At 50.7% G+C, this 142,597-nt stretch overlaps 3 protein-coding genes across 9 annotated transcripts; 1 reads left to right on the top strand and 2 right to left on the bottom strand.

The window, feature by feature from the left end:
- Positions 1-56,811: 56,811 nt before the first annotated feature.
- On the bottom strand, positions 56,812-63,306 carry insig2 (insulin induced gene 2). 3 transcript variants are annotated; one of them, XM_079254493.1, is made up of 7 exons: positions 63,171-63,306; positions 60,453-60,639; positions 59,735-59,907; positions 59,523-59,647; positions 57,595-57,761; positions 57,384-57,483; positions 56,812-57,300 (listed from the first exon to the last, which is right to left on the bottom strand). In XM_079254493.1, exons 2-7 carry the CDS (start codon positions 60,572-60,574, stop codon positions 57,259-57,261), a joined length of 729 nt encoding a protein of 242 aa, XP_079110619.1. In that variant the 5' UTR covers positions 60,575-60,639; positions 63,171-63,306; the 3' UTR covers positions 56,812-57,258. The 3 variants fall into 3 exon arrangements, with proteins under 3 accessions (XP_079110619.1, XP_079110620.1, XP_079110621.1); XM_079254494.1 differs by lacking the exon at positions 63,171-63,306 and adding an exon at positions 62,784-62,802; XM_079254495.1 differs by lacking the exon at positions 63,171-63,306 and having other exon boundaries at positions 59,735-59,927; positions 60,453-60,573.
- An 11,294-nt stretch (positions 63,307-74,600) lies between these two features.
- On the bottom strand, positions 74,601-85,786 carry LOC306766757 (U3 small nucleolar RNA-associated protein 14 homolog A). 2 transcript variants are annotated; one of them, XM_079254584.1, is made up of 2 exons: positions 83,296-85,786; positions 74,601-74,722 (listed from the first exon to the last, which is right to left on the bottom strand). In XM_079254584.1, the coding sequence occupies exon 1, from the start codon at positions 85,759-85,761 to the stop codon at positions 83,320-83,322; it is 2,442 nt and encodes an 813-aa protein (XP_079110710.1). In that variant the 5' UTR covers positions 85,762-85,786; the 3' UTR covers positions 74,601-74,722; positions 83,296-83,319. The 2 variants fall into 2 exon arrangements, with proteins under 2 accessions (XP_079110710.1, XP_079110711.1); XM_079254585.1 differs by having other exon boundaries at positions 74,689-74,722; positions 83,291-85,786.
- A 5,293-nt stretch (positions 85,787-91,079) lies between these two features.
- Positions 91,080-139,951, top strand: ccdc93 (CCC complex scaffolding subunit CCDC93). 4 transcript variants are annotated; one of them, XM_079254904.1, is made up of 24 exons: positions 91,080-91,179; positions 91,353-91,466; positions 95,751-95,845; positions 98,139-98,250; positions 101,135-101,233; positions 106,022-106,078; positions 106,151-106,251; positions 122,871-122,888; positions 123,154-123,190; positions 123,393-123,485; positions 125,609-125,659; positions 125,998-126,084; positions 126,185-126,301; positions 126,511-126,573; positions 129,972-130,045; positions 130,610-130,691; positions 130,764-130,838; positions 134,561-134,632; positions 134,981-135,089; positions 135,179-135,261; positions 135,368-135,405; positions 135,481-135,565; positions 135,821-135,934; positions 139,608-139,951. In XM_079254904.1, exons 1-24 carry the CDS (start codon positions 91,093-91,095, stop codon positions 139,662-139,664), a joined length of 1,920 nt encoding a protein of 639 aa, XP_079111030.1. In that variant the 5' UTR covers positions 91,080-91,092; the 3' UTR covers positions 139,665-139,951. The 4 variants fall into 4 exon arrangements, with proteins under 4 accessions (XP_079111030.1, XP_079111032.1, XP_079111029.1 ...); XM_079254906.1 differs by lacking the exon at positions 122,871-122,888; XM_079254903.1 differs by lacking the exon at positions 139,608-139,951 and having other exon boundaries at positions 135,821-136,660.
- The last annotated feature ends 2,646 nt before the right edge of the window (positions 139,952-142,597 follow it).

Here is a 142,597-nt window from a genome sequence, read left to right as displayed (position 1 = left end):
GAACACGTCTCAGCAGGAGGAGCGACTAGAGGAACACGTCTCAGCAGGAGGAAAGACTAGAGGAACACGTCTCAGCAGGAGGAGCGACTAGAGGAACACGTCTCTCAGCAGGAGGAGCGACTAGAGGAACACGTCTCTAAATAGGAGGAGCGACTAGAGGAACACGTCTCAGCAGGAGGAGCGACTAGAGGAACACGTCTCTCAGCAGGAGGAGCGACTATAGGAACACATCTCTTAATAGGAGGAGCGACTAGAGGAACACGTCTAAGCAGGAGGAGTGACTGGAGGAACATGTCTCTCAGCCGGAGGAGCGACTAGAGGAACACGTCTCAGCAGGAGGAGCGACTAGAGGAACACGTCTCTAAATAGGAGGAGCGACTAGAGGAACACGTCTCAGCAGGAGGAGCGACTAGAGGAACACGTCTCTCAGCAGGAGGAGCGACTAGAGGAACACGTCTCAGCAGGAGGAAAGACTAAAGAAACACGTCTCTCAGCAGGAGGAGCGACTAGAGGAACACGTCTCAGCCGGAGGAGCGACTAGAGGAACACGTCTCTCAGCAGGAGGAGCGACTAGAGGAACACGTCTCTCAGCAGGAGGAGCGACTAGAGGAACACGTCTCAGCAGGAGGAAAGACTAAAGAAACACGTCTCTCAGCAGGAGGAGCGACTAGAGGAACACGTCTCAGCAGGAGGAGCGACTAGAGGAACACGTCTCTCAGCAGGAGGAGCGACTAGAGGAACACGTCTCAGCAGGAGGAGCGACTAGAGGAACACGTCTCTCAGCAGGAGGAGCGACTAGAGGAACACGTCTCAGCAGGAGGAGCGACTAGAGGAACACGTCTCTCAGCAGGAGGAGCGACTAGAGGAACACGTCTCTAAATAGGAGGAGCGACTAGAGGAACATGTCTCTCAGCCGGAGGAGCGACTAGAGGAACACATCTCAGCAGGAGGAGCAACTAGAGGAACACGTCTCAGCAGGAGGAGCGACTAGAGGAACACGTCTCTAAATAGGAGGAGCGACTAGAGGAACACGTCTCAGCAGGAGGAGCGACTAGAGGAACACGTCTCAGCAGGAGGAGCAACTAGAAGAACACGTCTCAGCAGGAGGAGCGACTAGAGGAACACGTCTCTCAGCAGGAGGAGTGACTAGAGGAACACGTCTCTCAGCAGGAGGAGCGACTAGAGGAACAAGTCTCTCAGCAGGAGGAAAGACTAAAGAAACACGTCTCTCAGCAGGAGGAGCGACTAGAGGAACAAGTCTCAGCCGGAGGAGCGACTAGAGGAACACGTCTCTCAGCAGGAGGAGCGACTAGAGGAACACTTCTCATAAGAGGAGCGACTAGAGGAACACGTCTCTCAGCAGGAGGAGCGACTAGAGGAACACGTCTCAGCAGGAGGAGCAACTAGAAGAACACGTCTCAGCAGGAGGAGCGATTAGAGGAACACGTCTCTCAGCAGGAGGAGTGACTAGAGGAACACGTCTCTCAGCAGGAGGAGCGACTAGAGGAACACGTCTCAGCAGGAGGAAAGACTAAAGAAACACGTCTCTCAGCAGGAGGAGCAACTAGAGGAACACGTCTCAGCAGGAGGAGCGATTAGAGGAACACGTCTCTCAGCAGGAGGAGCGACTAGAGGAACACGTCTCAGCAGGAGGAGCAACTAGAAGAACACGTCTCAGCAGGAAGAGCGACTAGAGGAACACGTCTCTCAGCAGGAGGAGTGACTAGAGGAACACGTCTCTCAGCAGGAGGAGCGTCTAGAGGAACACGTCTCAGCAGGAGTAGCGACTAGAGGAACATGTCTCAGCAGGAGGAGCGACTAGAGGAACACATCTCTCAGCAGGAGGAGCGACTAGAGGAATACGTCTCTAAATAGGAGGAGCGACAAGAGGAACATGTCTCTCAGCAGGAGGGGCGACTAGAGGAACACGTCTCTCAGCAGGACGAGCGACTAGAGGAACACATCTCAATAGGAGGAGCGACTAGAAGAACACGTCTCAGCAGGAGGAGCGACTAGAGGAACACGTCTCAGCAGGAGGAAAGACTAAAGAAACACGTCTCTCAGCAGGAGGAGCGACTAGAGGAACACGTCTCAGCAGGAGGAGCGACTAGAGGAACACGTCTCTCAGCAGGAGGAGCGACTAGAGGAACACGTCTCAGCAGGAGGAGCGACTAGAGGAACACGTCTCTCAGCAGGAGGAGCGACTAGAGGAACACGTCTCTAAATAGGAGGAGCGACTAGAGGAACACGTCTCAGCAGGAGGAGCGACTAGAGGAACACGTCTCTCAGCAGGAGGAGCGACTATAGGAACACATCTCTTAATAGGAGGAGCGACTAGAGGAACACGTCTAAGCAGGAGGAGTGACTGGAGGAACATGTCTCTCAGCCGGAGGAGCGACTAGAGGAACACGTCTCAGCAGGAGGAGCGACTAGAGGAACACGTCTCTAAATAGGAGGAGCGACTAGAGCAACACGTCTCAGCAGGAGGAGCGACTAGAGGAACACGTCTCTCAGCAGGAGGAGCGACTAGAGGAACACGTCTCTCAGCAGGAGGAGCGACTAGAGGAACACGTCTCAGCAGGAGGAAAGACTAAAGAAACACGTCTCTCAGCAGGAGGAGCGACTAGAGGAACACGTCTCAGCCGGAGGAGCGACTAGAGGAACACGTCTCTCAGCAGGAGGAGCGACTAGAGGAACACGTCTCTCAGCAGGAGGAGCGACTAGAGGAACACGTCTCAGCAGGAGGAAAGACTAAAGAAACACGTCTCTCAGCAGGAGGAGCGACTAGAGGAACACGTCTCAGCAGGAGGAGCGACTAGAGGAACACGTCTCTCAGCAGGAGGAGCGACTAGAGGAACACGTCTCAGCAGGAGGAGCGACTAGAGGAACACGTCTCTCAGCAGGAGGAGCGACTAGAGGAACACGTCTCTAAATAGGAGGAGCGACTAGAGGAACATGTCTCTAAATAGGAGGAGCGACTAGAGGAACACGACTCTAAACAGGAGGAGCGACTATAGGAACACGTCTCTAAATAGGAGGAGCGACTAGAGGAACACGTCTCAGCAGGAGGAGCGACTAGAGGAACACGTCTCTAAATAGGAGGAGCGACTAGAGGAACACGTCTAAGCAGGAGGAGCGACTAGAGGAACACGTCTCTCAGCAGGAGGAGCGACTAGAAGAACACGTCTCAGCAGGAGGAGCAACTAGAGGAATACGTCTCAGCAGGAGGAGCGACTAGAGGAACACGTCTCTCAGCAGGAGGAGCGACAAGAGGAACACGTCTCAGCAGGAGGAGCAACTAGAAGAACACGTCTCAGCAGGAGGAGCGACTAGAGGGACACGTCTCTCAGCAGGAGGAGTGACTAGAGGAACACGTCTCTCAGCAGGAGGAGCGACTAGAGGAACACGTCTCAGCAGGAGAAAAGACTAAAGAAACACGTCTCTCAACAGGAGGAGCGACTAGAGGAACACGTCTCAGCCGGAGGAGCGACTAGAGGAACACGTCTCTCAGCAGGAGGAGCGACTAGAGGAACACGTGTCTCAGCAGGAGGAGCGACTAGAGGAACACGTCTCTCAGCAGGAGGAGCGACTAGAGGAACACGTCTCAGCAGGAGGAGCGACTAGAGGAACACGTCTAGGCAGGAGGAGCAACGAGAGGAACACGTCTCAGCAGGAGGAGCGACTAGAGGAACACGTCTCTCAGCAGGAGTAGCGACTAGAGGAACACGTCTCAGCAGGAGGAGCAACTAGATGAACACGTCTCGGCAGGAGGAGCGACTAGAGGAACACGTCTGTCAGCAGGAGGAGCGACTAGAGGAAAACGTCTCTCAGCAGGAGGAGCGACTAGAGGAACATGTCTCTAAATAGGAGGAGCGACTAGAGGAACATGTCTCTAAATAGGAGGAGCGACTAGAAGAACACGTCTCTAAACAGGAGGAGCGACTAGAGGAACACGTCTCAGCAGGAGGAGCGACTAGAGGAACACGTCTCAGCAGGAGGAGCAACTAGAGGAACACGTCTAAGCAGGAGGAGCGACTGGAGGAACATGTCTCTCAGCAGGAGGAGCGACTAGAGGAACACGTCTCAGCAGGAGGAGCGACTGGAGGAACACGTCTCAGCAGGAGGAGCGACTAGAGGAACACGTCTCTAAATAGGAGTAGCGACTAGAGGAACACGACTCTCAGCAGGAGGAGCGACTAGAGGAACACGTCTCAGCAGGAGGAGCGACCAGAGGAACATGTCTCAGCAGGAGGAGCGACTAGAGGAACATGTCTCTAAATAGGAGGAGCGACTAGAGGAACATGTCTCTAAATAGGAGGAGCGACTAGAAGAACACGTCTCTAAACAGGAGGAGCGACTAGAGGAACACGTCTCAGCAGGAGGAGCAACTAGAGGAACACGTCTAAGCAGGAGGAGCGACTGGAGGAACATGTCTCTCAGCAGGAGGAGCGACTAGAGGAACACGTCTCAGCAGGAGGAGCGACTGGAGGAACACGTCTCAGCAGGAGGAGCGATTAGAGGAACACGTCTCTAAGCAGGAGTAGCGACTAGAGGAACACGACTCTCAGCAGGAGGAGCGACTAGAGGAACACGTCTCAGCAGGAGGAGCGACCAGAGGAACATGTCTCAGCAGGAGGAGCGACTAGAGGAACATGTCTCTAAATAGGAGGAGCGACTAGAAGAACACGTCTCTAAACAGGAGGAGCGACTAGAGGAACATGTCTCTCAGCAGGAGGAGCAACTAGAGGAACACGTCTCTCAGCAGGAGGAGCGACTAGACGAACACGTCTACGCAGGAGGAGCGACTGGAGGAACATGTCTCTAAAAAGGAGGAGCGACTAGAGGAACACATCTCTAAATAGGAGGGGCGACTAGAGGAACACGTCTCAGCAGGAGGAGCAACTAGAGGAACACGTCTCTCAGCCGGAGGAGCGACTAGAGGAACACGTCTCTCAGCAGGAGCAGCGACTAGAGGAACACGTCTCAGCAGGAGGAGCGACTAGAGGAACACGTCTCCCAGCAGGAGGAACGACTAGAGGAACACGTCTCTAAATGAGAGGAGCAACTAGAAAAACATGTCTTTAAATAGGAGGAGCGACTAGTGGAACCCATCTCTTAATAGGAGGAGCAACTAGAGTAACACGTCTCCCAGCAGGAGGAACGACTAGAGGAACACGTCTTTAAATGAGAGGAGCAACTAGAGAAACATGTATTTAAATAGGAGGAGCGACTAGTGGAACCCATCTCATAATAGGAGGAGTGACTAGAGGAACACGTCTCAGCAGGAGGAGCGACTAGAGGAACACGTCTCCCAGCAGGAGGAACGACTAGAGGAACACGTCTCTAAATGAGAGGAGCAACTAGAGAAACATGTCTTTAAATAGGAGGAGCTACTAGTGGAACCCATCTCTTAATAGGAGGAGTGACTAGAGGAGCACGTCTCAGCAGGAGTAGCTACTGGAGGAACGTGTCTCTAAAAACGAGGAACGACTAGAGGAACACATCTCTAAATAGGAGGAGCGACTAGAGGAACACGTCTCTCAACAGGAGGAGCGACTAGAGGAACACGTCTCAGCAGGAGGAGCAACTAGAGGAACACGTCTCTCAGCAGGAGGAGCGACTAGAGGAAGACGTCTCTAAATAGGAGGAGCAACTAGAGGAACACGTCTCAGCAGGAGGAGCGACTAGAGGAACACGTCTCTCAGCAGGAGAAGCGACTAGAGGAACACGTCTCAGCAGGAGGAGCGACTAGAGGAACACATCTCTAAATAGGAGGAGCGACTAGAGGAACATGTCTCTCAGCAGGAGGAGCGACTAGAGGAACACGTCTCTAAATAGGAGGAGCTACTAGAGGAACATGTCTCTCAACAGGAGGAGCGACTAGAGGAACACGTCTCAGCAGGAGGAGCAACTAGAGGAACACGTCTCTCAGCAGGAGGAGCGACTAGAGGAAGACGTCTCTAAATAGGAGGAGCAACTAGAGGAACACGTCTCAGCAGGAGGAGCGACTAGAGGAACACGTCTCTCAGCAGGAGAAGCGACTAGAGGAACACGTCTCAGCAGGAGGAGCGACTAGAGGAACACGTCTCTAAATAGGAGGAGCTACTAGAGGAACATGTCTCTCAACAGGAGGAGCGACTAGAGGAACACGTCTCAGCAGGAGGAGCAACTAGAGGAACACGTCTCTCAGCAGGAGGAGCGACTAGAGGAAGACGTCTCTAAATAGGAGGAGCAACTAGAGGAACACGTCTCAGCAGGAGGAGCGACTAGAGGAACACGTCTCTCAGCAGGAGAAGCGACTAGAGGAACACGTCTCAGCAGGAGGAGCGACTAGAGGGACACGTCTCTCAGCAGGAGGAGTGACTAGAGGAACACGTCTCTCAGCAGGAGGAGCGACTAGAGGAACACGTCTCAGCAGGAGAAAAGACTAAAGAAACACGTCTCTCAGCAGGAGGAGCGACTAGAGGAACACGTCTCAGCCGGAGGAGCGACTAGAGGAACACGTCTCTCAGCAGGAGGAGCGACTAGAGGAACACGTCTCTCAGCAGGAGGAGCGACTAGAGGAACACGTCTCTCAGCAGGAGGAGCGACTAGAGGAACACGTCTCAGCAGGAGGAGCGACTAGAGGAACACGTCTAGGCAGGAGGAGCAACGAGAGGAACACGTCTCAGCAGGAGGAGCGACTAGAGGAACACGTCTCTCAGCAGGAGTAGCGACTAGAGGAACACGTCTCAGCAGGAGGAGCAACTAGATGAACACGTCTCGGCAGGAGGAGCGACTACAGCAACACGTCTGTCAGCAGGAGGAGCGACTAGAGGAAAACGTCTCAGCAGGAGGAGCGACTAGAGGAACACGTCTCTCAGCAGGAGGAGCGACTAGAGGAACACTTCTCAGCAGGAGGAGTAACTAGAGGAACACGTCTCAGCAGGAGGAGCGACTAGAGGAAAACGTCTCTAAGCAGGAGTAGCGACTAGAGGAACACGTCTCTCAACAGGAGGAGCGACTAGAGGAACACGTCTCAGCAGGAGGAGCGACTAGAGGAACACGTCTAGGCAGGAGGAGCAACGAGAGGAACACGTCTCAGCAGGAGGAGCGACTAGAGGAACACGTCTCTCAGCAGGAGTAGCGACTAGAGGAACACGTCTCAGCAGGAGGAGCAACTAGATGAACACGTCTCGGCAGGAGGAGCGACTACAGGAACACGTCTGTCAGCAGGAGGAGCGACTAGAGGAAAACGTCTCAGCAGGAGGAGCGACTAGAGGAACACGTCTCTCAGCAGGAGGAGCGACTAGAGGAACACGTCTCTCAACAGGAGGAGCGACTAGAGGAACACGTCTCAGCAGGAGGAGCAACTAGACGAACACGTCTCTCAGCAGGAGGAGCGACTAGAGGAAGACGTCTCTAAATAGGAGGAGCAACTAGAGGAACACGTCTCAGCAGGAGGAGCGACTAGAGGAACACGTCTCTCAGCAGGAGAAGCGACTAGAGGAACACGTCTCAGCAGGAGGAGCGACTAGAGGAACACATCTCTAAATAGGAGGAGCGACTAGAGGAACATGTCTCTCAGCAGGAGGAGCGACTAGAGGAACACGTCTCTAAATAGGAGGAGCTACTAGAGGAACATGTCTCTCAACAGGAGGAGCGACTAGAGGAACACGTCTCAGCAGGAGGAGCAACTAGAGGAACACGTCTCTCAGCAGGAGGAGCGACTAGAGGAACACGTCTCTAAATAGGAGGAGCAACTAGAGGAACACGTCTCAGCAGGAGGAGCGACTAGAGGAACACGTCTCTCAGCAGGAGAAGCGACTAGAGGAACACGTCTCAGCAGGAGGAGCGACTAGAGGAACACGTCTCTAAATAGGAGGAGCTACTAGAGGAACATGTCTCTCAACAGGAGGAGCGACTAGAGGAACACGTCTCAGCAGGAGGAGCAACTAGAGGAACACGTCTCTCAGCAGGAGGAGCGACTAGAGGAAGACGTCTCTCAGCAGGAGAAGCGACTAGAGGAACACGTCTCAGCAGGAGGAGCGACTAGAGGGACACGTCTCTCAGCAGGAGGAGTGACTAGAGGAACACGTCTCTCAGCAGGAGGAGCGACTAGAGGAACACGTCTCAGCAGGAGAAAAGACTAAAGAAACACGTCTCTCAGCAGGAGGAGCGACTAGAGGAACACGTCTCAGCCGGAGGAGCGACTAGAGGAACACGTCTCTCAGCAGGAGGAGCGACTAGAGGAACACGTCTCTCAGCAGGAGGAGCGACTAGAGGAACACGTCTCTCAGCAGGAGGAGCGACTAGAGGAACACGTCTCAGCAGGAGGAGCGACTAGAGGAACACGTCTAGGCAGGAGGAGCAACGAGAGGAACACGTCTCAGCAGGAGGAGCGACTAGAGGAACACGTCTCTCAGCAGGAGTAGCGACTAGAGGAACACGTCTCAGCAGGAGGAGCAACTAGATGAACACGTCTCGGCAGGGGGAGCGACTACAGCAACACGTCTGTCAGCAGGAGGAGCGACTAGAGGAAAACGTCTCAGCAGGAGGAGCGACTAGAGGAACACGTCTCTCAGCAGGAGGAGCGACTAGAGGAACACTTCTCAGCAGGAGGAGTAACTAGAGGAACACGTCTCAGCAGGAGGAGCGACTAGAGGAAAACGTCTCTAAGCAGGAGTAGCGACTAGAGGAACACGTCTCTCAGCAGGAGGAGCGACTAGAGGAACACGTCTCAGCAGGAGGAGCGACTAGAGGAACACGTCTAGGCAGGAGGAGCAACGAGAGGAACACGTCTCAGCAGGAGGAGCGACTAGAGGAACACGTCTCTCAGCAGGAGGAGCGACTAGAGGAAAACGTCTCAGCAGGAGGAGCGACTAGAGGAACACGTCTCTCAGCAGGAGGAGCGACTAGAGGAACACTTCTCAGCAGGAGGAGTAACTAGAGGAACACGTCTCAGCAGGAGGAGCGACTAGAGGAAAACGTCTCTAAGCAGGAGTAGCGACTAGAGGAACACGTCTCTCAGCAGGAGGAGCGACTAGAGGAACACGTCTATGCAGGAGGAGTAACTAGAGGAACACGTCTCAGCAGGAGGAGCGACTAGAAGAACACGTCTCAGCAGGAGGAGCGACTAGAGGAACACGTCTCAGCAGGAGGAGCGACTAGAGGAACACGTCTCTCAGCAGGAGGAGCAACTAGAGGAACATGTCTTTAAATAGGAGGAGCGACTAGAGGAACATGTCTCTAAATAGGAGGAGCGACTAGAAGAACACGTCTCTAAACAGGAGGAGCGACTAGAGGAACACGTCTCAGCAGGAGGAGCGACTAGAGGAACACGTCTCAGCAGGAGGAGCAACTAGAGGAACACGTCTAAGCAGGAGGAGCGACTGGAGGAACATGTCTCTCAGCAGGAGGAGCAACTAGAGGAACACGTCCCTCAGCAGGAGGAGCGACTAGAGGAACACGTCTCTCAGCAGGAGGAGCGACTAGAGGAACACGTCTCTCAGCAGGAGGAGCGACTAGAGGAAGACGTCTCTAAATAGGAGGAGCGACTAGAGGAACACGTCTCAGCAGGAGGAGCGACTAGAGGAACATGTCTCTCAGCAGGAGGAGCAACTAGAGGAACACGTCTCTCAGCAGGAGGAGCGACTAGAGGAACACGTCTCTCAGCAGGAGGAGCGACTAGAGGAACACGTCTCAGCAGGAGGAGCGACTAGAGGAAGACGTCTCTAAATAGGAGGAGCAACTAGAGGAACACGTCTCAGCAGGAGGAGCGACTAGAGGAACACGTCTCTCAGCAGGAGGAGCGACTAGACGAACACGTCTACGCAGGAGGAGCGACTGGAGGAACATGTCTCTAAAAAGGAGGAGCGACTAGAGGAACACATCTCTAAATGGGAGGCGCGACTAGAGGAACACGTCTCAGCAGGAGGAGCAACTAGAGGAACACGTCTCTCAGCCGGAGGAGCGACTAGGGGAACACGTCTCTCAGCAGGAGGAGCGACTAGAGGAAGACGTCTCTCAGCAGGAGGAGCGACTAGAGGAACACGTCTCCCAGTAGGAGGAACGACTAGAGGAACACGTCTCTAAATGAGAGGAGCAACTAGAAAAACATGTCTTTAAATAGGAGGAGCGACTAGTGGAACCCATCTCTTAATAGGAGGAGAAACTAGAGTAACACGTCTCCCAGCAGGAGGAACGACTAGAGGAACACGTCTTTAAATGAGAGGAGCAACTAGAGAAACATGTCTTTAAATAGGAGGAGCGACTAGTGGAACCCATCTCATAATAGGAGGAGTGACTGGAGGAACACGTCTCAGCAGGAGGAGCGACTAGAGGAACACGTCTCCCAGCAGGAGGAACGACTAGAGGAACACGTCTCTAAATGAGAGGAGCAACTAGAGAAACATGTCTTTAAATAGGAGGAGCTACTAGTGGAACCCATCTCTTAATAGGAGGAGTGACTAGAGGAGCACGTCTCAGCAGGAGTAGCTACTGGAGGAACCTGTCTCTAAAAACGAGGAACGACTAGAGGAACACATCTCTAAATAGGAGGAGCGACTAGAGGAACACGTCTCTCAGCAGGAGAAGCGACTAGAGGAACATGTCTCTCAGCAGGAGGAGTGACTAGAGGAACACGTCTCTAAATAGGAGGAGCTACTAGAGGAACATGTCTCTCAGCAGGAGGAGCAACTAGAGGAACATGTCTCTCAGCAGGAGGAGCGACTAGAGGAACACTTCTCATAAGAGGAGCGAATAGAGGAACACGTCTCTCAGCAGGAGGAGCGACTAGAGGAACACGTCTCAGCAGGAGGAGCGACTAGAGGAACACGTCTCCCAGCAGGAGGAACAACTAGAGGAACACGTCTCTAAGTTAGAGGAGCAACTAGAAAAACATGTCTTTAAATAGGAGGAGCGACTAGTGGAACCCATCTCTTAATAGGAGGAGCAACTAGAGTAACACGTCTCCCAGCAGGAGGAGCGACTAGAGGAACACTTCTCAGCAGGAGGAGTAACTAGAGGAACACGTCTCAGCAGGAGGAGCGACTAGAGGAACACGTCTCTCAGCAGGAGGAGCGACTAGAGGAACACGTCTCAGCAGGAGGAGTAACTAGAGGAACACGTCTCAGCAGGAGGAGCGACTAGAAGAACACGTCTCAGCAGGAGGAGCGACTACAGGAACACGTCTCAGCAGGAGGAAAGACTAAAGAAACACGTCTCTCAGCAGGAGGAGCAACTAGAGGAACACGTCTCAGCAGGAGGAGCGACTAGAGGAACACGTCTCAGCAGGAGGAGCGACTAAAGGAACACGTCTCTCAGCAGGAGGAGCAACTAGAGGAACATGTCTCTAAATAGGAGGAGCGACTAGAGGAACATGTCTCTAAATAGGAGGAGCGACTAGAAGAACACGTCTCTAAACAGGAGGAGCGACTAGAGGAACACGTCTCAGCAGGAGGAGCGACTGGAGGAACATGTCTCTAAAAAGGAGGAGAGACTAGAGGAACACATCTCTAAATAGGAGGGGCGACTAGAGGAACACGTCTCAGCAGGAGGAGCAACTAGAGGAACACGTCTCTCAGCAGGAGGAGCGACTAGGGGAACACGTCTCTCAGCAGGAGGAGCGACTAGAGGAAGACGTCTCTCTGCAGGAGGAGCGACTAGAGAAACATGTCTCTCAGCAGGAGGAGCGACTAGAGGAACACAACTGAAAAGGAGGAGCAACTAGAGGAACACGTCTCAGCAGGAGGAGCGACTAGAGGAACACGTCTCTCAGCAGGAGCAGCGACTAGAGGAACACGTCTCTCAGCAGGAGGAGCAACTAGAGGAACACGTCTCCCAGCAGGAGGAACGACTAGAGGAACACGTCTCTAAATGAGAGGAGCAACTAGAAAAACATGTCTTTAAATAGGAGGAGCGACTAGTGGAACCCATCTCTTAATAGGAGGAGCAACTAGAGTAACACGTCTCCCAGCAGGAGGAACGACTAGAGGAACACGTCTCTAAATGAGAGGAGCAACTAGAGAAACATGTCTTTAAATAGGAGGAGCGACTAGTGGAACCCATCTCTTAATAGGAGGAGTGACTAGAGGAACATGTCTCAGCAGGAGGAGCGACTAGAGGAACACGTCTCAGCAGGAGGAGCGACTAGAGGAACACGTCTCCCAGCAGGAGGAACGACTAGAGGAACACGTCTCTAAATGAGAGGAGCAACTAGAGAAACATGTCTTTAAATAGGAGGAGCTACTAGTGGAACCCATCTCTTAATAGGAGGAGTGACTAGAGGAGCACGTCTCAGCAGGAGTAGCTACTGGAGGAACCTGTCTCTAAAAACGAGGAACGACTAGAGGAACACATCTCTAAATAGGAGGAGCGACTAGAGGAACACGTCTCTCAACAGGAGGAGCGACTAGAGGAACACGTCTCAGCAGGAGGAGCAACTAGAGGAACACGTCTCTCAGCAGGAGGAGCGACGAGAGGAAGACGTCTCTAAATAGGAGGAGCAACTAGAGGAACACGTCTCAGCAGGAGGAGCGACTAGAGGAACACGTCTCTCAGCAGGAGGAGCGACTAGAGGAACACGTCTCAGCAGGAGGAGCGACTAGAGGAACACATCTCTAAATAGGAGGAGCTATTAGAGGAACACGTCTCAGCAGGAGGAGCGACTAGAGGAACACGTCTCTCAACAGGAGGAGTGACTAGAGGAACACGTCTCAGCAGGAGGAGCGACTAGAGGAACACGTCTCAGCAGGAGGAGCGACTAGAGGAACACATCTCTAAATAGGAGGAGCTATTAGAGGAACACGTCTCAGCAGGAGGAGCGACTAGAGGAACACGTCTCTCAACAGGAGGAGCGACTAGAGGAACACGTCTCTAAATAGGAGGAGCGACTAGAGGAAGACGTCTCTCAGCAGGAGGAGCGACTAGAGGAACACATATCTTAATAGGAGGAGCGACTAGAGGAACACGTCTACGCAGGAGGAGCGACTGGAGGAACATGTCTCTAAAAAGGAGGAGCGACTAGAGGAACACATCTCTAAATAGGAGGGGCGACTAGAGGAACACGTCTCTTAGCAGGAGGAGCATCTAGAGGAACACGTCTCTCAGCAGGAGGAGCGACTAGGGGAACACGTCTCTCTGCAGGAGGAGCGACTAGAGGAAGACGTCTCTCAGCAGGAGGAGCGACTAGAGGAACATGTCTCTCAGCAGGAGGAGCGACTAGAGGAACACAACTGAAAAGGAGGAGCGACTAGAGGAACACGTCTCAGCAGGAGGAGCGACTAGAGGAACACGTCTCTCAGCAGGAGCAGCGACTAGAGGAACACGTCTCTCAGCAGGAGGAGCAACTAGAGGAACACGTCTCCCAGCAGGAGGAACGACTAGAGGAACACGTCTCTAAATGAGAGGAGCAACTAGAAAAACATGTCTTTAAATAGGAGGAGCGACTAGTGGAACCCATCTCTTAATAGGAGGAGCAACTAGAGTAACACGTCTCCCAGCAGGAGGAACGACTAGAGGAACACGTCTCTAAATGAGAGGAGCAACTAGAGAAATATGTCTTTAAATAGGAGGAGTGACTAGAGGAACACGTCTCAGCAGGAGGAGCGACTAGAGGAACACGTCTCCCAGCAGGAGGAACGACTAGAGGAACACGTCTCTAAATGAGAGGAGCAACTAGAGAAACATGTCTTTAAATAGGAGGAGCAACTAGTGGAACCCATCTCTTAATAGGAGGAGTGACTAGAGGAGCACGTCTCAGCAGGAGGAGCAACTAGAGGAACACGTATCTCAGCAGGAGGAGCAACTAGAGGAAGACGTCTCTAAATAGGAGGAGCAACTAGAGGAACACGTCTCAGCAGGAGGAGCGACTAGAGGAACACGTCTCTCAGCAGGAGGAGCGACTAGAGGAACACGTCTCAGCAGGAGGAGCGACTAGAGGAACACATCTCTAAATAGGAGGAGCTATTAGAGGAACACGTCTCAGCAGGAGGAGCGACTAGAGGAACACGTCTCTCAACAGGAGGAGTGACTAGAGGAACACGTCTCAGCAGGAGGAGCGACTAGAGGAACACGTCTCAGCAGGAGGAGCGACTAGAGGAACACATCTCTAAATAGGAGGAGCTATTAGAGGAAAACGTCTCAGCAGGAGGAGCGACTAGAGGAACACGTCTCTCAACAGGAGGAGCGACTAGAGGAACACGTCTCTAAATAGGAGGAGCGACTAGAGGAACACGTCTCTCAGCAGGAGGAGCGACTAGAGGAACACATCTCTAAATAGGAGGAGCTATTAGAGGAAAACGTCTCAGCAGGAGGAGCGACTAGAGGAACACGTCTCTCAGCAGGAGGAGCGACTAGAGGAACACAACTGAACAGGAAGAGCGACGAGAGGAACACGTCTCTCAGCAGGAGGAGCGACTAGAGCAACACGTCTCAGCAGGAGGAGCGACTAGAGGAAACACAACTGAACAGGAAGAGCGACGAGAGGAACATGTCTCTCAGCAGGAGGAGCGACTAGAGCAACACGTCTCAGCTGGAGGAGCAACTAGAGGAACACGTCTCTCAGCAGGAGGAGCGACTAGGGGAACACGTCTCTCAGCAGGAGGAGCGACTAGAGGAACACAACTGAAAAGGAGGAGCGACTAGAGGAACACGTCTCAGCAGGAGGAGCGACTAGAGGAACACGTCTCAGCAGGAGGAGCGACTAGAGGAACACATCTGAACAGGAAGAGAGACGAGAGGAGCACGTCTCTCAGCAGGAGGAGCGACTAGAGGAACACGTCTCAGCAGGAGGAGCGACTAGAGGAACACATCTGAACAGGAAGAGAGACGAGAGGAGCACGTCTCTCAGCAGGAGGAGCGACTAGAGCAACACGTCTCAGCAGGAGGAGCGGCTAGAGGAACACGTCTCTCAGCAGGAGGAGCGACTAGGGGAACACGTCTCTCAGCAGGAGGAGCGACTAGAGGAACACGTCTCTCAGCAGGAGGAGCGACGAGAGGAACACAACTGAACAGGAAGAGCGACGAGAGGAACACGTCTCTCAGCAGGAGGAGCGACTAGAGGAACACGTCTCAGCAGGAGGAGCGACTAGAGGAAACACAACTGAACAGGAAGAGCGACGAGAGGAACATGTCTCTCAGCAGGAGGAGCGACTAGAGCAACACGTCTCAGCTGGAGGAGCAACTAGAGGAACACGTCTCAGCAGGAGGAGCGACTAGAGGAACACGTCTCTCAGCAGGAGCAGCGACTAGAGGAACACGTCTCTCAGCAGGAGGAGCAACTAGAGTAACACGTCTCCCAGCAGGAGGAACGACTAGAGGAACACGTCTCTAAATGAGAGGAGCAACTAGAGAAACATGTCTTTAAAAAGGAGGAGTGACTAGTGGAACCCATCTCTTAATAGGAGGAGTGACTAGAGGAACACGTCTCCCAGCAGGAGGAACGACTAGAGGAACACGTCTCTAAATGAGAGGAGCAACTAGAGAAACATGTCTTTAAATAGGAGGAGCGACTAGTGGAACCCATCTCTTAATAGGAGGAGTGACTAGAGGAGCACGTCTCAGCAGGAGTAGCTACTGGAGGAACATGTCTCTAAAACGAGGAACGACTAGAGGAACACATCTCTAAATAGGAGGAGCGACTAGAGGAACACGTCTCTCAACAGGAGGAGCGACTAGAGGAACACGTCTCAGTAGGAGGAGCTACTAGAGGAACACGTCTCTCAGCAGGAGGAGCGACTAGAGGAACACGTCTCAGCAGGAGGAGCGACTAGAGGAAGACGTCTCAGCAGGAGGAGCGACTAGAGGAACACGTCTCTCAGCAGGAGGAGCGACTAGAGGAACACGTCTCAGCAGGAGGAGCGACTAGAGGAAGACGTCTCTAAATAGGAGGAGCAACTAGAGGAACACGTCTCAGCAGGAGGAGCGACTAGAGGAAACACAACTGAACAGGAAGAGCGACGAGAGGAACATGTCTCTCAGCAGGAGGAGCGACTAGAGCAACACATCTCAGCTGGAGGAGCAACTAGAGGAACACGTCTCAGCAGGAGGAGCGACTAGAGGAACACGTCTCTCAGCAGGAGCAGCGACTAGAGGAACACGTCTCTCAGCAGGAGGAGCAACTAGAGTAACACGTCTCCCAGCAGGAGGAACGACTAGAGGAACACGTCTCTAAATGAGAGGAGCAACTAGAGAAACATGTCTTTAAAAAGGAGGAGCGACTAGTGGAACCCATCTCTTAATAGGAGGAGTGACTAGAGGAACACGTCTCCCAGCAGGAGGAACGACTAGAGGAACACGTCTCTAAATGAGAGGAGCAACTAGAGAAACATGTCTTTAAATAGGAGGAGCGACTAGTGGAACCCATCTTTTAATAGGAGGAGTGACTAGAGGAGCACGTCTCAGCAGGAGTAGCTACTGGAGGAACATGTCTCTAAAACGAGGAACTACTAGAGGAACACATCTCTAAATAGGAGGAGCGACTAGAGGAACACGTCTCTCAACAGGAGGAGCGACTAGAGGAACACGTCTCAGCAGGAGGAGCGACTAGAGGAACACGTCTCTCAGCAGGAGGAGCGACTTGAGGAACACGTCTCAGCAGGAGGAGCGACTAGAGGAAGACGTCTCAGCAGGAGGAGCGACTAGAGGAACACGTCTCTCAGCAGGAGGAGCGACTAGAGGAAGACGTCTCAGCAGGAGGAGCAACTAGAGGAACACGTCTCTCAGCAGGAGGAGCGACTAGAGGAACACGTCTCAGCAGGAGGAGCGACTAGAGGAAGACGTCTCTAAATAGGAGGAGCAACTAGAGGAACACGTCTCAGCAGGAGGAGCGACTAGAGGAACACGTCTCAGCAGGAGGAGCGACTAGAGGAACACGTCTCTCAACAGGAGGAGTGACTAGAGGAACACGTCTCTTAATAGGAGGAGGGATTAGAGGAACACGTCTCTCAACAGGAGGAGCGACTAGAGGAACACGTCTCTCAGCAGGAGGAGCGACTAGAGGAACACGTCTCTCAACAGGAGGACCGACTAGAGGAACACGTCTCTCAGCAGGAGGAGTGACTAGAGGAACACATTTCTTAATAGGAGGTGCGACTAGAGGAACACGTCTACGCAGGAGGTGCGACTGGAGGAACATGTCTCCAAAAAGGAGGAGCGACTAGAGGAACACATCTCTAAATAGGAGGGGCGACTAGAGGAACACGTCTCAGCAGGAGGAGCAACTAGAGGAACACGTCTCAGCAGGAGGAGCGACTAGGGGAACACGTCTCTCAGCAGGAGGAGCGACTAGAGGAAGACGTCTCTCAGCAGGAGGAGCGACTAGAGGAACATGTCTCTCCGCAGGAGGAGCGACTAGAGGAACACGTCTCTAACTAGGAGGAGCGACTAGAGGAACAAGTCTCTAACTAGGAGGAGCGACTAGAGGAACAGGTCTCTCAGCAGGAGGAGCGACAAGAGGAACACGTCTTTTAGCAGGAGGAGCGACTAGTTGAACACGTCTCTGCAGGAGGAGAAACTCGAGCAACTCGTGTCTCAGCAGGAGGAGCGACTAGAGGAGCATGTTTCTCAGCAGAAGGAGCAACTAGAGGAACACGTCTCTTAGTGGAGGAGCAACTAGAGGAATACGTCTCTCAGCAGGAGCAGCGACTAGAGGAACACGTCTCTCAGCAGGAGGAGCGACTAGATGAACACGTCTCAGCAGGAGGAGCGACTAGAGGAAAAGATCTCTAAATAGGAGGAGCGACAAGAGGAACATGTCTCTCAGCAGGACGAGCGACTAGAGGAACACGTCTCTCATCAGTAGGAGTGACTAGAGGAACACGTCTCTAAAAAGGGAGAGCGACTAGAGGAACACGTCTTTTAGCAGGACAAGCGACTAGAGGAACACGTCTCTTAGCAGGAGGAGCGACTCGAGGAACATGTCTCTCAGCAGGAGCAGCGACTAGAGGAACACATCTCTAAATGGGAGGAGTGACTAGGGGAACACGTCTCAACAGGAGGAGCGACTAGAGGAACACGTCTCAGCAGGAGGAGCGACTAGAGGAACACATCTCAGCAGGAGGAGCGACTAGAGGAACTCGTCTCTCAGCACAAGGAGCGACTAGAGGAATACGCCTCTGATTAGGAGGAGCGACTAGAGGAACACGTCTCTAAATAGGAGGAGCGACAAGAGGAACATGTCTCTCAGCAGGAGGAGCGACTAGAGGAACACGTCTCTCTGCAGGAGGAGCGACTAGGGGAACACGTCTCTCAGCAGGAGGAGCGACTAGAGGAACATGTCTCTCAGCAGGAAGAGCGACTAGGGGAACACATCTGAGCAGGAAGAGCGACTAGAGGAACACAACTGAACAGGAAGAGCGACGAGAGGAACACGTCTCTCAGCAGGAGGAGCGACTAGAGGAACATGTCTCTAAATAGGAGGAGTGACTAGAAAAACACATCTTTAAATAGGAGGAGCGACTAGAGGAAAACGTCTGTCATTAGGAGGAGCGACTAGAGGAATACGTCTCTAAATAGGAGGAGCGACAAGAGGAACATGTCTCTCAGCAGGAGGGGCGACTAGAGGAACACGTCTCTCAGCAGGACGAGCGACTAGAGGAACACATCTCAACAGGAGGAGCGACTAGATGAACTCGTCCCTCAGCACAAGGAGCGACTAGAGGAACACGTCTCTTAGCAGGAGGAGCGACTAGAGGAACAAGTCTCTAACTAGGAGGAGCGACTAGATGAACAAGTCTCTAACTAGGAGGAGCGACTAGAGGAACACGTCTCTCAGCAGGAGGAGCGACTAGAGGAACACGTCTTTTAGCAGGAGGAGCGACTAGTTGAACACGTCTCTGCAGGAGGAGAAACTCGAGCAACTCGTGTCTCAGCAGGAGGAGCGACTAGAGGAGCATGTTTCTCAGCAGAAGGAGCAACTAGAGGAACACGTCTCTTAGTGGAGGAGCAACTAGAGGAATACGTCTCTCAGCAGGAGCAGCGACTAGAGGAACACGTCTCTCAGCAGGAGGAGCGACTAGAGCAACACATCTCAGCAGGACGAGCGACTAGAGGAAAGCGTCTCTCATCAGGAGGAGCTACAAGAGGAGCACGTCTCTCAGCACAAGGAGCAACTAGAGGAACACGTCTCCCAGTAGGAGGAGCGACTAGAGGAACACCTCTCTTAGCAGGAGGAACGAAGAGAGAAACATTTCTCTCAGCAGGAGGAGCGACTAGAGGAACACGTCTCAGTTTGAGGAGCGACTAGAGGAACATGTCTCTCTAAATAAGAGTAGCGACTAGAGGAACATGTATCTCAGCAGGAGGAGCGACTAGAGGAACACGTCTGAGCAGGAGGAGCAACTAGAGGAACATGTTGCTCAGCACGAGGTGCAACTAGAGGAACACATCTGACAAGGAGGAGTAACTAGAGGAACACGTCTCTCAGCAGGAGGAGCGACTAGAGGAACACTTCTCTAAATAGGAGGAGTGACTAGAGGAAGACGTCTCTAAATAGGACGAGCGACTAGAGGAACATGTCTCAGCAGAAGGAGTGACTAGAGGAACACGCCTCTAAATAGGAGGAGCGAAAGGAGGAACATCTCTCTAAAAAGGAGGAGTGACTAGAGGAACACGTCTCTCAGCAGGAGGATCGACTAGAGGAACACGTCTCTCAGCACAAGGAGCGACTAGAGGAATACGTCTCTAAATAGGAGGAGCGACAAGAGGAACATGTCTCTCAGCAGGAGGGGCGACTAGAGGAACACGTCTCAACAGGAGGAGTGACTAGAGGAACACATCTCTCAACAGGAGGAGCGACTAGAGGAACACGTCTCTCAGCAGGACGAGCGACTAGAGGAACACATCTCAACAGGAGGAGCTACTAGATGAACTCGTCTCTCAGCACAAGGAGCGACTAGAGGAACACGTCTCTTAGCAGGAGGAGCGACTAGAGGAACAAGTCTCTAACTAGGAGGAGCGACTAGAGGAACAAGTCTCTAACTAGGAGGAGCGACTAGAGGAACACGTCTCTCAGCAGGAGGAGCGACTAGTTGAACACGTATCTCAGCAGGAGGAGCAACTAGAAGAACACGGCTCTCAGCAGGAGGAGCGACCAGTTGAACACGTCTCTGCAGGAGGAGAAACTCGAGCAACTCGTGTCTCAGCAGGAGGAGCGACTAGAGGAGCATGTTTCTCAGCAGAAGGAGCAACTAGAGGAACACGTCTCTTAGTGGAGGAGCAACTAGAGGAATATGTCTCTCAGCAGGAGCAGCGACTAGAGGAACACGTCTCTCAGCAGGAGGAGCGACTAGATGAACACGTCTCTGCAGGAGGAGCGACTAGAGGAACAGATCTCTAAATAGGAGGAGCGACAAGAGGAACATGTCACTAAATAGGAGGAGCGACTAGAGGAACACGTCTCTAAACACGAGGAGCGACTAGAGGAACACGTCTCTCAGTAGGAGGAGCGACAAGAAGAACACGTCTCTCAGCACAAGGAGCGACTAGAGGAATACGTCTGTCATTAGGAGGAGCGACTAGAGGAATACGTCTCTAAAAAGGAGGAGTGACTAGAGGAACACGTCTCTCAGCACAAGGAGCGACTAGAGGAATACGTCTCTAAATAGGAGGAGCGACAAGAGGAACATGTCTCTCAGCAGGAGGGGCGACTAGAGGAACACGTCTCAACAGGAGGAGCGACTAGAGGAACACGTCTCAGCAGGAGGAGCGACTAGAGGAACACGTCTCAACAGGAGGAGCGACTAGAGGAACACGTCTCTCAGCACAAGGAGCGACTAGAGAAATACGCCTCTCATTAGGAGGAGCGACTAGAGGAACACGTCTCTAAATAGGAGGAGCGACAAGAGGAACATGTCTCTCAGCAGGAGGAGCGACTAGAGGAACACGTCTCTCAGCAGGAGGAGCGACTAGATGAACACGTCTCTGCAGGAGGAGCGACTAGAGGAACAGATCTCTAAATAGGAGGAGCGACAAGAGGAACACGTCACTAAATAGGAGGAGCGACTAGAGGAACACGTCTCTAAACACGAGGAGCGACTAGAGGAACACGTCTCTCAGTAGGAGGAGCGACAAGAAGAACACGTCTCTCAGCACAAGGAGCGACTAGAGGAATACGTCTGTCATTAGGAGGAGCGACTAGAGGAATACGTCTCTAAAAAGGAGGAGTGACTAGAGGAACACGTCTCTCAGCACAAGGAGCGACTAGAGGAATACGTCTGTCATTAGGAGGAGCGACTAGAGGAATACGTCTCTAAATAGGAGGAGCGACAAGAGGAACATGTCTCTCAGCAGGAGGGACGACTAGAGGAACACGTCTCAACAGGAGGAGCGACTAGAGGAACACGTCTCAGCAGGAGGAGCGACTAGAGGAACACGTCTCAACAGGAGGAGCGACTAGAGGAACACGTATCTCAGCACAAGGAGCGACTAGAGAAATACGCCTCTCATTAGGAGGAGCGACTAGAGGAACACGTCTCTAAATAGGAGGAGCGACAAGAGGAACATGTCTCTCAGCAGGAGGAGCGACTAGAGGAACACGTCTCTCAGCAGTAGGAGTGACTAGAGGAACACGTCTCTAAAAAGGGAGAGCGACTAGAGGAACACGTCTTTTAGCAGGAGGAGCGACTAGAGGAACACGTCTCTTAGCAGGAGGAGCGACTCGAGGAACATGTCTCTCAGCAGGAGCAGAGACTAGAGGAACACATCTCTAAATGGGAGGAGTGACTAGGGGAACACGTCTCAACAGGAGGAGCGACTAGAGGAACACGTCTCAGCAGGAGTAGCGACTAGAGGAACACATCTCAACAGGAGGAGCGACTAGAGGAACTCGTCTCTCAGCACAAGGAGCGACTAGAGGAATACGTCTGTCATTAGGAGGAGCGACTAGAGGAACTCGTCTCTAAATAGGAGGAGCGACAAGAGGAACATGTCTCTCAGCAGGAGGAGCGACTAGAGGAACACGTCTCTCTGCAGGAGGAGCGACTAGAGGAACACGTCTCTAAAAAGGAGGAGTGACTAGAGGAACACGTCTCTCAGCACAAGGAGCGACTAGAGGAATACGTCTGTCATTAGGAGGAGCGACTAGAGGAACTCGTCTCTAAATAGGAGGAGCGACAAGAGGAACATGTCTCTCAGCAGGAGGAGCGACTAGAGGAACACGTCTCTCTGCAGGAGGAGCGACTAGAGGAACACGTCTCTAAAAAGGGAGAGCGACTAGAGGAACACGTCTTTTAGCAGGAGAAGCGACTAGAGGAACACGTCTCTTAGCATGAGGAGCGACTAGGGGAACACGTCTCTCAGGAGGAGGAGCGACTAGAGGAAGACGTCTTTTAGCAGGAGAAGCGACTAGAGGAACACGTCTCAACAGGAGGAGCGACTAGAGGACCCCGTCTCAGCTAGAGGAGCGACTAGAGGAACACGTCTCTCAGCACAAGGAGAGACTACAGGAATACGTCTGTCATTAGGAGGGGCGAGTAGAGGAACACGTCTCTAAATAGGAGGAGCGACTAGAGGAACATGTCTCTCAGCAGGAGGAGCGACTAGAGGAACCCGTCTCTCAGCAGGAGGAGCGACTAAAGGAACACGTCTCTAAAAAGGAGGAGCGACTAGAGGAACACGTCTTTTAGCAGGAGGAGCGACTAGAGGAACACGTCTCTTAGCAGGAGGAGCGACTCGAGAAACACGTCGCTTAGCAGGAGGAGCGACTAGAGGAACACGTCTCTCAGCAGGAGGAGCGACTAGAGGAACACGTCTCTCAGCAGGAGCAGTGACTAGAGGAACACGTCTCTCAGCACAAGGAGAGACTACAGGAATACGTCTGTCATTAGGAGGAGCGAGTAGAGGAACACGTCTCTAAATAGGAGGAGCGACTAGAGGAACATGTCTCTCAGCAGGAGTAGCGACTACAGGAACACGTCTCTAAAAAGGAGGAGCGACTAGAGGAACACGTCTTTTAGCAGGAGGAGCGACTAGAGGAACACGTCTCTTAGCAGGAGGAGCGACTCGAGAAACACGTCTCTTAGCAGGAGGAGCGACTAGAGGAACACGTCTCTCAGCAGGAGGAGTGACTGGACGAACATGTCTCTAAAAAGGAGGAGCGAATAGAGGAACACGTCTCTCAACAGGAGGAGCGACTAGAGGAAAGCGTCTCTCAGCACGAGGAGCGACAAGAGGAGCACGTCTCTCAGCATGAGGAGCAACTAGAAGAACACGTCTCTCAGCAGGAGGAGCGACTAGAGGAACAAGTCTCTAAATAGGAGGCGTGACTAGAGGAACGCATCTCAGCAGGAGGAGCGACTAGAGGAATACGTCTCTAAATAGGAGGAGTGACTAGAAAAACACATCTTTAAATAGGAGGAGCGACTAGAAGAAAACATCTCAGCAGGAGGAGCGACTAGAGGTACACGTGTCTCAGCAGGAGGAACGACTAGAGGAACACGTCTCTAAATAGGAGGTGCGACTAGTTGAATACGTCTTTTAGCAGAAGGAGCGACTAGAGGAACACGTCTCTGAGTAGGAGGAGCGACTAGAGGAACACGTCTGTAAATAGGAGGGGCGACTAGAGGAACACATCTCAGCAGGACGAGCGACTAGAGGAAAGCGTCTCTAAAAAGGAGGAGCGACTAGAGGAACAAGTCTCAAACTAGGAGGTGTGACTAGAAGAACGCGTCTCAGCAGGCGGGGCGACTAGAGGAACAGTTCTGAGATGGAGGAGCGACTATAGGAACACGTCTCAAAATAGGAGGAGGGACTAGAGGAACGCGTCTCAGCAGGCGGAGCGACTAGAGGAACAGTTCTGAGCAGGAGGAGCAACTAGAGGAATACGTCTGAGCAGGAGGAGCGACTAGAGGAACACATCTCTAAATAGGAGTTGCGACTAGAGGAACACGTCTCTTAGCAGGAGGAGAAACTGGAGGAACACGTGTCTCAGCAGGAGGAGCGACTAGAGGAAAACATTTCTCAGCACGAGGAGCAACTAGAGGAACACGTCTCAGCAGGAGGAGAAACTAGGAAACCACCTCTCAGCAGGAGGAGCAACTAAAGGAACACGTATCAGCAGGAGGAGCAACTAGGGAACCACCTCTCAGCAGGAGGAGCGACAAGAGGAGCACGTCTCTCAGCAGTAGGAGCAACTAGAGGAACACGTCTCCCAGTAGGATGAGCGATTAGAGGAACACGTCTCTCAGCAGGAGCAGCGACTAGAGGAACACGTCTCTTAGCAGGAGGAGCGACTCGAGGAACATGTCTCTCAGCAGGAGCAGCGACTAGAGGAACACATCTCTAAATGGGAGAAGCGACTAGAGGAACACGTCTCTCAAAAAGGAGGAGCGAGTAGAGGAACACGTCTCCTAGCAGGAGGAGCGACTCGAGAAACACGTCTCTTAGCAGGAGGAGCGACTAGAGGAACACGTCTCTCAGCAGGAGAAGCGACTAGAGGAACACGTCTGAGCAGGAGGAGAGACCAGAGGAACACGTCTGAGCAGGAGTAGCGACTAAAGGAACACATCTCTAAATAGTAGTTGTCACTAGAGGAACACGTCTCTTAGCAGGAGGATTAAACCGAGGAACACCTCTCTCAGCAGGAGGAGCAATTAGAGGAACACGTCTCTCAGCAGGAGGAGCGACTACAGGAACACGTATCTCAGCACGAGGAGCGACAAGAGGAATATGTCTCTCAGAACGAGGAGCGACTAGAGGAACACCTCTCTAAATTGGAGGAGCAACTAGGGGACCATGTCTCAGCAGGAGGAGCGACTACAGGAATACATCTGAGCAGGAGTAGCGACTAGAGGAACATGTCTCTCAGCAGGAGGAGCGACTAGAGGAACATGTCTGCAAATGGGAGGAGCGACTAGAGGAACACGTCTCAGCAGGAAGAGCGACTAGAGGAACACATCTGTCAGCAGGAGGAGCGACTAGAGGAACATGTCTCTCTAAATAGGAGGAGTGACTAGAGGAACATGTCTCTGAATAGGAGGAGCGACTAGAGGAACACGTCTCTAAATAGGAAGAGCGACTAGAGGAACATGTCTCTCAGCAGGAGGAGCGACTAGAGGAACACCTCTCTAAATTGGAGGAGCAACTAGGAGATCATGTCTCAACAGGAGGAGCGACAAGAGGAACACATCTCTAAAAAGGAGGAGCGACTAAAGGAACACGTCTTTTAGCAGGAGAAGCGACTAGAGGAACACGTCTCTTAGCAGGAGGAGCGACTAGAGGAACAAGTCTCTAACTAGGAGGAGCGACGAGAGGAACACGTCTCTCAGCAGGAGGAGCTACTAGAGGAACACGTCTCTCAGCAGGAGGAGCTACTAGAGGAACACGTCTCTCAGCACAAGGAGCGACTAGAGGAACACGTCTGCCATTAGGAGGAGCGACTAGAGGAACACGTCTCTAAATAGGAGGAGAGACAAGAAGAACATGTCTCTCAGCAGGAGGAGCGAATAGAGGAACACGTCTCTCAGCAGGAGGAGCGACTAGAGGAACACGTCTCTTAGCAGGAGGAGCGACTAGAGGAACACGTCTCTCAGCAGGAGGAGCGACTAGAGGAACACGTCTCTCAAAAAGGAGGAGCGACTAGAGGAAGACGTCTTTTAGCAGGAGAAGCGACTACAGGAACACGTCTCAACAGGAGGAGCGACTAGAGGAACACGTCTCAGAAAGAGGAGCGACTAGAGGAACACGTCTCTCAGCACAAGGAGAGACTAGAGGAACACGTCTGTCATTAGGAGGAGCGAGTAGAGGAACACGTCTCTAAATAGGAGGAGCGACTAGAGGAACATATCTCTCAGCAGGAGGAGCGACTAGAGGAACCCGTCTCTCAGCAGGAGGAGCGACTACAGGAACACGTCTCTAAAAAGGAGGAGCGACTAGAGGAACACGCCTTTTAGCAGGAGAAGCGACTAGAGGAACACGTCTCTTAGCAGGAGGAGCGACTCGAGAAACACGTCTCTTAGCAGGAGGAGCGACTAGAGGAACAAGTCTCTCAGCAGGAGGAGCGACTAGAGGAACACGTCTCTAAATCGGAGGAGCGACTAGAGGAACACGTCTCTCAGCAGGAGGAGCGACTAGAGGAACACGTCTCTCAAAAAGGAGGAGCGACTAGAGGAACACGTCTGAGCAGGAGTAGCGACTAAAGGAATACATCTCTAAATAGGAGTTGTCACTAGAGGAACACGTCTCTCAGCAGGAGTAGCGACTAAAGGAACACATCTCTAAATAGGAGTTGTCACTAGAGGAACACGTCTCTTAGCAGGAGGATTAAACCGAGGAACACCTCTCTCAGCAGGACGAGCAATTAGAGGAACACGTCTCTCAGCAGGAGGAGCGACTAGAGGAACACGTATCTCAGCACGAGGAGCGACTAGAGGAACACGTCTCAGAAGGAGGAGCGACTAGAGGAACATGTCTCTTAGTGGAGGAGCGACTAGAGGAACACGTCTCAGCAGGAAGAGCGACTAGAGGAACACATCTCTCAGCAGGAGGAGAGACTAGAGGAACATGTCTCTAAATAGGAGGAGCGACTAGAGGAACACATCTCTAAAGAGGAAGAGCGACTGGAGGAACATGTCTCTTAGCAGGAGGAGCGACTAGAGGAACACCTCTCTAAATTGGAGGAGCAACTAGGGGACCGTGTCTCAGCAGGAGGAGCGACTACAGGAACACGTCTCAGCAGGAAGAGCGACTAGAGGAACACGTCTCTCAGCAGGAGGAGCGACTAGAGGAACATGTCTCTCTAAATAGGAGGAGCGACTAGAGGAACATGTCTCTGAATAGGAAGAGCGACTAGAGGAACACGTCTCTAAATAGGAAGAGCGACTAGAGGAACATGTCTCTAAATAGGAGGAGCGACTAGACGAACAAATCTCTCGGCAGGAGGAGCGACTAGAAGAACACGTCTCAGCAGGAGGAGCGACTAGAGGAACACATCTGAACAGGACGAGCGACTAGAGGAACACATCTCAGCAGAAGGAGTGACTAGAGGAACATGTCTAAACAGGAGGAGCGACTAGAGAAACACATCTCAGCAGGAGGACCGACTACAGGAACCTGTCTGAACAGGAGGAGCGACTAGAGGAACACGTCTCTCAGCATGAGGAACGACTAGAAGAACATGTCTCAGCAAATGGAGTGACTAGAGGAACACGTCTCAACAGGAGGAGCGACTAGAGGAACATGTCTCTCAACAGGAGGAGCGATTACAGGAACATGTCTCTCAGCAGGAGGAGCGACTAGAGTAACATGTCTGTCAGTACAAGGAGCGACTAGAGGAATACGTCTCTCATTTGGAGGAGCGACTAGAGGAACACGTCTCTGAATAGGAGGAGCGACTAGAGGAACACGTCTCTAAATAGGAAGAGCGACTAGAGGAACATGTCTCTAAATAGGAGGAGCGACTAGACGAACATGTCTCTCGGCAGGAGGAGCGACTAGAGGAACACGTCTCAGCAGGAGGAGCGACTACAGGAACACGTCTGAACAGGAGAAGCGACTAGAGGAACACATCTGAACAGGAGGAGCGACTAGAGGAACACGTCTCAGCAGAAGGAGTGACTAGAGGAACACGTCTAAACAGGAGGAGCGACTAGAGAAACACATCTCAGCAGGAGGACCGACTACAGGAACTTGTCTGAACAGGAGGAGCGACTAGAGGAACACGTCTCTCAGCAGGAGGAACGACTAGAGGAACATGTCTCAGCAGATGGAGTGACTAGAGGAACACGTCTCAACAGGAGGAGCGACTAGAGGAACACGTCTCAGTTGGAGGAGCGACTAGAGGAACATGTCTCTCAACAGGAGGAGCGATTACAGGAACACGTCTCTCAGCAGGAGGAGCGACTAGAGTAACACGTCTGTCAGTACAAGGAGCGACTAGAGGTATACGTCTATCATTTGGAGGAGCGACAAGAGGAACATGTCTCAAAAAAGGAGGAGCGACTAGAGGAACCCGTCTCTCTGAAGGAGGTGCGACTAGAGGAACACGTCTCTCAGCTGGAGGTGCGACTAGAGGAACACGTCTCTTAGCAGGAGGAGTGACTAGAGGAACACGTCTGAGCAGGAGGAGCGACTCGAGAAACACGTCTCTCAGCAGCAGGAGCGACTAGAGGAACACTTCTTTCAGCACGAGGAGCGATTAGGTGAACACATCTCAGCAGGAGGAGCAACTACAGGAACACATCTCTAAATAGGAGGAGCGACTAGTGGAACATGTCTGTTCATAGGAGGAGCGACTAGAGGAACACGTCTCAGCAGGTTGAGCATTGAAAGGAACACGTCTCTAATTAGGATGAGCGACATGAGGAACACGTCTCTCGGTAGGAGGAGCGATTTGATGAACACGTCTCTCAGCAGGAGGAGCGACTAGAAGAACACATCTCTCAGCAGGTGGAGCGACTAGAGGAACACGTCTCTCAGCAGGAGGAGCGACAAGAGGAACACGTCTCTAAAAAGGAAGAGCGACTAGAGGAACACGTCTTTCAGCAGGTGGAGCGACTAGAGGAACACATCTCTCAGCAGGAGGAGCGACTAGAGGAACACGTCTCTAAAAAGGAAGAGCGACTAGAGGAACACGTCTTTCAGCAGGTGGAGCGACTAGAGGAACACGTCTCTCAGCAGGAGGAGCGACTAGAGGAACACGTCTTTCAGCAAGTGGAGCGACTAGAGGAACACGTCTCTCATTAGGAGGAGCGACTAGAGGAACACGTCTTTCAGCAGGAGAAGCGACTAGACGAACACGTCTCTCAGCAGGAGGAGCGACTAGAGGAACACGTCTCTCAGCAGGAGGAGCAACTAGAGGAACACGTCTCAACAGGAGGAGCGACTAGAGGAACACGTCTCAGCAGGAGGAGCGACTAGAGGAACACGTCTCAGCAGGAGGGGCGACTAGAGGAACACTTCTCTAAATAGGAGGAGCGACTAGAGGAACATGTCTTAGCAGAAGGAGCGACTAGAGGAACACGTCTCAACAGGAGGAGCGACAAGAGGAACATGTCTCTCAGCAGGAGGAGTGACTAGAGGAACACGTCTGTCAGCAGGAGGAGCGACTAGAGGAACACGTCTGTCAGCAGGAGGAGCGACTAGAGGAACACGTCTCTCAGCACGAGGAGCGACTAGAGGAACACATCTCAGCAGGTTGAGCATTTAGAGGAACACGTCTCTAATTAGGATGAGCGACTTGAGGAACACGTCTCTCAGTAGGAGGAGCGATTTGAGGAACACGTCTCTCAGCAGGAGGAGCGACTAGAGGAACACGTCTCTCAGCAGGAGGAGCGACTAGAGGAACACGTCCCTTAGCAGGAGGAGTGACTAGAGGAACACGTCTCTCAGCACAAGGAGCGACTAGAGGAATAAGTCTCTCATTAGGAGCAGCGACAAGACGAACACATCTCTAAAATGGAGGAGCGACTAGAGGAACATGTCTCTAAATAGGAGGAGCGACTAGAGGAACACGTCTCTCTGAAGGAGGTGCGACTAGAGGAACACGTCTCTCAGCAGCAGGAGCGACTAGAGGAACATGTCTCTCAGCACGAGGAGCGACTATAGGAACATGTTTCTCAGCATGAGGGGCGACTAGAGGAACACTTCTCTCAGCACGAGGAGCGACTAGATGAACACATCTCAGCAGGAGGAGCAACTAGAGGAACACATCTCTAAATAGGAGGAGTGACTAGTGGAACATGTCTCTTCATAGGAGGAGCGACTAGAGGAACATGTCTCTAAATAGGAGGAGCAACTAGAGGAGCATGTCTCTCAGCAGGAGCAACGACTAGAGGAACACATCTCTAAATAGGAGGCGCGACTAGAGGAACATATCTCTGAATAGGAGGAGCAACTAGAGGAACACATCTCTAAATAGGAGGAGTGACTAGTGGAACATGTCTCTTCATAGGAGGAGCGACTAGAGGAACATGTCTCTAAATAGGAGGAGCAACTAGAGGAGCATGTCTCTCAGCAGGAGCAACGACTAGAGGAACACATCTCTAAATAGGAGGCGCGACTAGAGGAACATATCTCTGAATAGGAGGCGCGACTAGAGGAACATATCTCTGAATAGGAGGAGCAACTAGAGGAACATGTCTCAGCAGATGGACTGACTAGAGGAACACGTCTCAACAGGAGGAGCGACTAGAGGAACATGTCTCTCAATAGGAGGAGCGATTACAGGAACACGTCTCTCAGCAGGAGGAGCGACTAGAGTAACACGTCTGTCAGTACAAGGAGCGACTAGAGGAATAAGTCTCTCATTAGGAGGAGCGACTTGAGGAATACGTCTATAAATAGGAGGAGCGACTAGAGGAACACGTCTCAGCAGAAGGAACGACTAGAGGAACACGTCTCTCAGCACAAGGAGCGACTAGAAGAGAAAGTCTCTCATTAGGAGGAGCGACTAGAGGAACACGTCTCTAAATAGGAGGAGCGACTAGAGGAACATGTCTCTAAATAGGAGGAGCGACTAGAGGAACACGTCTCAGCAGAAGGAGTGACTAGAGGAACACGTCTCTAAATAGGAGGAGCGACCAGAGGAACATGATTCTAAATAGGAGGAGCGACTAGAGACACACGTCTCAGCAGAAGGAGTGACTAGAGGAACACGTCTCTAAATAGGAGGAGCGACTAGAGGAACACGTCTCTAAATAGGAAGAGCAACTAGAGGAACATGTCTCTAAATAGGAGGAGCGACTAGATGAACACGTCTCAGCAGGAGGAGCGACTAGAGGAACACGTCTCAACAGGAGGAGCGACTAGAGGAACATGTCTATCAGCAGGAGGAGCGACTAGAGAAACACGTCTCTCAGCAGGAGGAGCGACTAGAGGAACATGTCTTAGCAGAAGGAGCGACTAGAAGAACCCGTCTCAACAGGAGGAGCGACTAGAGGAACACGTCTCTCAGCACGAGGAACGACTAGAGGAACACGTCTCTCAGCACGAGAAGCGACTAGAGGAACACATCTCAGCAGGTTGAGCATTTAGAGGAACACGTCTCTAATTAGGATGAGCAACAAGAGGAACCCGTCTCTAACTAGGAGGAGCGACTAGAGGAACACGTCTCTCAGTAGGAGGAGCGACTAGCGGAACACGTCTCAGCAGGAGTAGCGACAAGAGGAACATGTCTCTTAGTGGAGGAGCGACTAGTGGAACATGTCTCAGCAGAAGGAGTGACTAGAGGAACACGTCTCAGCAGGAGGAGCGACTAGAGGAACACCTCTCTCAGCACGAGGAGCAACTAGAGGAACACGTCTGTCAGCAGGAGGAGCGACTAGAGGAACACGTCTCTCAGCACGAGGATCGACTAGAGTAACACATCTCAGAAGGTTTAGCATTTAGAGGAACACGTCTCTAATTAGGATGTGCAACTAGAGGAACACGTCTCTAACTAGGAGGAGCGACTAAAGGAACACGTCTCTCAGTAGGAGGAGCAACTAGAGGAACACGTCTCAGCAGGAGGAGCGACTAGAGGAACACGTCTCTCAGCAGGAGGGGCGACTAAAGGATCACGTCTCAGCAGGAGGAGCGACTAGAGGAACACGTCTCTCAGCAGGAGGAGCGACTAGAGGAACACGTCTCAGCAGGAGGAGCGACTAGAGGAACACGTCTCAGCAGGAGGAGCGACTAGAGGAACACATCTCAGCAGGAGGAGCGACTAGAGGAACACGTCTCTCAGCAGGAGGGGCGACTAAAGGAACACATCTCTCAGCAGGAGGAGCGACTAGAGGAACACGTCTCTCAGCAGGAGGAGCAACTAGAGGAACACGTCTCAACAGGAGGAGCGACTAGAGGAACACGTCTCAGCAGGAGGAGCGACTAGAGGAACACGTCTCAGCAGGAGGGGCGACTAGAGGAACACTTCTCTAAATAGGAGGAGCGACTAGAGGAACATGTCTTAGCAGAAGGAGCGACTAGAGGAACACGTCTCAACAGGAGGAGCGACAAGAGGAACATGTCTCTCAGCAGGAGGAGTGACTAGAGGAACACGTCTGTCAGCAGGAGGAGCGACTAGAGGAACACGTCTGTCAGCAGGAGGAGCGACTAGAGGAACACGTCTCTCAGCACGAGGAGCGACTAGAGGAACACATCTCAGCAGGTTGAGCATTTAGAGGAACACGTCTCTAATTAGGATGAGCGACTTGAGGAACACGTCTCTCAGTAGGAGGAGCGATTTGAGGAACACGTCTCTCAGCAGGAGGAGCGACTAGAGGAACACGTCTCTCAGCAGGAGGAGCGACTAGAGGAACACGTCCCTTAGCAGGAGGAGTGACTAGAGGAACACGTCTCTCAGCACAAGGAGCGACTAGAGGAATAAGTCTCTCATTAGGAGCAGCGACAAGACGAACACATCTCTAAAATGGAGGAGCGACTAGAGGAACATGTCTCTAAATAGGAGGAGCGACTAGAGGAACACGTCTCTCTGAAGGAGGTGCGACTAGAGGAACACGTCTCTCAGCAGCAGGAGCGACTAGAGGAACATGTCTCTCAGCACGAGGAGCGACTATAGGAACATGTTTCTCAGCATGAGGGGCGACTAGAGGAACACTTCTCTCAGCACGAGGAGCGACTAGATGAACACATCTCAGCAGGAGGAGCAACTAGAGGAACACATCTCTAAATAGGAGGAGTGACTAGTGGAACATGTCTCTTCATAGGAGGAGCGACTAGAGGAACATGTCTCTAAATAGGAGGAGCAACTAGAGGAGCATGTCTCTCAGCAGGAGCAACGACTAGAGGAACACATCTCTAAATAGGAGGCGCGACTAGAGGAACATATCTCTGAATAGGAGGAGCAACTAGAGGAACACATCTCTAAATAGGAGGAGTGACTAGTGGAACATGTCTCTTCATAGGAGGAGCGACTAGAGGAACATGTCTCTAAATAGGAGGAGCAACTAGAGGAGCATGTCTCTCAGCAGGAGCAACGACTAGAGGAACACATCTCTAAATAGGAGGCGCGACTAGAGGAACATATCTCTGAATAGGAGGCGCGACTAGAGGAACATATCTCTGAATAGGAGGAGCAACTAGAGGAACATGTCTCAGCAGATGGACTGACTAGAGGAACACGTCTCAACAGGAGGAGCGACTAGAGGAACATGTCTCTCAATAGGAGGAGCGATTACAGGAACACGTCTCTCAGCAGGAGGAGCGACTAGAGTAACACGTCTGTCAGTACAAGGAGCGACTAGAGGAATAAGTCTCTCATTAGGAGGAGCGACTTGAGGAATACGTCTATAAATAGGAGGAGCGACTAGAGGAACACGTCTCAGCAGAAGGAACGACTAGAGGAACACGTCTCTCAGCACAAGGAGCGACTAGAAGAGAAAGTCTCTCATTAGGAGGAGCGACTAGAGGAACACGTCTCTAAATAGGAGGAGCGACTAGAGGAACATGTCTCTAAATAGGAGGAGCGACTAGAGGAACACGTCTCAGCAGAAGGAGTGACTAGAGGAACACGTCTCTAAATAGGAGGAGCGACCAGAGGAACATGATTCTAAATAGGAGGAGCGACTAGAGACACACGTCTCAGCAGAAGGAGTGACTAGAGGAACACGTCTCTAAATAGGAGGAGCGACTAGAGGAACACGTCTCTAAATAGGAAGAGCAACTAGAGGAACATGTCTCTAAATAGGAGGAGCGACTAGATGAACACGTCTCAGCAGGAGGAGCGACTAGAGGAACACGTCTCAACAGGAGGAGCGACTAGAGGAACATGTCTATCAGCAGGAGGAGCGACTAGAGAAACACGTCTCTCAGCAGGAGGAGCGACTAGAGGAACATGTCTTAGCAGAAGGAGCGACTAGAAGAACCCGTCTCAACAGGAGGAGCGACTAGAGGAACACGTCTCTCAGCACGAGGAACGACTAGAGGAACACGTCTCTCAGCACGAGAAGCGACTAGAGGAACACATCTCAGCAGGTTGAGCATTTAGAGGAACACGTCTCTAATTAGGATGAGCAACAAGAGGAACCCGTCTCTAACTAGGAGGAGCGACTAGAGGAACACGTCTCTCAGTAGGAGGAGCGACTAGCGGAACACGTCTCAGCAGGAGTAGCGACTAGAGGAACATGTCTCTTAGTGGAGGAGCGACTAGTGGAACATGTCTCAGCAGAAGGAGTGACTAGAGGAACACGTCTCAGCAGGAGGAGCGACTAGAGGAACACCTCTCTCAGCACGAGGAGCGACTAGAGGAACACGTCTGTCAGCAGGAGGAGCGACTAGAGGAACACGTCTCTCAGCACGAGGATCGACTAGAGTAACACATCTCAGAAGGTTTAGCATTTAGAGGAACACGTCTCTAATTAGGATGTGCAACTAGAGGAACACGTCTCTAACTAGGAGGAGCGACTAGAGGAACACGTCTCTCAGTAGGAGGAGCAACTAGAGGAACACGTCTCAGCAGGAGGAGCGACTAGAGGAACACGTCTCTCAGCAGGAGGGGCGACTAAAGGATCACGTCTCAGCAGGAGGAGCGACTAGAGGAACACGTCTCTCAGCAGGAGGAGCGACTAGAGGAACACGTCTCAGCAGGAGGAGCGACTAGAGGAACACGTCTCAGCAGGAGGAGCGACTAGAGGAACACATCTCAGCAGGAGGAGCGACTAGAGGAACACGTCTCTCAGCAGGAGGGGCGACTAAAGGAACACATCTCTCAGCAGGAGGAGCGACTAGAGGAACACGTCTCTCAGCAGGAGGAGCGACTAGAGGAACACGTCTCAGCAGGAGGAGCGACTAGAGGAACACGTCTCAGCAGGAGGAGCGACTAGAGGAACACGTCTCAGCAGGAGGAGCGACTAGAGGAACACGTCTCAGCAGGAGGAGCGACTAGAGGAACACGTCTCTCAGCAGGAGGGGCGACTAAAGGAACACATCTCTCAGCAGGAGGAGCGACTAGAGGAACACGTCTCTCAGCAGGAGGAGCGACTAGAGGAACACGTCTCTCAGCAGGAGGACCTACTGCAGCTCTAAACCTGTTCCATTTGGACACACAGATGCAGCCACAATCTAAACCTGCCCTGCTGGGGTAGAAGGTTCTTTGTAAATATTAAATAATCAGGTTCAGTGCACGTAAAAGCAGACATCTTCACCTGCAGACGTTCTTGGAGCATCAACGGACAACACAAGAAAAATATACATTTTTTTTATGTACTTCTTGAGGACTGAAGAGCAGGAACAAAGTTCTCACTTCTTGTGGAGGATTGACCAAGCTTTAGCATTAGCTGCTAAGATGAGAGCCTTTTGTCCTAGCAGTAGCTGCTGCTGTGAGGGTCTGCAGGGTTAGGGTTAGCTGGTCTTTTGAGGGTCTGCAGGGTTAGGGTTAGCTGGTCTTTTGAGGGTCTGCAGGGTTAGGGTTAGCTGGTATTTTGAAGGTCTGCAGGGTTAGGGTTAGCTGGTCTCGTGAGGGTCTGCAGGGTTAGGGTTAGCTGGTCTTTTGAGGGTCTGCAGGGTTAGGGTTAGCTGGTCTTTTGAGGGTCTGCAGGGTTAGGGTTAGCTGGTCTTTTGAGGGTCTGCAGGGTTAGGGTTAGCTGGTCTCGTGAGGGTCTGCAGGGTTAGGGTTAGCTGGTCTCGTGAGGGTCTGCAGGGTTAGGGTTAGCTGGTCTTTTGAGGGTCTGCAGGGTTAGGGTTAGCTGGTCTTTTGAGGGTCTGCAGGGTTAGGGTTAGCTGGTCTTTTGAGGGTCTGCAGGGTTAGGGTTAGCTGGTCTCGTGAGGGTCTGCAGGGTTAGGGTTAGCTGGTCTTTTGAGTTCCAGTGTTTCCAGTTCCATTTGCTATAAGCGATTTTAGGTTTGTATTTCTGTAAGTCAGTCGCGTGTTGAAGGTTTTGGGCTTGTTGTCAAAGAACCGGTTGCTTATCTGGGCTTACTTTAGTCCTTGTATGTACCCTTCTAAATCTTTCTCGCCTATTCGCTTGAAAAGCATCATGTCCTAGGTCCTGGCCACGCCAGTACCTAGCAAGCCTGAGAAGCACACAACCCTGGTTCATCACATGATCAGGCTTCTGATCACGTGATGCGGCTTCTGATCACATGATCCGGCTTCTGATCACGTGATCTTCTCCAGAACCGTGTCAAGCTTCCCTCAGCGTGAACAGAAGCAGCCCAACTGTGTAAACTGGACCAGTTAGGTTCTGACAGGATTCATGGAGGAGCTGGTTAAGCTGATGGTTTTGTGAAGTTTTTTGTTCCGTGTATGACGTGTCCGCAGTGTTCATGTCCGTCCTGAATCACCTGCGTTCCTGCAGGCTGGAACGGTACACTGAACAGAGTAATGAAAAACCAATTAGCTGTTTTTGGCAGCGAAGCCTCGGCTCTCTGGTCCCACCTGAGACCAGCTCAGCGTTAATTCTCCGGCCCCTTGTGGCCCCCAGCTTTGTCCAGACTTTAACTACCTCTCGTGGCCATTTGTACTTCTCCTATTAAAGACATGCTGACAGGGCACGGCGTCTGTTGCTGCAGAAACGAGCTCAGATGTTCTGCTGCTGAGGAGCAGAACTCCATTATTACCTGAGTTCCTGCTCCGTGTTCAGATTGGTGGAGAGCCGAGACACTGCTGGAATAGCGGGCTGATTGTGATTGATGGCTTCCCATTAGTTGCTGTGTTATCTCTCCAGCTGGGGGGAACGACTACTGAGTTGTAACACAACACATTACCTGAGTGTCTCTACAAGCTGAGCTGAGAGCTGCGTAAATAAAATATAGACCCTCTCTCAGAGATCCTCATTCCCTGCTCCAGGCGCTCTGACTGTTCTGCCATCAGCTGTGATTTGCTGAGCATTCCCACTCAATAAACACATCATTAGTATTCATATGAGCCGCAGCCAGGCAGCGTCTGCTCCAGCCCAGTCTGAGGATGTTTCCGGATGCTTCACCAGGCTGCCTTTCCTCTCCCCTTCTCCCGTTTCTCCTTGCTGCTCTGTCAGAATGATTGATTGGAACCAGGACACACACTGTCCTGCATTACTCCAACAAATGATCTGGCCCTTGCTCACAGACCTTGGCCAGAAAGAAATCAATATTTCACCATTAAAATCTATCAGCGGCGAGCTCAGACCGGGCTGTCAGAGGCGACGCCATCACCGCCGCAACATTAAAGTTGACACCTGCAACACATGAGTGATCAATATCCCGTGGTTCACACATAATTTGTGGTCACCTTTATAGCAGTGATGGATGTCTCCTGGGGCCATGATTCATGTTGTGACACCGCTAACAAGGTTTTATTCCAGTGTAGATGGTCATCCCTCAGAGAGGAGCTGCAGATGAAGCACTGGGACCAGTTCCATGGTGTCTTCAGTCATTACTAGAGACATCTCTGGGTTTCATCTGCTGCCAGTGAGAGTCGGCCACGGCCAAGTCACACTTTTTTACCTGTTGTTCTTTAAGGAGATGGTAGAGGTTTGAGGTTTTTGTGTTTCAGATCAGCCACAGAAAAATGTTCATTCTCTGAACTGTGTGTGTTCCTCTGACACAGCTGGTGAAGATCTGTGGATTCCCAAAGCGGCATACACCCCGTCAGTAGAAGAACAGGGAAACTGCTGAGCATCTGGGAGCCACAGGCTCATCCTGAAGCAGCCGCATGCTCTCCAAACCTTTCAGCACTCCATCGTTCATACCCTCATCTTTAAAATGCTCCACAGGATGGTTTGAGCAACATGTGGAGGCGTTTTACGGGATCTCTCTGCACTCTGGAGCTTGTGATCCCATAAGATTAAAGGTGTGAAACTCAGATTTAATGAGTTCTGCTAAGAGAGAAGCTCATGTTAACATGTCGGTGGTCTTTACCAAAAACCTTTTATCCTCCAAACCTCAGAGATCAAGTTTCCAGCAGTTTCTCTTAGAGTGTGTGAGAATTACTGACACCTAGTGGTCAACATTGGTATTGCACAGTGGTGAATGCATGGGGGCCATCAGCGGCCAAACATCTTGCAGACATAAGGATATTTCATGTGTGAGTGGATCCAGCAGCTTCAGGTGCAGCCATGATGCACTATAGGTAACTGCATGTGTTCTTCTTCTTTGGTGCTTCAAAGCAGGGCCAGATTAAAAGTGCACAGGCCCCTGGGCCCACAGTGCACCAGGGGGCCCCTTCCCCACTTGGACATTGTGAAAATTGTGAATGATACAGTGTGAAATGACATTTCTAACATCACTCAGAAAATAGTACCAATAGCAACAGCAAACTGGACACTGTGGTGTAACTATCTGGCTTTATGTACATTTTGTTTCATGTCCAAACTGCTGCTGTGTGCCCTACCTGTGCCCCCTCAAGGCCCCCAAGTGGGCCCCTGGGCCTGTACCTATAATGCCCATTGCATAATCCGGTCATGGTGAACAGTCGTCAGCAGGGTGAACAGTTGTCAGCAGGATGAACAGTCGTCAGCAGGGTGAACAGTCGTCAGCACGATAAACAGTCGTCAGCAGGGTGAACAGTCGTCAGCAGGGTGAACAGTCGTCAGCAGGATGAACAGTCGTCAGCACGGTCAACAGTCGTCAGCACGGTGAACAGTCGTCAGCACGGTCAACAGTCGTCAGGACGGTGAACAGTCGTCAGCAGGGTGAACAGTCGTCAGCAGGGTGAACAGTCGTCAGGACGGTGAACAGTCGTCAGCAGGGTGAACAGTCGTCAGCACGGTGAACAGTCGTCAGCACGGTGAACAGTCGTCAGGACGGTGAACAGTCGTCAGCAGGGTGAACAGTCGTCAGGACGGTAAACAGTCGTCAGGACGGTGAACAGTTGTCAGCAGGGTGAACAGTCGTCAGCAGGGTGAACAGTCGTCAGCAGGGTGAACAGTCGTCAGCACGGTGAACAGTCGTCAGCACGGTGAACAGTCGTCAGGACGGTGAACAGTCGTCAGCAGGGTGAACAGTCGTCAGGACGGTGAACAGTTGTCAGCAGGGTGAACAGTCGTCAGCAGGGTGAACAGTCGTCAGGACGGTGAACAGTTGTCAGCAGGGTGAACAGTCGTCAGCAGGGTGAACAGTCGTCAGCAGGATGAACAGTCGTCAGCACGGTCAACAGTCGTCAGCACGGTGAACAGTCGTCAGGACGATGAACAGTCGTCAGCAGGGTGAACAGTCATCAGCAGGGTGAACAGTCGTCAGCAGGATGAACAGTCGTCAGCAGGGTGAACAGTCGTCAGCAGGATGAAAGGTCGTCAGCAGGGTGAACAGTTGTCAGGACGGTGAACAGTCGTCAGCAGGATGAACAGTCGTCAGCAGGGTGAACAGTCGTCAGGACGGTGAACAGTCGTCAGCACAGTGAACAGTCGTCAGCAGGGTGAACAGTCGTCAGCACAGTGAACAGTCGTCAGCAGGGTGAACAGTCGTCAGGACGGTGAACAGTCGTCAGCAGGGTGAACAGTCGTCAGCAGGATGAACAGTCGTCAGCAGGGTGAACAGTCGTCAGCACGGTGAACAGTCGTCAGCAGGATGAACAGTCGTCAGGACGGTGAACAGTCGTCAGCAGGGTGAACAGTCGTCAGCAGGGTGAAAAGTCGTCAGGACGGTGAACAGTCGTCAGCAGGGTGAACAGTCGTCAGCAGGATGAACAGTCGTCAGCAGGGTGAACAGTCGTCAGCAGGATGAACAGTCGTCAGCAGGGTGAACAGTCGTCAGGACGGTGAACAGTTGTCAGCAGGGTGAACAGTCGTCAGGACGGTGAACAATCGTCAGCAGGGTGAACAGTCGTCAGCAGGGTGAACAGTCGTCAGGACGGTGAACAGTCGTCAGCAGGGTGAACAGTCGTCAGCAGGGTGAACAGTCGTCAGCAGGGTGAAAAGTCGTCAGGACGGTGAACAGTCGTCAGCAGGGTGAACAGTCGTCAGCAGGGTGAACAGTCGTCAGCACGGTGAACAGTCGTCAGCAGGGTGAACAGTCGTCAGCAGGGTGAACAGTCGTCAGCAGGGTGAACAGTCGTCAGGACGGTGAACAGTCGTCAGGACGGTGAACAGTCGTCAGCAGGGTGAACAGTCGTCAGCACGGTGAACAGTCGTCAGCACGGTGAACAGTCGTCAGGACGGTGAACAGTCGTCAGCAGGGTGAATAGTCGTCAGGACGGTGAACAGTTGTCAGCAGGGTGAACAGTCGTCAGCAGGGTGAACAGTCGTCAGGACGGTGAACAGTTGTCAGCAGGGTGAACAGTCGTCAGCAGGGTGAACAGTCGTCAGCAGGATGAACAGTCGTCAGCAGGGTGAACAGTCGTCAGGACGGTGAACAGTCGTCAGGACGGTGAACAGTCGTCAGCAGGGTGAACAGTCGTCAGCACGGTGAACAGTCGTCAGCACGGTGAACAGTCGTCAGGACGGTGAACAGTCGTCAGCACGGTGAACAGTCGTCAGGACGATGAACAGTCGTCAGCAGGGTGAACAGTCATCAGCAAGGTGAACAGTCGTCAGCAGGATGAACAGTCGTCAGCAGGGTGAACAGTCGTCAGCAGGATGAAAGGTCGTCAGCAGGGTGAACAGTTGTCAGGACGGTGAACAGTCGTCAGCAGGATGAACAGTCGTCAGCAGGGTGAACAGTCGTCAGGACGGTGAACAGTCATCAGCACAGTAAACAGTCGTCAGCAGGGTGAACAGTCGTCAGCAGGATGAACAGTCGTCAGCAGGGTGAACAGTCGTCAGCAGGGTGAACAGTCGTCAGCAGGGTGAACAGTCGTCAGCAGGGTGAACAGTCGTCAGGACGGTGAACAGTCGTCAGCAGGGTGAACAGTCGTCAGCAGGGTGAACAGTCGTCAGCACGGTGAACAGTCATCAGCACAGTGAACAGTCGTCAGCAGGGTGAACAGTCGTCAGCAGGATGAACAGTCGTCAGCAGGGTGAACAGTCGTCAGCAGGGTGAACAGTCGTCAGCAGGGTGAACAGTCGTCAGCAGGGTGAACAGTCGTCAGCAGGATGAACAGTCGTCAGGACGGTGAACAGTCGTCAGCAGGGTGAACAGTCGTCAGCAGGGTGAACAGTCGTCAGCACGGTGAACAGTCGTCAGCAGGGTGAACAGTCGTCAGCACGGTGAACAGTCGTCAGCAGGGTGAACAGTCGTCAGCAGGGTGAACAGTCGTCAGGACGGTGAACAGTTGTCAGCAGGGTGAACAGTCGTCAGGACGGTGAACAATCGTCAGCAGGGTGAACAGTCGTCAGCAGGATGAACAGTCGTCAGCAGGGTGAACAGTCGTCAGCAGGATGAACAGTCGTCAGCAGGGTGAACAGTCGTCAGCAGGGTGAACAGTCGTCAGCAGGGTGAACAGTCGTCAGCAGGGTGAACAGTCGTCAGCGGGATGAACAGACGTCAGCACGGTGAACAGTCGTCAGCAGGGTGAACAGTCGTCAGCAGGGTGAACAATCGTCAGCAGGGTGAACAGTCGTCAGAAGGGTGAACAGTCGTCAGGACGGTGAACAGTCGTCAGCACGGTGAACAGTCGTCAGCAGGGTGAACTGTCGTCAGGACGGTGAACAGTCGTCAGCAGGGTGAACAGTCGTCAGCAGGGTGAACAGTCGTCAGCAGGGTGAACAGTCGTCAGCAGGGTGAACAGTCGTCAGCAGGATGAACAGTCGTCAGCAGGGTGAACAGTCATCAGCACGGTGAACAGTCGTCAGCACGGTGAACAGTCGTCAGGACGGTAAACAGTCGTCAGCAGGGTGAACAGTCATCAGCAGGGTGAACAGTCGTCAGGACGGTGAACAGTCATCAGCAGGGTGAACAGTCGTCAGCAGGATGAACAGTCGTCAGCAGGGTGAACAGTCGTCAGCAGGATGAACAGTCGTCAGCAGGGTGAACAGTCGTCAGGACGGTGAACAGTTGTCAGCAGGGTGAACAGTCGTCAGGACGGTGAACAATCGTCAGCAGGGTGAACAGTCGTCAGCAGGGTGAACAGTCGTCAGGACGGTGAACAGTCGTCAGCACGGTGAACAGTCGTCAGCAGGGTGAACAGTCGTCAGCAGGATGAACAGTCGTCAGCAGGGTGAACAGTCGTCAGCAGGGTGAAGAGTCGTCAGCAGGGTGAACAGTCGTCAGCAGGGTGAACAGTCGTCAGCACGGTGAACAGTCGTCAGCAGGGTGAACAGTCGTCAGGACGGTGAACAGTCGTCAGCACGGTGAACAGTCGTCAGGACGGTGAACAGTCATCAGCAGGGTGAACAGTCATCAGCAGGATGAACAGTCGTCAGCAGGGTGAACAGTCATCAGCAGGGTGAACAGTCGTCAGCAGGATGCACAGTCGTCAGCAGGGTGAACAATCGTCAGGACGGTGAACAGTTGTCAGCAGGGTGAACAGTCGTCAGGACGGTGAACAATCGTCAGCAGGGTGAACAGTCGTCAGCAGGATGAACAGTCGTCAGCAGGGTGAACAGTCGTCAGCAGGATGAACAGTCGTCAGCAGGGTGAACAGTCGTCAGCAGGGTGAACAGTCGTCAGCAGGATGAACAGTCGTCAGCAGGGTGAACAGTCGTCAGCAGGGTGAACAGTCGTCAGCAGGGTGAACAGTCGTCAGCGGGATGAACAGTCGTCAGCACGGTGAACAGTCGTCAGCAGGGTGAACAGTCGTCAGCAGGGTGAACAATCGTCAGCAGGGTGAACAGTCGTCAGCAGGGTGAACAGTCGTCAGGACGGTGAACAGTCGTCAGCACGGTGAACAGTCGTCAGCAGGGTGAACAGTCGTCAGGACGGTGAACAGTCGTCAGCAGGATGAACAGTCGTCAGCAGGGTGAACAGTCGTCAGCAGGATGAACAGTCGTCAGCAGGGTGAACAGTCATCAGCAGGGTGAACAGTCGTCAGCAGGGTGAACAGTCGTCAGCAGGGTGAACAGTCATCAGCAGGGTGAACAGTCGTCAGCACGGTGAACAGTCGTCAGGACGGTAAACAGTCGTCAGCAGGGTGAACAGTCATCAGCAGGGTGAACAGTCGTCAGGACGGTGAACAGTCATCAGCAGGGTGAACAGTCGTCAGCACGGTGAACAGTCGTCAGGACGGTGAACAGTCGTCAGCACGGTGAACAGTCGTCAGGACGGTGAACAGTCGTCAGCAGGGTGAACAGTCGTCAGCAGGGTGAACAGTCGTCAGCAGGATGAACAGTCGTCGGCACGGTGAACAGTCGTCAGGACGGTGAACAGTCGTCAGCAGGGTGAACAGTCGTCAGCAGGGTGAACAGTCGTCAGCAGGGTGAACAGTCGTCAGCAGGATGAACAGTCGTCAGCAGGGTGAACAGTCGTCAGGACGGTGAACAGTTGTCAGCAGGGTGAACAGTCGTCAGGACGGTGAACAATCGTCAGCAGGGTGAACAGTCGTCAGCAGGGTGAACAGTCGTCAGGACGGTGAACAGTCGTCAGCAGGGTGAACAGTCGTCAGCACGGTGAACAGTCGTCAGCAGGGTGAACAGTCGTCAGGACGGTGAACAGTCGTCAGCACGGTGAACAGTCGTCAGGACGGTGAACAGTCATCAGCAGGGTGAACAGTCATCAGCAGGATGAACAGTCGTCAGCAGGGTGAACAGTCATCAGCAGGGTGAACAGTCGTCAGCAGGATGAACAGTCGTCAGCAGGGTGAACAATCGTCAGGACGGTGAACAGTTGTCAGCAGGGTGAACAGTCGTCAGGACGGTGAACAATCGTCAGCAGGGTGAACAGTCGTCAGCAGGATGAACAGTCGTCAGCAGGGTGAACAGTCGTCAGCAGGATGAACAGTCGTCAGCAGGGTGAACAGTCGTCAGCAGGGTGAACAGTCGTCAGCAGGATGAACAGTCGTCAGCAGGGTGAACAGTCGTCAGCAGGGTGAACAGTCGTCAGCAGGGTGAACAGTCGTCAGCGGGATGAACAGTCGTCAGCACGGTGAACAGTCGTCAGCAGGGTGAACAGTCGTCAGCAGGGTGAACAATCGTCAGAAGGGTGAACAGTCGTCAGCAGGGTGAACAGTCGTCAGGACGGTGAACAGTCGTCAGCACGGTGAACAGTCGTCAGCAGGGTGAACAGTCGTCAGGACGGTGAACAGTCGTCAGCAGGATGAACAGTCGTCAGCAGGGTGAACAGTCGTCAGCAGGATGAACAGTCGTCAGCAGGGTGAACAGTCATCAGCAGGGTGAACAGTCGTCAGCAGGGTGAACAGTCGTCAGCAGGGTGAACAGTCATCAGCAGGGTGAACAGTCGTCAGCACGGTGAACAGTCGTCAGGACGGTAAACAGTCGTCAGCAGGGTGAACAGTCATCAGCAGGGTGAACAGTCGTCAGGACGGTGAACAGTCATCAGCAGGGTGAACAGTCGTCAGCACGGTGAACAGTCGTCAGGACGGTGAACAGTCGTCAGCACGGTGAACAGTCGTCAGGACGGTGAACAGTCGTCAGCAGGGTGAACAGTCGTCAGCAGGGTGAACAGTCGTCAGCAGGATGAACAGTCGTCGGCACGGTGAACAGTCGTCAGGACGGTGAACAGTCGTCAGCAGGGTGAACAGTCGTCAGCAGGGTGAACAGTCGTCAGCAGGGTGAACAGTCGTCAGCAGGATGAACAGTCGTCAGCAGGGTGAACAGTCGTCAGGACGGTGAACAGTTGTCAGCAGGGTGAACAGTCGTCAGGACGGTGAACAATCGTCAGCAGGGTGAACAGTCGTCAGCAGGGTGAACAGTCGTCAGGACGGTGAACAGTCGTCAGCAGGGTGAACAGTCGTCAGCAGGGTGAAAAGTCGTCAGGACGGTGAACAGTCGTCAGCAGGGTGAACAGTCGTCAGCAGGATGAACAGTCGTCAGCAGGGTGAACAGTCGTCAGCAGGATGAACAGTCGTCAGCAGGGTGAACAGTCGTCAGGACGGTGAACAGTTGTCAGCAGGGTGAACAGTCGTCAGGACGGTGAACAATCGTCAGCAGGGTGAACAGTCGTCAGCAGGGTGAACAGTCGTCAGGACGGTGAACAGTCGTCAGCACGGTGAACAGTCGTCAGCAGGGTGAACAGTCGTCAGCAGGATGAACAGTCGTCAGCAGGGTGAACAGTCGTCAGCAGGGTGAAGAGTCGTCAGCAGGATGAACAGTCGTCAGGACGGTGAACAGTCGTCAGCAGGGTGAACAGTCGTCAGCAGGGTGAACAGTCGTCAGCACGGTGAACAGTCGTCAGCAGGGTGAACAGTCGTCAGGACGGTGAACAGTCGTCAGCACGGTGAACAGTCGTCAGGACGGTGAACAGTCATCAGCAGGGTGAACAGTCATCAGCAGGATGAACAGTCGTCAGCAGGGTGAACAGTCGTCAGCAGGATGAACAGTCGTCAGCAGGGTGAACAGTCGTCAGCAGGGTGAACAGTCGTCAGCAGGATGAACAGTCGTCAGCAGGGTGAACAGTCGTCAGCAGGGTGAACAGTCGTCAGCACGATAAACAGTCGTCAGGACGGTGAACAGTCGTCAGGATGGTGAACAGTCATCAGCAGGGTGAACAGTCGTCAGGACGGTGAACAGTCATCAGCAGGGTGAACAGTCGTCAGGACGGTGAACAGTCATCAGCAGGGTGAACAGTCGCCAGCAGGATGAACAGTCGTCAGCAGGGTGAACAGTCGTCAGCAGGATGAACAGTCGTCAGCAGGGTGAACAGTCGTCAGGACGGTGAACAGTTGTCAGCAGGGTGAACAGTCGTCAGGACGGTGAACAATCGTCAGCAGGGTGAACAGTCGTCAGCAGGATGAACAGTCGTCAGCAGGGTGAACAGTCGTCAGCAGGATGAACAGTCGTCAGGACGGTGAACAGTCATCAGCAGGGTGAACAGTCGTCAGCAGGATGAACAGTCGTCAGCAGGGTGAACAGTCGTCAGCAGGATGAACAGTCGTCAGCAGGGTGAACAGTCGTCAGGACGGTGAACAGTTGTCAGCAGGGTGAACAGTCGTCAGGACGGTGAACAATCGTCAGCAGGGTGAACAGTCGTCAGCAGGATGAACAGTCGTCAGCAGGTTGAACAGTCGTCAGCAGGATGAACAGTCGTCAGCAGGGTGAACAGTCGTCAGGACGGTGAACAGTCGTCAGCAGGGTGAACAGTCGTCAGGACGGTGAACAGTCATCAGCAGGGTGAACAGTCGTCAGCAGGATGAACAGTCGTCAGCAGGGTGAACAGTCGTCAGCAGGGTGAACAGTCGTCAGCAGGGTGAACAGTCGTCAGCAGGATGAACAGTCGTCAGCAGGGTGAACAGTCGTCAGGACGGTGAACAGTCGTCAGCAGGGTGAACAGTCGTCAGGACGGTGAACAGTCGTCAGCAGGATGAACAGTCGTCAGCAGGATGAACAGTCGTCAGCAGGGTGAACAGTCGTCAGCAGGGTGAACAGTCGTCAGGACGGTGAACAGTCGTCAGCACGGTGAACAGTCGTCAGGACGGTGAACAATCGTCAGCAGGGTGAACAGTCGTCAGCAGGGTGAACAGTCGTCAGCAGGGTGAACAGTCATCAGCACGGTGAACAGTCGTCAGCACGGTGAACAGTCATCTGGACGGTGAACAGTCGTCAGCAGGGTGAACAGTCGTCAGCACGGTGAACAGTCGTCAGCAGGATGAACAGTCGTCAGCAGGGTGAACAATCGTCAGCAGGGTGAACAATCGTCAGCAGGGTGAACAATCGTCAGCAGGGTGAACAATCGTCAGCAGGGTGAACAGTCGTCAGCAGGGTGAACAATCGTCAGCAGGGTGAACAGTCGTCAGCACGGTGAACAGTCATCTGGACGGTGAACAGTCGTCAGCAGGGTGAACAGTCGTCAGCAGGATGAGCAGTCGTCAGGACGGTGAACAGTCATCAGCACGGTGAACAGTCATCAGCAGGGTGAACAGTCGTCAGCAGGATGAACAGTCGTCAGCAGGATGAACAGTCGTCAGCAGGGTGAACAGTCGTCAGGACGGTGAACAGTCGTCAGGACGGTGAACAGTCGTCAGCAGGGTGAACAGTCGTCAGCAGGGTGAACAGTCGTCAGCACGGTGAACAGTCGTCAGCAGGGTGAACAGTCGTCAGGACGGTGAACAGTTGTCAGCAGGGTGAACAGTCGTCAGGACGGTGAACAGTCGTCAGCACGGTGAACAGTCGTCAGCAGGGTGAACAGTCGTCAGGACGGTGAACAGTCGTCAGGACGGTGAACAGTCGTCAGCAGGGTGAACAGTCGTCAGCAGGGTGAACAGTCGTCAGCACGGTGAACAGTCGTCAGCAGGGTGAACAGTCGTCAGCAGGGTGAACAGTCGTCAGCAGGGTGAACAGTCGTCAGGACGGTGAACAGTCGTCAGCACGGTGAACAGTCGTCAGCAGGGTGAACAGTCGTCAGGACGGTGAACAGTCATCAGCAGGGTGAACAGTCGTCAGCAGGGTGAACAGTCATCAGCAGGGTGAACAGTCGTCAGGACGGTGAACAGTCGTCAGCACGGTGAACAGTCGTCAGCAGGGTGAACAGTCGTCAGCAGGGTGAACAGTCGTCAGCAGGGTGAAAAGTCATCAGGACGGTGAACAGTCGTCAGCAGGATGAGCAGTCGTCAGCACGGTCAACAGTCGTCAGGACGGTGAACAGTCGTCAGCAGGATGAACAGTCGTCAGGACGGTGAACAGTCGTCAGCAGGGTGAACAGTCGTCAGCAGGATGAACAGTCGTCAGGACGGTGAACAGTCATCAGCACGGTGAACAGTCGTCAGCAGGATGAGCAGTCGTCAGGACGGTGAACAGTCATCAGCACGGTGAACAGTCGTCAGCAGGATGAGCAGTCGTCAGCACGGTCAACAGTCGTCAGCACGGTGAACAGTCGTCAGCAGGGTGAACAGTCGTCAGCAGGATGAACAGTCGTCGGCAGGGTGAACAGTCATCAGCAGGGTGAACAGTCGTCAGCACGGTGAACAGTCGTCAGCAGGGTGAACAGTCGTCAGCAGGGTGAACAGTCGTCAGCACGGTGAACAGTCGTCAGGACGGTGAACAGTCGTCGGCACGGTGAACAGTCGTCAGGACGGTGAACAGTCGTCAGCAGGGTGAACAGTCGTCAGCAGGGTGAACAGTCGTCAGCAGGATGAACAGTCGTCGGCATGGTGAACAGTCGTCAGGACGGTGAACAGTCGTCAGCAGGATGAACAGTCGTCAGGACGGTGAACAGTCATCAGCAGGGTGAACAGTCGTCAGCAGGATGAACAGTCGTCAGCAGGGTGAACAGTCGTCAGCAGGATGAACAGTCGTCAGCAGGGTGAACAGTCGTCAGGACGGTGAACAGTTGTCAGCAGGGTGAACAGTCGTCAGGACGGTGAACAATCGTCAGCAGGGTGAACAGTCGTCAGCAGGATGAACAGTCGTCAGCAGGGTGAACAGTCGTCAGCAGGATGAACAGTCGTCAGCAGGGTGAACAGTCGTCAGCAGGATGAACAGTCGTCAGCAGGGTGAACAGTCGTCAGCAGGGTGAACAGTCGTCAGCAGGGTGAACAGTCGTCAGCAGGATGAACAGTCGTCAGCACGGTGAACAGTCGTCAGGACGGTGAACAATCGTCAGCAGGGTGAACAGTCGTCAGCAGGATGAACAGTCGTCAGCAGGGTGAACAGTCGTCAGCAGGATGAACAGTCGTCAGCAGGGTGAACAGTCGTCAGCAGGATGAACAGTCGTCAGCAGGGTGAACAGTCGTCAGCAGGGTGAACAGTCGTCAGCACGGTGAACAGTCGTCAGGACGGTGAACAGTCGTCAGGACGGTGAACAGTCATCAGCAGGGTGAACAGTCGTCAGGACGGTGAACAGTCATCAGCAGGGTGAACAGTCGTCAGGACGGTGAACAGTCGTCAGGACGGTGAACAGTCGTCAGCACGGTGAACAGTCGTCAGGACGGTGAACAGTCGTCAGCAGGGTGAACAGTCGTCAGCAGGGTGAACAGTCGTCAGCAGGATGAACAGTCGTCGGCACGGTGAACAGTCGTCAGGACGGTGAACAGTCGTCAGCAGGGTGAACAGTCGTCAGGACGGTGAACAGTCATCAGCAGGGTGAACAGTCGTCAGCAGGATGAACAGTCGTCAGCAGGGTGAACAGTCGTCAGCAGGATGAACAGTCGTCAGCAGGGTGAACAGTCGTCAGGACGGTGAACAGTCGTCAGCAGGGTGAACAGTCGTCAGGACGGTGAACAATCGTCAGCAGGGTGAACAGTCGTCAGCAGGATGAACAGTCGTCAGGACGGTGAACAGTCGTCAGCAGGGTGAACAGTCGTCAGCAGGGTGAACAGTCGTCAGGACGGTGAACAATCGTCAGGACGGTGAACAGTCATCAGCAGGGTGAACAGTCGTCAGCAGGATGAACAGTCGTCAGCAGGGTGAACAGTCGTCAGCAGGATGAACAGTCGTCAGCAGGGTGAACAGTCGTCAGGACGGTGAACAGTTGTCAGCAGGGTGAACAGTCGTCAGGACGGTGAACAATCGTCAGCAGGGTGAACAGTCGTCAGCAGGATGAACAGTCGTCAGCACGGTGAACAGTCGTCAGCAGGATGAACAGTCGTCAGCAGGGTGAACAGTCGTCAGCAGGGTGAACAGTCGTCAGCAGGATGAACAGTCGTCAGCAGGGTGAACAGTCGTCAGCAGGGTGAACAGTCGTCAGCAGGGTGAACAGTCGTCAGGACGGTGAACAGTCGTCAGCAGGGTTTAACAGTCGTCAGGACGGTGAACAGTCGTCAGCAGGATGAACAGTCGTCAGCAGGGTGAACAGTCGTCAGCAGGATGAACAGTCGTCAGCAGGGTGAACAGTCGTCAGCAGGATGAACAGTCGTCAGCAGGGTGAACAGTCGTCAGGACGGTGAACAGTCGTCAGCAGGGTTTAACAGTCGTCAGGACGGTGAACAGTCATCAGCAGGGTGAACAGTCGTCAGCAGGGTGAACAGTCGTCAGCAGGGTGAACAGTCGTCAGGACGGTGAACAGTCGTCAGGACGGTGAACAGTCGTCAGCAGGGTGAACAGTCGTCAGGACGGTGAACAGTCGTCAGCAGGATGAACAGTCGTCAGCAGGATGAACAGTCGTCAGCAGGGTGAACAGTCGTCAGCAGGGTGAACAGTCGTCAGGACGGTGAACAGTCGTCAGCACGGTGAACAGTCGTCAGGACGGTGAACAATCGTCAGCAGGGTGAACAGTCGTCAGCAGGGTGAACAGTCATCAGCACGGTGAACAGTCGTCAGCACGGTGAACAGTCATCTGGACGGTGAACAGTCGTCAGCAGGGTGAACAGTCGTCAGCACGGTGAACAGTCGTCAGCAGGATGAACAGTCGTCAGCAGGGTGAACAATCGTCAGCAGGGTGAACAATCGTCAGCAGGATGAACAGTCATCTGGACGGTGAACAGTCGTCAGCAGGGTGAACAGTCGTCAGCAGGGTGAACAATCGTCAGCAGGGTGAACTGTCGTCAGCACGGTGAACAGTCATCTGGACGGTGAACAGTCGTCAGCAGGGTGAACAGTCGTCAGCAGGGTGAACAATCGTCAGCAGGGTGAACTGTCGTCAGCACGGTGAACAGTCATCTGGACGGTGAACAGTCGTCAGCAGGGTGAACAGTCGTCAGCAGGGTGAACAGTCGTCAGCGCAGTGAACAGTCGTCAGCACAGTGAACAGTCGTCAGAAGTCAGCAGAAACCGTTTTAATGGTAGATTACATTTTTCTGTTGGGACCTTTGATTTTGTTTCATGCTGTGAGTCAGAAACACAATGACGTGAAGTGTCCTGATGCAGGAGACACACCTGATTCCTGAGACGCTTCCAGCAGCATCATTCCACTTGGACTGGTTCTGGATCTGTCAGAGCGAATAAGAGGAGCTGGACTCTGTGGCGAGCGTATTCCAGAATGTCTGCTGGAAGGAGACTTATCCCATCACAGACATAAAAACACGGCAGAAAAACCAGAACAAGAACCCGGACTCTCCTGTTTCCTACCCAGAGGATGAGGCAGAGCTCTCAACCTTGCCTCCTGACCCTCATTCCGTTCCAGGAGATAATTGCTTGTCAGGAATAAATAGAGAGATTAATGAATTCATTAGTGATGGGAAGTTTAGCTCTTCAGAGCAGCACTTACTGCTATGACACATCACGCCTATTGTTTTAGCAGCTAGTTAGCCTCAACAATAACATTCACAGAGCAAATTGCCTCCTACTCTCCTGTAAACCATGCAGACGCTCTGTTCTTATCCTGGAATTCAGCAACAAGACAAACAAAGGATCCGTAAGTACTGATCCTTCATCTTAATTACTTTTGTAAGAGCTTGCGTCTGTGGGAGCTGGAACAAGACAGCTCACATTAATCTACATTAGCAGCGAACACGCTGCAGTTTGTGCACAGCATTCTGACTAATACAGCCATGAAAAACAAACTGTTTTCATTTGTACGGTTTTATGTTTCAGGACAACATAAAAATACTTCTCCACATCAGTTCTTAAAAAAAGTCCATCGTCAGCAGAAGGACAATGCGTCATTATTTACAGAATAAAACCAGAACTCATCCATCCGACTGCTGCAGAAATACACAATGAGCTGGATATGAGGAGAAACCGTGTGTTTCCTGGGAGGACACCTGGTCCAGGGAGACAGGAGGCATGAAATCACCTGAAAAATACTCACCCCAAAGTATGTTGGAGTATGTTTTTTTTTTCATTTTTTTTATGTAATAAAAAACAATAATAATTAGGAGAAAGAAAAGAAAATGTTTTGTTTGAGAGGACAATGGCTTCTAGGCCTGTGACAATATGCTTTTGTCCCAATTCGATTCGATTCCGATTTTTTTGGGTGCCGTTTCGAATTAAATTGCGATTCTCAAAATTCTTCAATATTGATAATTTTTGTAGATTAAAAACAAACTTTTTTTTATAAAACTTCTTTTTGCTCGTAATTTTTCTTGATTTCAGTTAGGAAAAACAACCCAGTAGCCAGATCATTATTCTGCTGCTATAATGCCCAAGAAGACAAGTAAAAAGATCAATAAAAACAATGAAAATGACAAAACATTCATAGTGGATTAATTTAATTTAATTTAATTTTTTTTTTTTTAAAAAAAAGTCTTTTTTAAACAAACAAAAATCGATTTTAAAATTTTCGAAATTTCCGATTTTCAATTCAATTTTCCCACCCCTAATGGCTTCTGGGAAGAATGTCTTTCATCGGGCTTAAAGACTCACACTGAACACACTCACTTCTCCATAGTGGTGTGTAGAGGATGCGAGGAACGGCTGCAGAGTAATCAGAGTATTTCTGCAGACGACAGGACCAGAGCTGGATTGGAAGTGTGAGGTGTACAGTGTGAAGTGCTGGTGGGAGAGTACGGTCCCTTGTGGTGTCCAGAAGTGCTGACCACCATGCATTCTCACACGAGACATGATGCAGAAAGCTTCAGAGCGAACTCGCAACTCCTCACATGACAGATGGAACAGCTGGACAGAGATGTGAGCCATGCAGAATGAACACTGGTAAAGATGGTGAACGTCGGTGAATTATTCTGCCGACAAAAAAGATGCTGAGTTACTATAGCAACAGACTTTCATTCTCTTTCTACATGCTTACAGCTCATCCACCTCTGGTTGCCTTTTAATGACCACTCACAACTCAGAAATCATGTTTAGTATGCACACCTACACACACACGTCTATCTTGTATCATGTTGGTTAGCAGTTTTTCTTCCTGCAAGTGCTCCTGGTGATGGTCTGCTTTCTAAAAGCCCGTTGAGGATGTTTAGGCTTTCCTTCTTTGTCTGCTCTTTGCGTTTCGCTCTTCCTTCTCTCCTCTGTCCACCTTTGTCCTTCTGATGTTGCTTCTGTCCCGTCTGGTCAAGTTAAGTCCGATTTGGTCAAGTTCAGCAGTTCTGAATAAAGTTGGCAAGAAAAAGACGACAGAATAAAAACAAAAGAGACCCTCATGTCCAATATGCTCAAGTTAGCAAAGCAAGTAAAGTAATTTCTGACTTCCTGTTGGGCAAAATTAATTCATTCAGTGAGCCCACCTCCCGTGGGCTCACCATCTGCGGGAGGAGCCGTAGGGGTCGGGTGCAATGTGAGCTGGGCGGCAGCAGGAGGCGGGGACCCTGGCGGTCCGATCCCCGGCTGCAGAAGCTGGCTCTAGGGACGTGGTGGGGAAGGAGCCTGAGCTTGTGCGCGAGGTTGAGCGGTTCCGGCTAGATATAGTTGGACTCACCTCGACGCATGGCTTGGGCTCTGGAACCAGTACCCTCAAGAGGGGCTGGACTTTCTTCCACTCTGGAGTTGCTCATGGTGAGAGGCGCCGAGCAGGTGTGGGCATTCTCATCAGCCCCCAGCTTGGTGCCTGCATGTTGGGGTTTACCCCGGTGGATGAAAGGGTAGTTTCCCTCCGCCTCCGGGTGGGGGGACGGGTCCTGACTGTTGTCTGTGCTTATGCACCGAACAGCAGTTCAGAGTATCCACCCTTTCTGGAGTCCTTGGAGGGAGTGCTGGAGGGTGCTCCTTCTGGGGACTCCATTGTTCTACTGGGGGACTTCAATGCTCACGTGGGCAATGACAGTGAGACCTGGAGGGGAGTGATTGGGAGGCATGGTCCCCCCCCTCTGAACCCAAATGGTGTTTTGTTATTGGACTTCTGTGCTCGTCATGGATTGTCCATAACGAACACCATGTTCCAACATAAGAGTCTCCATATGTACACCTGGCATCAGGATTCCCTGGGCCGCAGTTCAATGATCGACTTTGTAGTCGTATCGTCGGACCTGCGGCCACATGCCTTGGACACTCGGGTGAAGAGGGGGGCGGAGCTTCAACTGATCACCACCTGGTGGTGAGTTGGCTCAGATGGTGGGGGAGGAAGCCGGTCAGATCTGGCAGACCCAAACGTGTTGTGAGGGTCTGCTGGGAACGTCTGGCTGAGTCCCCTGTCAGAGCGAGCTTCAACTCCCACCTTCAGCAGAGCTTCAACCATGTCCCGGGTGAGGCGGGGGACATTGAGACCGAATGGGCTGTGTTCCGTGCCTCTATTGCTGAGGCGGCCAGCCGGAGCTGTGGCTGCAAGGTCGTTGGTGCCTGTTGTGGCGGTAATCCCAGGACTTGTTGGTGGACACCAACAGTGAGGGATGCAGCCAAGCTGAAGAAGGAGTCCTATCGAGCCTTCTTGGCCTGTGGGACTCTGGAGGCAGCTGATGGGTACCGACGGGCTAAGCGGCATGCGGCTTCGTCTGTTGCCGAGGCAAAAACTCGGGCATGGGAGGAGTTCGGCGAGGCCATGGAGAAAGACTTCCGGACGGCTTCGAGGAGATTCTGGTCCACCATCCGGCGGCTCAGGAGGGGGAGCAGTGCTCCATCAACACTGTGTACAGTGGAGATGGAGAGCTGCTGACCTCAACTCGGGACATTGTGGGTCGGTGGAAGGAATACTTCGAAGACCTCCTCAATCCTACCAACACGTCTTCCGATGAGGAAGCAGAGCTGGGGGACTCAGGGGTGGACTCTCCTATCTCTGGGGCTGAAGTCGCTGAGGTGGTCAAAAAGCTCCTTGGCGGCAAGGTCCCGGGGGTGGATGAGATCCGCCCGGAGTTTCTTAAGGCTCTGGATGCTGTGGGGCTGTCCTGGCTGACACGCCTCTGCAGCATCGCGTGGACATCGGGGGCAGTACCGCTGGACTGGCAGACTGGGGTGGTGGTCCCCCTTTTTAAGAAGGGGGACCGGAGGTTGTGTTCCAATTACAGGGGAATCACAGTCCTCAGCCTCCCTGGTAAGGTCTATTCAGGGGTCCTGAAGAGGAGGGTCCGCCGGATAGTCGAATCCCGGATTGAGGAGGAGCAGTGTGGTTTTCGTCCTGGTCGCGGAACAGTGGACCAGCTCTATACCCTCTTTGGGGTCCTGGAGGGGGCATGGGAGTTTGCCCAACCAGTCTACATGTGCTTTGTGGACCTGGAGAAGGCATTCGACCGTGTCCCCCGGGGTCTCCTGTGGGGGGTACTCCGGGAGTATGGGGTACCGGACCCCCTTGTACGAGCTGTCCGGTCCCTGTACGACAGGTGTCAGAGCTTGGTCCGCATTGCCGGTAGTAAGTCGGATTTGTTTCCGGTGAGGGTTGGACTCCGCCAAGGCTGCCCTTTATCACCGATTCTGTTCATAACTTATATGGGTTTCCTCCGCAGGGTGGCCGGGCTCCCCCTTAGAGATAGGGTGAGGAGCTCGGTCATCCAGGAGGAGATCAGAGTAGAGCCGCTGCTCCTCCGCATCGAGAGGAACCAGTTGAGGTGGCTCAGTTTAATAATCAATTATGAAGCACATGATGAAATATCTCTATTAAGCATCTAAAGATTTTAAAAAGAGAAAGTAAATGTCACTTGAAAGGATGAGAAGTCTTTTAAAAAAAAACAGTTTCACAACCAGGTCACTGGAATAATCTGGATGAAGGTGTTGAAGAAATTAAATATGTTTAGAAGATGGTTAATGTGATGAGATCCCAAGTCTGCAGGAGGAAAGCAGCAAGTAGTTTGTAAATGTTCCTGAACACATTCCAAACCGGATCAGACGGAATCATTCCAGACTGACAACCATTCAACACAGCATGATACACACGTTATTCCGTAATTAGACGGGTACGTCCCTGTTACTACACCCTGTATGTCAATACTGTCACTTGTCATGTTAGGATGAGTAAATATCAGTAAATGTAACTTCTGAAAAACAAAAGGAGGAATATTTGTCTGGAATGATGCAGCTGTAGCTCTAAACCTCCATCATCATCATCAAAGACCAACTCTGACACAGTGAAGCAGGAGACGATGTCTCCAACACAGATAGTTTGGCTAATGTAAAGGTAAACCAGTTTATCTGCTGTGCCCCCATTAAGCTGCAGCTGGTTTCACACCTAGGCCTACCTACCAAACCAACGTCATCAGGCTTGTCGCTTGCTGTTAGTGTAGCATGAGATAAACAAAAATCAATCACTAAGAGTCACGTCTTTATTCCACACATTCAGGTTTTATTCAATACAAACATTCCACAGTTTCTGGTGTAACTTCAGTTTGTTTGCAAGGAAACATTTCAGTCCACGCGTTTATCAGAAAGCCTGAGCGCGCCCAACGAAGAAATACTGGTTTTATCCTTAACTTGCTGCAAAGCTTCACACTGCAGATGTTCCAGAAAAACACACCCAGCAGCTCCAACGCCATAGTCACCGTCAGGTTCAGACACGTGCCGTCAAGCCGCGCCAGAGGAGCACGTCATGGTTTTCCTGCTGGCCTCATGCAGCTAATGCCAACCGGAGGAACACCCTACTCAAACCACTTCTGGGGCCCGCGCCACCGCTCGCTCCCTGGGGCCCGCGCCACCGCTCGCTCCCGGGGGCCCGCGCCACCGCTCGCTCCTGGGGGCCCGCGCCACCGCTCGCTCCCGGGGGCCCGCGCCACCGCTCGCTCCCGGGGGTCTGGGGCCCGCGCCACCGCTCGCTCCCGGGGGTCTGGGGCCCGCGCCACCGCTCGCTCCCGGGGGTCTGGGGCCCGCGCCACCGCTCGCTCCCTGGGGCCCGCGCCACCGCTCGCTCCCTGGGGCCCGCGCCACCGCTCGCTCCCTGGGGCCCGCGCCACCGCTCGCTCCCTGGGGCCCGCGCCACCGCTCGCTCCCTGGGGCCCGCGCCACCGCTCGCTCCCTGGGGCCCGCGCCACCGCTCGCTCCCTGGGGCCCGCGCCACCGCTCGCTCCCTGGGGTCCGCGCCACCGCTCGCTCCCTGGGGCCCGCGCCACCGCTCGCTCCCTGGGGCCCGCGCCACCGCTCGCTCCCTGGGGCCCGCGCCACCGCTCGCTCCCTGGGGTCCGCGCCACCGCTCGCTCCCTGGGGTCCGCGCCACCGCTCGCTCCCTGGGGCCTGCGCCACCGCTCGCTCCCGGGGGTCTGGGGCCCGCGCCACCGCTCGCTTCCGGGTGTTTGCCAGTAGCTAGCTGAAGAACGTTTCACAGATTTTCCTGAAACTGACTCTTACACGCCGTTTCTTTTCAGCGTGACTCTGTGGAGCCGACAGTCAGTGCCAGCAGACTCTTTCACAGCAGCAGCATCAGGAATTCATCAACATGTAGAGGAACTAATGAGTATTTGGTATGTGGTCCACAGATCCAGATCGCCCTGTAAGAAGTCTCTCATACGTGACAGAACAGAAGAGCTGATATCAGGAGACGTTTTGGCACAAAAGAAGCCAAAGGTTCCAACAGCTGAGCTGATCTGCGGACGGATTGGCTCCGCCCACCTCAGCGTCCACCTGAAAGGCCTGACGAAGGCTCGGCAACAATACTGTCTTCATCTTCAGGAGGCAGCTACTCAGGAAGTCCTGGCTTGTTTGGCATCAGCTGATTGGCTGAAGCAGGGTCTGCTCTGCCAGGTGTGACGTTGGGTTGAATCCCTCAGTCCTGATGGATCTTCTCCTGAAGAAACTTGTACTCGTACTGAAAAGAAGGGATGGAGACAGCTGTTACACCTCTGCAGGCTGACTCAGCGAGCCACCCAGGAGACACGCCGACCGTCTTACCAGAGCAAGCTGCCGGCCGATGTTTCCCATGGTGATGACTCCGGCGAAGAAGATGCAGGGCAGCCAGGAGCGGATGTAGAGGAAGTCTGGGGAGGTATATCTGTGCAGGAGACACATTCAGCTTTACTCAGGACATCTAGTAGTTTATCGTAGACGACAACCCTACAACCTCCCCCTGTCTTCCTTCTGGTGACGTGTGAGAGAGACTTACTGAAAGACTCCATTGTAAACCAGGACCTGGGTGGTCAGCGTGGCCAGCAGGGCGATGCTGACTCCCAGGCCAAAGCCGCTGCGGGAGCGGTCGAACGTCCACCACAGACCGATGGAGAGGGCCGCCAGGGTCAGAGACAGCTGGGCGTTGTTAGCAAAGTCCACTTTCTGACAGGGACCGGGTCAAGGCTCCAGATCCACAGAGTGTTTAAGATAAGCTGTTAGTGGAGTGACGGTGGAAAACTATAAGACAAGAATTCTGCCAAAATCTGAAACCCAAAAAAAACTTTAAAGTTCCTGTTTGAGAATTTAATACCTAAAATAAAGTTTTGCAAGTCTGAAAATAAGTTTTTAAACCTTGAAAAGTGTTTTAAAGTCTTGGAAAAAACAAACTTTGAGTCTCTGCAAACTGTAGCTAGAATTTTTATTTTTCCAAAGTGCAACACGGCTGTCCCAGTTTCCGCCTGGTGTTCAGAGACGCCACCGCCTTGTTGCAGCCTGCCTGCCTGTTCTGATGTTCTGGTGCAACACGGCTCTTTGCAGAGTTTCAAACCTCCAGTTCACCGGCACACTTTCAGGTTTCATCCACACCGCTGCAGGGTGCATCATGGGATTTTTGGCAGCCACCGTATGTTCTGCACTTTCTCTCACAAACTGACGCCGTGCCTTCAAACCCTGAGTCTTCTGTATGCAGAGTTCCAACATCTACTGTAAAAAATCAAGCAAAGCAAATGACTCCGGAGCTTTCCATCATTCTAACTAAAGAACTCTAAGCGCTGGAGATCGGTGTAAACAGCGTGATGGGAGCCATGGATGAGAGAACACACCTTTATGAAGACTGGGAGGCAGCGTCGGGGGAGTTACGCCAACATATGGGAGGATTGTGGATGCTAACGCATCTCCTTTGACTGTTCGAGCTTTCGCAGAAGCCGTCATCATTGCTGAAGCAATGAGACTCCGACTATGACAAGACAGAACCCGGTTTGCTTGATGGCAAAACTGCCCAGCTGTTCAATTCAAAGGACGAGGACTTGGACGGATGTGTGACGACAGATCGATGCGATGCGTACCGTAGTTAACCAAACTCGCTGTTTTGCTTTAGTTAGCTTGTTTAGCATGCGCCCAGCTACACAGTGACCTTATGGATGACTCAGGTACAGAAACAGACGCCGTAGTTGAGGCTGTGCCTTTTAATCTTGTCCACCTTGTGGCCCAAAAAATCCTGCATTTGAAAGAGTGAAAATGTGGACCTGAACAGAGCCAGGCTGCAACGAGGCGGCCGCGTCTCTGAACACCAGGAGGAAACTGGAACATGCATGCTGCTCTTATGGAAAATAAAATTCTAGTACAGAGTTACGTTTGCAGAGAAACTTTTCAGACCAAACATTTTCTTTCAGTTTCAGATGATGGAAGGATCTCTAGCTAGATCCAGAATCGGGCCGATCGACGGCCTCATGACTGAATCCCTTCCTGTGGCCTGCGAGGACGCCTCCTGTTGGGAGGGTTCCAGACACACAACACGTTGGAGGGACCTGGAACTAGGGATGGGCGTATCCATACTGTAATATCTGTCAACATGTTGGATTTGATACTTTTCTTTGGACCGAGATCTCACCTCGGCCTACTTTACAACCATCATGTAAGTCACATGACCGAGCGCTGAGAGCGGCCTGTCCCGTATCGCCCTCGTCAGAAAGATATTGATGCACTGCCAGAGAAGTATCAATACTAATGAAAACATATCAAACTAACTGTGCGGAACCAAGGCACGCCCCCAGTCCTTATAAACCCTGAACACATGCAGGCCGTGTTGTTCTACAGCTGGGTTTCCTGCAGAAGCGTTCAGCGGACCCAACTCTCTGCTGGAGCATGTAAAGATTTTCTCCTCGCTAGTGATGATGGGACGCCATCAGACCGAGTCAAGGATACGGCGCTGGCGTGGTTGATGCCCACGAAGACGGCCACGCAGCGCATCACACTGGACCATTCCCGCTTGAACCTGTGTGGCTCGCCGAGCCGGCAGTCGATGCAGGGGTACAGCAGTCCAATCCCCGCTGCAGGACGGAGAGAGAAGACGTCAGAAGCGCTTAGCTGAGACCAGAACACAGCACATGTCCACTCAGTGGACACCTTTCACACACCTGAGGCCGTCCCGCAACAGGGTGGCACCCACCAGGCCGACGAGAAGATGCTGCTGAGGACATCAGGGGGGAAGAGGGTGACGTTTCTCTGCACCTGGAGCAAGTTCAGCACCAGAGCCAGGAAGACCCCCACGGAGAACAGCATGGCTCCTCGGATCAGCAGGTTGGTGGTCCTGAAAGCAGGAGCAGGAAGCTGGAAAAGGTTGTTTCAGCTGAAGGAACCTGTTCAGACATGCGGATGTGGACGTAAAACACTGCCAGATGTTCTCAGCTCTCCGAAGCAGGGCAGACAGGACACGTCTTCCTGTCCCACCCCAGCGCTGCATCCAGCCACCATCATTTTCCTGTTAGCTTCCAGAAGACCGCGAGGCCACGTGCAGAACCACTGGTACCTGTTAGGCAGAAGCAACACACACCCAGGCACACACTGCTGCAGGCGTGCGTCTCGTCCGTCCCACATTCCCGTCTTACAACAATAAATCATAGAGGAATATTAATCCTGCACAGAAAGGACCAAGTTTCCCCTGCAGGGGTTATAATGTCAGAGGCACACGGTGTCATCATCACACAGTTCTCCCATCACTAACAAACACTGTGAGCCTCAGAAACCAACACAGTCAAGTCAGGAGTTATTTTCCACCATGATGACACTTTAATTAAACATCAGATAAATGATTTTTCTGTCCTGTCTGAGGAGTCATGTGATCGTCGGGCTCACCTGTTGGTGATGACTGAGATGTAAGGTCCCTGAGAGTGCTGCTGCATCCCCCCCGCCATCGCCCGCTGCAGCTGCCCACCGCCCGCCACGCCACTGCTCATGGCCGTCAGCGTTTGGGACATCCGGATACCAGGAAGGTCACTCCTTCCACCGTGCAGAGCAGAGAACCTTTGCTGACATACCAAACCTAAGACAAGGAGAGAAAAAGCCATGTATAAAAGCTGTGGGCGCTTTGGGGGCTGGTCAGGCATGGCGCTCACACCCATCCTGGCAGAAAGCTTTCCCAGAAATAAGCCAGTAAATGATTATCTGTCTGTTCGCAGCAGGATTTTACCAGAGTTTTCCAACAGTCTGGAACTGCAGCGTGGTGAGGACCCAGTCCCAGTTTCTGACAACAGACAAGGACAGCATGGCAGCTGGATCCGTATGCACTGAAACTTTACTGGTTTTACAAAGATGCAGGAAGGTGGCAGCTTGAAGCACCAGGAACACCTGAGGCTGAATCAAATGCCAGGTGTGACCTCCAACAGCTTCCTGTGACTATATAAACCCTGCAGCGAGACATCTCCGATGGAGGGGACATGCTGGCGTATCTCAGCTCGCTCCTACGCGAAACACTCCAGCAAGACGAAAGCAAAGATCCAGCAGAGGAAGAAACGCAGGGTGTGCCATGAACTGAACTCTGTGGTGGATCAGTAGCCGAACAGTTTGCCGTCTCCACCACAAACCTGAAACTCTCATGAAGTGCAGAAACACAGATTCATCGATCCAGTCGCTTCAGCTCCACATTCCAGCTGAGAATATTTCTCTTCTACAGTCATTTAGCAGAATCTTTCATCCAAAGCAACTTACATATGAGAGTGAGAACAACACAAGCAGGAAATCAGACAGTAGAGGACATCGTAGGAAGGTGCTGGTGGACTGTCTAGTTGGACGCAGGTCCTTCCATGAAGCGCTACAGGCTTTTTTTTTCTTCCCAACCCACAATATTCTCTATGTTAAAATACAAAGATTTAATACCATAAAGTTTGTTGCAAAGAACTGGGCAAAGTTCTCCAACTTTCCAACAAATACAGCTAAACTAAGTGTTGAAGTTCTCCTTGAAGAGCTGAGTCTTCAGCTGGGTCTTAAAAGTAGACAGGGACTCTGCAGAGCGGACAGAGTTTGGGAGATCATTCCACCATCGTGGAACAACAGAGGAAAAGAGTCTGGCTGGTGATTTAGTCCCACGTTGTGGTGGTAACACGAGGCGTCTTTCACTGGTGGAACGTAGCTGTGGAGAGGGAGTGTAGGTCTGGTTTAGGGAGTGAAGGTAGACGGGAGATGTTTGAGTTATTGTTTTGTAAACTAGAAGCAAAGCTTTAAATTTGATGCTCTGTAACAGGAAGTCAGCGAAGAGCGAAAACCAGACTTTTTCAACCAGACAGACTGGTTGAAAACCAGACGCGCTGCTGGTTCTGGATCATCTGCAGAGGTTTAACCAGCATGCAGGCAGACCTGCCAGTAGGGAACTGCAGTAATCCATGTGTGAGATGACCAGAACCTGAACCAGAAGCTGAGTTGTGTGTTGTCAGGTACGTCTGATTCTTTTGATGTTGTAGAGAGCAAATCGGCAGCCGAGGTAACATGGACCTTAAAGGTCAACTGGTCATCCACCATGACACCCAGATTCCAGGCAGCAGACGTAGGAACAAGTGTGATAAAAACAAGCTTCACACGTATATGCAGAGGTACTTACTTAGATACTTTATACTTTATTCATCCCCGAGGGGAAATTCAGAGGAAGGTAAGGAAGGATTGGAATTTCTGCCCAATTTACATTTAAATGTGATGTCTGGAAACATGTCTAGAACATCATCCAGAGGGGAATCTGAACCGTTATCTGGAGATATCTGTTCAGCATCATGTTGCCGTGGTAACCAGTCTAGCATAAAACCCCTCTTTCTGCTGCAATTCAACAGGATGTTTATAAAAACAGCAATATTTTAACGACTCAGCTCATTTTTAACCACAGAATACACCGTTTTGTGTTTACATAACCCAGGACATAGTCCAGTTTGTGACTCCTGCCCTAATTACAACTTCCTTGTAACAGAGCCGAGATTCTATGCAATCTGCTGGTTTTCCTTAACCAGACTAGTTATTATGAATTATCTCAAACTGGTGTTTCTGTAAAGCGTCCTGGGATTACATTGTTGTAAAGTTGTACACATAAAGCTGAACCTTACTAATGTTTCTGTAAAGCATCCTGGGATGGTGGTGTTGTAAAGTTGTACACATAAAGCTGAACTGAATGATGGCCATTTGTTTATCCATGATCCCAGAACATACCAGTGTTTTCGGTGTTTCTCCTCGCCTCATCAGCAGGTTGTGCAACAGTGACCCTGACCTGCACTGAATCTGCAAGAGGCCATGTGCCGTAAATCTGCGGTGTCCGTCGCTATTTAGCAGAAAAACCCAGAAAGACCCATAAAACAACATAAACTCCACATCTTCACTACATTATTGTTTCATCTACAGTGTTACTTTATTCATGCTAAAGGTACGCATGTTATCAACCATTTCGATGCAGACAAACCCAACTAAAAGAAGAAAAAAAGCTCAAACTCCAACAATGACAAAAGTCACGATGCTAACGTCCATGCTAAGCTAGCTGCATAACGGCAGCTTGTTCGGATATCTAACACAGAAATGGCCATAATCACAGATAGATCTTACCTCACAGGGACACACAGCTTCATCCAGCACAGCTCTACATTTCTCAGGACGTTTCCAGAACCTCACCGTGCGAGGAAAGAAGCAGTTTTTAATCAGCTGTCTTTCTGCTGCGCCTACTTCCGGATCAGGAGGCAACCAATCAGCGTCTAAAGCCGTGACGTAACCGCGTTACGCAAAGCTGACGTATCACGTGATTCACCGTCTCAGCAGCTGACCTTCTGACGTCATTTAATTCTCCTAAACTTAAAGGTTTCCAGATAATTACATATTTTTCTTTAAAGCAACTTATTTTGTTTACAAAACATCCCAAACTGCTTGTCAAAAGAGAAGGTGGGTTTTACACCCAAAACACCTCCATCTCTACAACGCTGCATGTTTTTGGCCCTCAGTCTGGGAAGTATAGCCGTTGAACAGACTGTGTGAGGATGTAAAGCAATGCATTATCATATTAAAAACACATGCAGGAACCTGATTTTAGCCATAAAAGCTGACCTGTGCAATCGTTAATCACTTCACTCCCCACTGGGGTTTACTTGTTTTGTTTGTTTGTTTGGTAGTTTTTTAAATATTGGCTGTATCTAACCTGATTTTAAAAACCAGAGGTAATCCTAAACTGCTGTTGCTGATATTGTTTGTCCTGTTTCTCCTGCTGTCCCCAACCACAGCATTCCTGATCACTTCTAGTCTGGTTTCTGCAGGGCTTGTTTACTGGATAGTTGTCTAACTGTTGTTAGATGTGACCTCAGCACTACATCTTGTCCATCCTCACATCCTGCTGGAAAGCAGGTGCATCAGGATTGGCTTTAAAATGGTTCCCACTCATTTATCTGGACTCTCATTTGTGTGGCTGCAGCAGATGCTGATCGCTTCAGTGTTCCACAGGGGTCTGCTGTTATTTTTATATTAGCATATATTAATATATCTTTTAATGACGTCTCTTATAGATGCTATGCAGATGACATTCAGCTTTATATCTCTTTTAAATCCAGGATGTTCTTGAACTACAGATCTGGCTGAAGTATGTGAAGAGATGGATGATTGAAATGTTTTGCAACTGCATGATTAAAATGATATAAAAAATGAAATCCTTGTCTTTGCCTTGGATGGTTTTCTCCCAAAGGTAGTCCAGTTTTGGGGCACTGGTCTGCATTGTAAAACCCTGTGGGGGTCTTGACTCAGCACTGACTGAGAAACCCACGTTAACTCGCTGCTTAGCTCTTGTTTTTATTATTGAAAAACTATTGCAATGCTTATCCATGTTGTGTGATGTTCTGAGCTAGAAATGATCATACATGCTGGGATATCTTCACACCTGAACCACTGAACTCTGTTTTCAGCTGACTTAAAAGAAATGGAATGTCTTCAAGTCGTTCAGAACAGTGCTGCACACTAAAACTTCAATATACTCACATGCTACACAACTACACTGGCTGCCGAGCCGCATCACAGTTCTGGTTCCGGTTCTAACATTTAGAACCCAGCACAATAAATCTGTGAACCTTTGCAGCCATATTTACCGAGCGGATTCCTGGGGTCATGTGACCAGGGTCAGCCTGCGGTGCAGCATATCTGGTTAAATTGACAGAACTTTGGCAGCAGTGGCTCTCTGGATCTACATTAGTCTGGACTTGATATGTAGACTTAGTCATATCTTTACAAAAAACAGCTAAAAACCTATAGACTGTTTTATCTTCATCTGTTTGTTTGTTTGTTTTCTATACCACAGGGACATCCAGCTCCGGCTCTCAAGGGCCACAATCCTGCAGGTTTTCCATTAGGGCTGTGATGATATGCTTTTGTCCCAATTCGATTCCGATTTTTTGGGTGCCGATTCGATTTAAATTGCAAATCTCAAAATTTTTTGCTCATCATTTTTCTTGATTTCAATTAAGAAAAAACAACACAGCAGCCAAACCATCATCCTGCTGCTATAGTGCCCAAGAGGACAAGTAAAAAGATAGATAGATAGATAGATAGATAGATAGATAGATAGATAGATAGATAGATAGATAGATAGATAGATAGATAGATAGATAGATAGATGCTTTCGTTTCTGACCATCGATGTTTATTACGTCCTACCTTTACCTTGTTAGCATCTCGAGCTCGTCCGTTTTGTTAGCTAGCGATCTCACATTACCCATGACGACGGTCGGGAGAAATGGTTTAAATCTCCATCACTCTCTCCTTAGTCTCACTCCCACTCTGCATCCTCTTCTCTTTCTTTTCAACTCCATCAGGATTTGATGTGTTGTTTCACTGATAATCCTGATTTGGGAGAGTTTAATTAGTTGATCCAACTGTAAATAAGTCTTTCATTGCCATGGAGACTCATCATAACAAGCCTTGAAAGAGCAAAAATATGCAGAAAAATCTTCCTTGCAGCACACCCTCCGAACCGGCATGAAATCCTCAGAACAAAAAAGACCTAATTTGAGGTAATATCTATGTGAGAAGAGTTTGTACTTTAAAAAAAATCAAGATAGCAAGTCAGAGCTCCTACAATTTGCTGCCATCAGACGGCGCATTCTAGAATGGAATGTATCTATAATATTTATATTCCCTTTCCCCCCCCGAGGGATCGCCACTGTATCATGGTGAAGGGGTTTGGTGCCTCAGTGACCCTAAGAGCCATGCCAGCAGGAGCTTTAGTTTCTGGTGGGACACCCAGGATGGACAGGTCTTTGGTTAGAGGCCTGACAAAGTGTTCAATTAATTATCATATTCCTGCTATGAAACAATCATGTCGTAAAGGTAAACGTTTATGGAAACAAACAGGTTCATAAGACCATTACGACTATTTAACTAAGTTTAACACAGTGGTTACAGAAGCCAGGTTAGTTTCTCCTACATCACCACCTCTCTTAGTTTCCTGTGTGGAGGAATGCTTTCTTTCATTGTGAACTGTTTATAAAGTTTACTATGGTTGACTTCATGCTGGAAATAAAGGTAATGAAGTGGATTTGTTGGTGTTTGTCGGCTTCTTATGGCAGCAGGATGAAGGATCTGACTGGGTCAGACTGTAAAATGGATCTTTGTAGCTCCGCCCAGTTTCATTGGAAGTATGAAAATCTTTTTGCTGATATTTTTTTCCCATGAAAAAACTCCGGCCCCTGGACGATAGCCGGCCCCTCGGAGGACCCTGAGGTTCCTGTCCTGAGCTCCAGGCTGCTGGTCTTTGTTTATTATCTGATGAGACGAGGTTTCGTGGTCCTGTGGGACAGTCACTTAACCCCAATAATTAGAAGGATAAAGGAGGTCTGGTGGGGAAGACGGGGGCATGGGGGCTTTCAATTAGCAGTTAAGGGCCACTTGGAGGCCCCCTGATTCAGCCGGAGAGCAGCCAGGGATACAATTCATCATCCTGCCTGCGCCGAGCAGGAAGAGCCTTTTCATTATCAGACCGCTGTCAGCTCCTGGAGAGGAAGGCTGAGTGATGGCGTGTGGCGACGGGCGGGGGGTGTGGAGGCTGAGGGGTGGAGCCAGACCCTCGCTGTAGATGTCGCCCCCATTGGAGTACCGCAGCCCTGTGACCCCTCTGTTGTCTGCGATTAACCTCTCACCCCTCCCTCTCAGCTGGATCCACCAATCCCCACGCAGCCCTGATGGCAGGGAGACAGGCATGAAATGGAAGCAGCAGAAAATGGCTGCAGACACACACCTGCATCAGGTTGGGGGAACAGGAGCGTTGCTGTCTGCTAGAAGAACCTCGGAGGTCGCGTAGCATCATGTCCTCTGTGGTTCTTCTTCCCTCCTTCCATCTGCTGGTGTTGGAGGATTTTCTCTAAGCTTCTCTTCAGAAGCTTGAAATTCCTTTTTCAGTTTCACTTCAAGCAACTTAAAACAGTGTAAATATACCTTCAATTCATTTTTCCTCCTTTTCTGCTAGAATTTCTAAACAAATCAAAACAAGCAGTTAATCAAATGATCATATTTTATGTAGAAAACAACTTTTTATCTAAAACAGTGGTGTCATGCAATCAAACTGGTATTCAAAGGGTTCAAATAACTGAAAGAAGAGCATATTTATTAGTTTTGACTTCATGTGAAAAAAGTTTAACAAAAAGAAATTGGAGAAAGTTTTTTAATCACAGTTTTATTTATTCTAAATTAAAAAGAAAAAAATCTGGTACTCATAAAAATGCATGAAAATCAGTTTTGCAACTAATTTTGTTTATTTATAATCTTTAAATAAAATCTACAGCCATCTAAAATCTCCTATATGTGAAATAACGTTCAGGTTTTTTTCATAAAACACTGAGATCAAATCATCAAACGGAGTTAGAATAATTAGTATAATCTCATATTTATATGTTTTTTGCTGTTTTGGGACGACTTTGTCTCCTCTGGTGACCTAAAGGTTTGTAAACGAAAGGACAGAGACGTTTGAACATGGCTGCTGTTGTTCCCATGCAGACCTTTCCATGTGCATCCTCTGCCAGCACGGTGGACTGCTGCAGAGCCCACCCTGCCCTCTGTAGAGCCCACCCTGCCCTCTGCAGAGCCCACCCTGCCCTCTGCAGAGCCCACCCTGCCCTCTGTAGAGCCCACCCTGCCCACCTTGCCCTCTGCAGAGCCCACCCTGCCCTCTGCAGAGCCCACCCTGCCCTCTGCAGAGCCCACCCTGCCCTCTGTAGAGCCCACCCTGCCCACCTTGCCCTCTGCAGAGCCCACCCTGCCCTCTGTAGAGCCCACCCTGCCCTCTGTAGAGCCCACCCTGCCCTCTGTAGAGCCCACCCTGCCCACCTTGCCCTCTGCAGAGCCCACCCTGCCCTCTGTAGAGCCCACCCTGCCCTCTGCAGAGCCCACCCTGCCCACCCTGCCCTCTGCAGAGCCCACCCTGCCCTCTGTAGAGCCCACCCTGCCCACCTTGCCCTCTGCAGAGCCCACCCTGCCCTCTGTAGAGCCCACCCTGCCCTCTGCAGAGCCCACCCTGCCCACCTTGCCCTCTGCAGAGCCCACCCTGCCCTCTGTAGAGCCCACCCTGCCCTCTGCAGAGCCCACCCTGCCCTCTGCAGAGCCCACCCTGCCCACCCTGCCCTCTGCAGAGCCCACCCTGCCCTCTGTAGAGCCCACCCTGCCCTCTGCAGAGCCCACCCTGCCCTCTGCAGAGCCCACCCTGCCCACCCTGCCGTCTGCAGAGCCCACCCTGCCCTCTGTAGAGCCCACCCTGCCCTCTGCAGAGCCCACCCTGCCCTCTGCAGAGCCCACCCTGCCCTCTGCAGAGCCCACCCTGCCCACCCTGCCCTCTGCAGAGCCCACCCTGCCCTCTGTAGAGCCCACCCTGCCCTCTGCAGAGCCCACCCTGCCCTCTGCAGAGCTCACCCTGCCCACCCTGGCCTCTGCAGAGCTCACCCTGCCCACCCTGCCGTCTGCAGAGCCCACCCTGCCCTCTGCAGAGCCCACCCTGCCCACCCTGCCCTCTGCAGAGCTCACCCTGCCCACCCTGCCGTCTGCAGAGCCCACCCTGCCCACCCTGCCCTCTGCAGAGCCCACCCTGCCCACCCTGCCCTCTGCAGAGCCCACCCTGCCCTCTGCAGAGCCCACCCTGCCCACCCTGCCCTCTGCAGAGCTCACCCTGCCCACCCTGCCGTCTGCAGAGCTCACCCTGCCCACCCTGCCGTCTGCAGAGCCCACCCTGCCCACCCTGCCCTCTGCAGAGCCCACCCTGCCGTCTGCAGAGCCCACCCTGCCCACCCTGCCCTCTGCAGAGCTCACCCTGCCCACCCTGCCGTCTGCAGAGCCCACCCTGCCGTCTGCAGAGACAAGCTGGGGGATCCAGGTAGATCCTCCTGGTACCAGCGCTGACATTTAACACAACAATGAAACACACAGCGAGCTAAATGTGTCAGATAAACACACAGAGGACTGCAGGGAGGAACCGAAGCTTCTTGTCCATAAGCAGGATCAACATCTCTTGTCCAGTGATACACCAGTGTCTGCACACACTTGGGACAGTGAGTACAAAATGCAAATGTCCTGGTCCTGGCAGCACACCCAGGAAGCCTGCCAGCATGTGTGCAGCATGTTGAATGATAATGACAGAACGGGCAGCTTCCCCTGTGAACGAGCCTGCGGAACAATGATTACAGATTGGACGGTGTGTCCCCGCTGCACGGGGACGGATTGTAATGTAAATCAGAGCTGCTGCTCATTCACATACATTTATTCTTAAAGACACACGGAATGAGACGAAGGAGTCCAGGAAGGTTTACTGGGACCTTTCAGAACCACAACACCTCTCTGGTCAGACTTACCTTGGTGCACCACCTGCTGGTGACACAGTGCAGCTGCAGAAACACCAGCTTTCATGTCCCAGAAAACACCTAGAACTGTTCCCTCCTGCCTGAGACCACATTCATCTCCGCGACCACATGGCCAGAGAACCTGGACAGAGCGCTGAGACACATGACTGCAGACGTGTCCGTGGACGGACACGGGAAGCAGGACTGAGAAGGAGAGTTTTACTAAAAACACCTTCATCTCCATGGAAACCAGCAGGATCTTCATCTTCATGGAGACAATCAGGACCTTCATGATTCATGTCAAACAAAAGCAGTCACAGGAGACACATCGGCTGTTTCTGTCCCACAGAGACGAGACAGACGTCTTCCAGAGTTTCTGTCCCACAGAGACAGACGTCTTCCAGAGTTTCTGTCCCACAGAGACAGACGTCTTCCAGAGTTTCTGTCCCACGGACACGAGACAGACGTCTTCCAGAGTTTCTGTCCCACGGAGACGAGACAGACGTCTTCCAGAGTTTCTGTCCCACAGAGACAGACATCTTCCAGAGTTTCTGTCCCACGGAAACTCTGGAAAACACTATGCTACATGTTAGCATTGCTGCTTCCTTCTGTCTACTAACATGTTGCTATGCTACATGTTAGCATTGCTGCTTCCTTCTGTCTACTAAAATGTTGCTATGCTACATGTTAGCACTGCTGCTTCCTTCTGTCTACTAACATGTTGCTATGCTACATGTTAGCATTGCTGCTTCCTTCTGTCTACTAACATGTTGCTATGCTACATGTTAGCACTGCTGCTTCCTTCTGTCTACTAACATGTTGCTATGCTACATGTTAGCACTGCTGCTTCCTTCTGTCTACTAACATGTTGCTATGCTACATGTTAGCACTGCTGCTTCCTTCTGTCTACTAACATGTTGCTATGCTACATGTTAGCACTGCTGCTTCCTTCTGTCTACTAACATGTTGCTATGCTACATGTTAGCACTGCTGCTTCCTTCTGTCTACTAACATGTTGCTATGCTACATGTTAGCACTGCTGCTTCCTTCTGTCTACTAACATGTTGCTATGCTACATGTTAGCACTGCTGCTTCCTTCTGTCTACTAACATGTTGCTATGCTACATGTTAGCACTGCTGCTTCCTGCTGTCTACTAACATGTTGCTATGCTACATGTTAGCACTGCTGCTTCCTTCTGTCTACTAACATGTTGCTATGCTACATGTTAGCACTGCTGCTTCCTTCTGTCTACTAACATGTTGCTATGCTACATGTTAGCACTGCTGCTTCCTGCTGTCTACTAACATGTTGCTATGCTACATGTTAGCACTGCTGCTTCCTTCTGTCTACTAACATGTTGCTATGCTACATGTTAGCACTGCTGCTTCCTTCTGTCTACTAACATGTTGCTATGCTACATGTTAGCACTGCTGCTTCCTTCTGTCTACTAACATGTTGCTATGCTACATGTTAGTATTGCTGCTTCCTGCTGTCTACTAACATGTTGCTATGCTACATGTTAGCATTGCTGCTTCCTGCTGTCTACTAACATGTTGCTATGCTACATGTTAGCATTGCTGCTTCCTGCTGTCTACTAACATGTTGCTATGCTACAAGTTAGCATTGCTGCTTCCTTCTATCGACTAACATGTTGCTATGCTACATGTTAGCATTGCTGCTTCCTGCTGTCGACTAACATGTTGCTATGCTACATGTTAGCACTGCTGCTTCCTGCTGTCTACTAACATGTTGCTATGCTACATGTTAGCATTGCTGCTTCCTGCTGTCGACTAACATGTTGCTATGCTACATGTTAGCACTGCTGCTTCCTGCTGTCTACTAACATGTTGCTATGCTACATGTTAGCATTGCTGCTTCCTGCTGTCTACTAACATGTTGCTATGCTACATGTTAGCATTGCTGCTTCCTGCTGTCTACTAACATGTTGCTATGCTACATGTTAGCATTGCTGCTTCCTGCTGTCTACTAACATGTTGCTATGCTACATGTTAGCACTGCTGCTTCCTGCTGTCTACTAACATGTTGCTATGCTACATGTTAGCACTGCTGCTTCCTGCTGTCTACTAACATGTTGCTATGCTACATGTTAGCATTGCTGCTTCCTGCTGTCTACTAACATGTTGCTATGCTACATGTTAGCATTGCTGCTTCCTGCTGTCTACTAACATGTTGCTATGCTACATGTTAGCATTGCTGCTTCCTGCTGTCTACTAACATGTTGCTATGCTACATGTTAGCATTGCTGCTTCCTGCTGTCTACTAACATGTTGCTATGCTACATGTTAGCATTGCTGCTTCCTGCTGTCTACTAACATGTTGCTATGCTACATGTTAGCATTGCTGCTTCCTGCTGTCTACTAACATGTTGCTATGCTACATGTTAGCATTGCTGCTTCCTGCTGTCTACTAACATGTTGTTATGCTACATGTTAGCACTGCTGCTTCCTGCTGTCTACTAACATGTTGCTATGCTACATGTTAGCATTGCTGCTTCCTGCTGTCGACTAACATGTTGCTATGCTACATGTTAGCACTGCTGCTTCCTGCTGTCTACTAACATGTTGCTATGCTACATGTTAGCATTGCTGCTTCCTGCTGTCTACCAACATGTTGCTATGCTACATGTTAGCATTGCTGCTTCCTGCTGTCTACTAACATGTTGCTATGCTACATGTTAGCATTGCTGCTTCCTGCTGTCTACTAACATGTTGCTATGCTACATGTTAGCATTGCTGCTTCCTGCTGTCTACTAACATGTTGCTATGCTACATGTTAGCACTGCTGCTTCCTGCTGTCTACTAACATGTTGCTATGCTACATGTTAGCACTGCTGCTTCCTGCTGTCTACTAACATGTTGCTATGCTACATGTTAGCATTGCTGCTTCCTGCTGTCTACTAACATGTTGCTATGCTACATGTTAGCATTGCTGCTTCCTGCTGTCTACTAACATGTTGCTATGCTACATGTTAGCATTGCTGCTTCCTGCTGTCTACTAACATGTTGCTATGCTACATGTTAGCATTGCTGCTTCCTGCTGTCTACTAACATGTTGCTATGCTACATGTTAGCATTGCTGCTTCCTGCTGTCTACTAACATGTTGCTATGCTACATGTTAGCATTGCTGCTTCCTGCTGTCTACTAACATGTTGCTATGCTACATGTTAGCATTGCTGCTTCCTGCTGTCTACTAACATGTTGTTATGCTACATGTTAGCACTGCTGCTTCCTGCTGTCTACTAACATGTTGCTATGCTACATGTTAGCATTGCTGCTTCCTGCTGTCTACTAACATGTTGCTATGCTACATGTTAGCACTGCTGCTTCCTGCTGTCTACTAACATGTTGCTATGCTACATGTTAGCATTGCTGCTTCCTGCTGTCTACTAACATGTTGCTATGCTACATGTTAGCATTGCTGCTTCCTGCTGTCTACTAACATGTTGCTATGCTACATGTTAGCATTGCTGCTTCCTGCTGTCTACTAACATGTTGTTATGCTACATGTTAGCACTGCTGCTTCCTGCTGTCTACTAACATGTTGCTATGCTACATGTTAGCATTGCTGCTTCCTGCTGTCTCCTGGACTGCAGGATCTCATGCTGCCTGCTGTTCAGAGACCGTCGTTAGGAAAAGGTTAAATGTTGATGTATGGGCTCGGCTGCATTCTGGCTTCTCTGTTTCCTTGGTGTTAGTTGGATCATTTAGGCCCAAACTGATTCAGTCTCAGCTGGGATTCAGCGGCTTGCTCGCCTCCATCGGTTACGCCTCCAACTCACATCTCTCCTCAAGCACTTTATTTTCATTCTGAGGAAAGATACAAGAAGGAGCGGTGAGGCCTGGTGATGCTCAGCTGCACACTCAGTGGAGGTTAATGGAAGGGAGGAGAGTCTGAGCTGCAGCTGCAGCTGATTGGCTCTCCAGCTTCTCCGCAGCACAACCTGTCACTGTTAATCAGGAAGAATCTCTTAACAGGCAGCAGGGGCTATCGGAGAGGTGAGCCCATTGCTATTCAGGACGAAACAGATGATAAATCATTTGTACATAATTAGTGCTCAGCAAGGTTACAACTGACACGTATTTTCATCTTAATTAGGAGGGAAATTTGTTCCATTAATTTAATTTGGTGTGCATGAGCAGCTCTGCACCTAACTGAGTTAATCTTACACCTGTCATGGTGGGAGTGGAGCCGGGCCATGGACTGCAGCAGGAAACTCCCTCCACACACACACACACACCTCCGAGGAAAGCTCCTTCAACAACTACCTATGTATGCAGAGAAAAGCCGGTTAGGAGAGTCAACAAGGTGGACCAGCAGTCTGATCAGGAACCGTAGCAGCTGCAGGAGGGCCCGCTGGCGACGAATTCTTCCTCATCTTAGAATAAACATTTGACTGGCTTTCATAAAGGGGTGGCATGGAGGAAAAGCAGCTGTGATTTACAGCCACGGCAGCTTCATACGTCTGAGGATCCATCCCAGGACTGGCTCTGCTCAGCCGTATGAAGCTGCAGTAAGAAGAGGTTCGCTGGAGAGGAAGGTGGAGGATGACTGATTTAGTAACTGTAAGGTTTGTAATGGAATCCTCCGCTGCCTCCTGGGCACTCCGGCTGACAGCCATTACCTGAACTGATGCATAGTCCATTACTGCAGCCCGCGCCTTAATAGAGTGTCTATCAGGTGAAATACAGAGACGTCAGGTGCCAAAGTGTGCACTCTCACCCATGTGTGAAGGTTTAACCCAACTCTAATGGCTTTTCTTTCAGACACTGCTGCATGAACCTGCAAATGTATTGAACATCGGCCAGGAGAGCAGCTGCTAAACGCCCACGGCTTCCAGCAGAACCATGTTCACATGACGCAAATCCACCCGTCCACGTCACGCCCGTGGTCCGTCCAGAGGGTCCGTCCTGCTGCTCAGCTCCAACAGCACCCACCTGACTTCACATGTTGATCATGTGGAGATGAATTTTAGAAATAAAAACTGATCAATTTATGATTTAAACTGTTCTGATTCAAAATTAAAGTTTTTGTTCTGATTAAAAAATAAACTTTCCTGAAAATCAGTTTTCTTCCAAATACAACATCACATCTGGAAGTTAATGGAACAAAGAGCCAGAATCAGCTGAAGACGGAGATATTTTTACAGATTAGGTTTTATTACAAGTCTCACATCAGTCCATACAGGAGCAGGTCACATGACCTGCAGGACGTCCATCTCTCATAACCTTCAGCCTGGAAGAGACGGACATGGAAGCATCTGGCGGTCCACTGGCGTCACAGAGGATCTGCACAAACAACAGCCTCACGTTATTTCATGTCCGATCAGATATAAAGTCACATGATGTCGTTCATGAGGTCATGTCGGTGGGGTCATGTCGGTGGCGTCATGTCGGTGGCGTCACGTCGGTGGCGTCACGTCGGTGGGGTCACGTCGGGTGGCGTCATGTCGGGTGGCGTCATGTCGGTGGGGTCATGTCGGTGGGGTCACGTCGGTGGCGTCACGTCGGTGGCGTCACGTCGGTGGCGTCATGTCCGTGAGGTCATGTCCGTGAGGTCATGTCCGTGGCGTCATGTCGGTGGCGTCATGTCGGTGGCGTCACGTCGGTGGCGTCACGTCGGTGGCGTCATGTCGGTGGAGTCACGTCGGTGGCGTCATGTCGGTGGCGTCACGTCGGTGGCGTCATGTCGGTGGCGTCACGTCGGTGGCGTCACGTCGGTGGCGTCACGTCGGTGGCGTCATGTCGGTGGCGTCATGTCCGTGGCGTCACGTCGGTGGCGTCACGTCGGTGGGGTCATGTCGGTGGGGTCATGTCGGTGGCGTCATGTCCGTGGCGTCACGTCGGTGGCGTCACGTCGGTGGCGTCACGTCGGTGGCGTCACGTCGGTGGCGTCATGTCGGTGGCGTCATGTCGGTGGCGTCACGTGGGTGGCGTCATGTCCGTGAGGTCATGTCCGTGGCGTCATGTCGGTGAGGTCATGTCGGTGAGGTCATGTCGGTGGCGTCATGTCGGTGGCGTCATGTCGGTGGCGTCATGTCGGGAAGGTCATGTCGGTGGCGTCATGTCGGGAAGGTCATGTCCGTGGCGTCACGTCGGTGGCGTCATGTCCGTGGCGTCACGTCGGTGGCGTCATGTCCGTGGCGTCACGTCCGTGGCGTCATGTCCGTGGCGTCATGTCCGTGGCGTCATGTCGGGAAGGTCATGTCGGTGGCGTCATGTCGGTGGCGTCACGTCGGTGGCGTCACGTCGGTGGCGTCATGTCGGTGGCGTCATGTCGGGAAGGTCATGTCGGTGGCGTCATGTCGGGAAGGTCATGTCCGTGGCGTCACGTCGGTGGCGTCATGTCCGTGGCGTCACGTCGGTGGCGTCATGTCCGTGGCGTCACGTCCGTGGCGTCATGTCCGTGGCGTCATGTCCGTGGCGTCATGTCGGGAAGGTCATGTCGGTGGCGTCATGTCGGTGGCGTCACGTCGGTGGCGTCACGTCGGTGGCGTCATGTCGGTGGCGTCACGTCGGTGGCGTCACGTCGGTGGCGTCACGTCGGTGGCGTCACGTCGGTGGCGTCATGTCGGTAAGGTCATGTCGGTGGGGTCATGTCCGTGGCGTCATGTCGGGAAGGTCATGTCCGTGGCGTCATGTCGGGAAGGTCATGTCGGTGGCGTCATGTAGGTGGCGTCATGTCTGTGGCGTCATGTCGGGAAGGTCATGTCGGTGGCGTCATGTCGGGAAGGTCATGTCCGTGGCGTCACGTCGGTGGCGTCATGTCGGTGAGGTCATGTCGGTGAGGTCATGTCGGTGGCGTCATGTCCGTGGCGTCATGTCGGGAAGGTCATGTCCGTGGCGTCATGTCGGGAAGGTCATGTCGGTGGCGTCATGTAGGTGGCGTCATGTCTGTGGCGTCATGTCGGTGGCGTCATGTCGGGAAGGTCATGTCGGTGGCGTCATGTCGGGAAGGTCATGTCGGTGGCGTCATGTCGGTGGCGTCATGTCGGTAAGGTCATGTCCGTGGTGTCATGTCGGTGAGGTCATGTCCGTGGCGTCATGTCGGTGGGGTCATGTCGGTGGCGTCATGTCGGTGGCGTCATGTCGGTGGCGTCATGTCCGTGAGGTCATGTCGGTGGCGTCACGTCGGTGGCGTCATGTCCGTGAGGTCATGTCGGTGGCGTCACGTCCGTGGCGTCATGTCCGTGGCGTCATGTCCGTGGCGTCATGTCGGGAAGGTCATGTCGGTGGCGTCATGTCGGGAAGGTCATGTCGGTGGCGTCATGTAGGTGGCGTCATGTCTGTGGCGTCATGTCGGTGGCGTCATGTCGGTGGCGTCATGTCGGTGGCGTCATGTCCGTGAGGTCATGTCCGTGAGGTCATGTCCGTGGCGTCATGTCGGTGAGGTCATGTCGGTGAGGTCATGTCGGTGGCGTCATGTCGGTGGCGTCATGTCGGGAAGGTCATGTCGGTGGCGTCATGTCGGGAAGGTCATGTCGGTGGCGTCATGTCGGGAAGGTCATGTCGGTGGCGTCATGTCCGTGAGGTCATGTCGGTGGCGTCACGTCGGTGGCGTCATGTCCGTGGCGTCATGTCCGTGAGGTCATGTCGGTGGCGTCACGTCCGTGGCGTCACGTCCGTGGCGTCATGTCCGTGGCGTCATGTCCGTGGCGTCATGTCCGTGGCGTCATGTCTGTGGCGTCATGTCTGTGGCGTCATGTCGGTGGCGTCATGTCGGTGGGGTCATGTCGGTGGGGTCATGTCGGGTAGCGTCATGTCGGTGGCGTCACGTCCGTGGCGTCACGTCCGTGGCGTCACGTCCGTGGCGTCACGTCCGTGGCGTCACGTCCGTGGCGTCATGTCGGGAAGGTCATGTCCGTGGCGTCATGTCGGGAAGGTCATGTCGGTGGCGTCATGTAGGTGGCGTCATGTCTGTGGCGTCATGTCGGTGGCGTCATGTCGGTGGCGTCATGTCGGTGGCGTCATGTCCGTGAGGTCATGTCCGTGAGGTCATGTCCGTGGCGTCATGTCGGTGAGGTCATGTCGGTGAGGTCATGTCGGTGGCGTCATGTCGGTGGCGTCATGTCGGGAAGGTCATGTCGGTGGCGTCATGTCGGGAAGGTCATGTCCGTGGCGTCACGTCGGTGGCGTCATGTCCGTGGCGTCACGTCCGTGGCGTCATGTCCGTGGCGTCACGTCCGTGGCGTCATGTCCGTGGCGTCATGTCCGTGGCGTCATGTCGGGAAGGTCATGTCGGTGGCGTCATGTCGGTGGCGTCACGTCGGTGGCGTCACGTCGGTGGCGTCCTGTCGGTGGCGTCATGTCGGTGGCGTCACGTCGGTGGCGTCACGTCGGTGGCGTCACGTCGGTGGCGTCATGTCGGTAAGGTCATGTCGGTGGGGTCATGTCGGTGGCGTCATGTCCGTGGCGTCACGTCGGTGGCGTCATGTCGGTGAGGTCATGTCGGTGAGGTCATGTCGGTGGCGTCATGTCCGTGGCGTCATGTCGGGAAGGTCATGTCCGTGGCGTCATGTCGGGAAGGTCATGTCGGTGGCGTCATGTAGGTGGCGTCATGTCTGTGGCGTCATGTCGGTGGCGTCATGTCGGGAAGGTCATGTCGGTGGCGTCATGTCGGTGGCGTCATGTCGGTAAGGTCATGTCCGTGGTGTCATGTCGGTGAGGTCATGTCCGTGGCGTCATGTCGGTGGGGTCATGTCGGTGGCGTCATGTCGGTGGCGTCATGTCGGTGGCGTCATGTCCGTGAGGTCATGTCGGTGGCGTCACGTCGGTGGCGTCATGTCCGTGGCGTCATGTCCGTGAGGTCATGTCGGTGGCGTCACGTCCGTGGCGTCATGTCCGTGGCGTCATGTCCGTGGCGTCATGTCGGGAAGGTCATGTCGGTGGCGTCATGTCGGGGAGGTCATGTCGGTGGCGTCATGTCGGTGAGGTCATGTCGGGAAGGTCATGTCGGTGGCGTCATGTCCGTGGCGTCATGTCCGTGGCGTCATGTCGGGAAGGTCATGTCGGTGGCGTCATGTCGGTGAGGTCATGTCCGTGGCGTCATGTCGGTGGCGTCATGTCGGTGAGGTCATGTCCGTGGCGTCATGTCTGTGGCGTCATGTCTGTGGCGTCATGTCTGTGGCGTCATGTCGGTGAGGTCATGTCGGTGGCGTCATGTCGGTGGGGTCATGTCGGTGGGGTCATGTCGGGTAGCGTCATGTCGGTGGCGTCACGTCCGTGGCGTAACGTCCGTGGCGTAACGTCCGTGGCGTCACGTCCGTGGCGTCATGTCGGGAAGGTCATGTCCGTGGCGTCATGTCGGGAAGGTCATGTCGGTGGCGTCATGTAGGTGGCGTCATGTCTGTGGCGTCATGTCGGTGGCGTCATGTCGGGAAGGTCATGTCGGTGGCGTCATGTCGGTGGCGTCATGTCGGTAAGGTCATGTCCGTGGCGTCATGTCTGTGGGGTCATGTCGGTGGCGTCACGTCGGTGGCGTCACGTCGGTGGCGTCACGTCAGTGGCGTCATGTCCGTGGCGTCACATCCGTGGCGTCACGTCGGTGGCGTCAGGTCGGTGGGGTCATGTCGGTGGGGTCATGTCGGTGGCGTCATGTCGGTGAGGTCATGTCGGTGGCGTCATGTCGGTGGCGTCACGTCGGTGGCGTCATGTCCGTGGCGTCATGTCCGTGGCGTCATGTCGGGAAGGTCATGTCGGTGGCGTCATGTCGGGAAGGTCATGTCGGTGGCGTCATGTCGGTGGCGTCATGTAGGTGGCGTCATGTCGGGAAGGTCATGTCGGTGGCGTCACGTCGGTGGCGTCATGTCGGTGAGGTCATGTCCGTGGCGTCATGTCCGTGGCGTCATGTCGGGAAGGTCATGTCGGTGGCGTCATGTCGGTGAGGTCATGTCCGTGGCGTCATGTCCGTGGCGTCATGTCGGTGGCGTCATGTCGTTGGCGTCATGTCGGTGAGGTCATGTCCGTGGCGTCATGTCGGTGAGGTCATGTCTGTGGCGTCATGTCGGGGAGGTCATGTCGGTGGCGTCATGTCGGTGGCGTCATGTCGGTGGGGCCATGTCGGTGGGGTCATGTCGGTGGGGTCATGTCCGTGGCGTCATGTCGGGAAGGTCATGTCCGTGGCGTCATGTCGGTGGCGTCATGTCGGGAAGGTCATGTCCGTGGCGTCACGTCGGTGGCGTCATGTCGGTGAGGTCATGTCGGTGGCGTCATGTCCGTGGCGTCATGTCGGGAAGGTCATGTCCGTGGCGTCATGTCGGGAAGGTCATGTCGGTGGCGTCATGTAGGTGGCGTCATGTCTGTGGCGTCATGTCGGTGGCGTCATGTCGGGAAGGTCATGTCGGTGGCGTCATGTCGGTAAGGTCATGTCCGTGGCGTCATGTCCGTGGCGTCATGTCTGTGGGGTCATGTCGGTGGCGTCATGTCGGTGGCGTCATGTCCGTGGCGTCATGTCGGGAAGGTCATGTCCGTGGCGTCATGTCGGGAAGGTCATGTCGGTGGCGTCATGTAGGTGGCGTCATGTCTGTGGCGTCATGTCGGTGGCGTCATGTCGGGAAGGTCATGTCGGTGGCGTCATGTCGGTGGCGTCATGTCGGTAAGGTCATGTCCGTGGAGTCATGTCCGTGGCGTCATGTCGGTGGCGTCATGTCGGTGGCGTCATGTCGGTGGCGTCATGTCCGTGAGGTCACGTCGGTGGCGTCACGTCGGTGGCGTCACGTCGGTGGCGTCATGTCCGTGGCGTCACGTCCGTGGCGTCACGTCGGTGGCGTCATGTCCGTGGCGTCATGTCCGTGGCGTCATGTCGGTGGCGTCATGTCGGTGAGGTCATGTCGGTGGCGTCACGTCGGTGGCGTCATGTCTGTGGCGTCATGTCGGTGGCGTCATGTCGGGAAGGTCATGTCGGTGGCGTCATGTCGGGAAGGTCATGTCGGTGGCGTCATGTAGGTGGCGTCATGTCTGTGGCGTCATGTCGGTGGCGTCATGTCGGGAAGGTCATGTCGGTGGCGTCATGTCGGTGAGGTCACGTCGGTGGCGTCACGTCGGTGGCGTCACGTCGGTGGCGTCACGTCGGTGGCGTCACGTCAGTGGCGTCACATCCGTGGCGTCACGTCGGTGGCGTCATGTCCGTGGCGTCATGTCCGTGGCGTCATGTCGGTGGCGTCATGTCGGTGAGGTCATGTCGGTGGCGTCATGTCGGTGGCGTCACGTCGGTGGCGTCATGTCCGTGGCGTCATGTCGGGAAGGTCATGTCGGTGGCGTCATGTCGGGAAGGTCATGTCGGTGGCGTCATGTCGGTGGCGTCATGTAGGTGGCGTCATGTCGGGAAGGTCATGTCGGTGGCGTCATGTCGGGAAGGTCATGTCGGTGGCGTCACGTCGGTGGCGTCATGTAGGTGGCGTCATGTCGGTGGCGTCATGTCTGTGGCGTCATGTCGGTGGCGTCATGTCGGGAAGGTCATGTCGGGAAGGTCATGTCGGTGGCGTCATGTCGGTGGCGTCATGTCGGTGGCGTCATGTCCGTGGCGTCATGTCCGTGGCGTCATGTCGGGAAGGTCATGTCGGTGGCGTCATGTCGGTGAGGTCATGTCCGTGGCGTCATGTCCGTGGCGTCATGTCCGTGGCGTCATGTCGGTGGCGTCATGTCGGTGGCGTCATGTCGGTGAGGTCATGTCCGTGGCGTCATGTCCGTGGCGTCATGTCTGTGGCGTCATGTCTGTGGCGTCATGTCGGGGAGGTCATGTCGGTGGGGCCATGTCGGTGGGGTCATGTCGGTGGGGTCATGTCGGGTGGCGTCATGTCGGGTAGCGTCATGTCGGTGGCGTCATGTCGGTGGCGTCATGTCGGGGAGGTCATGTCGGTGAGGTCATGTCGGTGGGGTCATGTCGGTGAGGTCATGTCGGTGGCGTCATGTCGGTGGGGTCATGTCGGTGGCGTCATGTCGGTGGCGTCATGTCGGTGGGGTCATGTCGGGGAGGTCATGTCGGTGGGGTCATGTCGGTGGCGTCATGTCGGTGGCGTCATGTCGGTGGCGTCATGTCGGTGAGGTCATGTCGGGTGGCGTCATGTCGGTGGGGTCATGTCGGTGGGGTCATGTCGGTGGGGTCATGTCGGTGGCGTCATGTCGGTGGCGTCATGTCGGGGAGGTCATGTCGGTGGGGTCATGTCGGTGGGGTCATGTCGGGAAGGTCATGTCCGTGGCGTCATGTCGGGAAGGTCATGTCGGTGGCGTCATGTCTGTGGCGTCATGTCGGTGGCGTCATGTCGGGAAGGTCATGTCGGTGGCGTCATGTCGGTAAGGTCATGTCCGTGGCGTCATGTCCGTGGCGTCATGTCCGGGGCGTCATGTCTGTGGGGTCATGTCGGTGGCGTCATGTCGGTGGCGTCATGTCCGTGGCGTCATGTCGGGAAGGTCATGTCGGTGGCGTCATGTAGGTGGCGTCATGTCTGTGGCGTCATGTCGGTGGCGTCATGTCGGGAAGGTCATGTCGGTGGCGTCATGTCGGGAAGGTCATGTCGGTGGCGTCATGTCGGTGGCGTCATGTCGGTAAGGTCATGTCCGTGGCGTCATGTCGGTGGCGTCATGTCGGTGGCGTCATGTCGGTGAGGTCACGTCGGTGGCGTCACGTCGGTGGCGTCACGTCGGTGGCGTCACGTCGGTGGCGTCATGTCGGTGGGGTCATGTCGGTGGCGTCATGTCGGTGAGGTCATGTCGGTGGCGTCATGTCCGTGGCGTCACGTCGGTGGCGTCATGTCCGTGGCGTCATGTCCGTGGCGTCATGTCGGTGAGGTCATGTCCGTGGCGTCATGTCCGTGGCGTCATGTCGGGGAGGTCATGTCGGTGAGGTCATGTCGGTGGCGTCATGTCGGTGGGGCCATGTCGGTGGGGTCATGTCGGTGGCGTCATGTCGGGTGGCGTCATGTCGGGTAGCGTCATGTCGGTGGCGTCATGTCGGTGGCGTCATGTCGGGGAGGTCATGTCGGTGAGGTCATGTTGGTGGGGTCATGTCGGTGAGGTCATGTCGGTGGCGTCATGTCGGTGGGGTCATGTCGGTGGCGTCATGTCGGGGAGGTCATGTCGGGGAGGTCATGTCGGGGAGGTCATGTCGGTGGGGTCATGTCGGTGGCGTCATGTCGGTGAGGTCATGTCGGTGGGGTCATGTCGGTGGGGTCATGTCGGTGGGGTCATGTCGGGGAGGTCATGTCGGTGGCGTCATGTCGGGTGGCGTCATGTCGGTGAGGTCATGTCAGTGGGGTCATGTCGGTGGGGTCATGTCGGTGGGGTCATGTCGGTGGGGTCATGTCGGTGGCGTCATGTCGGTGAGGTCATGTCGGTGGGGTCATGTCGGTGGGGTCATGTCGGGTGGCGTCATGTCGGTGAGGTCATGTCGGTGGGGTCATGTCGGTGGGGTCATGTCGGGTGGCGTCATGTCGGTGAGGTCATGTCAGTGGGGTCATGTCGGTGGCGTCATGTCGGCGAGGTCATGTCGGCGAGGTCATGTCGGTGAGGTCATGTCGGTGGCGTCATGTCGGTGAGGTCATGTCGGTGGGGTCATGTCGGTGGCGTCATGTCGGTGGGGTCAAGTCGGTGGCGTCATGTCGGTGGGGTCATGTCGGTGGGGTCATGTCGGTGGGGTCATGTCGGGTGGGGTCATGTCGGTGGGGTCATGTCGGTGGCGTCATGTCGGTGGCGTCATGTCGGTGAGGTCATGTCGGCGGCGTCATGTCGGTGAGGTCATGTCGGTGGGGTCATGTCGGTGGCATCATGTCGGTGGGGTCATGTCGGGTGGGGTCATGTCGGGTGGGGTCATGTCGGGTGGGGTCATGTCGGTGGGGTCATGTCGGTTGGGTCAGACTTCACCATGCCTGCGGGTCTGAAGCGGGTCGGCTCTACAGCTTTCTTCTGGACTCCGGCCGGCTGCCTTTTTCCACGCTGCGCTGCAGATCCTCCTCGGCCATGGGCTGGATGACGGCGCCGAGCTGGGTCAGCACCCTGGGCTTGGTGACCTTCTTCACGGTCCGCTCCGTGTTCCAGGTCCGGCCCAGCGGAGACCGGATGCAGCTCTGGAACTGAACCTGGTTCTGGAAGGGGAAGGGCAGCGAGTTCACCTGGTGGAGGCTGAGGGAGCTGTTCCTCTGCTCCGAGATGATGACGCTGGGCAGGTGGCGGTCCGACCTGGGTGGAGGTGCCGCCGTGCTCAACCGGAACCGCCGCCGCTTGGCCTTAGACGGCTGAATGTTCACACCCCCCCACTCCCCCCAGCCGGGCAACGTCAGGTCCACCGTCTTCGGCTGCCCTGAGTTCTCTTGCTTCCTTTTATCCTTGAGGAAGTCGGAGATGACATCGTCGCCGGCAAAAGCCTCTCTGATGAGTCGTCTCTGGTCCACGGTGTCCTCCAAGTCCTCAGGGTCCGCCACGGTGGGACAGAGGGGGGGGCGGATCGCTCTGGTCTCTCTGGTGAGAACTTCCTTCAGTTCGATCCCTTTCCTCTTCCTCTTCCTGCTTCTGAGAGGCAGCTGTCCTTCAGGGGGGGGGCGCTCTGCGGCAGGTGGGCGCTCTGCGGCGGGGGGCGGGACCAGGTCGTCCTGGGGGAGGAGCTCCAGGTCTTCCATGGTCTGGATCCTCATCAGACCTTCTTCCAGCTGAGCGGACGCTGCTTCTCCTGCTGCTTCCGTCTCCTTCTGGCTGCTCGCTGTTTCCTGGAAACGCTTAGTGAACTCTGAAAGCTCCTCCTCCACCTCCTCCTCCTGCTCCTCCTCCTCCACCAACGCTCCAGCTGCTGTGCGGGCCTCCTGACGTAGTTTCCTTTTGTTGTCAAACTCTCTGAGAAGCGCCGCCTCCTCCTCTCTTTCCTCCTCCTCCTCCTCCTCCTCCTCCTCCTCTCCTCCGGTCGGACCAGTCTCCTTGTCCTCCTCCTCAACTCCTCCACCCGTCTCCTTCTCCGTGGGCTCTTCAGAGAGTGTTCCTCTCATCCAGGGGTTTGGAACCGGTCCTTTCTCTGCATCGTTCACAAACTCTGGAAGCTTCTCCGTGTCGGCTGCTCCTTCCTTCTCCTCCTCCTGCTGCTGCTGCTCCTGCTCCTCCTGGTCCAGGGAGGTGGCCACCTTCTGGGTCAGGTCTTTGTTGACCTCCAGCTGCTGCTGCATGGCTCTGCGGGCCTCCTCGTCGTATTTAGCCATGATGGCCTTGGACTTGGCCCACTTCCCGCTGTTCTGGTGCTTCAGGGACATCCTCTCCTGCATGCGGGCCAGCTCCATCTGGTTCAGCTCCTCCAAGGCGGCGGCCGGGTCCGACTTCACCATCTCATCGAACCGCTTCAGGAAGTCCTTCCTCTTGGACTTGTTCTGGACTTTGTGGTACTTCTTGCTCTTGATCTTCCTCTCTCTGCGAGCTTTGGCCTCGTAGTACGACTGCAGGGCCCGGGCCTTCTGGAGCTCGGCCCGGCGGACCTTGGCGTCCTCCAGGTTCATGGCCCTCAGAGAGGCCTCCTCTCCGGGGGTCAGGACGGGGTCGTTGATGGGCTGCTTGTTGGCAGACAGCACAGCGAAGACCTCCTGTTCCAGCGGAGTCTGGGCCTTCCAGCCCATCGCCACCTGCTCCACGGGTCTGGGTCCGGACGGCTCCTGGTTCAGAGGGAAGACTAGCTGCTGGGCCCGGCGGTTCTGGGTGATGGTGCTGGCCCAGCGACCCACCGCTGTGGCGGCCTTCTGGAAGGCCAGGTCCCTCTGGATCCTGTCGGAGTCCTGCCTGCTCAGCGGACACTCCGCGGTCCTCCTGCTCCGCTGCAGTTCCCGCAGCTGCTTCCTGTTCTGGGCCGTCACACCAGGCTCTCTCTGGATGGTTCTGATCAGGTCGGACAGCTCCATCCGACCGGACCCCCCCTCCGCGCCCACCGCGAACTCCGACATGCCCCCCGCCGCCTCGGAGCGCTCCGCCAGCGGCTTCTTCCTCCGCCGTCCCAGCGCGCTGATGGCTTCCAGGAGCCGGCTTCTCCGTCGGTCATCCTGGCCGTCCTCTTCATCATCCTGTCCCTCCTCTTCATCATCTTCATCATCCTGTCTGTCCTCTTCATCATCCTGTCTGTTCTCTTCATCATCCTGTCTGTTCTCTTCATCATCCTGGCCGTCCTCTTCATCATCCTGTCTGTCCTCTTCATCATCCTGTCTGTTCTCTTCATCATCCTGTCCCTCCTCTTCATCATCCTGGCCGTCCTCTTCATCAGTCCAACCCCCAGCCTTCTCCTCTTCCTCCCCGAACCCTCCGCGGGGGTCCTGGTTCTGTTTCGGACTGGGTTTCTGTTCCGAACTCTTCTTCTTACCAGTCCCGGCCATGTTGGCGTAAACACTGCGGCTCGCTACACGTGTACCGTAAAGTGCACTGCTGACGCAAAATGCAACCGTAACTTGACCTCAACTGTTGTTAAAAATAAAAAAATTTAAAAAAAAAAGAAATAAAAACACTTTCCTCCCTCCCTCCCATCTCTACAGTGTGTTCAGACCGTCTATGGTTCAGACCAAACGTGTTATGAGCGTCAAAAACACTCAAAACACTGAACGCTCGACGCTCCTCACGAAATTGTTGTCCGACGCCCAAAACGCTTCTGCCGCGTTTGCCGCTTCTGCCGCGTTTACCGCTTGTCTAGAGCGAGCGGCAAAGCGCGGCGGAAAAGAAAGGAGTCCCTTTTTTCGTCCATTTACCACATTTCCTCTGAAAAAAGAAAGAAAGAAAGAAAGAAAGAACACATTTCCTCTGTAAATATCCAGTCGAACACTTTCGAACAATTTGGTTGTATCCGAAGAACAACGATTTTCCCCGTGGAACACCCTTACAAGACTTAAATATTATTAACATTTCATAAAGTTAATAATTAATTAAATTAAATTAACAATTAATAATTTTTATATTAGTCTTTTTTTTTCACTTTTTCCCCAAAGAAATGTGTTCTTTTCCAAACAGAATCAGCCAGCAGGAGACATTACGTTTTATTTGTCCAAAGCTGGCCAGGAACAAGAAAGAAAAGAATTCAAACATATTTCATAAAGGTTTATGTATTTACTTATCAGAGTAAAATTAAAACTGGTGGGTTGAAGGGTTCCTGCTGTATGAATAAACTTAATTCTACGTCGAAGTTTGCATTTTAAAATTTTTTTTTATTATTTTTATTTAGTCATTATTATTGTTTTACTTACCATCTGTGGTTTATATAATTTTATGAGCCTGTTTTTATTTTGTTTTATTTATTTCAATCGAATTTCTGTCAGCAGAGCGAGCACCCCTCTGCTGACAGAAATTGCACGTGCACACTCAGAAAAAGTCTGCGGTGTCTTCACTGCTTTTACATGTTCATTTATTTGTTTTACTAACTTTATCAATTAAGTATAGGGCAGTACAAAAGAAAATGTCCTTAATATAAAACTTTTCTTTATTATATTTAATCTGGATAAAGAACAAAAAGCATATTATACATTTAAAGAAACAAACTAATAAATAAAACCAGGAGGTGAAATAAAATAAAGAGACACGGATTGAATATGGGAGAACACAGGAGACATTACAGCTGCATTTTAGGAATAAATGTTTTTGGGGGGTTTTGCTTTTGGAAATGGTCCAAAGTTAGGATTTTAATTCTTTGATCAAAACAAGAAAATGTGGCTTCTCATGAAGGAATTTACATGTATGAATGTAGGATTTTGGTAATAATGATAAGATTTATAATGCAGCATTTTTAGTAATCAACTTTGTGAAAAACAAAAAGTCCGGCGAGAACATTTAAGGGTGAAGTCGTTGCCGTGGTGAAACATGGACAGTTCTTTCCATAAGTTTCCATCATAAACTGTGTTGTTATAAAGGAAAAAAAAAGAAAAGGGGAAAAAAAGAAGTATATCTGATGTTGATAAATCCCAACAAGTTATTCAGGGGCTTATTACCAAAACAACTAACAAAACTAAGTCTAAAGGCCTCTTTTTATTTTACTCATTCTTCTTGTTAATTAGTCATGACTCTGTCTATTTCTAATCTTTCCTTTGTTACACTTAAATGCTCGGGGTTTAAGAGATTCTATAAAACGGAAAGCTACGTTTTTGTACTTCAAAAATAAACAAAAGTACATGGGTGTCTCATTCAAGAAACTCACAGCAACGATATGGATGAAAAATTTTGATCTAATCAATGAGGGGATAAAATCATTTTTGGCCATGGATCAAATAGGTCAGCAGGTGTCGCCATACTCCTGAATAACTTTCCGGTACAATTTTTGCCATGAAGATGGACCCTTTAGGTCATTGGATGATTTGCATTTTTGAAATGAGTGACAGATTTCTTATCCTAGGGAATATATACGGTTACAACATCCCGAGCCAGAACAGGAAACTTCTAACAGATCGAACTAATATCGTAAAAGACCTATCCAAAATTTATGGGAACAATGATATTTTAATTGGCGGTGATTTTAATGCTGTAATGGATGATTGGCTTGACAGATGCCCCACAAGATTTCAAGGACACCATTATAACAAAACTTTGGTAGAATTTTGTAACTCACTTAAACTAAGAGATGTTTGGCGCTCGGTAAACCCAGATACTCAAATGTTTATGTGGTTTAAACCAGATGATTCAATTAAATCCAGATTAGACTATTGGCTTATGTCCGATTTTGAACCCAACTATGAAATAAAATTATTAATCTCAGCTGCACCACTTACAGATCACTGTCTGGTCAAAATTAACATTTCACTGCACCAAAGAAGGAATACTAGAAATTAAACTCAAACCTTCTTAGACACGATCCTTATTGTCTTGACATAAAAGTAACTATCAATGACATAAATAATGACTCATCACTCACGAGTTATAGAGCCAGATGGGAATACTTAAAATATAAAATTCGTCAAATCTCAATCTCATTCAGCAAAGCCTTAAGTAGAGACTGCAAACAAAAGAAATGCATATTATTAAAAAAAATCAGCACTATTTGCAATAAAGGTTTGTTAAATGAGGATGATAAACAAAAACTGACTACTCTGCATTCTTTGATGGATAATAATCACGTTAATAAAGCCAAAGGAGCGTACATCCGTTCTCGAGCAAAATGGATGGGAGAAGGAGAAAAGAGCACGGCATATTTCTGTCATCTAGAAAAAAGAAGGCAGGAACGGAACGCAATGAATGCATTAATGGTTAACAGCCAAGAATGCACTGACCCTGCGATCTCAAAGGTTATTTTCCAATTTTTTAGCGAGTTATATACCTTCTCTGACACACATGTGAATGCTGAAACGTGTTTTGAATCAATCAAGGAACAGATCCCTAAGATCAATGATTGTTTTAAAGGTACATGTGATGCTGAAATTAAAATGGAAGAAGTGGAGAAAGCCCTGAAATGCTTAAAATGAGATAAATCCCCTGGCTCAGACAGTATGACGAGTAACTTTTATATTTCTGGGATAACTTAGAATATCTCTTACTAAATATGCTAAAACAGATATGTAATACATTTACTTTACCAACTACAATGAAGCAGGGGGTCGTCACCCTCATACCCAAACTGGGGAAAAATCCAAAGATAATTGACAACCTCCGACCCATAACCCTTCTTAACAATGATTACTCATTGTTGACTCATATCTTTGCAAACAGACTTAAAATTGGGATTGAGGATATTGTCTCAGAGACACAATCAGGCTTCATCCAAGGTCAATCAGTACATAATAATATAAGACTAATAATTGATTTGCTCAGTTATAATTACCTAATTGATGACAAGAGCTTCATTCTTTTCTTAGATTTCTTCAAAGCTTTTGATTTAATTGAACACAGGTTTATATTCCGTAAACTAGAGCTAAGAGGATTTGGTGAACAGTTTGTTAATGTAATTAGATTAATCTATAAGGATACAAACAGGACAGTTCTTCTACCATGTGGTACGTCCCCAAGATTTCCAATTCAGAAAGGCATTAGGGTCCCCCTTATTATTTATTATTGCAGCCAAGATGCTATCTATTCTTATCAAAAAATCTGATTTGGAAAAACTAACACTATTCAATAAACAACTGACAATAAGTCAACTTGCTGATGATACAGTCATATTTATGAGAAACAGCAACCAACTCCCAAAAATCCATGAAACAATAGATTTCTTCTCAAAAGCGTCTGGCTTAAAATTGAACCTCAATAAATGGGAAATTTTACCTGTTCATGATTTTCATCTTAATATCTGGAGAAACATGGAAAAAAGTAAAGCTTTTCTCAACTCTTGGTCTCAGAGAGACCGAATTCTCATTGGCTGGACATTACTAACCAAGACTGAAGTCCTTTCCCGCTTCATCTACCCAGCTCAGTCATTATCAATTCCCAAGGAAGCAGTTAAAGCGATAAATCCAGCCAGTTTTAACTTTATTTGGAAAGGTAAAACACATTATATAAAAATATATGACATCATATCTACATGACATCATATCTACATGACATCATATCTACATGACATCAGATCTACATGACATCATATCTACATGACATCAGATCTACATGACATCAGATCTACATGACATCATATCTACATGACATCAGATCTACATGACATCAGATCTACATGATGTCTATGGGAACAAACATTCACATCATATATACATATCTACATTTTTTTCCAACTTTGTTTCTTGTATTGACATTTTACAAAGAAAAAACATAAATTAAAAGAAAAATCAGAGACACTGAACCACCGAACCAGCCAGAGGGGAGAGGTAATGCCGTCTGTCCATTCAGTTTCAACAGTCAGTGTCTTTGTGAGTCAAAATATGTGCAGTTCTTTCAGTGCTTGAAGGATCCTTATTGCTTTTTGGTTTTTTACATTTTGTAATGAGTTGATATATAATTTCAGTTCTGCAAGAAAGACATTAAAGTAAGGTTTGTAACCATTCCATTTGCATTTGTGAACGTGGTATTTTCCAATTATTATTAGCAGTTGAATAATGTCGAGCATATCTTTTGATAATTCATTCAATGTTACGTACAGTACAGCATCAAAAACATTTAACTGAATATTGATTCGCATCTTAAAACACATATATTGTTCCGTCTCTGACCAGAATGGTTTGGTATGAACACAGTGAAAAAAAGATTAATAATAGTTTCCTTGTTCAAGTGGCAGAAAACACAAGTTTCATCAATATCTTTTTTGACTCGTTTTTTAAGTATTTCTTTTACAGGGTAAATTTGAAGCAAACTCTTATAGGATACCTCTTTCATCTTATTATTGATACAGTAATTATGAATTATTTTGTTAGCTTTCCTCCAATTAATCTCACCCATCATAGAATAGCAGGAGAATTTTGCAGCAGGTGGAAATGAACAGGTTATTCCTTGTCTTATTACACTGTTTGCTTGTAATTTCAAAACCCCTGATAAATATTGTTTCTGTGTCACATGTCCTTGTGAGTATTTTTCAGAATCTGAATAGAAGCTGCAGAAACTACGGCGTATTCTTTAGGGTTTATGGTAATAAGTGAGGAGAAGACCGTTTTTATCCATGAGTTGACTTCCTAACAGAATGCTCTTGTCATACCATGAATGATTTATAAAGTGATTTGTTTGTTTGTTCCTCTCTGGTGACGTTTACGTAACGCTGCGTCCGGTCACGTGAGCGATCAGCTGCTCCTCGGTCCAACATGGCGGCGGCCTCGTCTGTCTTCCACAGAGTCAGAAGCGGTTCTAAAATCGTAGCCCAGTACGACCAGGATGGAAATCTGATCCAGGTACGGGTTTACAGTCCGACCAGAGTCCGTGTGGTGGGACGGTGTGAAAGTTCCGGACTGACCGGGGCGCGAGCCCTCCGTAGGGGGGGGTAGCTGTCATATGACCGCGGAACCGCAGTGTAATTTAGAGCCAATGTGAACAGAACTGTAACGGGTTCGGTGTCTGGTTCCAGGTGGAAACCAGAGAGGATGAAGAACAGAACCTGAAACTGGCTGAAATCCTGGAGCTGCTGCTGGCAGCGGGGTACTTCCGGTCCCGCATCAAGGGGCTGTCCCCGTTTGACAAGGTACACACACACACCAGTACACACACACACACACACACACCGGTACACACCTACACACACACACCTGCGCACACACACACACACACACCAGTACACACACCGGTACACACCTACAAACACCTACACACACACACACACACACCAGTACACACACCGGTACACACCTACAAACACCTACACACACACACACACACCGGTACACACACCGGTACACACCTACAAACATCTACACACACACACACACACCTGCGCACACACACACACACACACACACACACACACACACCAGTACACACACCGGTACACACCTACACACACACACACACACCAGTACACACACCGGTACACACCTACAAACACCTACACACACACACACACACACACCAGTACACACACCGGTACACACCTACAAACACCTACACACACACACACACACACCAGTACACACCTACAAACACCTACACACACACACACACACCGGTACACACACTAACAGAACAAATATTCTGGTCATCATTCTATGAAATATGGAGAATATTGTGGGGTGGGGAAGGAAAAATAAAGAAAAGAAAACACAACCTGTAGGACGACCTGGAACACCTGCATCCAGCTGGACTCCAGCTCCTTCCTATGACGTCCTCTCCTGTTTCCTACGTGTTGTTCTCACTCTCATGTAAGCTGCTTGGGATAAAAACGTCTGCTGAATGACTGTAGAATAGAATAAAATAGAATAGAATAGAACATGCATCACAACTCCCCACTTACAATAAACCATAATAATGCACATATTATAATAATTGAAGTTCTTATGAACTAAGTATAAAACACTGTAAATGAGTGAAAAAGCATCCCATAAATGGTACCGAATGTTCTGACCGTGTGTCCTGACATCACATGTATGTTATATGTTATGGCAGCTAGCATAGACTCACGTCTAGCATTAAAACATTCAGGACTGTTGACCAAGTTCCCAGACCAACATGTGACCTTGTCCTGCTGCAAACACGAACCAGTTTCATTACATGTAGAGTAACGTCACTCAGAGAGACCTGCAGGCCTTCCTCCTCTTCTTCTGTCCTCTTTCTGAACTGGAAACCTGATGGTTTCACTGGTCTGTTGTCCACGATACACACCTGACCCGACTTTACGACACCACCTCTCCGTCTGTCAGTCAAGGTTGACGTCATGTGATGTGAGCAACGATGATGCAGGCAGATCCATGGGGGGTTTTACATTTTCACACAAATATAAAACATGTTAGTAGGACTGGGCGATATATCGAGTATACTGGAGATATCGTTGCTAGTCCTCTGTGCGATATAGAAAATGCCTATATTCGTCATATTGGAGTATCCTGTTGTCACGCAGGTGTTTTTAGCTGTGGGCGGGGGTTTCCTCCCTCCTCCTCCACTCTGCACCGCTTTGCACAGAGAGTTAAAACAAGCGCACCTCGTTACGTACATAACGTGAGCTACGTGCTACGTCATGAGAGGCAGCGTGGAGACACTTTCTCACTAAATCTGGCGACTTCTTGTGAAAAGCGACAAATCTAGCAGCTTTTACAGGAGTTATTGGAGACTTTCCTGGTGTTTTGGCGACTGACTTTAAAGCGCATATTGTAAAGTTATTGTCAGAAGGAGAGTCTCTCCCCGTCCTAAAGCACTCAGTCGCTCCGGCTGCAGCTGCAGCCAGTCAGAGGAGCAGAGAGGACACCTGCACGACTCCACCTACAGTCACAATGAACAGCCAAATCCACCACTGATCCCGCTCTGGATTACAGAGTGGGACGTAAATTACAACGTTTTTCACGTCACGCAAAAATAATTATTCTATTTGATTACATTCACAGCCTCTGTCACTTACTCACCTCATCCACTGTGTGTGACACAAGCATATTTATCTGGCTCCTCATGTCTCTAGAAAGTACAGAAAGCAGTGGGAATCAAACCCTGAATTAAAAACTGTCTGAAGCCGTTTATTGGAGACGATACGAGGACATTCTGCCTGGATTATAAGACTGATTTCTACGCTAAACTCTGCGATTAAAAAATACACGACAACTCAAAAACGTATCCATAAAGCAAAGCCTTATAATAGTTCATCATTTGAAAAGTCCCCCCTAGAGCACCTATTTTCATACGTTGCATTTATTACATCATGCAAAGGCACTTTATTTTGTTTTAAAATGACATGTTTCTGCCGCTGCTTTAACTGTTCAATAAATACGGTTTTGATCAGTTTGCTTCGTTACAATTTCATCCTTTTGGCATGAATGTTTAAAATCAGCATATCTTAATGCAGTATGAACAGTTATGTTTTAGTGGAGACACAAAATCATCTTACTGATGTGATTGTCTGCACCAAAGCATTCATTCAAGGTAAATATCGAGATACACTACTCACAAAAAGTTAGGGATATTTGGCTTTCAGGTGAAATTTATGGAAAATGCAATATGTTCATGCTACAGTGATATAATATCATAAAAGTAAGACATTTAAGTAGAAGGATGCACTACTGATTTCCTCATCTCAAAAAAAGGTAACAACAATGGTAGTTACACCACAACAAAAAATGTGAACGTCTCAATATCTGGTCATGTGCCCTTGAGCATCAATTACAGCTTGACAACGACGTCTCATGCTGTTCACAAGGCAACTTATTGCCTGCTGAGGCATGGCATCCCACTCTTCTTGAAGGGCAGCCCTCAGGTCATTGAGGTTCTGGGGTGCAGGGTCTCGAGCCTCTACACGACGGCTCAGCTGATCCCACAGGTTTTCAATGGGATTCAGGTCTGGAGAGAGTGCAGGCCGTTCCATTTGAGGTACACCAGTCTCCAACAGCCGTTCCCTGATGATGCGGCCTCGATGAGCAGGAGCATTGTCGTCCATGAAGATGAAATTAGGCCTGTGCTGTTCATGTAGGGGCACAATCACTGGATTAATGATGTTATTCAGGTAGTATGGGCTTGTCACTGTACCATTCACAAAGTGTAGGGCAGTTCTGTACCAAGTGGACACCCCTGCCCACACTGTAACACCGCCACCACCAAAAGCTGGCCTGGTGACAACAGTGGCTGATGCATAGCGCTCTCCCTGACGTCTCCAACATCGTTGCCGGCCATCATTTCTGCTCAGTGTGAATCGACTTTCATCAGAGAACAGCACTGAGGCCCACTGGTTCCTCGTCCAGCGTAAATGCTCCCTGGCCCATGCAAGACGATGATGCCTGTGCCTGGTGGTGTGGTCAGGTACCCGTGCAGGTCGTCTAGCACGCAGACCACGCTGATGGAAACGGTTTGGAATGGTCTGACGTGACACTTGGGTGCCTCTCACCTCTCTTAAACGTGCCTGGAGTTGAGTGGCATTCATCATCCGGTTTCTCAGGGCAGTGTTCACAATGTAGCGGTCATCAGCACGGGATGTGGCCAAAGGACGTCCACTTCTAGGCCTTTCTGTGACTCTTCCAGTCTCTCCATATCTCTGTTGCAACCTGCTGATGACACTCTGTGACACTCCAAGCTCAGTGGCCACTTCTGTCTGAGAACGTCCTGTTTGAAGCATGGCAATGGCAAGGGACTGTTGTTCCATTGTTAGGTGTCGTCTTGGTCTCATGATGTCAAAATGTGAACAGCATGATGAGGACAACTGTTTAAACACCAGCTCTAATTGAACCAGGACATTTATTGGTCAATTCAAGGATCACACACCTGCCGTGATTTTTGCCGTTAAGCTCCTTGTTAGAGAACAGCAACTTGTGCAAAATTTATTGAAACATTTAACAGTTGGACATGTGCATTTAAAAGCTTAGAGAAGATCACATTAAGTTCACCTGTACAGGTTTGAAGGCATTTTAGGCTTGTTGGGAAATTTCACCCAAAAGCTGAATATCCCTAACTTTTTGTGAGTAGTGTGTGTATCGTATATTGTGACATGGCATAAAAATATCGGGATATTACTAAATATCGCCCAGCCCTACATGTTAGTTTTATAATGGAATATCATTTGTAAGTTTACAGCAGTGTGTGTGTGTGGGATAATAAGAGGTCAGTCTGTCTACCTCGCTTTTCCTCTGAGAGAGACAAACCAGCTCACAACCTCTGCAGCTGATCCCCCTCCCATCTCCCCCTCCCCAACCCGACCCAGTCAGCTGGCACCGGTTCTGGTTGCGTGGGCTGGAAGGACATGTGTTGAGCTGGTTTATGATCTGGGCTGCTGGGTCCGCTGACCTGCAGGAGTCCCACTCTGTGGAGGTGCATCTCATGGCCGCTGCTTCCTCCTCTGCAGGTGGTTGGTGGGATGACCTGGTGCATCACAACCTGCAACTTTGACATCGACGTCGACCTTCTCTTCCAGGAGAACTCCACCATAGGACAGAAAATGTGAGTAGTGGCAGGTTGAGGGTGTGTCTCACTGAAGGTAAGCTGCATCTGTCCATCCAAAAGAAAATCCCTCATTGGTATCAGACCGGACGTCCTTTAGCTCTGGTCCCAGCAGCGTTCCCAGGCGGTTCCACTGGTCCCAGCGGCGTTCCCAGGCGGTTCCACTGGTCCCAGCGGCGTTCCCAGGCGGTTCCACTGGTCCCAGCGGCGTTCCCAGGCGGTTCCACTGGTCCCAGCGGCGTTCCCAGGCGGTTCCACTGGTCCCAGCGGCGTTCCCAGGCGGTTCCACTGGTCCCAGCGGCGTTCCCTGTCGGTTCCACTGGTCCCAGCGGCGTTCCCTGTCGGTTCCACTGGTCCCAGCGGCGTTCCCAGGCGGTTCCACTGGTCCCAGCGGCGTTCCCAGGCGGTTCCACTGGTCCCAGCGGCGTTCCCAGGCGGTTCCACTGGTCCCAGCGGCGTTCCCTGTCGGTTCCACTGGTCCCAGCGGCGTTCCCTGTCGGTTCCACTGGTCCCAGCGGCGTTCCCAGGCGGTTCCACTGGTCCCAGCGGCGTTCCCAGGCGGTTCCACTGGTCCCAGCGGCGTTCCCAGGCGGTTCCACTGGTCCCAGCGGCGTTCCCAGGCGGTTCCACTGGTCCCAGCGGCGTTCCCTGTCGGTTCCACTGGTCCCAGCGGCGTTCCCAGGCGGTTCCACTGGTCCCAGCGGCGTTCCCAGGCGGTTCCACTGGTCCCAGCGGCGTTTTCTGATGATTAAATGTGATTGTGAACAAAAAAGAGCTTAAAGTGGAACTATTCTGTTCATTTCAGGCTAATTTATTTTTATTTCTGAGACCAGAAGGGCTGGGATTGATGGAGTTATTGTCACAAATGATTTTATTTACTTCAGACCGACCCTCTCCGTAGGCTGTCAGATCAGCCTGCGGGCAAAACGAGTGGATTGAGACTCTTCCGCATTAAGCCCCGCCTCCCGCCGCTGCACTACATCGGGAGCGCGCACCGCACCTGCTTTCACCGTCATTGTAACGTCTCATAAACAGAAGGATTAGGCTCATATGAACTCAATAAAAAAACAAACTACAATGTCAACACATAGCATCCAGCCCTACATGTTGGAACCTGAATCAGAGCCTGGAAACGAAGTGGAAAACAGCAACCCACAGCAACGAATGCAGCAGGATGTCTCTCTTTGGTAAACTCACCAGCCATCGTTGGAAATAACTTTATCCCACGTTTTCCACCCGCCTGATGTATTTGTACATGCCCTTGTTAACCAGTAGAAGGTAACCAATCACCCAACCTTATCCCCCGGGACGTCACAAGGATTTCCACGTAGAAAAAACTCTCTAAAACCACGTGTTTTTTGTCGCCATGGAAACCGAACGGAGAAAATGCTGGAGTTCAAACTCTAACATGCGTTTAGGTGATAAAAAACAGTGTTGTTCACATGTCTGATGAGGATTCAACACTGTAACACTGTAGAAAGCTCAGAAAACTCCACATACCAGACAAGGAACTCTTTAGAGAAAATGTTTGTGTTCGTTTGAAGCATCAAATAGAGAAACTGCTGAAAATAAAGGTCCAGTTTCAGCTGAGGCTGAGCTGCTTCTGGCAGATTTCCCTCCTGGGTTTAAACCTTTTCCAGGATAATAAGGATCCACTTGGACCGCCCGTCCTCGAGGACAGGACCGCCCGTCCGCTGGGCTTTTCATGAGGACGGACTGGAGGCTGAATATGCAGACAGACATGATAAACGTTGTTCAGCCGGAGCTGAGAAATATAAACGTTTCTCTGTGAAGCACATTTCCAGAGTTCTTCCCATGAAACAGAAAACAGCACAGAGAACATGAAGCCCAAAGCTTTTAGCTGATGAGTGCAGATCTCAGGCTGAGACGACACAGAATGTGAGAAGAGTCAGTAGCCGCGCTGCACAAGGCGTTCTCCAGCACATCCTCAACACTCTCCACAGGGTTCAGGCCTGGCTCCATGTAGTCTCCTGTTCCCTAAACATGCCGGGGATGTCGACGGGCCATCAGGGAAGTTGCATGCAGGAATGATCCCTTCCAAGGATCTTACTTATTAGCATAAAAAGAAATCCTGATGGGGTCTTTAGTTTCTTCTGGACAGGTAGAGTCATTTTAATTAAGGATCAGCTGATATGATCCAGATATCTGCAGTCAGAACATGATGGATGGAAACCAGTAAGCTGCAGATGGAAGATTTCCACTGAGCAGAAATTCCTCCCTGATCATGATGATGATGATGATGATGATGATGTAAAATGCTGTCTTCCTGCAGAGCCCTGACGGAGAAAATCGTCTCTGTCCTACCGAAGATGAAATGTCCTCACCGCCTGGAACCCCACCAGATCCAAGGACTGGATTTTATCCACATTTTCCCAGTTATCCAGGTGGGAAAGAACCCAGTTCTTATAAAAACACAAGGTGGTCTCTGCTGTCAGTTTCCTTCACCATTAAAACCAGCAGTGGGTCCAACTCATCCCAGTTCCACATGCAGAACTACCTGGTCTGCAGCCCGCCTGACCAGTAACACCACAGCATGATAACCTGGAAAGAAGGAAAACTCCCAGTTGGAGGAGGGATATCAGAGATGAGTCTCCTTCCTGCCTTAAAGATTAATATGTTTAAATATGAAATATGAAACTGCACCTGGACACGTAGAGAATTACTTTTATTACAGTTATTTTTATTAGTTACTTTTATTACAGTAACTTTTATTACAGTATTAGTTACTTACAGTAACTTTTATTACAGTAACTTTTGGTTACTTTTGACAGTTTTATTAAATTTACTTTTATTACAGTAACTTTTATTACAGTATTAGTTACTTTTATTACAGTAACTTTTGGTTACTTTTATGAAAGTTTTATTAAATTTACTTTTATTACAGTAACTTTTATTACAGTATTAGTTACTTTTATTACAGTAACTTTTGGTTACTTTTATGAAAGTTTTATTAAATTTACTTTTATTACAGTAACTTTTATTGGTTACTTTTATTACAGTAACTTTTATTGGTTACCTTTATTACAGTTTTATTAAATTTACTTTTATTACATTTACTTTCATTAGTTACTTTTATTACAGTAACTTTTATTACAGTTACTTTTATTACAGTAACTTTTATTGGTTACTTTTATTACAGTAACTTTTATTTATTTTTGTTACAGTTACTTTTATTACATTTACTTTTATTACGGTAACTTTTATTAGTTACTTTTATTAGTTATTTTTATTACAGTAACGTTTATTAGTTATTTTTATTACTTACTTTTATTACAGTTACTTTTATTAAATTTACTTTTATTACAGTAACTTTTATTAGAGTTACTTTATTACAGTTACTTTTATTACAGTAACTTTTAGTTATTTTTATTAGTTACTTTTATTACATTTACTTTTATTACAGTTACTTTTATTACAGTAACTTTTATTAGTTACTTTTATTACAGTAACTTTTATTACAGTATTAGTTACTTTTATTACAGTAACTTTTATTAGTTACTTTCATTAGTTACTTTTATTACAGTAACTTTTATTACAGTATGTTACTTTTATTACAGTTACTTTTATTACAGTAACTTTTATTACAGTAACTTTTATTACAGTAACTTTTAGTTATTTTTATTAGTTACTTTTATTACATTTACTTTTATTACAGTTACTTTTATTACAGTAACTTTTATTAGTTACTTTTATTACAGTAACTTTTATTACAGTAACTTTTATTACAGTATTAGTTACTTTTATTACAGTAACTTTTATTAGTTACTTTTATTACAGTAACTTTTATTACAGTAACTTTTATTACAGTATTAGTTACTTTTATTACAGTTACTTTTATTACAGTAACTTTTATTGGTTACTTTTATTACAGTAACTTTTATTTATTTTTGTTACAGTTACTTTTATTACATTTACTTTTATTACGGTAACTTTTATTAGTTACTTTTATTAGTTATTTTTATTACAGTAACGTTTATTAGTTATTTTTATTACTTACTTTTATTACAGTTACTTTTATTAAATTTACTTTTATTACAGTAACTTTTATTAGAGTTACTTTATTACAGTTACTTTTATTACAGTAACTTTTAGTTATTTTTATTAGTTACTTTTATTACATTTACTTTTATTACAGTTACTTTTATTACAGTAACTTTTATTAGTTACTTTTATTACAGTAACTTTTATTACAGTATTAGTTACTTTTATTACAGTAACTTTTATTAGTTACTTTCATTAGTTACTTTTATTACAGTAACTTTTATTACAGTATGTTACTTTTATTACAGTTACTTTTATTACAGTAACTTTTATTACAGTAACTTTTATTACAGTAACTTTTAGTTATTTTTATTAGTTACTTTTATTACATTTACTTTTATTAGTTACTTTTATTACAGTAACTTTTATTAGTTACTTTTATTACAGTAACTTTTATTACAGTAACTTTTATTACAGTATTAGTTACTTTTATTACAGTAACTTTTATTAGTTACTTTTATTACAGTAACTTTTATTACAGTAACTTTTATTACAGTATTAGTTACTTTTATTACAGTTACTTTTATTACAGTAACTTTTATTACAGTAACTTTTATTACAGTATTAGTTACTTTTATTACATTTACTTTTATTACAGTAACTTTTATTAGTTACTTTCATTAGTTACTTTTATTACAGTAACTTTTATTACAGTATTAGTTACTTTTATTACAGTTACTTTTATTACAGTAACTTTTATTGGTTACTTTTATTACAGTAACTTTTATTACAGTATTAGTTACTTACAGTAACTTTTATTACAGTAACTTTTGGTTACTTTTATGACAGTTTTATTAAATTTACTTTTATTACAGTAACTTTTATTACAGTATTAGTTACTTTTATTACAGTAACTTTTATTAGTTACTTTTATTACAGTAACTTTTATTACAGTATTAGTTACTTACAGTAACTTTTATTACAGTAACTTTTGGTTACTTTTATGACAGTTTTATTAAATTTACTTTTATTACAGTGACTTTTATTACAGTATTAGTTACTTTTATTACAGTAACTTTTGGTTACTTTTATGACAGTTTTATTAAATTTACTTTTATTACAGTAACTTTTATTACAGTATTAGCAGTAATTAGTGGTAATGGATCCCAGCTGACAGCAGCTGCTCCAGAGGTCTGATGGTCCGAGCGTGTGTGTATCTTCTGCTCTCTCATATATGTGTGTGTGTGTGTGTGTGTGTGTGTGTGTGTGTGTGTTCGCTCCTTTCAGTGGCTGGTGAAGCGAGCCATAGAGACCAGGGAGGAGATGGGAGACTATGTCAGGTCTTACTCTGTCTCCCAGTTCCAGAAGACCCACAGTCTTCCTGAGGTAACCGCATCCATCACCTACACACACCATGTTGTCTTCTGTTGGGTGTGTGGGACCAGTCTGAGGAGGACCAGTCTGAGGAGGACCAGTCTGAGGAGGACCAGTCTGAGGAGGACCAGTCTGAGAAGGACCAGAAGACCAGTCTGAGGAGGACCAGTCTGAGGAGGACCAGTCTGGGGAGGACCAGTCTGAGGAGGACCAGTCTGTGGAGGACCAGTCTGAGGAGGACCAGTCTGAGAAGGACCAGAAGACCAGTCTGAGGAGGACCAGTCTGTGGAGGACCAGTCTGAGGAGGACCAGTCTGAGAAGGACCAGAAGACCAGTCTGAGGAGGACCAGTCTGAGGAGGACCAGTCTGAGGAGGACCAGTCTGTGGAGGACCAGTCTGTGGAGGACCAGTCTGGGGAGGACCAGTCTGAGGAGGACCAGTCTGAGGAGGACCAGTCTGTGGAGGACCAGTCTGTGGAGGACCAGTCTGAGGAGGACCAGAAGACCGGTCTGAGGAGGACCAGTCTGAGGAGGACCAGTCTGAGAAGGACCAGAAGACCGGTCTGAGGAGGACCAGTCTGAGGAGGACCAGAAGACCAGTCTGAGGAGGACCAGTCTGAGAAGGACCAGAAGACCAGTCTGAGGAGGACCAGTCTGTGGAAGACCAGTCTGAGGAGGACCAGAAGACCGGTCTGTGGAGGACCAGTCTGTGGAGGACCAGTCTGAGGAGGACCAGAAGACCGGTCTGAGGAGGACCAGTCTGAGGAGGACCAGTCTGTAGAGGACCAGTCTGAGAAGGACCAGAAGACCGGTCTGAGGAGGACCAGTCTGAGGAGGACCAGTCTGAGGAGGACCAGTCTGTGGAGGACCAGTCTGTGGAGGACCAGAAGACCGGTCTGTGGAGGACCAGTCTGTGGAGGACCAGAAGACCGGTCTGAGGAGGACCAGTCTGAGGAGGACCAGTCTGAGAAGGACCAGAAGACCAGTCTGAGGAGGACCAGTCTGTGGAAGACCAGTCTGAGGAGGACCAGAAGACCGGTCTGTGGAGGACCAGTCTGAGGAGGACCAGTCTGTGGAGGACCAGTCTGTGGAGGACCAGTCTGTGGAGGACCAGTCTGAGGAGGACCAGTCTGAGGAGGACCAGTCTGAGAAGGACCAGAAGACCAGTCTGAGGAGGACCAGAAGACCAGTCTGAGAAGGACCAGAAGACCAGTCTGAGGAGGACCAGTCTGAGGAGGACCAGTCTGAGGAGGACCAGTCTGTGGAGGACCAGTCTGAGGAGGACCAGAAGACCGGTCTGTGGAGGACCAGTCTGTGGAGGACCAGAAGACCGGTCTGAGGAGGACCAGTCTGTAGAGGACCAGTCTGAGAAGGACCAGAAGACCGGTCTGAGGAGGACCAGTCTGAGGAGGACCAGTCTGAGAAGGACCAGAAGACCAGTCTGAGGAGGACCAGTCTGAGGAGGACCAGTCTGAGGAGGACCAGAAGACCGGTCTGTGGAGGACCAGTCTGAGGAGGACCAGTCTGTGGAGGACCAGTCTGTGGAGGACCAGTCTGAGGAGGACCAGTCTGAGGAGGACCAGTCTGTGGAAGACCAGTCTGAGGAGGACCAGAAGACCGGTCTGTGGAGGACCGGTCTGAGGAGGACCAGTCTGTGGAGGACCAGTCTGAGAAGGACCAGAAGACCAGTCTGAGGAGGACCAGTCTGAGGAGGACCAGAAGACCGGTCTGTGGAGGACCAGTCTGAGGAGGACCAGTCTGAGGAGGACCAGTCTGAGAAGGACCAGAAGACCAGTCTGAGGAGGACCAGAAGACCAGTCTGAGAAGGACCAGAAGACCAGTCTGAGGAGGACCAGTCTGAGGAGGACCAGTCTGTGGAGGACCAGTCTGAGGAGGACCAGAAGACCGGTCTGTGGAGGACCAGTCTGTGGAGGACCAGAAGACCGGTCTGAGGAGGACCAGTCTGAGGAGGACCAGTCTGAGAAGGACCAGAAGACCAGTCTGAGGAGGACCAGTCTGAGGAGGACCAGTCTGTGGAGGACCAGAAGACCGGTCTGAGGAGGACCAGTCTGAGAAGGACCAGAAGACCAGTCTGAGGAGGACCAGTCTGAGGAGGACCAGTCTGAGGAGGACCAGTCTGTGGAGGACCAGTCTGAGGAGGACCAGTCTGAGGAGGACCAGTCTGTGGAGGACCAGTCTGTGGAGGACCAGTCTGTAGAGGACCAGTCTGAGAAGGACCAGAAGACCGGTCTGAGGAGGACCAGTCTGAGAAGGACCAGAAGACCAGTCTGAGGAGGACCAGTCTGAGGAGGACCAGTCTGAGGAGGACCAGTCTGTGGAGGACCAGTCTGTGGAGGACCAGTCTGTAGAGGACCAGTCTGTGGAGGACCAGTCTGTAGAGGACCAGTCTGAGAAGGACCAGAAGACCGGTCTGAGGAGGACCAGTCTGAGGAGGACCAGTCTGTGGAAGACCAGTCTGAGGAGGACCAGAAGACCGGTCTGAGGAGGACCAGTCTGTGGAGGACCAGAAGACCGGTCTGAGGAGGACCAGTCTGTGGAGGACCAGAAGACCGGTCTGAGGAGGACCAGTCTGAGGAGGACCAGTCTGTGGAGGACCAGAAGACCGGTCTGTGGAGGACCGGTCTGTGGAGGACCAGTCTGTGGAGGACCAGTCTGTGGAGGACCAGAAGACCGGTCTGTGGAGGACCAGTCTGTGGAGGACCAGAAGACCGGTCTGTGGAGGACCGGTTTGTGGAGGACCAGTCTGTGGAGGACCAGTCTGTGGAGGACCAGAAGACCGGTCTGTGGAGGACCAGTCTGTGGAGGACCAGTCTGTGGAAGACCAGTCTGAGGAGGACCAGTCTGAGAAGGACCAGAAGACCAGTCTGAGGAGGACCAGTCTGAGGAGGACCAGTCTGTGGAAGACCAGTCTGAGAAGGACCAGAAGACCAGTCTGAGGAGGACCAGTCTGAGGAGGACCAGTCTGAGGAGGACCAGTCTGAGGAGGACCAGTCTGTGGAAGACCAGTCTGAGGAGGACCAGAAGACCGGTCTGAGGAGGACCAGTCTGTGGAGGACCAGAAGACCGGTCTGAGGAGGACCAGTCTGTGGAGGACCAGAAGACCGGTCTGAGGAGGACCAGTCTGAGGAGGACCAGTCTGTGGAGGACCAGAAGACCGGTCTGTGGAGGACCGGTCTGTGGAGGACCAGTCTGAGGAGGACCAGTCTGTGGAGGACCAGAAGACCGGTCTGAGGAGGACCAGTCTGTGGAGGACCAGAAGACCGGTCTGAGGAGGACCAGTCTGAGGAGGACCAGTCTGTGGAGGACCAGAAGACCGGTCTGTGGAGGACCGGTCTGTGGAGGACCAGTCTGTGGAGGACCAGTCTGTGGAGGACCAGAAGACCGGTCTGTGGAGGACCGGTCTGTGGAGGACCAGTCTGTGGAGGACCAGTCTGTGGAGGACCAGAAGACCGGTCTGTGGAGGACCGGTCTGTGGAGGACCAGTCTGTGGAGGACCAGTCTGTGGAGGACCAGTCTGTGGAAGACCAGTCTGAGGAGGACCAGTCTGAGAAGGACCAGAAGACCAGTCTGAGGAGGACCAGTCTGAGGAGGACCAGTCTGAGGAGGACCAGTCTGAGGAGGACCAGAAGACCGGTCTGAGGAGGACCAGTCTGTGGAGGACCAGAAGACCGGTCTGAGGAGGACCAGTCTGTGGAGGACCAGAAGACCGGTCTGTGGAGGACCGGTCTGTGGAGGACCAGTCTGTGGAGGACCAGTCTGTGGAGGACCAGAAGACCGGTCTGTGGAGGACCAGTCTGTGGAGGACCAGTCTGTGGAGGACCAGAAGACCGGTCTGTGGAGGACCAGTCTGTGGAGGACCAGTCTGTGGAAGACCAGTCTGAGGAGGACCAGTCTTTGGAGGTCTCAGACTTAGAGGACTTAGCAGGATGAGGACGAAGAGGGGCGAAGAGGGACGAAGGGGGGCGAAGGGGGACGAAGAGGGGCGAAGGGGGACGAAGGGGGGCGAAGAGGGACGAAGGGGGGCGAAGGGGGACGAAGAGGGGCGAAGGGGGACGAAGGGGGGCGAAGAGGGACGAAGGGGGGCGAAGGGGGACGAAGGGGGGCGAAGGGGGACGAAGAGGGGCGAAGAGGGACGAAGGGGGGCGAAGGGGGACGAAGAGGGGCGAAGGGGGACGAAGAGGGGCGAAGGGGGACGAAGGGGGGCGAAGGGGGACGAAGGGGGGCGAAGGGGGACGAAGAGGGGCGAAGGGGGACGAAGGGGGGCGAAGGGGGACAAAGAGGGACGAAGGGGGGCGAAGGGGGACGAAGAGGGACGAAGGGGGGCGAAGGGGGGCGAAGGGGGACGAAGGGGGGCGAAGGGGGACGAAGAGGGGCGAAGGGGGGCGAAGGGGGACGAAGAGGGGCGAAGGGGGACGAAGGGGGGCGAAGGGGGACGAAGAGGGACGAAGGGGGGCGAAGGGGGACGAAGAGGGACGAAGGGGGGCGAAGGGGGACGAAGGGGGGCGAAGGGGGACGAAGAGGGGCGAAGGGGGACGAAGAGGGGCGAAGGGGGACGAAGGGGGACGAAGGGGGGCGAAGGGGGGCGAAGAGGGACAAAGGGGGGCGAAGGGGGACAAAGGGGGGCGAAGGGGGGCGAAGGGGGACGAAGGGGGACGAAGGGGGGCGAAGGGGGACGAAGGGGGACGAAGAGGGATGAAGGGGGACGAAGAGGGGCGAAGGGGGGCGACGGGGGGCTAAACAGGTGTCTGGTTCTACCTAGCTGCTTTTGTCTCTGGTGTAGGATGAAGAGTTCCTCCAGAGGAAGGGCAACGCTGTGAAGGCAGTTCTGGATGTCCTGGTAAGCCATCGGGTCGGGGGGGGGGGGGGGCCTCGCAGGAGCAGCATGCAGATACGGTCTGGTCTTTTCCAGGAGGTGTATAAACCTCAGAGGAGGTACAGGAGGCAGAAGGAAGCAGGAGATCTGCTGGATGAGGAGTCCAGGGTCCACTCCACCCTGCTGGAGTACGGCAGGTAAGCTCTGCACCTGGTCAGACTGTCTGTGTGTGTGTGTGTGTGTGTGTGTGTGTGTGTGTGTGTGTGTGTGTGTGTGTGTGTGTGTGTGTGTGTGTGTGTGTGTGTAGTCCATCTGAGAGTGAATTCTCCATTTCTGTCACGACAACATTGAACTCATCCAGCTGGTAAACCAGCAGCCTTCCGTTCCTCATGGATCCCCTGCATGATGTCGTAGCGCCCGATGTCATCCGGTCAGGCTCTAACAGTCGCTGCTAGGATCTTCGGGACGCACAAACCCCTCCACCACGATAAGGTGACGGCGCAGGAATCTATAATGCATTCGCGCAATATGATGTAGGTTTATTTCTGATGTAATTAACATTTTGATTTTCAACAATAAACAGCATCCTACTGAGCAGTTCCACAATTCAGTCATGAAAATGAATTGAAATCATAATGTATTTAATACATCATCAACAGATTATATCAACTGAGTTTGTCTAAACACAAGCAGACACATCGTTAAAGCAGCAACATTAGTACCGTTCCTGATTATAGGAAACCTCTTGGTTCGCATTTGTAATTAATCTGTTAAAAACTCTACATTACATCAACATATTTCCAAACATGGACATGATATCAGGTGTGTGTGTGTGTGTGTTATGTTGATTTTGAAAGATGCAGACCAGAAACATCTAAAAAAAAGAAAAAAAGCTAAGCAAAATGGCTATAACAGGCTGTGCGCACGTAGGCACGCAGGGTGTCTGTCATGCAACCTATTATTACAAGGTAAAGCTAAACTTATTGTGAGAAAAAACCCAAAAATAACACAAAGGCCCACCTGGGAGGCTCTGTACAGGTACAATTTACATAATACTCTGGAACACAGTTTAAAAGATATATGATGCTGTCAGATGAGATGAAGATACGGTGGTCTCGGTCTGCTTATCTTTGAAAGAAAAAATTACAACAAAAAGTCAGGTTATACTTTGAGGAAGTTCTGCTCAGAGGTTCTTTTCTGTCTGTCTCAGACTTTTCCTGACTGTTCCTATCTGTATCTGACTGTTCCTATCTGTCTCTGACTGTTCCTATCTGTCTCTGACTGTTTCTATCTGTCTCTGACTGTTCCTATCTGTCTCTGACTGTTCCTATCTGTCTCTGACTGTTCCTATCTGTCTCTGACTGTTTCTATCTGTCTCTGACTGTTCCTATCTGTCTCTGACTGTTCCTATCTGTCTCTGACTGTTCCTATCTGTCTCTGACTGTTCCTATCTGTATCTGACTGTTCCTATCTGTATCTGACTGTTTCCATCTGTATCTGACTGTTTCCATCTGTATCTGACTGTTCCTATCTGTATCTGACTGTTTCCATCTGTCTCTGACTGTTCCTATCTGTATCTGACTGTTCCTATCTGTATCTGACTGTTTCTATCTGTATCTGACTGTTCCTATCTGTCTCTGACTGTTCCTATCTGTATCTGACTGTTCCTATCTGTCTCTGACTGTTCCTATCTGTATCTGACTGTTTCCATCTGTATCTGACTGTTCCTATCTGTATCTGACTGTTTCCATCTGTCTCTGACTGTTCCTATCTGTATCTGACTGTTTCTATCTGTCTGACTGTTCCTATCTGTATCTGACTGTTTCTATCTGTCTGACTGTTCCTATCTGTATCTGACTGTTTCTATCTGTATCTGACTGTTTCTATCTGTATCTGACTGTTCCTATCTGTCTCTGACTGTTTCTATCTGTCTGACTGTTCCTATCTGTCTCTGACTGTTTCTATCTGTATCTGACTGTTTCTATCTGTATCTGACTGTTCCTATCTGTATCTGACTGTTTCTATCTGTCTCTGACTGTTTCTATCTGTCTGACTGTTCCTATCTGTATCTGACTGTTCCTATCTGTATCTGACTGTTCCTATCTGTATCTGTTTCCATCTGTCTCTGACTGTTCCTATCTGTCTCTGACTGTTCCTATCTGTCTCTGACTGTTCCTATCTGTATCTGTTTCCATCTGTCTCTGACTGTTTCTATCTGTCTCTGACTGTTCCTATCTGTCTCTGACTGTTCCTATCGGTCTCTGACTGTTCCTATCTGTCTCTGACTGTTCCTATCTGACTCTGACTGTTCCTATCTGTCTCTGACTGTTCCTATCTGTCTCTGACTGTTCCTATCTGTCTCTGACTGTTCCTATCTGTCTCTGACTGTTCCTATCTGTCTCTGACTGTTTCCATCTGTCTCTGACTGTTTCCATCTGTATCTGACTGTTTCCATCTGTCTCTGACTGTTTCCATCTGTATCTGACTGTTCCTATCTGTCTCTGACTGTTTCTATCTGTATCTGACTGTTCCTATCTGTATCTGACTGTTCCTATCTGTATCTGACTGTTCCTATCTGTATCTGACTGTTCCTATCTGTATCTGACTGTTTCTATCTGTATCTGACTGTTCCTATCTGTATCTGACTGTTCCTATCTGTATCTGACTGTTTCTATCTGTCTCTGACTGTTTCTATCTGTCTCTGACTGTTCCTATCTGTATCTGACTGTTCCTATCTGTATCTGACTGTTTCCATCTGTATCTGACTGTTTCTATCTGTCTCTGACTGTTTCCATCTGTATCTGACTGTTTCTATCTGTATCTGACTGTTTCCATCTGTATCTGACTGTTCCTATCTGTCTCTGACTGTTTCCATCTGTCTCTGACTGTTCCTATCTGTATCTGACTGTTTCTATCTGTCTGACTGTTCCTATCTGTCTCTGACTGTTCCTATCTGTCTCTGACTGTTCCTATCTGTCTCTGACTGTTCCTATCTGTATCTGACTGTTCCTATCTGTATCTGACTGTTCCTATCTGTATCTGACTGTTTCTATCTGTATCTGACTGTTTCTATCTGTCTGACTGTTCCTATCTGTCTCTGACTGTTCCTATCTGTCTCTGACTGTTCCTATCTGTATCTGACTGTTCCTATCTGTATCTGACTGTTCCTATCTGTATCTGACTGTTCCTATCTGTCTCTGACTGTTCCTATCTGTATCTGACTGTTCCTATCTGTCTCTGACTGTTCCTATCTGTATCTGACTGTTCCTATCTGTATCTGACTGTTTCCATCTGTATCTGACTGTTCCTATCTGTATCTGACTGTTTCTATCTGTCTGACTGTTCCTATCTGTCTCTGACTGTTCCTATCTGTCTCTGACTGTTCCTATCTGTCTCTGACTGTTCCTATCTGTATCTGACTGTTCCTATCTGTATCTGACTGTTCCTATCTGTATCTGACTGTTCCTATCTGTCTCTGACTGTTCCTATCTGTATCTGACTGTTTCTATCTGTCTGACTGTTCCTATCTGTATCTGACTGTTTCTATCTGTATCTGACTGTTTCTATCTGTATCTGACTGTTCCTATCTGTCTCTGACTGTTTCTATCTGTCTGACTGTTCCTATCTGTCTCTGACTGTTCCTATCTGTCTCTGACTGTTCCTATCTGTCTCTGACTGTTTCTATCTGTATCTGACTGTTCCTATCTGTATCTGACTGTTCCTATCTGTCTCTGACTGTTTCTATCTGTATCTGACTGTTCCTATCTGTATCTGACTGTTCCTATCTGTCTCTGACTGTTTCTATCTGTATCTGACTGTTCCTATCTGTCTCTGACTGTTCCTATCTGTATCTGACTGTTCCTATCTGTCTCTGACTGTTTCTATCTGTATCTGACTGTTCCTATCTGTATCTGACTGTTCCTATCTGTCTCTGACTGTTTCCATCTGTATCTGACTGTTTCCATCTGTCTCTGACTGTTCCTATCTGTATCTGACTGTTCCTATCTGTCTCTGACTGTTCCTATCTGTATCTGACTGTTCCTATCTGTATCTGACTGTTTCCATCTGTCTCTGACTGTTCCTATCTGTATCTGACTGTTCCTATCTGTATCTGACTGTTTCCATCTGTATCTGACTGTTTCCATCTGTCTCTGACTGTTCCTATCTGTCTCTGACTGTTCCTATCTGTCTCTGACTGTTCCTATCTGTATCTGACTGTTCCTATCTGTATCTGACTGTTTCCAGCTGTCTCTGACTGTTCCTATCTGTATCTGACTGTTTCTATCTGTATCTGACTGTTCCTATCTGTATCTGACTGTTTCCATCTGTATCTGACTGTTCCTATCTGTATCTGACTGTTCCTATCTGTCTCTGACTGTTCCTATCTGTATCTGACTGTTTCCATCTGTATCTGACTGTTTCCATCTGTATCTGACTGTTTCCATCTGTATCTGACTGTTTCCATCTGTATCTGACTGTTCCTATCTGTATCTGACTGTTCCTATCTGTATCTGACTGTTCCTATCTGTATCTGACTGTTCCTATCTGTATCTGTTTCCATCTGTCTCTGACTGTTTCTATCTGTCTCTGACTGTTCCTATCTGTCTCTGACTGTTCCTATCTGTATCTGACTGTTCCTATCTGTATCTGTTTCCATCTGTCTCTGACTGTTCCTATCTGTCTCTGACTGTTCCTATCTGTCTCTGACTGTTCCTATCTGTCTCTGACTGTTCCTATCTGTCTCTGACTGTTCCTATCTGTCTCTGACTGTTCCTATCTGTCTCTGGCTGTTCCTATCTGTCTCTGACTGTTCCTATCTGTCTCTGACTGTTTCCATCTGTCTCTGACTGTTTCCATCTGTATCTGACTGTTTCCATCTGTCTCTGACTGTTTCCATCTGTATCTGACTGTTTCCATCTGTATCTGACTGTTCCTATCTGTATCTGACTGTTTCCATCTGTCTCTGACTGTTCCTATCTGTATCTGACTGTTTCTATCTGTCTGACTGTTCCTATCTGTATCTGACTGTTTCTATCTGTATCTGACTGTTTCTATCTGTATCTGACTGTTCCTATCTGTCTCTGACTGTTTCTATCTGTCTGACTGTTCCTATCTGTCTCTGACTGTTCCTATCTGTCTCTGACTGTTCCTATCTGTCTCTGACTGTTTCTATCTGTATCTGACTGTTCCTATCTGTATCTGACTGTTCCTATCTGTCTCTGACTGTTTCTATCTGTATCTGACTGTTCCTATCTGTATCTGACTGTTCCTATCTGTCTCTGACTGTTTCTATCTGTATCTGACTGTTCCTATCTGTCTCTGACTGTTTCCATCTGTATCTGACTGTTTCCATCTGTCTCTGACTGTTCCTATCTGTATCTGACTGTTCCTATCTGTCTCTGACTGTTCCTATCTGTATCTGACTGTTCCTATCTGTATCTGACTGTTTCCATCTGTCTCTGACTGTTCCTATCTGTATCTGACTGTTCCTATCTGTATCTGACTGTTTCCATCTGTATCTGACTGTTTCCATCTGTCTCTGACTGTTCCTATCTGTCTCTGACTGTTCCTATCTGTCTCTGACTGTTCCTATCTGTATCTGACTGTTTCCATCTGTCTCTGACTGTTCCTATCTGTATCTGACTGTTTCTATCTGTATCTGACTGTTCCTATCTGTATCTGACTGTTTCCATCTGTATCTGACTGTTCCTATCTGTATCTGACTGTTCCTATCTGTCTCTGACTGTTCCTATCTGTATCTGACTGTTTCCATCTGTATCTGACTGTTTCCATCTGTATCTGACTGTTCCTATCTGTATCTGACTGTTTCCATCTGTATCTGACTGTTCCTATCTGTATCTGACTGTTCCTATCTGTATCTGACTGTTCCTATCTGTATCTGACTGTTCCTATCTGTATCTGTTTCCATCTGTCTCTGACTGTTTCTATCTGTCTCTGACTGTTCCTATCTGTCTCTGACTGTTCCTATCTGTATCTGACTGTTCCTATCTGTATCTGTTTCCATCTGTCTCTGACTGTTTCTATCTGTCTCTGACTGTTCCTATCTGTCTCTGACTGTTCCTATCTGTCTCTGACTGTTCCTATCTGTATCTGACTGTTCCTATCTGTCTCTGACTGTTTCTATCTGTATCTGACTGTTCCTATCTGTATCTGACTGTTCCTATCTGTCTCTGACTGTTTCTATCTGTATCTGACTGTTCCTATCTGTCTCTGACTGTTTCCATCTGTATCTGACTGTTTCCATCTGTCTCTGACTGTTCCTATCTGTATCTGACTGTTCCTATCTGTCTCTGACTGTTCCTATCTGTATCTGACTGTTCCTATCTGTATCTGACTGTTTCCATCTGTCTCTGACTGTTCCTATCTGTATCTGACTGTTCCTATCTGTATCTGACTGTTTCCATCTGTATCTGACTGTTTCCATCTGTCTCTGACTGTTCCTATCTGTCTCTGACTGTTCCTATCTGTCTCTGACTGTTCCTATCTGTATCTGACTGTTTCCATCTGTCTCTGACTGTTCCTATCTGTATCTGACTGTTTCTATCTGTATCTGACTGTTCCTATCTGTATCTGACTGTTTCCATCTGTATCTGACTGTTCCTATCTGTCTCTGACTGTTCCTATCTGTCTCTGACTGTTCCTATCTGTATCTGACTGTTTCCATCTGTATCTGACTGTTTCCATCTGTATCTGACTGTTCCTATCTGTATCTGACTGTTTCCATCTGTATCTGACTGTTCCTATCTGTATCTGACTGTTCCTATCTGTATCTGACTGTTCCTATCTGTATCTGACTGTTCCTATCTGTATCTGTTTCCATCTGTCTCTGACTGTTTCTATCTGTCTCTGACTGTTCCTATCTGTCTCTGACTGTTCCTATCTGTATCTGACTGTTCCTATCTGTATCTGTTTCCATCTGTCTCTGACTGTTTCTATCTGTCTCTGACTGTTCCTATCTGTCTCTGACTGTTCCTATCTGTCTCTGACTGTTCCTATCTGTCTCTGACTGTTCCTATCTGTATCTGACTGTTCCTATCTGTCTCTGACTGTTCCTATCTGTCTCTGACTGTTTCCATCTGTCTCTGACTGTTTCCATCTGTATCTGACTGTTTCCATCTGTCTCTGACTGTTTCCATCTGTATCTGACTGTTTCTATCTGTATCTGACTGTTCCTATCTGTATCTGACTGTTCCTATCTGTATCTGACTGTTCCTATCTGTATCTGACTGTTCCTATCTGTATCTGACTGTTTCCATCTGTATCTGACTGTTTCTATCTGTCTCTGACTGTTTCCATCTGTATCTGACTGTTTCTATCTGTATCTGACTGTTTCCATCTGTATCTGACTGTTCCTATCTGTCTCTGACTGTTTCCATCTGTATCTGACTGTTTCTATCTGTCTCTGACTGTTCCTATCTGTATCTGACTGTTCCTATCTGTCTCTGACTGTTCCTATCTGTCTCTGACTGTTCCTATCTGTCTCTGACTGTTTCCATCTGTATCTGACTGTTTCTATCTGTATCTGACTGTTCCTATCTGTCTCTGACTGTTCCTATCTGTCTCTGACTGTTCCTATCTGTCTCTGACTGTTCCTATCTGTATCTGACTGTTCCTATCTGTCTCTGACTGTTCCTATCTGTCTCTGACTGTTCCTATCTGTCTCTGACTGTTCCTATCTGTCTCTGGCTGTTCCTATCTGTATCTGACTGTTCCTATCTGTCTCTGACTGTTCCTATCTGTATCTGACTGTTCCTATCTGTCTCTGACTGTTCCTATCTGTCTCTGGCTGTTCCTATCTGTATCTGACTGTTCCTATCTGTCTCTGACTGTTCCTATCTGTCTCTGGCTGTTCCTATCTGTATCTGACTGTTCCTATCTGTCTCTGACTGTTCCTATCTGTCTCTGACTGTTCCTATCTGTCTCTGGCTGTTCCTATCTGTATCTGACTGTTCCTATCTGTCTCTGACTGTTCCTATCTGTCTCTGGCTGTTCCTATCTGTATCTGACTGTTCCTATCTGTATCTGACTGTTCCTATCTGTCTCTGACTGTTCCTATCTGTCTCTGACTGTTCCTATCTGTCTCTGACTGTTCCTATCTGTATCTGACTGTTCCTATCTGTCTCTGACTGTTCCTATCTGTATCTGACTGTTTCCATCTGTATCTGACTGTTTCCATCTGTATCTGACTGTTCCTATCTGTATCTGACTGTTTCCATCTGTATCTGACTGTTTCCATCTGTATCTGACTGTTCCTATCTGTATCTGACTGTTCCTATCTGTATCTGACTGTTCCTATCTGTATCTGTTTCCATCTGTCTCTGACTGTTTCTATCTGTCTCTGACTGTTCCTATCTGTCTCTGACTGTTCCTATCTGTCTCTGACTGTTCCTATCTGTATCTGACTGTTCCTATCTGTATCTGTTTCCATCTGTCTCTGACTGTTTCTATCTGTCTCTGACTGTTCCTATCTGTCTCTGACTGTTCCTATCGGTCTCTGACTGTTCCTATCTGTCTCTGACTGTTCCTATCTGACTCTGACTGTTCCTATCTGTCTCTGACTGTTCCTATCTGTCTCTGACTGTTCCTATCTGTCTCTGACTGTTCCTATCTGTCTCTGACTGTTCCTATCTGTCTCTGACTGTTTCCATCTGTCTCTGACTGTTTCCATCTGTATCTGACTGTTTCCATCTGTCTCTGACTGTTTCCATCTGTATCTGACTGTTCCTATCTGTCTCTGACTGTTTCTATCTGTATCTGACTGTTCCTATCTGTATCTGACTGTTCCTATCTGTATCTGACTGTTCCTATCTGTATCTGACTGTTCCTATCTGTATCTGACTGTTTCTATCTGTATCTGACTGTTCCTATCTGTATCTGACTGTTCCTATCTGTATCTGACTGTTTCTATCTGTCTCTGACTGTTTCTATCTGTCTCTGACTGTTCCTATCTGTATCTGACTGTTCCTATCTGTATCTGACTGTTTCCATCTGTATCTGACTGTTTCTATCTGTCTCTGACTGTTTCCATCTGTATCTGACTGTTTCTATCTGTATCTGACTGTTTCCATCTGTATCTGACTGTTCCTATCTGTCTCTGACTGTTTCCATCTGTCTCTGACTGTTCCTATCTGTATCTGACTGTTTCTATCTGTCTGACTGTTCCTATCTGTCTCTGACTGTTCCTATCTGTCTCTGACTGTTCCTATCTGTATCTGACTGTTCCTATCTGTATCTGACTGTTCCTATCTGTATCTGACTGTTTCTATCTGTATCTGACTGTTTCTATCTGTCTGACTGTTCCTATCTGTCTCTGACTGTTCCTATCTGTCTCTGACTGTTCCTATCTGTCTCTGACTGTTCCTATCTGTATCTGACTGTTCCTATCTGTATCTGACTGTTCCTATCTGTCTCTGACTGTTCCTATCTGTATCTGACTGTTCCTATCTGTCTCTGACTGTTCCTATCTGTATCTGACTGTTCCTATCTGTATCTGACTGTTTCCATCTGTATCTGACTGTTCCTATCTGTATCTGACTGTTTCCATCTGTCTCTGACTGTTCCTATCTGTATCTGACTGTTTCTATCTGTCTGACTGTTCCTATCTGTATCTGACTGTTTCTATCTGTATCTGACTGTTTCTATCTGTATCTGACTGTTCCTATCTGTCTCTGACTGTTTCTATCTGTCTGACTGTTCCTATCTGTCTCTGACTGTTCCTATCTGTCTCTGACTGTTCCTATCTGTCTCTGACTGTTTCTATCTGTATCTGACTGTTCCTATCTGTATCTGACTGTTCCTATCTGTCTCTGACTGTTTCTATCTGTATCTGACTGTTCCTATCTGTATCTGACTGTTCCTATCTGTCTCTGACTGTTTCTATCTGTATCTGACTGTTCCTATCTGTCTCTGACTGTTTCCATCTGTATCTGACTGTTTCCATCTGTCTCTGACTGTTCCTATCTGTATCTGACTGTTCCTATCTGTCTCTGACTGTTCCTATCTGTATCTGACTGTTCCTATCTGTATCTGACTGTTTCCATCTGTCTCTGACTGTTCCTATCTGTATCTGACTGTTCCTATCTGTATCTGACTGTTTCCATCTGTATCTGACTGTTTCCATCTGTCTCTGACTGTTCCTATCTGTCTCTGACTGTTCCTATCTGTCTCTGACTGTTCCTATCTGTATCTGACTGTTCCTATCTGTATCTGACTGTTTCCAGCTGTCTCTGACTGTTCCTATCTGTATCTGACTGTTTCTATCTGTATCTGACTGTTCCTATCTGTATCTGACTGTTTCCATCTGTATCTGACTGTTCCTATCTGTATCTGACTGTTCCTATCTGTCTCTGACTGTTCCTATCTGTATCTGACTGTTTCCATCTGTATCTGACTGTTTCCATCTGTATCTGACTGTTCCTATCTGTATCTGACTGTTTCCATCTGTATCTGACTGTTCCTATCTGTATCTGACTGTTCCTATCTGTATCTGACTGTTCCTATCTGTATCTGACTGTTCCTATCTGTATCTGTTTCCATCTGTCTCTGACTGTTTCTATCTGTCTCTGACTGTTCCTATCTGTCTCTGACTGTTCCTATCTGTATCTGACTGTTCCTATCTGTATCTGTTTCCATCTGTCTCTGACTGTTTCTATCTGTCTCTGACTGTTCCTATCTGTCTCTGACTGTTCCTATCTGTCTCTGACTGTTCCTATCTGTCTCTGACTGTTCCTATCTGTCTCTGACTGTTCCTATCTGTATCTGACTGTTCCTATCTGTCTCTGACTGTTCCTATCTGTCTCTGACTGTTTCCATCTGTCTCTGACTGTTTCCATCTGTATCTGACTGTTTCCATCTGTCTCTGACTGTTTCCATCTGTATCTGACTGTTTCCATCTGTATCTGACTGTTCCTATCTGTATCTGACTGTTTCCATCTGTCTCTGACTGTTCCTATCTGTATCTGACTGTTTCTATCTGTCTGACTGTTCCTATCTGTATCTGACTGTTTCTATCTGTATCTGACTGTTTCTATCTGTATCTGACTGTTCCTATCTGTCTCTGACTGTTTCTATCTGTCTGACTGTTCCTATCTGTCTCTGACTGTTCCTATCTGTCTCTGACTGTTCCTATCTGTCTCTGACTGTTTCTATCTGTATCTGACTGTTCCTATCTGTATCTGACTGTTCCTATCTTTCTCTGACTGTTTCTATCTGTATCTGACTGTTCCTATCTGTATCTGACTGTTCCTATCTGTCTCTGACTGTTTCTATCTGTATCTGACTGTTCCTATCTGTCTCTGACTGTTTCCATCTGTATCTGACTGTTTCCATCTGTCTCTGACTGTTCCTATCTGTCTCTGACTGTTTCTATCTGTATCTGACTGTTCCTATCTGTATCTGACTGTTCCTATCTTTCTCTGACTGTTCCTATCTGTCTCTGACTGTTCCTATCTGTATCTGACTGTTCCTATCTGTATCTGACTGTTCCTATCTGTATCTGACTGTTTCTATCTGTATCTGACTGTTTCTATCTGTCTGACTGTTCCTATCTGTATCTGACTGTTCCTATCTGTCTCTGACTGTTTCCATCTGTATCTGACTGTTTCTATCTGTCTCTGACTGTTCCTATCTGTATCTGACTGTTCCTATCTGTATCTGACTGTTTCCATCTGTATCTGACTGTTCCTATCTGTATCTGACTGTTTCCATCTGTCTCTGACTGTTCCTATCTGTATCTGACTGTTTCTATCTGTCTGACTGTTCCTATCTGTATCTGACTGTTTCTATCTGTATCTGACTGTTTCTATCTGTATCTGACTGTTCCTATCTGTCTCTGACTGTTTCTATCTTTCTGACTGTTCCTATCTGTCTCTGACTGTTCCTATCTGTCTCTGACTGTTCCTATCTGTCTCTGACTGTTTCTATCTGTATCTGACTGTTCCTATCTGTATCTGACTGTTCCTATCTGTCTCTGACTGTTTCTATCTGTATCTGACTGTTCCTATCTGTATCTGACTGTTCCTATCTGTCTCTGACTGTTTCTATCTGTATCTGACTGTTCCTATCTGTCTCTGACTGTTTCCATCTGTATCTGACTGTTTCCATCTGTCTCTGACTGTTCCTATCTGTATCTGACTGTTCCTATCTGTCTCTGACTGTTCCTATCTGTATCTGACTGTTCCTATCTGTATCTGACTGTTTCCATCTGTCTCTGACTGTTCCTATCTGTATCTGACTGTTCCTATCTGTATCTGACTGTTTCCATCTGTATCTGACTGTTTCCATCTGTCTCTGACTGTTCCTATCTGTCTCTGACTGTTCCTATCTGTCTCTGACTGTTCCTATCTGTATCTGACTGTTCCTATCTGTATCTGACTGTTTCCAGCTGTCTCTGACTGTTCCTATCTGTATCTGACTGTTTCTATCTGTATCTGACTGTTCCTATCTGTATCTGACTGTTTCCATCTGTATCTGACTGTTCCTATCTGTATCTGACTGTTCCTATCTGTCTCTGACTGTTCCTATCTGTATCTGACTGTTTCCATCTGTATCTGACTGTTTCCATCTGTATCTGACTGTTCCTATCTGTATCTGACTGTTTCCATCTGTATCTGACTGTTCCTATCTGTATCTGACTGTTCCTATCTGTATCTGACTGTTCCTATCTGTATCTGACTGTTCCTATCTGTATCTGTTTCCATCTGTCTCTGACTGTTTCTATCTGTCTCTGACTGTTCCTATCTGTCTCTGACTGTTCCTATCTGTATCTGACTGTTCCTATCTGTATCTGTTTCCATCTGTCTCTGACTGTTTCTATCTGTCTCTGACTGTTCCTATCTGTCTCTGACTGTTCCTATCTGTCTCTGACTGTTCCTATCTGTCTCTGACTGTTCCTATCTGTCTCTGACTGTTCCTATCTGTATCTGACTGTTCCTATCTGTCTCTGACTGTTCCTATCTGTCTCTGACTGTTTCCATCTGTCTCTGACTGTTTCCATCTGTATCTGACTGTTTCCATCTGTCTCTGACTGTTTCCATCTGTATCTGACTGTTTCCATCTGTATCTGACTGTTCCTATCTGTATCTGACTGTTTCCATCTGTCTCTGACTGTTCCTATCTGTATCTGACTGTTTCTATCTGTCTGACTGTTCCTATCTGTATCTGACTGTTTCTATCTGTATCTGACTGTTTCTATCTGTATCTGACTGTTCCTATCTGTCTCTGACTGTTTCTATCTGTCTGACTGTTCCTATCTGTCTCTGACTGTTCCTATCTGTCTCTGACTGTTCCTATCTGTCTCTGACTGTTTCTATCTGTATCTGACTGTTCCTATCTGTATCTGACTGTTCCTATCTTTCTCTGACTGTTTCTATCTGTATCTGACTGTTCCTATCTGTATCTGACTGTTCCTATCTGTCTCTGACTGTTTCTATCTGTATCTGACTGTTCCTATCTGTCTCTGACTGTTTCCATCTGTATCTGACTGTTTCCATCTGTCTCTGACTGTTCCTATCTGTCTCTGACTGTTTCTATCTGTATCTGACTGTTCCTATCTGTATCTGACTGTTCCTATCTTTCTCTGACTGTTTCTATCTGTATCTGACTGTTCCTATCTGTATCTGACTGTTCCTATCTGTCTCTGACTGTTTCTATCTGTATCTGACTGTTCCTATCTGTCTCTGACTGTTTCCATCTGTATCTGACTGTTCCTATCTGTCTCTGACTGTTCCTATCTGTATCTGACTGTTCCTATCTGTATCTGACTGTTTCCATCTGTCTCTGACTGTTCCTATCTGTATCTGACTGTTCCTATCTGTATCTGACTGTTTCCATCTGTATCTGACTGTTTCCATCTGTCTCTGACTGTTCCTATCTGTCTCTGACTGTTCCTATCTGTCTCTGACTGTTCCTATCTGTATCTGACTGTTTCCATCTGTCTCTGACTGTTCCTATCTGTATCTGACTGTTTCTATCTGTCTCTGACTGTTTCTATCTGTATCTGACTGTTTCCATCTGTATCTGACTGTTCCTATCTGTATCTGACTGTTCCTATCTGTCTCTGACTGTTCCTATCTGTATCTGACTGTTTCCATCTGTATCTGACTGTTTCCATCTGTATCTGACTGTTCCTATCTGTATCTGACTGTTTCCATCTGTATCTGACTGTTCCTATCTGTATCTGACTGTTCCTATCTGTATCTGACTGTTCCTGTCTGTATCTGACTGTTCCTATCTGTATCTGTTTCCATCTGTCTCTGACTGTTTCTATCTGTCTCTGACTGTTCCTATCTGTCTCTGACTGTTCCTATCTGTATCTGACTGTTCCTATCTGTATCTGTTTCCATCTGTCTCTGACTGTTTCTATCTGTCTCTGACTGTTCCTATCTGTCTCTGACTGTTCCTATCTGTCTCTGACTGTTCCTATCTGTCTCTGACTGTTCCTATCTGTATCTGACTGTTCCTATCTGTCTCTGACTGTTCCTATCTGTCTCTGACTGTTTCCATCTGTCTCTGACTGTTTCCATCTGTATCTGACTGTTTCCATCTGTCTCTGACTGTTTCCATCTGTATCTGACTGTTTCTATCTGTATCTGACTGTTCCTATCTGTATCTGACTGTTCCTATCTGTATCTGACTGTTCCTATCTGTATCTGACTGTTCCTATCTGTATCTGACTGTTTCCATCTGTATCTGACTGTTTCTATCTGTCTCTGACTGTTTCCATCTGTATCTGACTGTTTCTATCTGTATCTGACTGTTTCCATCTGTATCTGACTGTTCCTATCTGTCTCTGACTGTTTCCATCTGTATCTGACTGTTTCTATCTGTCTCTGACTGTTCCTATCTGTATCTGACTGTTCCTATCTGTCTCTGACTGTTCCTATCTGTCTCTGACTGTTCCTATCTGTCTCTGACTGTTTCCATCTGTATCTGACTGTTTCTATCTGTATCTGACTGTTCCTATCTGTCTCTGACTGTTCCTATCTGTCTCTGACTGTTCCTATCTGTCTCTGACTGTTCCTATCTGTATCTGACTGTTCCTATCTGTCTCTGACTGTTCCTATCTGTCTCTGACTGTTCCTATCTGTCTCTGACTGTTCCTATCTGTCTCTGGCTGTTCCTATCTGTATCTGACTGTTCCTATCTGTCTCTGACTGTTCCTATCTGTATCTGACTGTTCCTATCTGTCTCTGACTGTTCCTATCTGTCTCTGGCTGTTCCTATCTGTATCTGACTGTTCCTATCTGTCTCTGACTGTTCCTATCTGTCTCTGGCTGTTCCTATCTGTATCTGACTGTTCCTATCTGTCTCTGACTGTTCCTATCTGTCTCTGACTGTTCCTATCTGTCTCTGACTGTTCCTATCTGTCTCTGGCTGTTCCTATCTGTATCTGACTGTTCCTATCTGTCTCTGACTGTTCCTATCTGTCTCTGGCTGTTCCTATCTGTATCTGACTGTTCCTATCTGTATCTGACTGTTCCTATCTGTCTCTGACTGTTCCTATCTGTCTCTGACTGTTCCTATCTGTCTCTGACTGTTCCTATCTGTATCTGACTGTTCCTATCTGTCTCTGACTGTTCCTATCTGTCTCTGGCTGTTCCTATCTGTATCTGACTGTTCCTATCTGTCTCTGACTGTTCCTATCTGTATCTGACTGTTTCTATCTGTCTCTGACTGTTCCTATCTGTATCTGACTGTTTCTATCTGTCTCTGACTGTTTCCATCTGTATCTGACTGTTTCCATCTGTATCTGACTGTTTCCATCTGTATCTGACTGTTCCTATCTGTATCTGACTGTTCCTATCTGTCTCTGACTGTTCCTATCTGTCTCTGACTGTTTCTATCTGTATCTGACTGTTCCTATCTGTCTCTGTCGGTCTCTGATACCACAGACGTTATAAACTTGAGGTATACTCTGATATCTCTGGTTGTCATGACGACTCTACCCTTTTGAATTCCAAGCGGCAACCTCCGCGATTAAAAGTGAAGCCTATGCGGAAGTGCATAAAACCCCTTTATCCGCTTGGGGCTGCAATACAGCGCAAATCCCCATAAACTCCCACGTTAAAAAGACCAACCTCACAGCAGAAATAAACATGTTTACAGCAGAAATAAACATGTTTACAGCAGAAATAAACATGTTTACAGCTAAAATAAACATGTTTACAGCCTGGTACAAAAATCCATTTTAGGTTTAATAGGTCAGGTTTACCTTCATGACAACTGTGGGTGGAGTGAATTTTTTTCTAACTCGCCCGTTTAAAAGTAATTTAATCTCGAAGTTCGGCATATTTAGGGGCGTGTCCTTTTGATTGACAGGTACCAATATCCCGCTTCAAGTCAGAAGAACGTAGAACAACCGCGGTTTTTAGCCGGTTAACAACGTGACTTAGCTTTAGCCCGCTTACCTCCATTAGCTGGTTAGCTCCTGTTATTTCCAGGTTAGCTCGGTTAGCTCTTAGCTACAGAAAGCTCGGAGTTCGCTCGGTGTCAGTCATCCACCATGATGCTCACAGCCCCCTTCTCAGCTCCACCTCTTTGCCCATATTTGTATTTTCCGGGTGAGACGACATGCATGTCCCTGCCATGATGGTGATGGTAGGAACCGCCCACCGAGCTTCAATTCAGCTCTTCAGAAACCTACGGGTGACGTCATGGAGGCTCCGCCCATCTTTTATATACAGTCTATGGTGAATCCACATCATCTGACTTTCATCGACATCCTCTCCATTCCTGTTGTCTTCAAAACATTTCCGTTTCCATCTGTCTGACTGTCATGCTTCCATCTCTTCCTCAGACTGTGTGATTTTCTGCTGTAAGTAAGTGTGAGTGTGTGCACGTTGGTGTGTACGCTGCTGTGTTAGTGTGATGTTCAGGGCATGCTGACAGAGGTCAGGTATTTTGGGCATGATGGATGCAGATTGTGTTGTTGCTGTGATGCTCTCCTGCCTTCTTCAGTGCTGTGATGTGAAGATATGCTGAGCTGTCGGTGTGGCATGATGGAAACATACATTATTAATGTTATTATGAATGTTCTTTCTTCCTCTGTAATATCTCACTGTTTGTTTGTTTTCCCCCAGGCGTTATGGATTCAGTAAGCAGCCCAAACAAGAAAAGGTAGGTTTGTGAAGAAAAAAGTCTGAATTTATGGATGTCTAGTCAGTCAAAAAGGGACATGTGCGATACATTCACAGGCCATGATTTTTTTTGTCATTTTTTAAAGAAGGACTTCTGAACTTTGGCAGAGTTTTCAGTGAGACGCACCCCAACAACATCCTTTCCCATCCGTCCTGTATTCTGACCCATTTTCTGTCTCCAGGTGGATGAGGGGAAGGCATCGTTGGCCAATCAGGCAGCTCCTCCGGGGATGACGGAGGTGCTGGAGGAGGAGGACCTGCAGGCAGCAGAGGAGGTGAGCACTGTAGATATAGAACATGAGATGTAGAATGTTTCCTGCTGCAGCCCGATGAAGAATAAGGTCACATTTCCACACTTGTAAAAAAACAACAGAAACCAGTTTAGAGTCCAACAGGAGGTTGTACAGTACAAAGCACTCATTAGTCATCTACCAGAGACCATCCTAAACTGCATCCTGCTAATCAAATGCTGTTGAGTTCTCAATCCCAGCATCATTCCCAACTCCGTTCCCATCCTCAATCCCAGCATCATTCTCAACTCCGTTCCCATCCTCAATCCCAGCATCATTCTCAACTCCGTTCCCATCCTCAATCCCAGCATCATTCTCAACTCCGTTCCCATCCTCAATCCCAGCATCATTCTCAACTCCGTTCCCATCCTCAATCCCAGCATCATTCTCAACTCCGTTCCCATCCTCAATCCCAGCATCATTCCAGAGGCCGTTCCCATCCTCAATCCCGCATCATTCCAGAGGCCGTTCCCATCCTCAATCCCAGCATCATTCCAGAGGCCGTTCCCATCCTCAATCCCAGCATCATTCCAGAGGCCGTTCCCATCCTCAATCCCAGCATCATTCCAGAGGCCGTTCCCATCCTCAATCCCAGCATCATTCCAGAGGCCGTTCCCATCCTCAATCCCAGCATCATTCCAGAGGCCGTTCCCATCCTCAATCCCAGCATCATTCCAGAGGCCGTTCCCATCCTCAATCCCAGCATCATTCCAGAGGCCGTTCCCATCCTCAATCCCAGCATCATTCCAGAGGCCGTTCCCATCCTCAATCCCAGCATCATTCCCAACTCTGTTCCCATCCTCAATCCCAGCATCATTCCAGAGGCCGTTCCCATCCTCAATCCCAGCATCATTCCAGAGGCCGTTCCCATCCTCAATCCCAGCATCATTCCAGAGGCCGTTCCCATCCTCAATCCCAGCATCATTCTCAACTCCATTCCCATCCTCAATCCCAGCATCATTCCAAAGGCCGTTCCCATCCTCAATCCCAGCATCATTCCAAAGGCCGTTCCCATCCTCAATCCCAGCATCATTCCAAAGGCCGTTCCCATCCTCAATCCCAGCAGTTTCCAGCGACATTCCCAGGATCATCCCCAGCATAGGTCCCAGTGATGTTCCTTGTGTTCCCAGCGTCGTTCCCATTGTTGTTCCCAGCGTAGTTCCCAGTGTCAGTCCCAGCATCGTTCCCATTGTCATTCCCAGCGTCTTTCCCATTGTCGTTCCCAGCGTCTTTCCCAGTGTCGTTCCCAGCGTCTTTCCCAGTGTCGTTCCCAGCATCGTTCCTTCTGATCCCATTGTTGTTCCAAGTGTCGTTCCCAGGATTGTGCCCATTGTCGTTCCCAGCATCAGTCCCATTGTTTTTCCTAGCATCGTTCTCTGTGTTCCCATTGTAGTTCCAGTTGTCATTCCCAGCGTCATTCCCAGCATTGTTCCTTGTGTTCCCATTGTAGTTCCCAGCATCTTTTCCAACATCTTTCCCAGTATCGTTCCCAGCGTCATTCCCAGCATCATTCCCAGCGTTAGTCCCATTGTCGTTCCCAGCGTCTTTCCCAGTGTCGTTCCCAGAATCGTTCTTTGTGATCCCATTGTTGTTCCCATTGTTGCTCCCAGCGTCATTGCCAGCATCGTTCCTTGTGTTCCTATTGTCGTTTCCAGCATTGTTTCCAGCGTCAGTCCCATTGACGTTCCCAGCATCGTTCCTTGTGTTCCCATGGTCGTTCCCAGCATCGTTCCTTGTGTTCCCATGGTCGTTCCCAGCATCGTTTCCAGCATCTCTCTTGTTTATTTTCAGCTCCAAAGTGAAAATCCCAATGAACTAAATTGATGTGTCGTTCCCAGCATCAATCCCAACAGGGTAATAAGATATCACCTGTTCCTCACCTGTAGCAGGTGAGTGACATCTTCTAGTTATCTTCATACGTGATCATGTGATCACTCAGAACACGGTGTTGGTGCACACTGGTTGTGATTGCTTCACACAGTAAGGAAGTCTCTGGGATGAGATTTCTGTCCCGGTGTTTGTCAGGCCCTTTAATTGGCTGCTGCCACATGAACCCGTGAGCTTCAGATAAAGCAGACTTACCCTGTGCCTTCATGTCTTTTTCTTAGGTGCGTATTAAAACCCTGATGACCAGCATGTCTGTGATGGCCAACGAAGAGGTGAGTGAGTGAGTCATCTGCCTCTGATAAAAATACAGAAGATCAAACCAAATTATTCTGAACTACAAAAACACTCAGAGAGCGCAAACCTCCACCAAGGCTTTTAAAACAATTCCTGGATCCAAATGATGATCCGAATCACCACTAAAAGTTAACCAGTTCTTCCGTTTCACATTTCCAACAAGTCCTGAAAATTTCATGAGAATCCATCCAGAACTTTTTGAGTTATCTTGAACACAAGCAGATGAACAGCCAGATAAACAAAGGGTGGTAAAAACATGACTCCTTCGTGGAGGTAATGAAACAGAAAGTGCGGACAAGGATTTGTTTGTTTGCAGGGGAGGCTGACGGCGAGCGCAGTGGGTCAGATCGTTGGTCTGCAGTCTGAGGAAATCAAACAGATCGCCTCCGAGTATGCTGAGAAGGTGAGCAGGCTCCACATCTTCCACCTGAGTTCATCTCCTGCTTTCCTTCAGTCTTTATACAGATTTCAGTGTGCTGACCGTGTCCAACCTCTCCCGGCAGCAGTCGGAGTTGTCCTCAGAGGAGCGATCGGAGCGCTACAGACCGCTGCAGCAGCACCGCAGGGCAGTTGCCTCACTCAACAAGCAGATCCAACAGAAGACCAGACAGCTGGAGGAGGTGAGCAGCTCCGGAGCCTCCACGACATCACGCCACCACCAGAGTCCATACGTGTTTATCTACGCTCACATACGTGTTTATCTACGCTCACATACGTGTTTATCCAAACAACACATCTGTTCATCCATGGCACACTTGTCCTCAGACTAAACCAGTTCAGAACTTGTCCTGCAGGGTAACTGATGCTATCTGTGTTTTCCTGTGGACAGCTCCAAACCAGACATGCGGAGGTGAAGGTGGACTGTGAAGAGGCCAAGAAGAAACTGATGGAGGTAAAAACCTGCTGGATGTTCACTGCTAGGATCTGATCACTGCCTGTCTTCTCATTAAACCAGGGGTCGCCAGCTCTGGTCATCTAGTGCTTCAATTCTGCAGGTTTTACATGTTTACGTCTAGGTAGAGCTCCAAGTTGAGGTCACCTACCTGGTCCTCTACCTGGACCTCTACCTGGTCCTCTACCTGGACCTCTACCTGGTCCTCTACCTGGACCTCTACCTGGTCCTCTACCTGGACCTCTACCTGGTCCCCTACCTGGACCTCTACCTGGACCTCTACCTGGACCTCTACCTGGACCTCTACCTGGTCCTCTACCTGGTCCTCTACCTGTTCCCCTACCTGGTCCTCTACCTGGTCCTCTACCTGGTCCTCTACCTGGACCTCTACCTGGTCCTCTACCTGGACCTCTACCTGGACCTCTACCTGGTCCTCTACCTGGTCCTCTACCTGGACCTCTACCTGGTCCTCTACCTGGACCTCTACCTGGACCTCTACCTGGACCTCTACCTGGTCCTCTACCTGGACCTCTACCTGGTCCTCTACCTGGACCTCTACCTGGACCTCTACCTGGACCTCTACCTGGTCCTCTAGCTGGACCTCTACCTGGACCTCTACCTGGACCTCTACCTGGTCCTCTACCTGGACCTCTACCTGGTCCTCTACCTGGACCTCTACCTGGTCCTCTACCTGGACCTCTACCTGGACCTCTACCTGGACCTCTACCTGGTCCTCTACCTGGTCCTCTACCTGGACCTCTACCTGGTCCTCTACCTGGACCTCTACCTGGTCCTCTACCTGGTCCTCTACCTGGACCTCTACCTGGACCTCTACCTGGTCCTCTACCTGGACCTCTACCTGGTCCTCTACCTGGACCTCTACCTGGACCTCTACCTGGTCCTCTACCTGGACCTCTACCTGGACCTCTACCTGGTCCTCTACCTGGTCCTCTACCTGGACCTCTACCTGGTCCTCTACCTGGTCCTCTACCTGGACCTCTACCTGGACCTCTACCTGGTCCTCTACCTGGTCCTCTACCTGGTCCTCTACCTGGACCTCTACCTGGACCTCTACCTGGTCCTCTACCTGGACCTCTACCTGGTCCTCTACCTGGACCTCTACCTGGACCTCTACCTGGTCCTCTACCTGGACCTCTACCTGGACCTCTACCTGGTCCTCTACCTGGACCTCTACCTGGTCCTCTACCTGGTCCTCTACCTGGACCTCTACCTGGTCCTCTACCTGGACCTCTACCTGGTCCTCTACCTGGACCTCTACCTGGTCCTCTACCTGGACCTCTACCTGGACCTCTACCTGGACCTCTACCTGGACCTCTACCTGGACCTCTACCTGGTCCTCTACCTGGACCTCTACGCGGTCCTCTACCTGGACCTCTACGCGGTCCTCTACCTGGACCTCTACGCGGTCCTCTACCTGGTCCTCTACCTGGTCCTCTACCTGGTCCTCTACCTGGACCTCTACCTGGTCCTCTACCTGGACCTCTACCTGGACCTCTACCTGGTCCTCTACCTGGTCCTCTACCTGGACCTCTACCTGGTCCTCTACCTGGACCTCTACCTGGACCTCTACCTGGTCCTCTACCTGGACCTCTACCTGGTCCTCTACCTGGACCTCTACCTGGACCTCTACCTGGACCTCTACCTGGTCCTCTAGCTGGACCTCTACCTGGACCTCTACCTGGACCTCTACCTGGTCCTCTACCTGGACCTCTACCTGGTCCTCTACCTGGACCTCTACCTGGTCCTCTACCTGGACCTCTACCTGGACCTCTACCTGGTCCTCTACCTGGACCTCTACCTGGACCTCTACCTGGTCCTCTACCTGGACCTCTACCTGGTCCTCTACCTGGACCTCTACGCGGTCCTCTACCTGGACCTCTACGCGGTCCTCTACCTGGACCTCTACCCGGTCCTCTACCTGGACCTCTACCCGGTCCTCTACCTGGACCTCTACGCGGTCCTCTACCTGGACCTCTACGCGGTCCTCTACCTGGACCTCTACCCGGTCCTCTACCTGGACCTCTACCCGGTCCTCTACCTGGACCTCTACGCAGTCCTCTACCTGGTCCTCTACCTGGACCTCTACCTGGTCCTCTACCTGGTTCTCTACCTGGACCTCTACCTGGTCCTCTACCTGGTTCTCTACCTGGACCTCTACCTGGTCCTCTACCTGGTCCTCTACCTGGACCTCTACCTGGTCCTCTACCTGGTCCTCTACCTGGACCTCTACCTGGTCCTCTACCTGGTCCTCTACCTGGACCTCTACCCGGTCCTCTACCTGGACCTCTACGCAGTCCTCTACCTGGTCCTCTACCTGGTCCTCTACCTGGTTCTCTACCTGGACCTCTACCTGGTCCTCTACCTGGTCCTCTACCTGGACCTCTACCTGGACCTCTACCTGGTCCTCTATCTGGTCCTCTACCTGGTCCTCTACCTGGTCCTCTATCTGGTCCTCTACCTGGACCTCTACCTGGTCCTCTACCTGGTCCTCTACCTGGTCCTCTACCTGGTCCTCTACCTGGACCTCTACCTGGTCCTCTACCTGGACCTCTACCTGGACCTCTACCTGGTCCTCTACCTGGTCCTCTACCTGGACCTCTACCTGGTCCTCTACCTGGACCTCTACCTGGACCTCTACGCAGTCCTCTACCTGGTCCTCTACCTGGTCCTCTACCTGGTTCTCTACCTGGTCCTCTACCTGGTCCTCTACCTGGACCTCTACCTGGTCCTCTACCTGGTCCTCTACCTGGACCTCTACCTGGACCTCTACCTGGACCTCTACCTGGTCCTCTACCTGGACCTCTACCTGGTCCTCTACCTGGACCTCTACCTGGTCCTCTACCTGGACCTCTACGCGGTCCTCTACCTGGACCTCTACCCGGTCCTCTACCTGGACCTCTACCCGGTCCTCTACCTGGTCCTCTACCTGGACCTCTACCTGGACCTCTACCTGGACCTCTACCTGGTCCTCTACCTGGACCTCTACCTGGTCCTCTACCTGGACCTCTACCTGGTTCTCTACCTGGACCTCTACCTGGTCCTCTACCTGGACCTCTACCTGGACCTCTACCAGTTAGAGGTCCGGGTAGAGGTCCAGGTAGATGTTTCGAGTTCATTTGCAGGATTTATTTCTTCTGCACATTAGAAAATGGCAATAAGAATAAATAATCATGACGTATATTAATATTTACACATCAGATGTAGTGACTGTGAACAAACTTGCCGTCTTTCATTCAAAGTAATCAGCAGAACGGCCCCAGAAGGAGAGATTCTCCTCCTTCCAACAGCTTCCTACACAAACCTGCTCAGTCACTAAAGTCCTGATGTTTCCACACCTACCATCCAGACACACACTGACAGTTTTTTACTCATTTCAGGCTGCAGAGCTCTCAGAGAAGCTGCAGAGAGAGATGAAGTGTTTGGAGGAGATGGAGGAGCAGGCTGACTCTGGGTAAGTCACTCCTGTTATTTCTGATCACCCTTTCCTGAAGAGTCCCGGACACCACATGTTCTGTTAGTCTGAAAACAGAAAGGTTCAACAACAGTTTGTTCACTAGAAGCAAGGAAAGGAAAACACCAGATAATGCACAGGCAGGGACGGACTGGGACAAAAGTCCTGGTATATTGTACCAGTTCACTCCCTATGACATCCCAATCCTTGACTCCGACATGGAGTCCCTGGGTTCTCTGATAGGGAGGCGAGTCGCTGCAGTAACGTAGCATATAACTCATTCCAACAACTGTTCCTCGTTACTAGATGAAGTGAGCTTGTAGCACGCCAAGAGAGGAACCACTGGGATGCAGATCAACGTGTTTCAGTGACCGCTGCTCAGAAATCAGTTGTGTGTGAGTTTGAGCAGGCGGCCTGGTGTTGGACCTTCATTCTGCTGCGTTTTGTGGAGTCAGGCCAGTCCTGTTGGTTTTCTCTGTCCTGGTTCTGATGGAGGACTTCTCCCCACACTCTCCCCGAGCAGCTCAGGATGTAGGACTGATGCAACCTTTTCTCTGTTTCCAGCCTGCTGGAGAAGCTGAGGTCTCTGGTGACGATGAATGACAACCTGAAGCAGCAGGAGCAGGAGTTCCGCACACACTGCAGGGTGGGCGCCAACGCGAGCATTACCGCCAGCTTCATTCACCTTGCCGTGTCGCTCAACCTTTTCTGTCCACAGGAAGAGATGTCCCGTCTGCAGCAGAACATCGAGGAGTTAAAGTCAGCAACAGGACAAGATACAGAGGATGAGAGAGTACGTCCACCTGGTCCATCCACGTTAGCGCTTTACCGGCAGCCATTGGTCGTTCCAGCCAGGCTGTTGGGACTGTGACTGCCTCAGGAGACGAGGAGTTACTTCTCACTCTGAACTTTAGATTTCCTGCTTTTCCCTCTCTGGATGTAGCTGGACAGGAACCTTCCTGCTGCTAATGTTCAGTCAGGCTTTTACCTGATGTTAGCATGAAGCTATGTGGTGCTGCTAGTCTGGCTCTATACTAGCACTAGATTTTTTTTTTTTTTTTTTTGTTGAACCATTAAAGTAACAGTGCAAAGTTGGCATTGTATATCAGATTACACAAGTAATAGAAAACTTGATATAACAGTAAAATTAGAAGGTAACAGCATATGGGACATAAAACAGCACATTTATGAGCTAAAATAAACAAAAACGATTCATACAAACACATAAATAAAAAAACAGGGACATAGAATTTGAAACTATGGAGGAAAGAAGTTTATCTTTGTAACGGTGTGTTCAGACCAAACGCTCAAACCGCTGAACGCTCAACGCTGGTCACTAAACTGCCACTTTTGTGTCCGACGCCCAAAACGCTCCTGATGCTCCCGCCGCTTGTCTGGAGCGAACGGCAAACACGCCGGAAAAGAGAGGAGGGAGGTGGAGCTTTCCTTCCGGTCAGTCTGAATGACGGCGGATTCAGTAGAGAGACGACATGGTTTTATTTAATAGATAAAGCTAGAGAACGTCATCGTAGGGCGGTGATAGTCACTGTTAATGCAACAAGAGACCCGCGCCCCCCCCCCAACAAATCGTTCAGCTTCTTAGCAAGGAATGGTTATCCCTAAACATTACACGGAGTAATGGCATCTCAGCCCCGTGTCTGGGTTCACCACAGGAATCCTCCAGGAGCTGCGAGCTGATCTGATTGGTTGACGCCCCGCGTCGAGCAGCCAAAGTTCAGCTTTGCCCATCTGTGGCTTTTGACACGCGTTCCGCGCCGCACCCCGCCTCGCTTTGCCACCACTCCGCCCCACCTCGCCCCGCCTCACTTTGCCACCACTCCGCCCCACCTCGCCCCGCCTCGCTTTGCCACCACCCCGCCCCGCCTCACTTTGCCACCACCCCGCCCCGCCTCGCTTTGCCACCGCCCCGCCCCGCCTCGCTTTGCCACCACCTCGCCCCGCCTCACTTTGCCACCACCCCGCCCCGCCTCGCTTTGCCACCACCCCGCCCGCCCCGCCTCGCTTTGCCACCACCCCGCCCCGCCTCGCTTTGCCACCACCCTGCCTCGCTTTGCCACCACCCCGCCCCGCCCCGCCTCACTTTGCCACCACCCCGCCCCGCCTCGCTTTGCCACCGCCCCGCCCCGCCTCGCTTTGCCACCACCTCGCCCCGCCTCACTTTGCCACCACCCCGCCCCGCCTCGCTTTGCCACCACCCCGCCCCGCCTCACTTTGCCACCACCCCGCCCGCCCCGCCTCGCTTTGCCACCACCCCGCCCCGCCTCGCTTTGCCACCACCCTGCCTCGCTTTGCCACCACCCCGCCCCGCCCCGCCTCGCTTTGCCACCACTCCGCCCCGCCACCACTCCGCCCCACCACCGCCCCGCCACCACTCCGCCCCACCACCACTCCGCCCCGCCCCGCCCCGCCACCACTCCGCCTCGCTTTGCCACCACCCCGCCCCGCCCCGCCTCTCTTTGCCACCACTCCGCCCCGCCCCGCCACCGCCCCGCCCCGCCCCGCCACCACCCCGCCCCGCCTCTTTGCCACCACTCCGCCCCGCCACCGCCACCACTCCGCCCCGCCTGACTTTGCCACCACCCCGCCCCGCCACCACCCCGCCCCGCCTGACTTTGCCACCACCCCGCCCCGCCTCGCTTTGCCACCACCCCGCCCCGCCTCACTTTGCCACCACCCCGCCCCGCCTCGCTTTGCCACCACCCCGCCCCGCCTCGCTTTGCCACCACTCCGCCCCGCCACCGCCCCACCCCGCCACCACTCCGCCTCGCTTTGCCACCACCCCGCCACCACTCCGCCCCGCCTCGCTTTGCCACCCCGCCACCACTCCGCCCCGTCCCGCCACCACTCCACCCCGCCACCACTCCGCCCCGCCACCACCCCACCCCGCCACCACTCCGCCCCGCCCCACCACCACCCCGCCCCACCACCACTCCGCCCCGCCCCGCCACCACTCCACCCCGCCACCACTCCGCCCCGCCACCACCCCACCCCGCCACCACTCCGCCCCGCCTCGCTTTGCCACCCCGCCACCACTCCGCCCCGCCACCACTCCGCCCCGTCCCGCCCCACTCCACCCCGCCCCGCCTCGCTTTGCCACCCCGCCACCACCCCACCCCGCCACCACTCCGCCCCACCCCGCCACCACTCCGCCCCACCCCGCCACCACCCCACCCCGCCACCACTCCGCCCCACCCCGCCACCACCCCACCCCGCCACCACTCCGCCCCACCCCGCCACCACCCCACCCCGCCACCACCCCACCCCGCCACCACTCCGCCCCACCCCGCCACCACTCCGCCCCACCCCGCCACCACTCCGCCCCGCCACCACTCCGCCCCGTCCCGCCCCACCCCGCCACCACCCCGCCACCACTCCGCCCCACCCCGCCACCACTCCGCCCCGTCCCGCCCCACCCCGCCACCACTCCGCCCCGTCCCGCCCCACCCCGCCACCACTCCGCCCCACCCCGCCACCACTCCGCCCCACCCCGCTACCACTCCGCCCCGCCACCACCCCACTCCGCCACCACTCCGCCCCGTCCCGCCCCACCCCGCCACCACTCCGCCCCACCCCGCCACCACCCCACCCCGCCACCACTCCGCCCCGCCCCGCCACCACTCCGCCCCGCCACCCCGCCACCACTCCGCCCCGCCCCGCCACCACTCCGCCCCACCCCGCCACCACTCCGCCCCGCCACCACTCCGCCCCGCCCCGCCACCACTCCGCCCCACCCCGCCACCACTCCGCCCCACCCCGCCACCACCCCACCCCGCCACCACTCCGCCCCACCCCGCCACCACCCCACCCCGCCACCACTCCGCCCCGCCCCGCCACCACTCCGCCCCGCCACCCCGCCACCCCGCCACCACTCCGCCCCGCCCCGCCACCACTCCGCCCCACCCCGCCACCCCGCCACCCCGCCACCACTCCGCCCCGCCCCGCCACCACTCCGCCCCACCCCGCCACCACTCCGCCCCGCCCCGCCACCACTCCGCCCCACCCCGCCACCACTCCGCCCCGCCACCACTCCGCCCCGCCCCGCCACCACTCCGCCCCACCTCGCCACCACTCCGCCCCACCCCGCCACCACTCCGCCCCACCTCGCCACCACTCCGCCCCACCCCGCCACCACTCCGCCCCACCCCGCCACCACCCCACCCCGCCACCACTCCGCCCCGCCCCGCCACCACTCCGCCCCGCCACCCCGCCACCACTCCGCCCCGCCCCGCCACCACTCCGCCCCACCCCGCCACCACTCCGCCCCGCCCCGCCACCACTCCGCCCCACCCCGCCACCACTCCGCCCCGCCACCACTCCGCCCCGCCTCGCCCCGCCACCACTCCGCCCCGCCCCACCCCCACTCCGCCCCGCCCCGCCACCACTCCGCCCCGCCCCGCCCCGCCACCACTCCGCCCCACCCCGCCACCACTCCGCCCCGCCACCACTCCGCCCCGCCTCGCCCATCTGACATGTTTCATGTTTTTCTTTCCTCAGGAGAGGAAGGAGCTGATCGACACACAGTACCAGTCGGACCGGGAGAAACTGCAGAAGATCCGCCTGCTCATGGTGAATATGAGGATTATGAGCCTGGAACAGTCTACAAACAGAGGGCGCTGCAGCAGAGATTACAGGAACACTAGATGAGAGACTGAATGTGTGATGATAACAAACCAGTCTTTTATAAACACCACATCCTGAGAGCTGCCCAGAAAATAAGTTTATTTACATGGAAGAGGTGTGAACAGCTCATGAGGACATTTCTAGGCGGGTACCTCCACCGACATCCATGGTTCAGCCAATAAAACCGTGAGAAAGAGGTTGATGCTCTACGTGGTACCTCAGTCAGACCTGCAGGCTGACATGTCTTACAGGAAACATGTTGTCTGTCCTCAGCACCTCCTTGTCTCTGCTCAGGCTCGACGGAACCGGGAGATCGCCATCCTGCAGAGGAAGATCGACGAGGTGCCGAGCCGAGCCGAACTGACCCAGTATCAGAAGAGATTCATTGAACTCTACGGCCAAGGTGGGTTCCTCCTCTGATCAGGTTAGCCCAGGGGGTGTTTGGCTTTTCTGTGTAGATGAGTCTCAGTCAAAGGTTTGTGTGTCCTCCAGTTTCTGCTACACACAAAGAGACCAAGCAGTTCTTCACGCTGTACAACACACTGGACGATAAGAAGGTCTATCTGGAGAAAGAGGCAAGTCGCTCTCCATCATCACGCCAATTAAAAACTGCTAAAAAAAAAATCTAACATGACAAATTGTGGAAGAATCTGAGCCAAATCATGAAAACTGTCTGTTCAGGTGAATCTGCTGAACTCCATCCATGACAACTTCCAACAGTAAGTAGAGACGAAGCTGCGTGATGCATGAAGGTTGCCGTGGTTGCACTGAGTGCACCGTCTCCTCTTGTCCAGAGCCATGTCGTCTTCTGCAGCCAAGGAGCAGTTCCTCAGACAGATGGAGCAGATTGTGGAGGGAATCAAACAGAGTCGCATCAAGGTACGAGTCTCTCTGAAAGGCCCATCCCGACGTTCCCAGCCAAGTAAAACGTGCACTGTGCAGCTGCAGTCTGTAGCCTGAACACACCGGGCTGACAGGAAAACCAGATCAGCTCCATGCTGGTACAGACATGAAACGATGGCATCTCCTCTTCAGATGGATAACAGGCACAGCCATGTTTGATCCTGCAGCTGGAAGGATGCATGTTTACGACGACGCTTTAACCCCTAGCGGGTTTTCTGTCTGGGTTTCCAGATGGAGAGAAAGAAGCAGGAGAACAAAATGAGGCGAGACCAGCTGAACGATGAGTACCTGGAGCTGCTCGATAAGCAGAGGCTCTACTTCAAAACGGTCAAAGACTTTAAAGAGGTCAGTCAGAACACACCTGTGTGTCCTCAGCTGCTGCTGCTGGTTCGGCTTCACCTAATATCAAAGTAACGTAGAAGCACTCAGACACCTCCACCAGGCCAGAGGGTCCATTACCTGAGAAAACAGTCCACCCAGTTACCCATACCAGCATGGATACTGAGAGCAGGATAGATGCCACATTATATTTAGATTCTTTGATCCCGGAAACACAGAGATTAACCAAATGGCTGGAATTAATATTTTCTCTAGAGTCAGCAATCTGGATCAGCCACAATCTGGTTCAAAAATCCATTTTAGGTTTAATAGGTCAGGTTTACCTTCATGACAACTGTGTCTCGTCTTGTCTCATCTTCATGCCACTTATCCGGGGTCGGGTCGCGGGGGCAGCAGTCTAAGCAGGGAAGCCCAGACTTCCCTCTCCCCAGCTACATTTACCAACTCTGCGGGGGGATCCCGAGGCGTTCCCAGGCCAGCTGAGAGATATAATCCCTCCAGCGTGTCCTGGGTCTTCCCCGGGTTCTCCTCCCAGAGGGACGTGCCTGGAACACCTCACCAGGGAGGTCCAGGAGGCATCCTGACCAGATGCCCGAGCCACCTCAACTGGTTCCTCTCGATGCGGAGGAGCAGCGGCTCTCCTCTGATCTCCTCCCGGATGACCGAGTTCCTCACCCTATCTCTAAGGGAGAGTCCGGCCACCCTGCGGAGGAAACTCATTTCAGCCGCCTGTATACGAGATCTCCTTCTTTCGGTGACAATCCGTCTGTCGATCTTGCGCTCCATCCTTCCCTCACACGTGAACAAGACCCCGAGATATTTAAACTCCTCCACTTGAGGCAGGACCTGACTCCCGACCCGGAGAGGGCAATCCACCCTATTCCGGCTGAGGACCATGGTCTCAGATTTGGAGGTGCTGATTCTCATCCCAGCCGCTTCACACTCGGCCGCGAATCGCTCAAGCGAGAGCTGGAGATCACGACCAGATGAAGCCAACAGGACCACGTCATCTGCAAAAAGCAGGGACCCAATCCTGAGGTCACCAAGTCGGATCCCCTCAACACCTCGGCTGCGCCTAGAAATTCTGTCCATATAAGTTATGAACAGAATCGGTGATAAAGGGCAGCCTTGGCGGAGTCCAACCCTCACCGGAAACGAATCCGACTTACTACCGGCAATGCGGACCAAGCTCTGACACCTGTCGTACAGGGACCGGACAGCTAATACAAGTGGGTCCGGTACCCCATACTCCCGGAGTACCCCCCACAGGAGCCCCCGGGGGACACGGTCGAATGCCTTCTCCAGGTCCACAAAGCACATGTAGACTGGTTGGGCAAACTCCCATGCCCCCTCCAGGACCCCAAAGAGGGTATAGAGCTGGTCCACTGTTCCGCGACCAGGACGAAAACCACACTGCTCCTCCTCAATCCGGGATTCGACTATCCGGTGGACCCTCCTCTCCAGGACCCCTGAATAGACCTTACCAGGGAGGCTGAGGAGTGTGATTCCCCTGTAACTGGAACACACCCTCCGGTCCCCATTCTTAAAAAGGGGGACCACCACCCCAGTCTGCCAATCCAGCGGTACTGCCCCCGATGTCCACGCAATGCTGCAGAGGCGTCTCAGCCAGGACAGCCCCACAGCATCCAGAGCCTTAAGGAACTCCGGGCGGATCTCATCCACCCCCGGGGCCTTGCCGCCAAGGAGCTTTTTGACCACCTCAGCGACTTCAGCCCCAGAGATAGGAGAGTCCACCCCTAAGTCCCCCAGCTCTGCTTCCTCATCGGAAGACGTGTTGGTAGGATTGAGGAGGTCTTCGAAGTATTCCCTCCACCGACCCACAACGTCCCGAGTTGAGGTCAGCAGCTCCCCACCTCCACTGTACACAGTATTGATGGAGCACTGCTTCCCCCTCCTGAGCCGCCGGATGGTGGACCAGAATCACCTCAAAGCCGTCCGGAAGTCTTTCTCCATGGCCTCGCCGAACTCCTCCCATGCCCGAGTTTTTGCCTTGGCGACAGCCGAAGCCGCATGCCGCTTAGCCCGCCGGTACCCATCAGCTGCCTCCAGAGTCCCACAGGCCAAGAAGGCCCGATAGGACTCCTTCTTCAGCTTGACGGCATCCCTCACTGCTGGTGTCCACCAACGAGTCCTGGGATTACCGCCACGACAGGCACCAACGACCTTACAGCCACAGCTCCGGCTGGCCGCCTCAGCAATAGAGGCACGGAACACAGCCCATTCGGACTCAATGTCCCCCGCCTCACTCGGGACATGGTTGAAGCTCTGCTGAAGGTGGGAGTTGAAGCTCGCTCTGACCGGGGACTCAGCCAGACGTTCCCAGCAGACCCTCACAACATGTTTGGGCCTCCCAGATCTGACCGGCCTCCTCCCCCACCATCTGAGCCAACTCACCACCAGGTGGTGATCAGTTGACAGCTCCGCCCCCCTCTTCACCCGAGTGTCCAAGGCATGTGGCCGCAGGTCCGACGATACGACTACAAAATCCATCATCGAACTGCGGTCCAGGGAGTTCGGTGCATAAGCACAGACAACAGTCAGGACCCGTCCCCCCACCCGGAGGCGGAGGGAAACTACCCTTTCATCCACCGGGGTAAACCCCAACGTGCAGGCACCAAGCTGGGGGCTGATGAGAATGTCCACACCTGCTCGGCGCCTCTCACCATGAGCAACTCCAGAGTGGAAGAAGGTCCAGCCCCTCTCGAGGGTTCTGGTTCCAGAGCCCAAGCCATGCGTCGAGGTGAGTCCAACTATATCTAGTCGGAACCGCTCAACCTCGCGCACAAGCTCAGGCTCCTTCCCCACCAGAGAGGTGACGTTCCACGTCCCTAGAGCCAGCTTCTGCAGCCGGGGATCGGACCGCCAGGGTCCCCGCCCCTTGCTGCCGCCCAGCTCACATTGCACCCGACCCCTACGGCTCCTCCCACAGATGGTGAGCCCACGGGAGGTGGGGCCCATGTAACCCTTTCGGGCTGAGCCCGACCGGGCCCCATGGGTAAAGGCCCCGCCACCAGACGCTCGCTCTCGTACCCCACCTCCAGGCCTGGCTCCAGAAGGGGGTCCCGGTAACTCGCGTCCGGGCAAGGGAACATTTATGCCCAGGTTTGTTGTCGTCATAGGGGTCAATGACAACTGTGGGTGGAGTGAATTTTTTTCTAACTCGCCCGTTTAAAAGTAATTTAATTTCGAAGTTCGTTATATTTAGGGGCGTGTCCTTTTGATTGACAGGTACCTATCTCCAACTTGAAGTCAGAAGAACGAAGAACAACCGCGGTTTTTAGCTGGTTAACAACGTGACTTAGCTTTAGCCCGCTTACCTCCGTTAGCTGGTTAGCTCCTGTTATCTCCGGGTTAGCTCTGTTAGCTCTTAGCTACAGAAAGCTCGGAGTTCGCTCGATGTCAATCATCCACCATGACGCTCACAGCCCCCCTCTCAGCTCCACCTCTTTGCCCATATTTGTATTTTCCGGGTGAGACGACACGCATGACGCTGCCAAGATGGTGATGGTAGGAACCGCCCACCGAGCTTCAATTCAGCTCTTCAGAAACCTACGGGTGACGACACGGAGGCTCCGCCCATCTTTTATATACAGTCTATGAATTAACAGAACAAACCGCCAAACAATGCATCAACTTTTCTCTCTTTCTTCATTTTTAGGAATGTCGGAGGAACGAGATGCTGCTGTCCAAGTTGAGAGCTAAAGGAGCTTCGTAGCAGCCTGCTTCTGCTGGCTTTTTATGGACATGAGCCGTCCCTCTCAGCATTCTCATCACTGTATCATTCCACCTGACATGAAGGTCTAGATCTTATGGTTTCATCTCCACCGTGTTCCTCCATGTTACAGCAGACTGGATGAAGGAACGGCAGACATTCATCAGCACATAGAAGTTCTGTAACAGTAATAATAATCTTTCTGCTGTGGACATGCAGCAGTTTAGATGTGTAAATGTTCCTGTCGGCCATATTAAATCTGTCTTTACTGCAACTTTCTTAAATAAACTGAATAAAAACTTGTTGAATTGTTTTCTGAAGGACATTATTTTAAGACTTGGGGCCTCATTTATAAATCTGTCCCACAAAACCCGCCATACGCCAATTGTAGTCAACTTCTGTTATTTATAAAAGCAGGACTTGGCGGTAAAACGTCCCGACCTCCACGCCAACTCTGACCCTGGCGTACGACAACATCTGGAGAAACGGGAAACGGCGATACCAAAGGCAGAAAATAAATCCAAAGAAATGTGAAATTTAAGACATTTAATATCAAATATTAACTTTAACACATGCATTAACAGCATTAAAAATAAAAAGAAAATGCTAATTTGATACTCAACCACGAAAAAGAATTTATATTTACATCAGATAAATAATGAAAACGGCAACCTCAGGGGCCTCATAAAACTGCATAGCAACTATAGACATCATATATACACAGACGCTGCGCAGCATCACGCTGCCTATAGAGCTGACATCTCATCGGGCCGCCATCTGGGATGGGTCTCCATACGCCTCTATAGGCCCGACCACAACAATAACTTCACCTATTTTACCTGATTTTTCTCAGTTTGGTTTGTTACAAAGGACAGAGATATTATGATTGTTAAGATCACAGTGAAACATTAAAAACCGCATGCTGTTCTGCTAAAATATGTTTTTTATATTCGTATTTAAGACATAAGGTAGCTGCAATATAAATAAATGTATAAATGATTTTGATATGACCATGTTTGATTGTTTATTGATGCATTTGGATTTATTTTTACCTGGTCAAATAAATTATTATTCAACCTTGTGAAACGTAATTCCACACGATCTGCTTTCAATATTTCGTTGGTTATTGCAACTGTGTGCTGAAGAAAATACAGGAATAGTTGCTGCTTTCTCTTGACTATGGTTGACTCTTTTATTTACATTTATTAATTTATCAATATGATATACAATGTACAATAAAGTATTGTATCAAAACTGCAATTCAGAAGTTACCCAGAAAAACACTTGGAGAGCGCAAACCTCTGTCAAGGTATTTAGAAAGTTCCTGGATCCAAACTGTGATCCAGATCACCACCAGAATCAGTTCTTCCTTTTCACGTTTCCAACAAGTCCTGAAAATTTCATGATAATCCCTCCATAACATTTTAATTTATCTTGAACACAAGCAGATAAAGCCGGTAAAAACATAACCTCCTTGGTGGAGGTAATTATGCTACCATGTAAAACTCTCTTTGTGAAACATCAATATCATATTTTTCCATAAACACCTCATAGGAGTAAAATTTATCATTTGAATGAAATTAAATGAAAAATGCTTCATTAATCCTCAAAGGGAAATCCAATATTGTAGTATATAATAATAATAACTAGAGGAGGTCTTGTTCCGGAGGCTGATGGCTGCTGGCAGGAATGATCTTCTGTAACTTTCAGTCTTACATGGGACCTGAAGAAGCCTCTCACTGAACACACTTTGTTGTTTCATCACTGTGTTGTGGAGAGGGTGTGAAGAATCCTCCATCATCTTCATCAGCTTGTGCAGCATTCTTCTTTGGACAATCAGCTCCAGCGGCTCCAGAGTTACTCCAAGCACAGAAGCAGCTTTCTGGATCAGTTTGTTGATTCTCTTCAAGTCTCTGGTTCTGATGCTACTACCCCAGCAGATGCTGCAAAGCTGACTGCACTCTCCACAACAGACTTATAGAAGATATGCAACATCTTGGTGCAGACGTTAAACCATCTCAGCTTCCTTAAGAAGTACAGTCTGCTCTGACCTTTCTTGTAGATGTAGTCAGTGTTGCATTTCCAGTCCAGTTTGTTGTCCAGCTGAACTCCAAGATACTTGTATTCCTCCACCACCTCCACCTCCTCTCCCAGGATGGAAACAGTGCTTTGTTTATTCTTCTTCCTCCTGAAGTCAACAATCATCTCTTTTGTTTTGCTGCTATTTAATATGAGATGATTTACATTTAGGCAAGGCAAGTTTATTTGTACAGCATCTTTCATGTACAAGACAATTCAAAGTGCTTCACATGAAACATTAAAATATTACAGAAAAAAGCAGAAAACACAAACAGCAAAATCACAACAAAATAATAATAAATTATATTAAAATAATTAAAATCAGAATTAAAAGTTACTGTGCAGATTTCTTGCAGGTGCATGAGAAAAGAAATACTTTTAAACTGGATTTAAAAGCATTTCACCCCCCGTCACCCCCTCCCTGAGCCGTCACCTTATCGTGGTGGAGGGGTTTGTGCGTCCCGAAGATCCTAGCAGCTATGTTGTGGGGGGCTTTATGCCCCTGGTAGGGTCACCCATGGCAAACAGGTGTCTAGGGGAGGGACCAGACCAAGCACGGCTCATTGACCCCTATGATGACGACCAACCTGGGCATAAATGTTCCCTTGCCCGGACGCGGGTTACCAGGGCCCCTTCTCTGGAGCCAGGCCAGGAGGTTGGGTACGAGAGCAAGCGTCTGGTGGCCGGGCCTTTACCCATGGGGCCCGGTCGGGCTCAGCCCGAAAGGGTTACATGGGCCCCACCTCCCGTGGGCTCACCATCTGCGGGAGGAGCCGTAGGGGTCGGGTGCAGTGTGAGCTGGGCGGCAGCAGGAGGCGGGGACCCTGGCGGTCCGATCCCCGGCTGCAGAAGCTGGC

The sequence above is a fragment of the Telmatherina bonti genome (assembly GCF_933228915.1).
Source record: "Telmatherina bonti genome assembly, chromosome: 15".
NCBI classification, from domain to species: Eukaryota; Metazoa; Chordata; class Actinopteri; order Atheriniformes; family Telmatherinidae; genus Telmatherina; species Telmatherina bonti.
Note: the sequence above shows the minus strand (reverse complement) of the source record. Positions and strands in the feature narration are given on the sequence as shown.

What these genes read in the sequence shown, in the direction of transcription:
- insig2 (XM_079254493.1), bottom strand. Translation starts at nt 60,574, where the DNA reads ATGTCCCAAACGCTGACGGCCATGAGCAGTGGCGTGGCGGGCGGTGGG. An exon ending in GCATCAACCACGCCAGCGCC is followed by an intron (nt 57,762 to 59,522) that starts GTATCCTTGACT and finishes GGTCCCTGTCAG; the next exon opens with AAAGTGGACTTTGCTAACAA. An exon ending in TCGGCCGGCAGCTTGCTCTG is followed by an intron (nt 57,301 to 57,383) that starts GTAAGACGGTCG and finishes CCTTCTTTTCAG; the next exon opens with TACGAGTACAAGTTTCTTCA.
- LOC306766757 (XM_079254584.1), bottom strand. Translation starts at nt 85,761, where the DNA reads ATGGCCGGGACTGGTAAGAAGAAGAGTTCGGAACAGAAACCCAGTCCG.
- ccdc93 (XM_079254903.1), top strand. Translation starts at nt 91,093, where the DNA reads ATGGCGGCGGCCTCGTCTGTCTTCCACAGAGTCAGAAGCGGTTCTAAA. An exon ending in AGCAGCCCAAACAAGAAAAG is followed by an intron (nt 123,191 to 123,392) that starts GTAGGTTTGTGA and finishes TTCTGTCTCCAG; the next exon opens with GTGGATGAGGGGAAGGCATC. An exon ending in CCTCCGAGTATGCTGAGAAG is followed by an intron (nt 126,085 to 126,184) that starts GTGAGCAGGCTC and finishes CTCTCCCGGCAG; the next exon opens with CAGTCGGAGTTGTCCTCAGA.